Source organism: Pholis gunnellus, assembly GCF_910591455.1.
Source record: "Pholis gunnellus genome assembly, chromosome: 22".
Classification (NCBI taxonomy): Eukaryota; Metazoa; Chordata; class Actinopteri; order Perciformes; family Pholidae; genus Pholis; species Pholis gunnellus.
Genome location: NC_136549.1, coordinates 6,799,321 through 6,919,562, shown reverse-complemented (window position 1 = coordinate 6,919,562; position 120,242 = coordinate 6,799,321). Strand labels below are relative to the sequence as shown.

Sequence of the window (120,242 nt, the reverse complement as noted above, 5' to 3'; positions counted from 1 at the left end):
CACACACACACACACACACACACACACCATCATCACCACCACATTTCCGGAGCCAGCTGAATCATGACATTAGCAGATAATTAGACAGTCGCCTGGCTGCGTTTGATGGAGGGCACATGTGACGAGCAGCCGCCTGTGAGTGGAGTTGCTGAATGCGAATGCAGAGAGGCGTAATACACCGATTTTACAGCGGCTACTTGATCGCAGGTGTTAAGCATGCAGACTGAGTGAACGCCTGTATAGTTTGTTACAGATTAGCAGTAAACAAATGACACCCCGAGGGACAATTGATGATTTTTTGTGTGGCTTCATCTGTGCCGAGCAGCCCTTCTGATCTCGTCCACTCTCAATCAATGGACGATGGAGCCGCCGGTCTGAGCGCCGCCCCAAAAGCCACGACTTAACGGCCCGACCTGTGACCGTATACGGCCCATATTTTGTGTGCGTATACGCTTTAGTTCACTGCATCTACTTCATTCACCAATGCCTCCGGGCTCCCGTTTCCCGCAAACACACAATAATCAGGTCATCTGGCACCAGGCGCGAATCCTTCATTAACAATCTAACGATAATCTCTGCAGAAACATGCGACTGTGTGGGAGAAGAATTTACATGAACTGCATTTAAATTCCTTTGAAGTTGTTTGTTTTGCTCACCTTGGAAACACACTATTTCTACTTCTCCTCTGTGGTAAGAAGTAAACGCACCCCATAAATATTTATCTACCTAGGGCCTGTGCTATTCTGGCCCAGTGTTTTGAACATAGCCACTGGAGATTGGCCCTATCAGGGACCCGCCGAGAGAGAGAGAGAGAGACAGGGGGGGGGGGAGAAGCGAGGTGGAAAGGGAGCGGTGGAGGATAATATTTTTTTTTTTCGTGCCTGCTCCAGAATTAAATGGTTTTCATGATGTTTAATGCAGGAGGATGGGGTCAGGGTTCAGAGTGCGTTTTCCTTTACGAGTCACCTCACACTCCTCCCAACTTTCAGTCACAATAAAGACGAGTCCCTGCAGTATTTTAAAGAGGTTTTTTTGTGCTTTCAGGGAACTATTTGTTTGTCTTTTATTACATATGAAAACATGTTATACTCTCCAACCCGACCGATTCACAGGTAAGCCAAACCATGGGTTTGAATTTATTAGATTTAAACAACATATAGCTACAATAGAGAGCTAGAACAAGCTGAAATCCATCTCAGCTAGACAGAATTAAATGATCTTTCCAACCCGTAAAGCTATAGTCAACAAATCCCCATTGCAACTTTCCAAATTCCAAGGCGACGTCTTCAACTATCTGGTTTTTGTCCGACCAAAATACTAAAACTCAAAGATATTCCGTGTACGATGATAAACAACAAAGAAAAGCCGCAAATCCACCCATTTCAGACGCTGAATAAGTACAATTATTTTAACTTTATTTTCCAACTGTGCTCTGGGTTTGTTGTCAGAGAACCAACAATGGCTCAGGTGCAAAATAAAAGCAGCCTCATGACTTTCATTCTGCCTTGGTGAGAAACGGGAAAAAAAGCCAAGAAATCTAAGAAAAGCCCCAATCGCCAACATCTTGGGGGAGGAAAAGTTATCAGGAATTAGTTGCCATGTCTGACACCAGTGTGCAACACAAGCAAACTCTTGCTGTCACCTCCTGACGTGGGAGCCACAGAATTGCTGGTGTTCCTAATAACCGCATGCATGAATATGGTAACACGCACGCACACACACAGCTGTGTGAACTTGTGCGGTTTTCGCGTGCCTGTCTGCTCCTGAATACCTGCAGAGTGTGTGACACTTCCTCCCTGAACCCTGGTGACACCTCAGTGTGTGTGTGGGGGGGGGGGGGGCTGGATTATACGTCTACGGCCCTGTCACACACCTCTTAACTGGTGAGCTCTGCAGGCTTCCATACTTTCGGAGGCCCTCCACCTGGATGTTATTGCGGCCTGCGGCACCCTGCTCCACCGCTCTAATGAGCTCGCCTCAACTCAGTCAAAGTCATCTGATGACACTGATGTGGGGAGATTGATATTCACGCTTGACTCGCCGTCCTCTCCACTTGACTGCTATGTTTACCTCCCCACGCAATTAGTATCTGGTGAAGACAGACAGACAAAAGGAGGAGAGGAGGGGATGGAGTCAGACTCCGCCGTGTGTGTGTGTGTGTGTGTGTGTGTCTGCGCGCGACTACATTAGCTCCGACTGTTTATAAAGATGGGAGTTGTCTTTCAATGTGGTTTGAAGGTGGCTCTCTATATCACGGGGCCATTACCAGCTCATTTAATCCCCATAACGCTACTTTACCTCTCTGAATGTCAGTGGCTTGAAATAACAAAAGACGGATTGGCTTAAGTAAAAATGCATATTTCAACAGCTTCCATCCAAAATTTGCATCTAAGACGTGCCTCACTTGGGCTTTTTTTTTTTTTTTTTTAATGAATGAATCCGCAGAGCAAACTAGTGCAATGGGAAGTTACGGGTTCAACTCACGCCCACACCCAGCGCCGTTGACACTTCTAGCCTTCCATCACGGTTAGCTAACTTCCGTCTGAATATTAGCATATAAACAAATAAAAATAAACTTTAAGAGCAGAATTGTATGCCCCCACTCTCTGCGAAAATGTGAGGGGAGGAGAGCTGGCCTGTGATTGGCGTTAGCAGACTTGAGCTCGAAGGAGAAAGGAGAGGCGCCGAAGCAGCAGCCATGTCTTCAAACTGATTTAGCATTAATTGACATTCTCTCTAATCGGTGCATTCACCATTTGAACACCAGGATGGTAACAGTTTATATGCTGAATACTGATGCCTATCTGAGTTGAGGGGGGGGGGGGGGGGGGGGGGGGGGGCTGAGGTGAGCAGGTGGACGTCCAGGTACGCCGGGTCTGTGGACGAGGTCTCGGCATCAACTGGAGGGAGGTTTTGTGTGGAGCCACAGCGCCCCTCTATGGAGACACGGAGAATGGCCGCCTCTTCCTGTTGAGCTTGATGACACACTTGTGTCTCTCAGTTAGCTTTAGCAGGAGGGATACTAGCTGTATTTCCTTACTTTACACTTCTACTCTACTACATTTCAGACACGTTGTACTACTTTTCACTCAATTATAATTATTTGTACATTTTACTTTTCAGTTACCTTTAATATTTTACATGTTTATAGAGTTCCCCGTGTCACATTTCAGATAAATTATGGCATTTCCCCTCCCAAATTAACTTCAAGACCAAAAGAGGCACACAAAAAATAAAACGCCCAACACAACAAATAAGCAAATAGGCCTTCGTTCCTGGTTTGCCTGCAGCATCACCCTAATGGCCAATACATATCGAGAGTTAACATCCGTTACTCCCAACTTAAGGTCATTAGGGGAAAGTTGGAAAGACTAATCCGGCGTTTGGGAAATAACCTACTCCATCAATTTGAGAAATACAGATTTTCTGTATTGTGTGATCTGCCTAGCTTAATCTCAAAGACACACAGCTAAGTAGTTTCTGGTTGTCCAGGTCTCAAAATACGTGTGAGAGCTGGCCGGCTGCTGCTGTTGCTTGAAGAGCAAGTATTCACACTCGAAAAGCCGCATTTACATGAGAAAAAACAGGTGGGATTGAATATGATTTAATTTCTCAAATGTAAATGTCCTTTGACACTGCAACGATTCACGCTTAAAATGACAGATCAACAAGGTGCATGCTGTACCAAGTGAGCAAACACTTGAGATGGAAATGAATAATCAAACAGTAACAAAATAGAGGTGCAAGTTCAAATGAGCAATTCCCACACAGTATTTAAATGTGATTAATTTTGTGGGCCAGATAGTCTTGAAAAAGCAGGAAGTTGTGCAAAATCAAGAATTACAAAGAACTCTGTGCAACTTTAATCGCACTAAAAACTAAGGCTTAAACGTAAAAAAAAATATCCAAGGCAGCTGAGTGAATCAGTTGACAGTTAAGTTTAAGAAAGGGGAACACGGAGATCTTGGCCAATCAAACAACTTCAATTATGAATCAAACCAGGATTAGGCTGATTAGGTTTCTGATTTGAAGGCATCGTATGTGCTCGTAGAGTAAAAACGGCGGGACAGACGCTGCCCGACACAAATTCGACAGTTGAAAGTCTTGTGGACCGATTCTGACGCTGCACGCCTGTCAAATAAAAGTTTACTTTCAAAGTTGAGTCCAATCATTACTCACCTAGACTTCCATTATAAACTCATGATCTTCAAAACTTCATATTAAAATTGCTGGAATACAGAAACCCACACTACGTAGCTGGCAACCTTTGGGACACAATTTGCTATGTAAGTGGACAATCATGGGCTGAGTAGATGAGCAGGGTGCGGTGCCATATGGCAGGTAGTAGGTTGAATTAGTGTCTGCCCTCTGCCAACCATGAAGGAGGTTCAGTCCTTATATGTGACATTGAGGAGAATTTGAGTCCCTCCTGTGCCCCAGTTAAGCCTCGGGAAAAAAAAGTAAATTTCATAATAAATTGAATTTGATTTTCTTGAGCAGTGAGTTTGTAAATGCTAGAAACAAAAAGGTGAAGAATCGAATAAGCTTTGGATACCGTCACTGAGAGACACTACATAAAAAAACAAAGCACGTGTTCATATTTGTCTTTTATTTTTTTGCTAGAAAAAAAAAAAAAAAAAACAGCCCCAGCAATATTTCATATGACCTGATTAAAAAAAAAAGAAACTACGACAGTTAAGTACAAAATGAAATATATCAAAACGGCCCAATGCTACCCAGAAGAAATAGGCAATAGTATAAAATGAAATGTCTTGAAGTCTACAACTACAAAAAAAGTTAGAAAAGGTTACTTAAAAAGAAGGCAAGTATCCACCACGTAATGTGCCACTTTACCACAATCAGTTCGCACGTCTTTCCTTGGATATAAAGTAATGCAAATACTTTACAATAAGTCACCGCAGGCCCGTCTCCCTACGACTACAGCAAAACCAAGTAACAGTCAAATGTATCACATAAAAATACACTTTATACTTTTTTTTTTTTCTTCTTCTTTTTTTGGCAACAATTTCACACATCACACAGGAAATGAATCAGCAAAAAAGAAAAAAAAAACAAAAAAAACTTCTGGAGTAGCAACTTTTTTGGTTTCTTGAGAACAATATATACGTTCTGGGTCCACAACATCAGACTGCCTGTATGAGCTTCAGAGACTTTAAATCATATAAATATATATATGAACAAAAATATACTAAAACTATTTTGAATACAAAAAGGATTAATGCCAAATGGAAGCTTACGATTATAAACTTCAATAACTTAAAAAATGAATACATTTTTAGCCCTAATCTCCTTAATACTAAGGCTTTTGCACTTTTATTCTCCTAGATCATACATCACTGTCAAAATAGCACTCGCATGTTAGTGCCAAGAATGCATCAAGTATAAATACTAAGAAAACTCCTGTACAGTACCCATTTATGTCAAAACTACAAAATAAGTTAGTGTCAGGCAACTGTACAGATTATTTACAGTTTAAATACAAAAGGAAGGTGTTTGTCAATGGAGATGACCAGTATGTAAATGTGACCTTGACATAAGGTAATTAAAGGCTACAACGGGAGAACTTTTCATGTAGCTAATTTACCAAGCTACTCGATGCTTCTTTATTAATAACTTCTAAGAGAAATGATGATTGGCTGCCTGCCAAATTAACCGACCGATCGGTCACGGTCGAAATGTAGCGGCCGGTGTTGAGTTCTTGTCTTAACTACAAAGTCCTGACACCACAGGCGAGTTTGGTAAGGCTGCCAAGATGTAAGGAATCAATCACGGACGGGGTTTTCGCCTTGAAATGACAGTCGTGATTGGTGGAGGCGGGGAAGGGAGGGGGGGACATAAAGGAGCTGTCTCTAAGCACAGCACAGTTACGGGCCTGGAGAGGTGGAGAGGATAAGATAGACACATTCATTTCAGCAGCAGCCGTATCCCATCGGCACATGGTAAGAGTGTGGGCGTGGGTAGGAATGGATGAGGAAGAGACACCACCTGTTACAGCAGGTGCCCAGTAAACATTTGAGTCTCCTGCAGAAACGGAGAGAGAGTTGGCGGAGAGGAAGGTATTTGGTACAGGAGAGGTAAAGGTTTGTGTGTGTGTGTGTGTGTGTGTGTGTGTGTGTGTGTGAGGGGAGAGAGCCAGCGATTGTCATCAGTCCACGTCACTGAGGTCGCTGACTGGCTCGTCCTGCACTATGCTCAGGTGGTTCATGGCGCGGCTGTAGGCGATCTGGACGGCCTTGCGGACGCTGGACGTGCGTCCCTCCATCATTTTGATTTTGTCTATGGTCTTGTCCATTCCCAGAGGAACCATCTTGGATCTAGGAAGCCACTGCCTGAAGGCGAAAAGGACAGCATCGATGTAACCAAACCCAAACAGTTGCTGTTTTTTTCATGGTTATAGAAGTATCATTTCCCAGTAATATTTCACTCTTTTCATAAGAAAACTGGGATTTCTTGTAATAAACTAGGTTTGATTTGAAACAAAAAAGCTCCAGATAAGTTGTGTTTATTCTCATGTGTGTGAGCGAACACAATGACCACCACCCTAAGTGCCATCACACGTTCTGAAAGCCAAAGGTGGTGTCTTCTAAATGCTTGTTTAGTTCGTACAGTCAAAAAAACCCTAAAGTTCAATTTACAATAATATTATGAAACAGAAATAAGCAGTTAATCCTCACATTTGAAAAGCAGGATTCTGTAAATGTTTGGAATTTACCACATTACCACATTTTCTGTCAATTGACTGCTTGTTTCAACACTTATCTGTAGAAGGCACCCTTCTGTATGTGTGTGAAGACAAACACAAACTGTAATAATATGATTTTCTTTAAGATAAATGATGTGGGCGCCAAGACAAAACAGAATAAAACTAAGAAGTATTTAATCAACTGATTGATGGTAAAGGACAAAACAAAAAGCTCTTTTCAGACTTTGTTTTAATTATGCAACAAATGATATTCATTATTGGTGTATTAACTTATATTTTTGACACTTTGTGACACAAAGGCTACAGCACCACCACCATCACTGTTAAAGACTGAAAATCACTCTCCCAGTGACGGGAGTCCAGGTGGAATTTCCGAACGCCTCTCGAGGCGAGGGGCCAACTCGCCGCCTCTCGACAGTTAATGTGACACGGCCGCGAGAAAATAATGATCAGCTGACTGACGCGTTTGACAGGTTAGAGGCGGCTTAAATCATTCCCGCGGACGGGGCGGCAGGCACTCACCAGCTGCGCTTGTTGTCGAAGAAGAGGACGAGGTAGAGCTTCTCTTCGGCTTTGTACTGCATCTGTTCTCCGATGCGGAGCACGTCCATGGGGGGCATGGGGATGGACACCCCGTTGTGCTGGCAGCCCACGCGTGGCATGTGCGGGTCGATGATCTACGCACAGCGGGAGCGGCGAGAAGGGAGTGTGGGGGGGGGGGGGGGGTTAGCCGTTACACACAGATTGGTGCTCATGAATGCAGAGACATGGCAAACATACATCCACCCACAGAATCACTCAAGCATATAGTAAAGATGTCTACACACACACACACAATGAACACTTCCAGCTTGAGGCAATAGGATTCTTTTACTCGTTTGTCCTTTCATGCTGAGGTCAAATTGAGCTGGTTGACAGCGAAAGGCCGCCACCTAGTGGAAAAACAGGACATTCCCCCCCCCCCCCCCCCCCCAAGACTGTCCACTGGACACCTAAAGACGAACAGCTGTAGTGAAACTATTGCTCGAGTGTCATGATTATGTTCCAACGTGAAGAGGTGACAGGAAAACGTCAGAGTACAGAGAGTGCAGTCAGTGATTGTCATGCGTTCTCTCCAACAAACACTCACCAAGGCAGGGTAGGAAGGGTATCCACTACATTTGGCCCAAACTAGCTTTAGGGGTTCCAATGCAACTGTTGCAGCACTAGCGGGCATCCAAATATTGCTGTTGCCAACCTCTATGGAAGCGGGAACAACACCAAAACAAGTCACGTGTGGGTTTAAAAACACAGAGAAACACATTTTCCAAAGCCGTGCTGCACGCGCAGGGACCACAATCAGGGCGGGAAATTCACTTTTCCCCTTTGAGGAGCCACAGTGAACGACGGATATTAAAATTTACCCGCCACTTTTGGCGTTTTGTTGGCCAAATGGGAGTTTTCAGATGAGGGAGTAGGGCTCCAGCTGCTGACTGGTAACGCGCCATGATGGCAGGCGGAGCATAAAGGCTCACCGGTCCGTGCCAAAAGCCACAAGAAGTTGGCTGGTGGTAATTTCCAACCCTGTTTCTTTATATGTGTGTGTGTGTGTGTGTGAATACCAGGTGTTTGCAAGTTCTATCAAGTTTAACTTTTAGGAACAAACATAAAAGGCCAATCCTCCAGCTCAACAGGGAAAAGATTTGAAAGCACCTGCAAACATCTGGCGATAGACGTAGATGTTGTGTCCTGTTTGAAATACATTGATGGTGAAGCTCGACTCGTTGACTTGTACATCAGCAGGCCATTCCCACCGACTGACTAATATATATTGTTGTATATTCTGGCTCATATGCTGGAAGAAATTGCATTCTAATGTATATTTGACCCTGAAAGTCAAGTAACATTTTACAGTTCTCATATTTACTGTTTTACAATTAGATGTTTTTCTTAATAGCCAAAAGCAAAACATGTCTTATTGATATCAGTATCGAGCTACAAGTGTCATTCAGGCTCCGATTCAGTTTCTGTTTTCAGAAAAGGCAAACAATTGTGTAAAGTGTGGCACACAATTCATAAGATCAATTCAACATCAATGTTTCACTGGAACAGATCCTGTATATTTATTGAAAATGGAGTATAAATTGCGTAGTTTGTACACATAACTTTAAGATGAACCCTCACTCGTGCATGCGGATGTTATTTTGACGCGCAATGCAGCCAAACTTACCGGCAGCGATTCGAGCAGCTTTTGCAAAATTCCCGGTCTCGATGCAGGCGATGAGTTCGCTCTTATCGTCCACAGTGTTTCTCCGGACCAAGGCGGGTTTCCCTTTCCCACATTTTGGAAGACTGAGAACAGTGCTACAAACGAAGAAAAAGACACACACACACACACACACACACACACACACACCAGAGTCAACTCGAGAGACTAAACAGCTGCTGCTGATTGAACAACAGAAGAGTGGAAGAACAGATCTTTAGGACCTGCTGTTATGTATATATATATGGATACATATACACTTTTCAACACCATTTTCATATATGCAGCTTAGCTACTTCCAAATATATACGTTATGATAAAGGGAATCTGTAATAAACATTCAAAAAACTTCATTTGAAAAGGGGAGGACAGTCTGGTGACTATCCTTCTGGTACATGATGATGTAATTCTAATTTCCCATCTTTGTGAGTCATGCACTGCTTTTAAATAGAGTGTTCAGAAGAAAAAAAAAGAACTCTCTAAACTCAAAGACTTAATAAAAGACCCTGCTTTGAAGTCAAATCCAAATAAAAACCACCAGAGCAGACAAGTCACTCTATCTGCTGGCTTACCTGGTGCTTCCTGGCAGACTGCTACATGAGGAGATGGAGGACTCGGAGGCACAGCGTCTCCGTGGCTCCACAGACCGACTGGCTCGACTAGACCCGACTAGTTCGTTCTCGTCGTCCACCTCCAGAAAACCGCTCGACAAGCCTGAGACAACAACGCAACAGGACACAAAAATACTTAAGACAGATATTCAAATGTTAATGTGTCTGCATTGGCTACAGTTTCTTCACAATCGGCCTTTAAATCAAATTGAATAAAACTCATGTAAAACAGTAATCAAGTGTCTGTTGTTACTCACTGCTGTGCTGTTTTGACTTGTATGTGGTGTTAACGGCTAATTGCGATTGTTTCAACTGTCAATTTCATGGGTTGGCAGCACAGCTAAATACTGCCGCACTAATTGAAATCAGAGCGTTGAGGAGATGTCATTCATACTCCGCCATATGGCAGCTCGAAGAACACGCGGGAGAACCGGGAGTCTTGTCTGTTCACACTTGTTCTTACCGGTGTCGAGTCGCTTCACAGGGGACTCTCCCTCCTCTTCGGGCTCTCCCTCTCCTCCCTCCTCCTCCTCCTCCTCCTCGCTGTCCCTGCTGCCGCTGTGCTTCCTCTTCTTGCTGTGAAGCAGCGTCTCCAGCCTGGGTATGACCACCGACAGGAAGGATTTGGAGCCCAGCTGTGCGCCGTCTTCAGCATCGTCCTCGCCCTCGTCCTCGTCCTCGTCCTCCTCCTCCTCCTCCTCGCCCTGTTTTCCGTCGACTCCGCCGCCGCCGCCGCCCCCCTCGTCCCCTCTCCTCGGGGGCTTGTGGAGACGGGCGGCCTTCGACTTGCGGAAGAGCACGGCGGTCCGCCGGTTGACCGTGCGCTCCGCGAGGGTCGACGTGGCCACCACGCTCACGTCCCCGTGCAGCAGCGAGCTCTGGAGGCCGTCGCGGGAGTGGCCGTTGAGGCGATGGGCGGAGGAGAGCAGCTCCGGTATTTCCCCGTTGCTCGGACGCGTGTCTTCGCGGTCTGGGGCGGCGTCGATCGGTCTGAGGGTGGGGGGCCCGGGGTCGGCGTCCGAGTGGACGAGGAGGGGGATGGAGTCCGACGGCTCCAGTTTAGGAGGAAGAGACTTGTCTCCTGTAAGGGAGAAGAGGAGAAAAGGCACACAGACAAGCTGCTTATAGTCATCATTTTGACTACACGGCCAACATTAATCATTCAGAGTGCGAACATTAAGCACAACACATATTATTCACGTTACGGCACGCAGGCTGTTATGGCCCCACAATTTGTTTCCTCTGGTGCGGTGCATCAGTTCGGCTTTTTTTTTCTCCCCGTTTTATTATTCATATGAAAGTATTTTTCCTTTCTCGTTCATCCTCATTAATATTTCCTCACGGTGCGATAGAAATAGAAAATAATACTTGTGGTGAAAGATTAGCCATGCAGAACAGCACAATGACACTTTTTTGGCGGACTATTTTGGAAGAATAAAAAAGAAAAAAAGAAAAAAGTTATTCATAAGAAGTAAAAACCATAAACAATAAAAGGAAAGGTCCAGCCATGACAAAGACACAAAATATGACCTGCAGTATAATGCTATTACCAACAGTAAAGCGCTGCAACACCCACACTTTGTCCTTGTGTTTGGAGAAGTGCTGACATTGCACATTATCATATGGCTTTTAGGTTTATCATAAAAGTAAAACAAGGCACTATTTAGCATAACACACAGGCACTTTTATGAATAACAAATGAGAGCAAAATTACTTCTTCCTTCCCCCCCCCACCCCCTCACCCACCCCCCCACCCACTAGCAACCTTAATGTGACTCAGCGAGTGTGCTGGGAGTTTAAACTTCAAGCACCACTGCAGTGACACCGAGTGTGATACTGCAGCAACACTGGGATGTGACCTCGTCCACACATTTTCCGTAGTGATTCTAGTCGGGTGATGAGTACGATGTTGGTTCTGAGCCCGCGGTGCTCTCTCCCCGATCAGGGATCGGCAACACAGAGACATCAGGACGCTGTTTGGACAACCGTGACACCCGTGCAATCCTTAAAAAGAAGTCGGTACTCTCTGGTTCTGTGTGCCTAAGTCACTGAAAAAAAACTTAGTACACATTAAGAATCAATATTACCACTAATTATCCAGTAAAAATGAAAAGGTTTTATCAGTTAACTATATAATTAAGATGTTTTATTGGCTTTCTTGATTCTAGTGTTGGGGAAGAAAGGTTCGTGTTCACAGCCACAGGCGCCGCTTCTCCAAATACCGGGAACATCTGTGGTTGTTTTGAGCTAATTTCCCTGAAACAGAGGACAGATGCTCACCTAAAACACAAACATAATGGTTCGTAATGATTATGTGTTAAAGTAGACTCATAATCAGACTTAATCGGCGTTTTCTTCTCTTCCAAACCGCTTAAAAGAATCGGAGACGAGGAAGGAAATTCAGACGGCTTGCGATGCATTACTGAAAGCAGCAAAGACGACGATACCGCCATGTTTCACACACACTTGGTACGGGAAAAAAGCATGTGACATTGCTCTGTGTGGCTATATTTTCGATCGAGGGGGGGCGCTAACCTCTGACCTCTGACCTGAGCTTCAGGATATTAAGGACATGTGAGGCTTAAAATACCAAAGCATGGCATCAAACAGAAAAAAGAAGCCAAACCCAGATCAACACATACCCTCGTCATCTGGAAAATGTCCGTTGGGCTTCAATCTCTCTTCTTTCGGTGTACTCAACTCTGGGCGGGAGGCGGCCGATGAAGACGACGCGGATGTGGAGGGAGTCGAATGGTGGTGGTGGTGGTGATGGTGGTGGTGGTGATGGTGGTGGTGGTGGCTGGAGGGTAGGACTCTCTTTAGGCTCATTTCATTGCGCACGTCGTTGATGGTCTTTTTGAGCAGCTTCAGGCGCTTGCTGCGGGAGGGGCTGGACTTCATGGCACAGGTCATGTCAAACTTCTCAAGTAGCTGCTGCAGCTGCTTGTCCAGAGACAGGTGCTCCCGATTGGCTGGCGTCAGTAGGCGGTCCACTGCGGAGAGAAACATGGTTTTGGCTCAACACATTCTCTGGACATCTCCGGATATCTATAACGGTGCAAAACACGTCGCCCCCCCCCCCCCCTTACCGTCCTCCCACGAAAAGGATGTGGGTGCTTTGATTTCCGGAGCGTCGGCCAGATGCACGCCGCTCTCCGCGTCAAAGCCGATTTTCTCCACGTCTCGCCGGGCCTTTCTGAGCAGGGACCCGCCCTGGTCTCGGAGGCGAACGGCAGCCCGGTAGAAATAGGTGTCCTTTGAGTTGTACTTCATGCAATTATCAACAATGAGGTTGAAGTCGTTCTCAAACTGTTCAAAGTTGTTGTAGGCCTGTGCATCGATGCGCTGCCGCATGGTGGAGAAGTCCATCGCGTGCTTGATGTGGTCGAGGTAGTCGGGCACCTACAGGAAACAGCAGATCATTACATTTTTATAATTACTTCCACCGTTAAAACAAAAACGGAGCAGGGTATCATTGCATGTTGCAAGTCAACCCAACATTCTTGTCAAAATCTAAAGTCGTTCACAGTAGATCATATTATCTTTTACGACATGACAACCCCGTCTAAAAAGACTGCAGACAACATCAACACCGTTACAAATTGACCCAAGAGTAAAAGGATGCGCCCAACGTGGGGCTCGAACCCACGACCCTGAGATTAAGAGTCTCATGCTCTACCGACTGAGCTAGCCGGGCGTGCCCACTGAGGAACCCTTCACCTTTTTTGTCCGCCACCATCTGCCAGTGAACCTTACTCTCAGGTTTCACATTCCACTTGACGGGAAGTCACATTGCTCAACACTGTCTACACAGTTTGTCTGCTGTCTGTCGTCTTTGCGGCGTGCAACTTGTAACACATGTGGCAATGCACGGGAAAGCACCGGCCGTGATCATTTGCTTTGGGAAAGGACAAAGACAGTTTAAATGTGTGTGTGTGTGTGTGTGTCAACATCTCTGAAGCAGTTATCTGGCAATCAGGCAGAGAAACCGGTAAAACAGACGCGCTGTTTTTCCGTTGGCGGCCTTTCATCCTGTTGAAATATGAACCAGCAAGTCCAGTTTGGAGCCATGTCACACAGGAAGCCTCTGGGTGCGAGTCCTTGCACTCTGGACCGTACACCTCTTAAAAAGTTAATCATGACTGCCTTTTCAACGACTCATTGCCCGAGAGCCAAGCGACAAATCGCCGTTCGGCAAAGTGCAAACAGTACTGCGAGATATTGTACCTAACATGTCTGATTAGTCAACACAATGCATTGACACAAAAAAAAAAAAAAGACTGCAGAGCCAGAATCAGGTTTTTTTTGCAGCACTATCTGTGTTCACTTGGTGGAGCCCCCTGCCACAACACTACAGTTTTCCACTATTGCACACAATAAATAAAATAACAGCACAAAAGACTGAGATGAAATACATCCACATAGCAGCAAGAAAATGAAATCATCGCTTCAGGGGAGCAAGGAATTGGAACACAGCATATTGTACTCATATTTTTTCATAGGTGTGTGGCCTCCCAAGGAGGAAAAAACAACAACTAGGTAATAGATTTAAGTGTGGACAAACTCAACCACAGAACTTGTGTTCATGTATCTACTGACGTTCACCTCATTGACATCCACCGGCTGGGTGAAGATCTTGGCTTGGTCTTTAGTCTGGAGCTGGTCCAACAAGGCTCTGAGCAAAATACTGAAGGGACTCAACTGTATCTCCAGGAGGGTCTCCTGCAGTCGGATCTGCAACACAGCACAGATGGGAAACCGTTAAGAGGATCGGATGGTTTCATTCTTTACGCAGAATATTCTCCGACCACCGGTGATGTCAGAAGGTCTGCCCGTTGGTTCCTGCACTCCTACCTCTTCCCTCTTGAGCTTCTCCCTCTTGCGGATCAGCTCCAGCAGCAGCCGGGCTCTCTCCAGGTCGTGTCGGAGGCGGTGCCACTCTTTCAACTGGTCCTTCAGGGCCCTGCTCTCCTCCTCACACTGCCGCTGGAGACCACATTGAAACAAAAAACAACACACACTAAATCATGAGATCAAATCCAAAAAGGAAATACTAGGAAAAAAAATTCAAGAGGCAAAATGAAGACTGAACGTCCTCTGTGGTTGACGATGAACATACCGGTTGCGTGTTCTTCTGAGACTGCATGCTTGTCTGAAGGCGTCTGATGAGGGGAAGCCCGTTCCTGGATTGCCTCTTTAATGTCCAGTAATTCAGGACCAGCTCCACGAACGCCTTCTTCTTCTGAATGGACACCTGGTTCAGAATGGTTTGTAACCTAGGGGGAGCCGGGAAGACGGGTATTAGGGAGGACACCGCCGGGGAGGGACGGCGACGACGACGGCGACGACGACTAGCACACCTCAAGAGTCACAGGCTGCTCGCTCGAAATATGCAAGCCAAGTACATTTTTAGACTGAGGGAACAGTGGCTGTGGTTAGTGAGTAATATTGACGTTAATAGACAAGCTTTAAACGGCATTTTAAAAAGGGCACGTGAGCAGACCACCGAAGTTTCCATTTGTGAAGGCAGACATTCACCAGTGTCACATGCTCAAAACCTGCAACGGCCAATGTTTGTACATCAACAACCGTATATGTCAGCGTGCTCGAGAAAGACAGACAAGCCCTCCCTATATGACCGCTCACACACAGTAAATGTAGCTGAATATGCCATCCCAACTGACCCAACATTCGGGGGAAGGAGGCCCGTAAGCGGACGTTCCACCTCCCATCATGAATACAACTCAAGCATACCTGTGAGCAGGAAACGTAGGCACAGTAGCGAGGGTTGCAGCTTCAGTTTCAGGTTCAGGCTCTGGCTTTTTACTCTTCTTCTTTCCTTTTGAACGTCCTTTACCAACGCCTCTCCCTTTGTCCACTTTCTTACACAGCCCATTTCTGGGTTTGGCCTCATCGTAGATTGTAAGAGGCCTCCTCACACACCCGTTAGGAGTGTGAGCGCCACAGTAGGCAGTCTTTTTCACAGAGAACGTGGGCTCTCCGGTGTCCGTTACATCTTTGATTGGCTCCATCTTCATGAAGAGGCCGGCCTTTTGGGCACAGCTGACGTGGAAGGCGGTGTAACAGTTGGCTTTGTGGCACTGGATGCACGCCCCGACGCCTCTCTCCTTGCAGAGGTAGCAGGTGAGCTTCCAGCGGGCCGGAGGAATGTGGCTGACGCCGTCGATGGGTTCGATGAAGGTGGTGTTGGAGAAGCCGACCTCGGGGACCCAGAGGGCGCACACCACGTGGCCCCAGCGGTCGTCGTCCGTCTTTTTCACTGCTCCGCCCTTGTTGGGGCAAAGGATGCAGCCCGCGGGCTGCGCGGGCGACAGGAGGCAGTGTCTGCAAAGCCACTGGCCCTCGGGAATGTAGGGCACGCCGTAACACTCCTGGTGCACAGCCACGTTGCACATGTCACAAAACAGGATGGCGTTGCTGTTGTGACACTCTCCGTCCATGCAGATGCAGCAGACGGCGTCCTCGTCGATGGGGGCTTGCTTTTCGCTGCCCTGGTCCAGACTCTCCAAGTGGAGCTCTTTCTCAAAGCGGTCGACGAGGAACTCGAAGACGTTGTGAGAGACCTGACTGACCCCTTCGCTTCTCCGTTTTTCGTTCACTAAATCCAGCCAGGCATAATCTTCCTCATCCATGTCATACTCCGTTTCCTCGTCCAGCTCCTCCTCCGTCTTCTCCGTGTATTTGTAAAAGGCAGCGGAGCGCTTAGGAACTGCTGGAAGATTATACTCCACCGTACGAAATTTGGGCTCCTGAAGCTTTGGAGCGGCATTACTAGCGGCCTGATGGCCGCCTCCCTCTGCATGAACAGTGATGCCCAGGGCAGCGTTTCTCTTCTCCTGGTTGTTTTTTAGTCTGACTGACCTCAGGAGGACCTGCTGCTGTGGTTTCTCAGCATTCTCCTTATTGCTGGTGCACTCCATCATCTCCTGCACCATGGGGTCGTCGTCCGAGACCACGTCCAGCTGGTCGTATATGCTGATCCGATGGAGGCGGCCATCGAGATCGAACTCCACCATGCGCTGCGCCTGGGCGTAAGTCAGGATCTGCTTGTTGGGGGACGGCTTGATGGGAGACGAGGGCCTCTGCGGCACCGCAACCCGGTGCTGCCGAGCTTTCTTCTTCATCTTGGCGCTCCGTGTTGCTGTGGAGACACAGAGTGGGGAGACTTTATTTGTATGGTGTTTCAATTTAATGAGGAGTTGCCTTTCAGAGGTGAGGATAAACAAAGACGAGCCTTACCGATACAGCACTCTGTGCCATAAAGCTAACTTTCGTTATGATCGACAGACTCCCACTTTGCACATTCTAACAGCAACATAAGTGACAATGCATTTATTGTTTGCGTCAGCACAAGATAATGCAATAGAAATGTTGTGCAAACTGCAAATAAGACAAATGTTATAGATAGAACTGCAAGAAATAACCATCCATTGCAACGGACTGCTATGATAATGAACTATGAGAGCTACGGTGTATATACTTTAATAACGTTAAAGTCAACCGCTCGGACAAAGAGAGCTTATGGAGGGAGAACTTCCGCTAATGTTACAGCTTCAAACTACAGAAGCTGTGTTGTGGACTGGTGTGTAACGTTAGTAGCCAGCCTGTACGTTACAGTTTTGTCAATGAGCTGAGACCTTTAAATGCGGTGGGAGGCGGGCACGCGGGGCACTTTTCAACATGACTGCGCAGGAGTTAGCGCTTGCCCATTTGGCGCAGAGAATGGAATGTCCTCTCAAAAATAACGACTCAACAGTCAAAGTGGCCAAGTTGCTAACAATAACATTAGCGAGCCGGCTAACTAGCAAGAGGAGCTAGCCACCCCCTAAACGGTGCAAATGGCGTCAAACAACACTAGAGCTATTTAAAGCAACGCACGTTAATTCACATTGAACGCGCATTTTGCAGATGCGCTGACTGTCTTCTCGTGGTCACCATTCAGGGAAAGCACATGAAACAAAAAGCACATACCTCGGATTCACGAGCAGCTTTGCTAGTTGAGGAAGACGGTAGCCAGCCAGCAGCCTTACAAAGCAATGGCGACACGGCCTGCTAAGTGGCTCTAAATCCGTACACAGTGTTCTCATCCAACGGGCGATACTGGGGGTCTGTTCAGTTACTAATAAAATAAGAAAGATGCCTGCTTGGTGCCTGTGAAGTTTCGATATTGAAATCTACAGAGAACATGCAACCGTTTGCTTTGTGGACCACTCATAGGCTAGAGCCACTCGCTAGCCACAATCGACCAGGAGCAAATAGCTCTAGCAGCGGTACGCACGGCTCATCCCCCAACACAACAATGCGTTTCACCAGACAACTCCCACCCGCACGCACAACTCTACGTGTGACGCTGGAGGTCATGTTGGTGGTGAGTCGTAGATTTCACACAAAAGCCCATCTGTCACACAGTCAATGCGTTGCCTTTTGTCGATCCTTGCTAGCCATGCACAGACAAAAGCTCCAAAAACAAAGCGCGAATTGGAGCAATCGCACCACTGTCTGCGTAAAAGCTGAGACCTATCTCCGTTTTGGATCTCCGGACGAACGGATATAACTTTCAAACTGGGTAACGTTACGTCTTTCTAGCTGTCATGCTGTGGGCTATTGATTCAGCACTTCTAGTTACACAGTCAGGACACAAGCAGAACAACAGCAGACCCTACTATGCCCCACCCTGGTGACCAGTTGGCCCTAAACCCGTTCCTTAGCGCAGTAATAACGCATTGTGGTGATAAACTAGTATGATCCTATCTGAAACCAGTTTAAACCCGAAGCTGCTTTTCCAGAATGACCGTGAATGCAACACACGGTAGCAGTCATTTAGTAATTGAAAAGTAATGATTTCGTAGTAAGTTACTTTAACAACAAGCTACCTTATGTTTGGTCTATTTCTTCTTTTTTTAATAAACTCTTTTTGATTCATTCCAGGATTCGCCCTAAGCTAAAAAAAAAAAAAATGTAGTTTAGCAACTGTTGAAGAATTACATATACGACTTTATTCGTGTTATCATCACAATACAACGTTGCTTGTACACGGTAATGATAATAAAAGTTAATGCACGGTGGTACGCATATTGCTTAAAGGTCTGACACCCCCTTCCGAAGACCCCTGCGCCCGATGACATCATTAAAACATGTTCCTTCCGTCCGACGCTGTGTGGAGCTGCTCCGGCCGAACGTGAACTGCTAGCGAGCCAAGGAGACAAAAGCAACAAAGTGAACCCCCCTCTGGATCAATCAAATGTGTCATATTTAACCGTTTAGGAGCCGAAACCCAGTGATCCCACCGGCACACTTCACAGTAAGTATTCCGAGCACACGTACATGTCTGCGGAGGGTTTAACGTGGCCGGGACGTCGTGGTTGAGAGCTGGTCTGATTCGGATCCCTTGCGGTTCGTGTGTTGCCACGGCTGGGTTCTGCCTCGCCAGGTTAGCTAGTGTGTCCTGTGTGTGTGTGTGGCCTAGCTGGCAGCTAACCAGCTAGCATCCGTGGTGTGGTCCGACACGTACTAAACGGACCATTACGGCGTTAATGGGATACGTGTAGAACTTGCAATGTGTCGAATACGTGTGCTACAAACCGATGTGACAGAAGTGATGAACCTGTGTGTTGTTTTTTTGTGTGTTTATTAGCCCCGATGCTAACTCGGTTAGCACCAGGATAGCCACCGTGGTGTTTACTAATGATTTAGCGTAACTGGCAACAATGTTTCATTATAACGTTAAATGCGTATTGGTACGAGGGTCGCGCGCGTCTCAGGATGCGTGTTGGCTGTTGTACAATAATGGCGAGGACACAGCCGGTGTGTATACACTGTTTTTAAGTTGGTGTGTTATGTGGAGATGAAAGCTAGCAAAGCGTTGGCTATTATCTGCTGCCCTGTCTGTCGCATCTTCCTGACGAGCAAGTCAAACCCGGAAAACTGTTTTGTCATTGCTCAATTAGGAAGTTGTTTCTCTGAATGCCCACTTAACTTCAAATAAAATATGTTAATATTCAGTAACACAATTGATAACGTTGGCCACATCCATGAGGTTAGATTAAGATGAATGAGTCATTATTTGAATGACAATTTATTAGTACAAGTCAGAATGCGTCTGGGTGAAAACGTAACTTGTGTACTTTGGCTAATATTGTCAGACTCGCGCGGGCACTGTAAACGCTTTTCTAGGTGTTGTCTGCATTGTAACTGTCATGTGTTTTTAAAGGTTAAACAGGCTTGTGTCTCAATACAGTCCCTCACTGATTGTTGAGCTGCATGTGTGACATGTTTGATCTTGATGGCGTTGGTCCGTGGTAACGCATTACTTACTCACATCAGGGAAATCATGATCCATAGACTTTACCATCCGTGTCAATAAAGTAAGTCACAGATCTTTCTTAACGGACCACGTCTGACCTGATCAAGGTGCAGAGAGATTTGTTAACACCATACACACCATATTTCACCTAGTGACCAGTTTATTACTTACACCTAATGGAACTGACCTGCAATAATGACTACTTTCATGAAGATTATAATGTTCAGTTTTTATGTTTATGAGAGCCGTTGATTCAACGCAATGGCCACTTTGGAGGCTGTAGATTGCGGTGCTGTTATTCAGGTAGTTTTAATACTCTGACCACCCTATTTATATCAATGAGGGCAGGAAAATATTAGTATTCTCCTCTAAAACAGTTTTTTTTAATCAATAACAGAGTATTCAAATCTTTATTGAAGTAGTTTGTATTAGAGGATAGTAGTATTAGAGTGCAGTGACTTTAGCTTGGTGGCAAAAATAGTAGACTGTCTCCACAAACCTGAGTCATTAGGTTATTATTAAACCAGATAATACAGGGAAGCTGATTTCAGTCATTAATCAAGATGTGCTATCAGCTGCACATCAGTGTTTTGATGTTTCAGAGTTGTTGCACATTTTCAGTTGTCCGTAGATCTAATGTACCATGAAGCAGTAATACATAATCAAATGTGATAATTAAATTCAAAATGTTCTAAAGCGGAACATTTAAGTTAACATTATAAATATTGTGAATACTTCAGTGGTAACTGTGATTATTCCAGTACATAGGAAAATATTTGCATTCAGTTTAAACTGAAATTGAGACTTAAATGTGTGGGGGTGAGTTGGTACAGGCCTTTGTGATCCAGAGAGCTCACCGAATTGAGCGACAGTTCTGTGGAAGAAGTTTAGATCGGCATCCTCTTGGTGGAAGTTTCCGATTAGCATATGTAAGCTGTGGGCCCGGTCCTGAAAGGGCAGGTGAAGTAGTGGGGCCCCGAGGGCTGAACAGAAGGCTGCGTTTTGGGCGGTGCTCGTCAATTTGCAAATTTTAACATTTCTATGTTTAGAATCGCAAAGTTGTTTTCAAAGGGCGAAACAAAGTGCTCAATCCCAGCGTTTTGTGAAACCTGATTTTAGAGCAGGAGTTGTGACTTTTAACGCACTACACTATGCGTAGCAGCAAAACATTGCCTAAAGAGCCCGTTCAATCAGCTAACATACATCCTTTTTATTTTTATTATTGCAGAATACCTGTATTTACCTGCTGTTTTAGAGTCATTATTTCTTTAGAATACATTTTGATATGTTTTCTCTGTCTCCCTCTCTCTTTAGGTTGTGTGTGTGTGTGGGGGGGGAGAGGTGGGACTACTTCAGTCTTAAATGGAGAGGGACAAGCACGCACCCTGTGCCCCGGACAGCCACACACTATTGACGACGCCCGCTTGAGAGCTGCAGTGTCGATGACTACACCTGAAAACATTGATTACGTTTTGACAACGCAGACCTGACTATTCTACGGAAACCCTTGGGCTGCTGCCATGGATGGGGAGGAAGAGGTGGCTCGCATGAGTGAGGATGTGGTCGGTGAACCCAATGGCTCCATGGAAAGTAAAAAGAGAGAGGCCAAAGGGACCTGCCTGAAGATTGAGGGCCAGGAGGGCTACGTTTTCAAATCCTACACCATCAACCCACGCGAGACTGCGGATGAAAAGTCACCTGCTAGCTGCTCAATAACACTGGATAAAGACTCTCCCCCGTCTCCCTCTTCTCCCCATTTATCTCCTCAGGATGACAAGGAGTTGGAGTCAGACAAAGCGAGTGAGACGGATCCAACTTCTCCCGCGCTTTCAAGCAAATGCCTAAACACCGATACAGAGGGAAACACGGAAAATGAAAGCTATGAAAACGGGAATGAAGAAGCTCCGCATATCAAAGAGGAGACCGGGGAGGCAAATGGAATGGAGGAGGAAGCCCAGGACGATGAAGGGCTCGGGTTTGGTAGCTCTGTCGGCCCTTTTGTAACTAGAGATGGTGATGAGTATAGTAATTTACTAAGTGGATACACAAGCACCCTTTATGATGTTGCCATGGACGCTGTCACTCAGAGCCTTCTGTCATCAATGAGGAGTAACACCAACCCGAGGAAGAAATCCCCCGCGTGGAACCATTTCTGCATATCGCCACGAGACAGCACCAAAGCAATCTGTTTATACTGCATGAAAGAGTTCAGCCGGGGTAAGAACGAGAAAGACCTCAGCACGAGTTGTTTGATGAGGCACGTACGGAGGGCTCACCCCACTGTGCTTTTACAAGACGGAGCAGACGCGTCCGCAAACAATCTGGCCGGCTCCCTCGCCTCACCGTTGATACCTCCATCCCCAAACTCACCAAAAAATGGAGACTTGACAAATAGCGTTATTTCTTCCGCCTCAAAGAACACTTCGCCGTCCACCTCCTCAGCTGAAAATTCAGATCTGTCATCCAAAGAAGTGTTGCCCAAAGTCGAACCAAAACTGGAACCGTACGCCAACAGCGACGCCATTTGCGGCACGCTCTCATCCTCACATTCCAACGACAACAACCTTGAAGACATGTCCGACAGCGGGCCCGAGCGCCTCTCCGGGACCCCGAAGAGCTCGAGTTCCCGCCGGAGATCGGCTGTATGGAAACACTTCTACCTGTCGCCCGCGGACAATTCCAAAGCAGTGTGTATCCATTGCATGAATGAATTCAGTAGGGGCAAAAATGGGAAGGATCTCGGGACAAGCTGTCTTATTCGTCATATGTGGAGGGCCCACAAAGAGGTTGTCATTGAGGAAAACGGACAGGGCAACCACATTCCCCCACCCTACACAAACCCGCCCTCACTACTGTCCCGCACACAGCTACAGGATCCACTGGAAGTGAAAAAAGAATCGCCCCTTCTTCCATCCTCCCCCGAAACCATATCGGATGAATTACCCCAAAGCACGGAGGAAAGCATGGATATAAAAGAGGAATCTGATGAGGTGATGAATCTCTCAGGGCAGGAATCCTCTCTCAACCTCTCCTTCAAAACTCAGGGGGAGGACACGGCCCTGACTTTCTCCCCGTGCGACCTCTCCGAGGGCCCGAGCCTCAATCCGGATCATTCAGTTTTCCAGCAAAACAAGAAGATCATGAAACGGGTGAAATCGGAGGTGTGGCACCATTTCATAGTGTCGCCAGTTGACCAGTTAAAAGCACTGTGCCGTTACTGTCCATGCGTCATCAGTCGGGGGAAGCGGGGCGACTTTGGTACAAGCTGTCTGATGAGGCATCTGATGAGGCGCCACCCAGACGTCCTCAAAAACCAAAAAAGCACCGATGAGAAGGAATCCTCCCCGCATCCCTACACCGATCTCGCCGCAACAGACGCAGTTTCAACCAAAGAAACTGAGAGCCCCGCCAGTAAGAAAAAGCCCCAAACACTGCCTGTTTTCAGTAAAAAGACGTCAAAACTGTGGAACCATTTCTCCATTTCACCCACTGACCCCACAAAGGTGGTTTGTTTGCACTGTGGCCGCACAATTAGCAGAGGCAAAAAGACTACGAACCTCGGCACAAGCTGCCTCTTCAGGCACATGCAGAGGTTTCACGGACATGTTCTTGAAAGTAACAATGCTATCTCAGGTGATGTGCCGTCTGCTGACATTCACGTTAAACAAGAGCTCATGGACACTTCCGTTTATGAAACGGAGCCGAACCGCGAGCGGTTTGACGAACTCCACCCGGTTGCCAAAAAAATCACCAAACTTATCGCAGAAATGCTCGCACTGGATCTTCAGCCATCGGCAATGGTGGAGAATGCTGGACTGAACCGACTACTAGAGTACCTCCAGCCTCAGTATTCTCTACCACCTTCTTCTTACTTTACCAGCACTGCCATACCCGACATGTACGAGAGGGTGAAGGACGTTGTGCTGACCCACCTGAAAGAAGCGGAAAGTGGCGTCGTCCACTTCACGACTAGTATTTGGGTCAGTAGCCAGACCAGAGAGTACCTGACCCTCACGGCCCACTGGGCGACGTACGAGTCAAGCGTCAGACCCCAGGGTCAGGACTTTCACTGCTCCGCTCTCCTCAGTGTCTCGCAAATAGACTGTGATCACGATATGCACGACATCCCAAAGCAGCTGGAGTATCTGTGGGACTCTTGGATCACCTCGTCGGGGCTGAAAAAGGGGTTCACTGTCACCGATAACTCCGCCATCAGAAACACCTTGGAGGACTACGGCCACGTCGCCATGCAGTGTTTCGGACACACCATCGACCTCATTGTTAGCGAAGCCATAAAGAGCCAGAGGATGGTTCAGAACCTTCTGAGTATTGCGCGGAAGATCTGCGAGCGCGTGCACCGCTCGGCAAAGGCCAAGGAGAAGCTGGCTGAGCTCCAGCGGGCCCACCAGCTGCCGGAGAACCAACTGATTCAGGACGTTCCCTCCAAGTGGAGGACCTCCTTCTTCATGCTGGAGCGGCTTGTGGAACAGAAGAAAGCCATCGACGAGATGTCGATCGAGTGCAATTTCAGGGAAATGATCAGCTGCGATCAGTGGGAGGTGATGCTGTCGGTCTGCAATGCACTGAAGCCGTTCGAAGTCGCCTGCAGGGAGATGAGCAACCGCACTGCCACTCTGGGACAAGTGATCCCGCTCATTCACATCCTCAACAGAAAGATCGACTTGCTGTTCGACGAGACCGTGGGCATAGACAACATGCTCAAGTCTCTAAAGGAAGCCATGGTGAGCAAAATGTCGGCGACTCTGCACGACCCGCGCTACACCTGGGCGACCATGCTGGACCCGCGGTACAAGACGTCGTTGTTCACGGAGGAAGAGGCTGAGCGATGCAAACAAGATCTGATCGGGGAGCTGGACTCGTCCTCGTCTACCTCACTCGCGGCGAAGCCCCCGCTGCTCAACGGCTGCAACGAGGCCCCCGTCTCGTCCGACGCCTCCCCGCAACCGAACAAAGACAACCTCTGGTCCCTGATGGCCGACATCCGGCAGAAGATAAAACACGAGGAGAAGCCAAAGTCCTCGGAGCTGGCAGTGCTGGAGTACCTCGAGGAAGATATACTCGATCAAAGCTGTGACCCCCTCGACTACTGGAACCTGAAAAAGTTCCTGTGGCCCGATCTTGCCAAAGTAGCCGCCCGTTACGTGGGCTGCCCTCCCAGCATCGTCCCAGCAGAGACACTGTTCAGCACAGCCAGTGTCAACTGTGCCCTGAATCAACACAGGCCTTTACTGGAAAACACGGAGGGTCTGCTGTTCCTCAAGGTTAACCTCCCTTTGATTTATTTCCAGTACTGATTTCTGTTGAGCATTAACTTGAAACCCCTGTTATCAAGGACCAAGTTGCATAGCTGTGAAATGGGGCTTTTTCTGTTGGGCGAAAATGTAAAAAAAAAAAAAATATCGATTTATACACTGATTGATTCTCACTGCAAAGGCCAGATTTGGAGGACTTATTTTATTCTGTGTACTACTGTTAAACACTTGTTGTGATGAAACGTCTCAGACAAAAAAGTGTATCAGGGAGGGAGGGTTTTTCTAGCTGTAGGGGTTGGTGATAATGTGTTTGACTGTTAATCAATGTTGTTTTTGTTTTCTCTGTGTCTACTCTCTCCTTGTGCCTTATCCAAAACTACTTCAGGTCAAAAATGCTGTAAATATTTTTTGTTGAATTACACAGATCACGTCAGGACGCTTTTTTTGATTATTGTGTATTAAAGATGGATGCGGAGTTGTTTTCGGAATGAAAACATGGCCCAAAAATAAATGCTGTGACTGAAAGGTGTTTTAAGTTAATGTTATTTAATTTTCATTGTGAAATTGTGGCTCATGGTACTGTCGTTTAGAAAATAGATTTTTTTTTTTTTTTACCTGCTGAAATGTTTTTAATAAGATCATGTATAATATTGCTGTATTTTCAGAATAAGCAGTTTGTTTGGAATATACAATTTGTCTCTTAAGCACAATTTAAGTTTATGTCCAGGGGATTAAATTATGGGTTTATTATTGAGTAAAAACAATGTACTGTACATTTTTATATGAAATGACTTCTGAACCTAATTTGATAAATGTTTTAGCATCGAGACTGGAACCATGCAAATTTTGTGGTCATTTTTAAATAAAGGTTTTCCTTATGCAATATCGCAGAGGGTGTTTCTTTGGTTAGCAATTAGAGCTGTGATTTAATGTTTCATCCACTCAGCTTCAGCTTGTATTCATCTATAAAATATATCCACAGAATATGGAAAGAACAGCCTGCCGGTAAACAATACAATCGTTTCCATATCTGCAAGAAAACAATCAATTCTTTCCTTGTTTTTCATGAGACACACACAATGCAGCATGAGAAGACAGAACCAGTTAACATCAGAAAAGATGTCCGACAGTTCAATGCAACATTTATCTACATGGGTAGCACATGTCAGCAGTGGATGATAGACCTGTGGCCATTATAATCTTTGAGGACACTACTTTTGGTCACTTAAAAAACACCTTAAATCCAAGCTTCCCTTAAAGTCCCTCTCTTTGTTGTCGGGTTGCAGTCTTTCTCTCCATGAGCACAGTTTTTCTTACTAACCGCACACTAACAGGCGGGACGTGAAATAAGTTGAAGGCAATGTTGCTGTAGCCTTCAACGAAGGCCAGAGGCCGGTGCGTGTCCTGGAGCAGTTGTATCTTGGTGACGTTAGCCTCCATCAGCAGGTGTGTGTACATTTTCATGTCGAGATTCTTGAGACTCAGGTCCTCACGTTTGTCATATCTGTTTAAAAAGAAATACAAAAATGACTGCGATACCAAAGCAATGTTGGGTGCATTATTTTTGGACAGATTTCTGTTCAAAATGAAAACACTAACCTCCAGTTTCTGTTCTGCTCCAAGAAGCGAGATACTCCGGTTTCAGCAGCGTAGGTGTCGATATGAACAAAGACATCTGAGGGTTCAGAGGCATCGTGTAACAATGTGAGACGCCATGCATTCAATGACTGATGTCAGAATACAGTCTTATGTATGATTACTAAGAAAGTAAGAAGTATTTTGCCTTATCCACTATTTATATAACCACACGAATCAGTCATTTTGGAGCGGATTAGCTGATTGTTATCAGCTAATAGGGATCCTTTCAATAAACAAACACTAATATGGTTTGTGTACATGTGCCCATCACTAAATCATGTTAAGATTAAGAATTAAGAATTAATACTGCTACTCCCTGCTACTCCCTGCAAATAAAAAAAAGAAGTGACTCCAACCTGCTGTGACTGGCAACAGCCTGTGTAGCTCCTGCAGTCCTCGGCCCCCTGGGTAGTTGTGGTGGGACACGTAGAGACTGATACTGGAGTACGCTGCGTTGGTAAACAGCTGGCCGACCACGACCGCAGAGCCCAGTTTATACATCCAGGATTTCTGGTAGTTGCACAAACTGAAGCACAAAAGAAAGAACTGCCACTCAAATTCATTCTGGTTGGTTATAAAGCATTTGGGAGTATCTGATTTGTGGTGGAATCGGTTGGTTAACAAAATGTACATTTCCAATCCCGTGTGCAAGCATTGGGGGGGGTGACGTGTTTTCACTCACATGAACGAACAGCCTCGGGCAGCCACCAGGCTGAGCACGGGGAGAGTGTATATGATGAAGCGCAGCTCCTTGTGGGGCAGGAGCGAGTAGATGAGGATGAAGCCCACGGTGGGCAGCAGCAGCAGCCTCATCCGCCTGTCCAGGAGGCCGAGGGGGAGGAACAGCAGCGTGCAGCCCAGGGCGCGGGGCACGGCAGAGTAAAAGTACCACAGAAAGGGAGAGGTTTACTGGGGAGGAGAGAGTCAAGGAGAACTGACGGGGCGGACATCTTTTCTGTGGCGGTACATTCACACAAGGTTAAAGTCAATGCACACGCGTGGGTGAGTAAATAAAAAGGATATTCCCCAGTTGGAGCTTTTGTTGAGAATAGTGTTGTACCACAAAACCTGACCTTCAGGCCACAACAGTTTCCTCCAAAAGATGGAATCAATGGCCACCGTCAAAGCTGTAAAACAAAAAACACAGGAAATCAAAGCCTGATTGGAGAGCAGGGGCAATTTATTATTTATTGAGTATGTACTATTCATATACTGTACACTCACTACTCACCCAGAGACAGGATCCCAGCAGGAACAGCGTAGTAAAGCAGCTGCAGCAGTCCCAGCTTCCTGCTCAGCATTGACATCAGTAACATGAGACCCAGGAAGACGCAGAGCTCTGACCGGAACACAATGATGACTAAAGCGGAGAGGCTGATGAAGCGGCCGTACTTCTGAGCCATCCAAGATGTGAATGCTACCAGAACTGAGAAGAAAGATTTAGGAAAACAAAAAAACTAAAATCAATCCAGAGTCTCCGGCTTGTGCTGAGTGTGACCCGTGTGCAGTGTCTTACCTATCGGCAGTGCAAATACATTGGGGAGCGTCCTGGTGCTGTAGAACATGAGGTGAAACTGAGAAGCACACGTCAGACAGAAGAGCCCGGCGACCGTGGAGCCAAACTGCCTCCTCACCTCCTTCTGCATGTGCCACAGCGCACCGACGACGCACACTCCCAGGGAAGCTCGGACTGAAGACAACATGTGGGAGAGAGAGAACGCATTTGTGTTTGAACCGTTTGAAAAGCACATCGGTGGATTGGAAAAGTTGCATTTTAGGGAGGTGGTTAGACGTGTTACCCGTCAGCTGGGTGTAGAATTTTGGGGCATCGAGCAGAGAGGACAGAAACACAACGGGGGAGCAGAGCACGGAGAGGAACAGGGGGCCGAGGAACGTCCGCGGCACCACACCGGGGAACTCATGGTGGTCGTACTGAAAGACAGCGAGGGCTCAACAACGTCAATACGGCTGATCGGGAGCTTTCAATCATATCACATGGTCTTCATCGGCAGAGGGAGTTTGCCCAGCTGTCGTGGAACTGTAGATGTTAACTGTTCTATGTTTTATCTCTGCCTTCTAATGAAGATGATCAATAACGAAAGCTCCAAACACTGTTATTTATTTTTATAATATTGTGTAGAAATGTATGAATGTATGATGAAATAATAAGGGTCTTGTAAAACTACTGAAGTAGATGATTTGGGGCTATTTAAATCAAATCAATTATAAAATTAACATACATTAATTGTAGTCAATATGCCAATGATGCTGCATACTTTGTAAAATCAGTACAATTACAATATTATAGTTTGATTAGTTAATAATTCATAGGAGGGATACTACAGCATTCATTTCCCTGACTATACAACACAGCTACAAACAGTGTAAGCTTGTATTTATTTATTTTATTCTCACTAATGGCTTTGTGTGCATTAAGTATGAATTTATCAGAAATCAATCAAATGTACACTCTTGGTGACTGTTGATGCATTTTACATTAAAACAAATGGCACAACTGTGGAGCTCTAAAATAAAGAGAAACTGTGCCAACGGTGTGATTTATAATAATTATAATTTCACACACTTGTGCTGTGCATAGTTAGCTTGTTAGCACAACCAGTACGAGCATCTAGAGATGCTATAGATTACGCCTGCTTAACCTACCTTGTCAAAGTTAATTCTGTGATACAGAATGTCGTGTGCCGCTTGTAAATTGAAGCTTTCCTCAACTTTAGTGAAGGGACAAATTATTAAATGCAAAAGAGCCACAGTTAGTAATAAAAGAAGCAGTGGCAGCCCTAAAACATTCCTCTTTTCAGCCATGACAGCTGACTCTTGTATCACTTCCGGGCAGGAAAGGAAGCGAACTACACAACATTGTTGTCATATCGTAAAAAAATATATATATATAATTATTTTCTGGTATTGAGGAAGAGCAATTGTTTGGATATTTTCTCTAAAACGTCACCTAACACGTTGAATTAAATTATTTTAAATACTACAACTAACCAAAATGTCCCACATGGGGAAGGAGATACTATTTGCTCACTTCCTCTTCAGTGCAGCTTTTCACACTCGCCACTAGGGGGTGCTAAAGGCCATACGAAATAAACCAACACACTGACTCCAATACAGTGGCTATATGGAGAATGAAATGAACCCAACTTCTGCTACTCTGGAGTTCAGGAATTCAATTAAACACTGTGCAACATTTTAATTGGAACTAACTGGTTGTCAAAATCATAGCTGCTAAACGTCAGTATCCATTATTACAAAATGGAAAGAATATGACACCAAACCCAAGGACCAGACAAGGAGGACATTAATCAGAGAGGCAATGAAGAGTCCAAAGATGACCGTTAAAGGGCTGGAAAAGTCCACAGGAGCACTTTAAGCTGTTCGGTTCATTTGGTTGTTGTAAAAAGATAGAAAAGCTACAGAGCGCTTTGATTAGCAATGCCAGCTAATGATGTAACACACTGCAGAAGGGTCGGTGTATGACACGTCCCTTTAGAAAAAGATGTCTTTGCAACCAAAGATTGCATTAATTTTCTACTTTTTTAATCATTGGACTAAAATCATGAAGACATCCGTCTTGTTCTTTGGTTTCAAGGATGCCTAAATAGTTAAGAATAAAGTTGTATGATCTGCAAGTTGGCTTCATATAATATTTCTACCTGCGATAGAGATACCTTCTAAATTACTTGCTTTTATAGTGTCAAACAACTTGTGCACCAACGAGGAACAGGTAAACAGACGCGCGACAACCTTGAAGTATCTTTCTAGACAGAATATTTGAGCATATTCATGTCACACAGCTTTTTCCGTTTGCATTTCTCTAAACCCCACGGTTGTCTTTTCCTAAATCCATGAATTCTCCGTGACGTTTTCCCATAGAGGTCAAGGAAAAGTGGTTAGGAAAAGACGTTAGGAGGAAATATTTGGACTTTTCCACCGCAGCCCCGGGGGTACATCCCAAGTCTATTATTTGTCGCTGGTGGGAGGACACAAGTGAGGGAAACGGGGATGCAATTAATAGACTTGGGATGTACCGCCGGGGATATCCCCGTGAGTCCAAAAGGAAGTTCCTGAACATCACTTCCGGTTACTGTGAAACATCACGGAGCTGTCACTTTTTAAAGTAAAAGTCCAAACAAGTGAGAAGGTCAGTGGGACTAAGCCTCGTGCACGAAACATATCGCGGTGGTTTACTTAACTTCTCTTTTGTAAAAAATAAAAATAAGTAGGTTTTGTTTTTAAACGTGCAATCGCCTTTTCTAAATCTGTACGGGAGCGTGGGCGGCTCACATGTCCAGTAATGTTATCGGCATAGCAAATAAAATCCCCAAATAGCAACGTTAGCTCGCTAATAACACAACTAAAATGTTATTTGTAATTTGCACATATGATGAATACGAGTTAGAGTAGTGTAAAGGGCTGATGTGAAATCATATAAATGGATAATGGATAATGGAATGTATCTATATTAAAAGTACTGTAGTAATTGAAAAAAAAGTACTTATTATAGTTACTATATAGACCATTTCTTTATTAAAATGCGTATGCTTAATCTGCCAAAATGCTGGCTCCACAATGCATTCCTGCTCATGAATTGTTTCTGACACAGATGGGTGAGGTGTCCGCTGACGCCGTCACCCTGGACCTGCTGAGAGAAGCCAGGGAGACGGTGAGCCGCAGCCCCCTGGGTGTCATCAACACTCCCATGATCCCCTGGTGCCAGACGACCCTGCCTCTGGACCTCCACTGCAACATCCACATCAAACTGGAGAACATGCAGAGAACTGGTCGGACGAAACCACTTTGGTTCTTTCTCGCAGAAACAACCGCGCCTCGGGCCCGTCGCTAAAGACTTGTCTTACATTTGATTGACAGGCTCGTTCAAGATCAGAGGAGTGGCCAACCAGTTTGCCAGGAGGCCGAAGGGGGGTCATTTTGTCACCATGTCCGCCGGGAACTATGGGAAGTCTTTTGCGTACGCCTCGAAACACTATGGGTCAAAGGGCAAGGTGGTGATGCCCGAAACGGCCCCCGTGTCCAGATCCACCCTGATACAGGTAGGAGGTTATCTGCCGTCTGTCGGTCTACGCTGTGATTTGTTTTTTTCTGCACCAATCTGAAAAAAGGACAAATTCTTTTAGTTGCAGTTAAGCCGTGTTTTTTTAAAAGTATCACTCTCGTCCTCAGAGTTTCGGGGTGGAGGTGGAGCGAGTTCCCACCTCCTGCCTGATGAATGTGGTGAACCGCTGCGTTCAGGAGGGCGGCATGACCTTCCTGCACTCCTACGATGACCTGGATCTCATAGCAGGACACGCCAGGTACGCTCAACGGCTGACAGTGGAATAAGGAGGATTCAAACTTCCATTAGAGTAAAGGCTAAACCCAGGTTTGTGTGTGTGTGCAGTCTGGGTTTGGAGGTGCTGGAGGTGATCCCCGAGCCTGACGTGGTGGTGGTGTGCTGTGGTGGAGGGGGGCTGCTGGCCGGTGTGGCCGCTGCCATCAAACTGTCAGGCTGCGACAAGACCAGAATCTACGGTGTGGAACCAGATGGAGGTAAAACTAACACACAAATGTAAAAAAAAAAAGCATCACCTGCAGTTTTAGCTTCACACGCAGCCGCTCAGTGAACTTGTGTTTCTGTTCAAACCCAGCCTGCACCATGTACAGGAGTTTCATTGAGAAGAAGCCAGTGGGCATGGACACCAAGAGCATCGCCTCAGGACTTGCACCACCTTTTGCAGGTATCACGTGCGAGTCGTTTCTCTCAATCTTCCTCTCCGTGACTTTAAACTATGGATGCTTTAAGTTAGATTCAGGCTTATCAGTTCAGGGTGAAGAAGACCTTCTTAATTGTTACCGATGCTAATTCGTGGCTCTCTCCTTTTCTTTTGCATCGCAGGCACGCTGCCCTTCGAGTTGTGTCAGCGTTACGTGGAGGGGATCGTCCTCATAAGCGATGAAGAGATCAAGGCGGCCGTGTCCACCCTCTACCGGTCCGGCCTTGTGGTGGAGCCGTCGGGCTGCGCCGCGTTCGCCGCCATCGCTAACGACAAGATACCCGAGCTGGAGGGGAAGAGCGTGGTGTGCATCCTCAGCGGAGGGAACATTGGAAAGGACGAGCTCGTTAACTTCCCAGGCTGACAGATGTACACTATTATAATGTGACTTTTCTTAGTGGAAATACAAATGTAACATTATTCGATGTGGAAAATCGAAATCATTTCAGTGCCATTTTGTCCATAAATGTAATAAGTGAGTTTGTTGCAACAGAGGAAGCGGACATGAATCGGGATGAAATTAGTTTAACATTTCTTTGGACCGTAATGTGAATTTTTTTCCAATTTTCGATAGACAAACTGTCTTGATGAGCATTTCAGGTGCCACAATGTCAAGTAGATCATAGAAGTAATCATTTTGTTTGTTTCAGTGTCTGATTCAATAAACACCTCAATCTCATGTCATTGAGAAAACGTGAATGTTTTATGTGAGTGACGTGAAGAGACATTTTACATTTGGTTACAGAATTCCTTTCAATGTGATTTTAAAGAACAAAGCTGCATCCAAATGTTTTAGACCACCAGTACATTTGATGTTCTTGACTTCTTCGGCTGAGAGGGTTTGACTGAATCTTTCATGTCTTGAGATCTGGCTGATATTCGGCCCAGAGCATTTTAGATTCATTATTCACCAACTGCTGGCCAGAGCCCACCTTCAACTCTTAGACACAAAAACAACTTTCTCCAAAAAGGTACAGATGACTGAGAAGCATGAAAAGTTGCTGTGAGAACTGTAGAAAAAGAAAAAAGTGTTATGACTTCCCTGACTGGCTCTCAAATGTCACGAGTCTAACAACTAGATAGACAGTGTGAGCAGGAAAAAAAGACAAGTCCATGAAAAGATATATGAAAAATAAGATGTATTTTCTTTTCAGCTGGTTTACTTTCGATTAATTTGAGTTTGTGTGGAGACAAGGTTTGCATCTTTTGGGACAGCAGGAAAGACATTATCAATATGATCTCATAAAAAAAAAAAAAGGCGACCATTTGTTGTTTTAAAGTCCTTTTTCCTGTCGTAGCTACATGACGTCCTTCGAGGCCATCCTGCATACAACCGCGTCCAGCAGAGTCCCACACTTCTCCTCCTGGGGGGTGATTTTATAAAGCTAAACAAAGACAAAAAAAAAAGTGTAAGATTAAAAGATACGTCACTCTAGTGAAGAAAAAAAAAACACATAGCAAGTCCAGATAGCACGAGTCACATTAAATGAAGGCGGAGATGGAGAACCTTTTTGATTTTGGCATGGTCTGTGAGCGAGGAAACGTCTTCTGCTGGAACCTGGCGCCCGCTCACCCTGGCTGCGATGTCTGACAGCAGCTGGGGCTCGTCCTTGTTGTGAACCAGGACCACCAGGACGGAGTCGTCGCCATCAGAGCTCCCGAACCTTTTGAACGCCTCTGAGATCTGTATCAGGGAAAGGCATAATCAAACATGATGCATTGCTGATTTGAGTTTGTTCATGTGCGTTCTGTCCCATTTATCTGACGCACCTATCCACAGCAAGTAGAATGAAAGAATACATTTCCATGTCTAAATATTAAATAGTGCAGCTGCAATAATCTAGCTGAGAAGCATTTTCAGATCACAAATAGATAAAGATGTAAATAAAATGAGGTCCGGGTGCTGGTTCTAGGTACTTACATTATTAGTAGGTGACAGGTTGAAGATAATTTCTGAGTTCAGGCTTCTAGTCTTCATTTTCCCAATTTTCTGTAAGTTGACGGCCTTGTTGGCAGCTACCAGCACTTGGAAAGGATTCACCAGCTGCAAATGAATTTAAAGTCAGACGATGAATGAGGCGCCACCGTTTAACTGACCACTTTAACTCCCCATTTGGTATAAAAGATAGCGCTGTGTGGAAAGTAATGCTCTCGTTAGCTTATGAATACATATCGGAACATGCCTAATGTACATCAGTTTGATACAAAAAACGTTGCTAAAGCTGAATTAAAACATCTCACCATAGTCGGGTTAATCAGGGCACCATTTATTTTACCCTCCACCGCACACTGTCTCAACTCTGCAGCATTTTTGACGTCCTTGAAAAGCATTTGAGTCACCCTGTAGTCGGGGAAGAGCTCTAGTTCGTGTGTTACATGCATGTTGGAAAACTAGGAAGACAATTACGATTTTCCGCGGTTCACGTGAACGTCCGCACGCAAGGGGGAACCATAACACGGTGACACCGCATCAGAGCAAAGTTCCTGTTTCAGGAAAACGGTTCCCCAAACTCAACAAACAGACGACTTAAAGCATTTCCATTTGAAGTGTATCACCATAGATTATGGTGGCTGCTATCACTGCTGCTATTTATCTAGAAGTGTGACGCTTAACTATGTTTGCACAACCAGGAACAAATTTCTATAAAACCGTTTTCGTGTCGACCGTTTTTCAGAGGCGGACCGCCAGCTGTCAAACATATAACTCTTCCGTTTATCAATACGGGACATAGTTAAACCAGACTTCCTCGGCTTTGAGAGAGCGCGGGGCTTTTTATACGCGAATATACCGAAATGCGGTATACTCCACTTCATTACAGCTGCCTTTGAACTGCGTTCACTTTTGCATCGTGTTTCGTCATCAAACATGGAGAAATTTGAAGGCTACATCTTCACTGCGCTCTGCAGCACCAACTTTTTGATATCCTGCCTGCTGTTCTCCAGAGTCACTCGGGAGCAAAGGGAGCCGTACATGGACGAGGTTTTCCACGTCCCGCAAGCTCAGAAATACTGCCATGGGAAATTCAACGAGGTAAAGGAGGCTTCCCGAAAGTCGCGATGTAGCCATTAAAGGGCGTCTCTTTGTTGTTGTTGTTTGGCGGATTAAGGTTAGCTAACTGCGGAGCTTCCGTAGTTTAGATGTATGCTTGGAGCGCTTTTAATCCGTGTCATACATACAGAATGGCATTAGTGGTTTATGTGCTTAAAGATAATGTAGATAACATTATTCACTGTGCAGGAAAGTGGAGATTAAAGGATCATCCTTAACGTTTTGTTTTTTTCAAAATTCAAGTAATTTTACCAGGAAACGTTAACATTTTATTACTGATTTAAGTTATTTATAAACATACCATCGTTTTTGTTTTCCCGAAATGGTTTTGACTGAACTCATTTGAAATAGGGACCCTCCAACGTTTCAGTATTTCACTTATGTATCTTTATGTCAAATTGGTGGAATTGACCTCCTAACATGGTTGTGATCCTTCCCCAGTGGGACTCAATGATCACCACTCTCCCGGGCCTTTACCTCGTCTCCGTGGGAGTCATCAAGCCCGTGGTGTGGCTCGCTGACCTGACGGGTCAGGTGGTGTGTTCCACGGCCATGCTGCGCTTCATCAACCTGCTGTTCAACTGCGGCAACCTCTACGTGCTCTATCTGCTCGTCTGCAAGCTGCACCTCCGGGAGAAGGTATTTCCCGAAGCAATGATGAATGAGTGATCCCCGTTAGTCGTTTTCTGACATCCCGTTCCCTCTCTCTTCCAGACACGAACAACCTCACGGCGAGTCCTCTCGGCGCTGTCTCTGTCCACCTTCCCCGTGCTCTACTTCTTCAACTTCCTCTACTACACCGACGCCGGGTCTACTTTCTTCACCCTCTTCACCTATCTCATGACGCTCTACGGCTGCCACAAGGCCTCGGCGCTCCTCGGCGTCTGCTCCGTGCTCTTCCGTCAGACCAACATCGTCTGGGTGGCCTTCTGCGCCGGCACCCTGGTGGCCGCCAAAATGGATGAGGCCTGGAGGGTGGAGCACGCGAAAAAGAGGGACGAGAAGTACCCCGCGTCCCAGGTCCCTCTGTCATTCAGTGGAGCAAAGAAAACCACGCTTTTCGCGCTGGAGTTCCTCACCTCGCCCGGCCACGTGAAGTCAGTGCTGCAGGTAGCCTGGCCTTACGCGGTGGTCGGCGCGGGCTTCCTGGTGTTTATGGTGCTGAACGATGGGATAGTGGTGGGCGACAGGACGAGTCACGAAGCCTGCCTCAACTTCCCCCAGCTCTTCTACTTCTTATCCTTCGCCCTCTTCTTCTCCCTCCCCGTCTCGCTGTGTTACCACCGCGCTCTCCGCTTCCTCCAGGCCCTGAAGAAGCAGCCTCTGTTTTTCCTCTTCGTCACCGGCGTCTGCCTGCTCCTGGTGTGGAAGTTCACCTCTGTCCACAAGTACCTCCTGGCAGACAACCGCCACTTCCCCTTCTACGTGTGGAAAAGGCTCTTCCAGAGGCACGAGCTGGTGCGCTTCCTCCTCGTCCCCGCGTACGTGTTCGCGGGCTGGAATTTCCTGGACGCCTTCAAGGGGCGCTCGCTCTTCTGGAGTCTGGCGTTCCTGGCGTGCCTCCTGGCCGCGACGGTTCCGCAGAAGCTGCTGGAGTTCCGGTACTTCATCGTCCCCTACCTGATGTACCGCCTGCACATGCCCCTGCCCTCCCTTCCCAGACTCGTCGTGGAGTTTCTCCTGTACACGGCGGTGAACGCGGCCACGCTTTACATCTTCATCAGCAAGACGTTCCACTGGCCGGACAGCGCGGCCACGCAGAGGTTCATGTGGTGAGCGAAAGAGACGCGAGTCTGACGGCAGGAGGTCAGATTACAGGATGTAGTCGAACCATTTCCCAGAGAACCACAGAACACGTGAAGTCTCAGAAATCAATAAGAAAAGCTTCTGTTGCATTTCAATGGCGGACACAAATGGCTTATACTTCCAACAGTTTTGTACAGTGTAACCAAGTAGTGTTCGGGGTCGTGTATTGGGATCGCCACAGCTTACACTGAGAATCAATATTGCTAGTTTTAACGTGACAGGTGATGAACACAAATATTTAAAAAAAAACATTACATTGTGTGCTTTTCAGGTTTGAGTTACGCTGAGGTTTTTATTTCCAGGGCACACAAACCCTGAAGCAACGCTGTAGATTCACTTCACAATTACACGAAAATGGCCGAGAGTGTTGAACGAGAATTCATTTCGTAAAAAAGGAAAGTGTTGGGCTTTGCTGATACAGTGGTGGTATCGGTAAACGGTCTGTTTCGATGAGGATTGACTGTATGTAAAAGTGGTTTCTATACTGCACCTCCAATTTCTGGATGAAATGCTGACCCCGTCTCCAGGGAGGAAAGATAATCATGTCATTTTGACATTTTTCTGCAGGTTTCCTGGGAGTCGTCATGGCCGCGTGTTGTTTCTTATGGCCGTTAACTGTTTTGTACTATAAATGTAAAATACCAGTTCTATGAATCGATCTTTGCGGAAGGAGCTGTTGACACGAGCTGTAAATATGATTCAAGAGACCAAAAATGACAGCCATATTGTTCAGAATTTCTATTGTATGCGATGTTTTTGTAATGATTGAGATCCTTGTTTGTTTTTTTTGCCAGTGGAGAACACTGACCCTCTTATAATCACAGAGAAGATATCCCTGTTTTTACTTTAACCAAGCCATAAAGACTCACTGGAAGTGATTCCGAATTCAGATGTTTGTTTGTCATTTTGTGTGTGTGTGTGTGTCATTTTTCTATGTAGATACATACGATTTAATCATGAAGTTGATCTGTCCACTCAGCTGTATGCTGTTCATTCCATTGTGTGTATACCTTTGAATAAAATGACTCGTGCACTGTGAAGTCTCATGTCAAGTTTATACATTCACACACACCACCTGACTCAGCTGATCGTCCACTAGGGGGAGCTATAAGACAAAACAGGATATTCCTATGAACAGAGAGCAGTCAATCAATCAAACCCCTAAATGGTGTATTTACAGCAGAGAAACACAGAACAATGCCTTTGTTAAACTAGTTATTAAAACCAACATGGTCAGTGAGAAGCCAGCCTTGAAAGCTGTTTAAATCATCTCCAACTCAACAACACACACCAGAGCTTTCAAATTACAGCTGGATAAAGACAAACGAAGAAGAAACCCAGGCAGCCAAATTGAACTAGCAGGACCTGACGTACGGAACGTAATGATGAGACTGAACCCCATCGATTGCTCTGTTGCTCTTCTTTACTTTGGAAGTGAAAGCCCAACAGAAAACCAGCAGCACAAAGAGGACTCTGTCTATTCTAATTATGTCAAGCAGCGGGGGGGGGGGGGGGTGCGGCGGCTAACAGGAGAGATTTTAATTAAGTCAAACTGGGATGATTATACAAATGTTGATTATTCCGACACTCAGGAGATACCGTTTGTGCTGTGTTCCGGCTGAATAGATATATTGGAGCACGTGTTTTTTTTTAAATATTCTGGCTTTTGCTAAACCTCCCTGTCTCTCAGCGTCTCATTGATTTTATACTTTGGGGATGATGAAAGCACAGATTTGGCTTTTCTCGTCACTTTGTTCTGGGAGTTTGAAGATTACAGCCCAAGAGGGAGGCACTACCATCATTCATAAGTGCTTTTTTTTGTGTCATGATAACTTTGCCCCTGTGTGTTGCAGAATCTCATTAGTTTACTGATTGCATTTGGAGGGAAACTGGTAAAATGATGGTGTTACCAAAGTTGCAAAGGGACTCTGATTGACCCTTGAGGACAACAAAGTTCTTTGACTACAACTATTTTGAGGAATAAGAAGAATTCTGAGGAGTTAATAAACTCATACTCATGTCAAACTGGAAAAACAATTTGCTTTCAAAAAAGTCCAAAAGGTTTCAAGCTATTTTATGACATTTTCAGTTCATATTTTTATATATAATTAAGGGAAGAATTTTTTTTTATTATTTCAAACCAGCTGTCGGGCTAGTGCAACTCGGAGTACGAGTTTCCGACTCGTAAATAGCGTTCACATCAACATCCATGTCGTGATTACGCAACACGTTCTCATCCCAACCAGTCACATACTGAGGCTTGATCAGACCTCTTAGAGTCACTTTTCTAACACACTGGGCAGCCCAGCGGGTCAAAACTAAGACGCATTCATAGTAATCACCTGGTCAGTGTGTATTCAAACCAAAACACTGGGATAGGTTCGGGGGAAACAATCACGTCACTTCAAAATCACTCAGCAACACTTTGGGAGACGAACACAGGTCTCCTGGTTGAAAGTCAAACAAGATTGCGAAACAGTAAAAATTGCCAAACTCGAGGCTTCAAAACCGTGGTCCAAAAATCCGTGGGTGACGTCATGCTGACTACGTCCACTTCTTGTTTCTGCCTCTGGCAGATTATACCTTAAATTAGTTGCGTGCATATTCAGTAGTTTTGTCCGTATTAAACTTTTAGGATCTTCGGCACTAATTAAATGTCAAAATGATTTGTCATTTATTTACTTCATAGAACTGCATTATTTCTTAAGGACGACATGTTTTCTGTTTCTTCCTCTCGTGGTGTAAGAGTAACACACATGCAAACTTTTCTCCCAGACTTTAGACTTTAACTTTACGAATCAGAGGGCAATTCATTAAAAGGGGAGCTTCAAGGTGGAGGCCATTTGAGAAAGACACTGAGATAGATTTGTTTCAGTGGAACATTAACAGAGTTTATTACTTAATCATTCCCATAAGGGGGAATATAAAAAGTTGCATGGGCAGAAAATAATTGGGATGAGAAAAGTAGGAGGGGTAATGGAGGATAAGGAGGAGGATGGAGAGATAAACACAGATCCACAGGTCTGATATGACACCACAGAACGAATCTAATTACAAAAGAGGTGAATATAATTACTGTAGTTCAGGTTTATACTACATAATCTAATCTTCACAAACCATTTAATGGACTGTGGAACTAGTTGTGTGTTCATGTTACTTGTATGAAACACTGTACAGCGTCTGTCACAAAGCTGGTGTTATTCTGTAGACTCTAGATCATTTTCTCCCATGAAAACACTTAAACCACCATGCGTTGGTTAGTCAATCTCTCACATTTGTGTCTACGGGAAGCAGAAATCTTTACAACATGGCTCAGTCATTTCTTAACATAATAGTTACTGCAGGTCTCGATTGCTTCGCCACATATAAGATGTTAGTGTGTGGAGTCAGTGTGACGCGTCCACGTGTCACCACACATACATGTATTCACATTCACCATGTGGCCTCCTAATGTGTGGCTGCAGAGACCGCAAACTATACAAAATAACAACAACAACAAAATAACAATTCGCCAGACTCCCCACTGAGCTATTACCGTCTCTTTCTCTCTCACACACACACACACACACACACATTAAAAAAAAAAAATGTACGAGGCCATGAGGCTCCCAGCAGCCCCGGTGCATCCGCCTGCTGTCTCACTGCATAATGCATTGCTGGCCGAGGTGGAAACACACTCACTTACACACAGAAACGGCTTAGCTGTGATGCATAATTTATCACATCAGGTTAGGGAGAACAAGTGGCCTCATATGTACTGCTAATTGAGACAAAGGCAAGGTTCCTGCGAGTGTGCAACTTTGTGTGTGTGTGTGTGTGTGTGTGTGTGGTAACTACTGATTAACCACAGTAATCACAATAAGTGGCCAAGTTGCCATTTTGTCTCACTTTAGCCACATTGTTGCCGTGTGGTAGCTCTTCATCTGTGTGTGTTTAATATGATTTGTTTTCAAATGAGCTGATATGAAGAAGCCAGAGCATTTTCTCACATTACAGAAGTCTCTCTTTAGAGAGACCCCCATTACCTTGAGATCACAACTGAATGATTCCACGATGACAGTACGTCGTTTTCTGGTGATGTAATCAGGCTGCAGAGTGAGACTGGATCGCACCTTCAACAACGTAAACACAGAGCTGTGAAGAAACAGACGGAGAAAGCAGAGGACACCATATGTCACCGTGACACGTCAAAACGACTTCATTCCACAAGGCTGGAAAAATAAATCATACAGGCAGAAAAACAATGCAGCGATACCCAATACACAACCCTGATCCACTGCCGAGTAATACAAGGGCCCAAATCACAGACACAGATTATTACTATAAGCAGCTCATAATATACTACCATAAGGGAAATTCATAATAGGTCTCTACTGAATTAATTTCCATTACCACTAAGCATGGAATCACTGTTTTGATGACTTGACGTAAAATAAATGACTTGAGGCTCGACTTGGACTTGGAAGTTAAAGACTCGTGACTTTACTTGGGACATGGTGACCGGAACGACTTGCGTGTGTTCATTATTATTGTTAAATATTTCAAATGTTCAGCATTGCGTTCGCACACTCTTGGGAGCGCCTTATCGTGATTGGACGACTTGTCAGTCGAGCCGCTCACCACCTCGTGGTCAACGGATCAGACCCGATCAGCGTCACGACGCCGCCCGTACCGAGAGCTGCCACTTTTTCGGATTCAAGAGTTTCACCTGTGACGGCAAAAGAAAGTCGAGCTGCTGAATGCAAGACCTGCTCATCAAAGATTTCTGACAGCCAGACTACAGCATCACGCTTTGTTCGTCATTTGAAGAGTCTGTGAGGGCTGATGTTAGCCAACGTTAGCCAACGTTAGCCGCGATTCAACTCAATCGAGAGAACAAACCGTTAGCATTGTGATGCTACGTTTCTGGAAAACCACAGAAATTAATCTCAATCTCTACACTGGGAAAAAAAGGCCACTTAAAAAATAAGTAAAAAACAACAAATACAAGATGTTTTGGCTTCTAATAAGTAGAAAAAAAATCATTATGTAAAAAAAAAAGATGTAATATCCAGGCCTTTCTAAATAAAAAGAGATTATGAAGATAGCTCATTTTAAGCTGTATTTATTAAGAAGTGTTGTGTGTCGTAATGAGCCTCAAAAGTAGTATTTTTTCACTGAACAAGATATTCAAGATGCAACTAATGAGGCGATACTTGTTAATGCATCCAGAACATCGTAATGGAATAAGTCATAAATAGAATACAATAAAACAATGAAGAGGGAACTTAAATAAAGTGGAGAAATCTGTGGCACATCAGCTCTGTACAAAAATAGAAATCTCATTTGGACATGACATATGCTGCAAGAAAAATGTTTTTATAACTCTTTCAAAGTTACACAATGGACTCCATGCACCTGCCATATCTTAGCACCTTTAAAAAATAAAAGAAACAATAACAGCACATAAGGAACATGTTCTATTTAAATAAGAACGGTGGGAGTTGAGTGGGCGGAGCGGCTAAAACATGTGTTTTGCTTTATTAACGGCACACAGTAATTATGCAACCTGCCCACATTCATATCACCGTTTCCAGCATGCTGCCTGTAAAACGTGTATGGCGTTGTGGGGGAGGTGTGCCAGAGAGTTAGTTTTTGTTTTTCTCGGGGTGTCCTGATGAGACCTGTAGGTTATAGAAAATGCAACTCTGCGCCAACCGGCTGAGTTTCCCCTCAAGTCTTTTAATTTCTGGGGAATATTCAAAAGAAATCCAACTTTAGCTCCGTCTCGGTGGCAGGTTGCTAAGCTACAGACTGTGTCAGGAAGTGACAAGCGAACATAATTACAACCCCGGCTGACAGACACCGACCGCAGTGTTCATTAGACTTACGCAAGCGTTAAGACATCAAGTCTTTTGAAAGGACGAAAAAAAAAACAACCTCACGCAACCTTTTGCATCGGCTAATTACCACATAGTCATTTGGTGAATAAGTATTTAAACAATTAGGGAGCAAAGGAATTGTGTCCCGCTTCCTTACTGTACGCATATGCCAGGTCGAGTTATTATCTCCTTGCATTTTGAGCATCATATCCTCCAGGTGCTGCTTGCTATTGGTGGCTTTGATGTGTCGCTCCATAGCTGGTAATGAGCAGTGTGCTTCCTCTGGTGTGTGTGTGTGTGTGTGTGTGTTTGTGTGCACGTATAGCATGTCTTTTGTTTTGTTGTCATTGTTACGATGCTCTCTATCTCTCTCTGCTGCTGCCGCTGCATTGGATGTTGATTGACAGTGATATTAGCACCTTTCCCTCGCTCTGCCCCTCTTCGGCACCTCAATCAATCCATCCATCTCCTCCCCTGGCCTCAAGGTATGCTGGGAAAACAGTTGCAGTATAAATCTACTGCAGCTGTGTGTGCAGTAGAAAATGAGACACAAATCACCTTTGCGTTACAAACACCCAATGCATACAGCGGGATCAAATCTTCTTCTACAGATTTTACATATGTTTTATTTCTCTGTGCTCCTCACGCTGGTTTGAAGTTGTTCTCTTCCTGTATGCTTGTGTATCTGTCAAGCTCATCCGAGTGCACAAACCAACACCATAATGAGGATTGACTATTGCATTTATGGTGTTTATTAATATTTGGTGGGTTTGGCTAGTTTTCCATGTGCAAAGCAAATATATTGTTTATTCCAGCAGACAGCAAAGTAGTCTCAAGGCTACCACAAAGATGGAATTAATAAATATTGCATTTGGTGGAACATTGTTTTATCACGCCTTAAATAAATCTTTATTCCCTTGGACAGAGTATGCACACGATTTTACCACCCATGCACTTACGCTCACACCCACACACACCTACCCTGAGATGAGAAATCTCACGGAATTGATCCCCATCTGACGTGGAACCCTTCCCTCATTGCTTTCCTGTTTTATTTAGATGTACAAGCTTCACTTAAGCTTTAATTTCGCATCACTTCAGGCCGACGATCCGCAGTTTAAGGCAGGATTTATAGCGGGGCCAAATGTGAAGCCAACTGAGCTAATTTGTTCGGCAAATATATGCAAATGGAGATCTGTAATAAGGCGAATTCATCAGCCAATTTTGTCCGCTCTCTAAATTTATGGGTGCATTTATGATGGGGAAAAACGGACGGGCCAACACCTGACATCTATCTAATATCCACGAGAGGGTTGATGGTGATTGATTGGGGCCTATGTGGATAGCAGGACAGTGTGTACATACTAGATTACACCTGTCATCACGAGCCATCTTTATTATCAACATGACATAATATGTACTAAGCATGTCTTACTTTATTTTCACGCAAGACAAGCCATCCAATCTGAAATGTCAATGACGTGTTCAAGTCCACGCTAACCATGTGGAAAATTCCACTCTTTGTTTTTTTTTCCCGCTCAAATTTATGCTTTTTCATGGGGGGGCTTGAAAAGTGAACAGCACTAACATGTTGATATAATAAGTAATTAAAAGGCTCAAACTCAGTTAATTCACAGTTACACTTTATCGTCTGATTTCCACTTTGACATCTCTTTGTTAACGCCCTCCTGTCGGGTTTTTCGAGGAGATAATTGGCATCCGTATGTTGTTGACGCTCCGTCTTTCTCTGCGGAACATGCTGTTTGCTTAAATAACAGGCCGTCAACCTGCAGCATGCGAAGGCTCATCATGTGTTTATTTCATCAAGCCAGAAGCAGCAGACGCACGGTCGGAGGGAGTTTGAAGGAATAACGTTAATTGCGACTTTCAGACACGTAAACAGCAGCTCATATGGACACACGTGGTGGTTAGAGAGTGAAAGGGAATGTAGGCATTATATCGTAATTTCTTTTTTTATACATTTGTTGAACGCAAACTAAAACAAGTCTCCGATTGCTTCTATTCACATGCCAACCAACACCCAAGACCATTGGTCCCCAATGTTTCTGTGTCTATCCACTGGGTCATGATCAGTTCCCAATTTCTTTTGTTTTTAGGGAAAAGTATTCAGAAATTTGCAAGAAAAATGCAAAAAATATACCAGATGTTGTGTGTCATCAAGCCTTTTCAATTGTTGCAACGCTTGGTAAAGTCCCAGATTAACTGATGCATTAACTGACGCACAGCAACCCGGTCTCCTAAAAGTCACACTCCCAAACAACAAAACTGCAGTGTCAATAATTACCTCTTGAAGGAACCATCTTTTCTCCTGGATTACATCGTTTTTTTTAATCATATAGTGAACGGATGTCCGTGTAGGGAGGAGGTTAGGGTGGATGGCTGGCTCAGACGAACCTAAAGGCTGCTGTTTGTGTCCCGTGGCAAACTAAAAATCAACATTGACTTAACGTAATAAACATACTTACTCAAAACCAAACCAAGATGTTTTATTAAACCTAACCAAGTTGTTTTGTGGCAGTTAAGTTGTACGGGAACATTTTGTCAGAGACAGGGTTGCGCACGGACATGACTGTATCTTCCCAAAATGTCAAACTATTCCTTTTAAGTTTTTTTAGTAATCTATGACCTTTATAAATCGCTCACATTGTAGGGAGACGTTCACTGCCGCAGCAGAACTCTGTAACCCCTCCGTCACTCTTGAGTGGCAGGAGAGAGAGACTGAGAATATCCTAAAATGCTGACAAAAACAAGCTGGATCGTGACTTTTGAAAATCAGGGATCTCAGCACCTGTCGCAGTACTCGCTGAGTTATTGAGTGTTGATGAAGAACTCTATCAACCCCCCCGGGCAGATTAACAGACACGTTTCGGTATTTTCCGTGTGACAGGGCATTGACAGTCTCACTAATTGCCTCTCTAAACATGTGCCAATTACTCTCAGAAATAAATATCAATTTTAATTCCTAGGCTGCCACTTCATAGGGCAGATGAAATAAGTACACAGGGCTTGTGGGTAAATCAGAGGAACAGAAGGATGACATGAAAACATTTGTTTCGCCACAGCCTTCAATGCCTTGCTCAAGGCTAGTTGGTCTAGTGTCCGTGTGCTTTGTGTGTTGTTGGTGTGGGAAGACTTTCATGTCTAATTATCTCATCACAGGGAGCAAACAACATGTTAGTCCTGATAAGCTGTGAATGGAGAGAGGACAGACACTGAGGGAAGGAAGGAAGGGAGTAAAGGAAATTCAAAACCTTCTCCAAAGAAAAAAAAAAAACAGAGTTGAAGCAAGTCTTCTGTTTAATATGAATATTTATTTAAAAATCCATAGTTCGATACAGAAATAGTCATCTATTATATGTATTATCAGACAATCAGTACTTCAGCCATGCTTTCTCTGATTAAAATCACGGTTTCAGAAAAGTACAAGATAATTATTTAATGAACTTGTGCAAAGAAAAAAAAAGAAAAATCCACTGGAAAGCAATAGAAACACTGACACAAAATAGATAACCATTAATGAAACAATTCATTTTTCAGAAGAAGGCATTGCACAATTCCAAGAAAATCAGAGAAAGATTTAAGGCCATTTTGTACAGTTAATTTTCATATAGATTTTTATATTTCAAAACACTCAGTTATTAACAAAAGGAACTGGTGCATCCTTTGTAAAACTGTACATGCAAACATAGTGCACGTTGTTAAGAAGATATGACGAGCATACAATATATTATTTGGATAGCTTTAGTAAACAAAAGATCTTGTGTGTTTACATCTCACATGGTCTATTAAAACACTCGCGCACACACACACACACACACACAAAGTATACTTATATCAAACGCATGCACACAGACACACACGCTTAGGGGTTCTGCAAAGTTAGTGAGCTGTTGCACTACGATGGACAATTAAAACAATATTAATACCGGTCCGCCCAAAACAGACCAACAGAAAATAACTGGCACCAATGACTTCGGCAATGTAGTGTGTGTGTGTGTATGGAAGCAAAGAAAGGTCAAAGTAATAATACAAATATTGGCAAATTAACACATTTTGAAATGCCAAAATTTAAGCTGAAAATGAAGTATCATTGAATTCATATCACTACAATATTTTGATTTAGAACCCATCCATCTGAATTAAGGTGGTCTGACTTCCCCTTAACTTCAAGTTTTAAAGTTTATTCACGGTTCCACATTTCAAATCACTGATCACTCTTTTTTTCTTGATAGCTAATCCTTTATAGCCCAAATGTTAAAATTGTTTCATCTTGAATTTTAGTGTCTGAATTTTTCTTTTGATTTTACTTCTAAAATAGAAAATGACCAATTTGTTTTGAGCAATAGTTATGCAATAGTGGTTTAGGAATTCAAACCACATTCATTCAGATTGTGTGTTGTTCAGTTTGTTTTCCTAGTAAAATATATAAATGCTGTAAATTTAATTGATGAGCGATGTCGTTTAAAGTGGAGACGTGAGCATGAAGTTAGCGGTGCCTTTTCCTAGCCTGAAAGGATTTGCTGAAGAACGAGTGACTTGAAACAGGAGGTAGTTCGCCATTGAAATGGCGTGACAGGGGGCATCATTTAACGTCAGCGTCGTGGGTTTGAATCTGGTCACTATGAAAACAAAAAGAAGTAGCTCGGCACAACGGGGAAGTTGACGTTTGCCTTTCTCCCACATGACTCATTAGTTTTTAACCTTTAAAGTGAGGTGTGTAACTTAAAAAAAAAAAAAGAAATGACACATTATTCCGCTCACAAATGAAAAGGTGAATTCATTAAAATGAACACTTTGTCTAGTCCGCACTCTCAGGGTTCTGCCGCTGCAGCTTTACTTGGCCTGGTATGACCGTTAGCTTACGGTGGCTAACGTTAGCTAACTTTAGACAGATATTGCTGTGTCACCGTTTGACTCTTTTAACTACTATTAAATTAAATTACTTTGATGAGTACTACGTTATCATAGATAGAAACAATAGCCGGAACATAAATAAAAGTTGCAATGAACCATAGTTTTGCTTTAAAATGATCCCGCAGACTTGTGCTTGTGCCCACAGTGGCTGCTGCAAAAAGGGGTTGCTTTTCTCTTTTTATCTTTCGTCTACAGAAGTTTGTTTCAACCAGAAGGGATTCATGCTAAATTGTCGCCAAGCAAGAACATCAAAACACTGCCGCCACCCAAACATAATCCCTTCTCTGACCCCCCGCAGTGCAGGATGTAAGTCTTACAGTAATGAGCTCCTCATTCTGACCCGCTGTCCTAACGACGTGTCCAGCTAACGCAGCGCGTGGCTACGGGAGCGCGACTGCAGCGGCGAAGCAAACACACACACACACACACACACACTGGAACAGCTAGTCAACTCTGCTACAGTGGCTGTACAGGATCGGGGTTGTGAGGAAACAAAGATGAATTTAAGGATATCAAACAACAAGACAAGTAATGTATGAGACTCAAAACAAATTGTGTAGAAAAGACCATTTTGAAATAATCATCTTCAATCATGTGGGTTGCATTTTGATTTTGGCACAGGCAATATCCTCAAAACGGATTGAGCAATACTATGACCAAAGTGTCTAACACGGCCACAACTATGTTGAATACTTTGACTCTATAATCAGCTGACTATTTTACACACACACACACACACAAAAATCAGGGAAATCTTGTTGCAACACGTGAAAACAAAGACACAATGATTTCATTAAAAAGTCTTCTTTTAGACATCAGAGTCAGTCAGCAGATGTGTGTGTCGTAGTTTTAAGACGGCTTCAGGGTGATGGTTCACTCCTAAACGTTTCATGTGATGCTTTAAAAGAAGTTGGGTCGTACGAGAACACACAAATCTCATTCACGCTTAACACATCCTCTCGCCACCGCAACACTGACAAACCCTTCCACATTCACGACAAAAAAACCCAACAAACTCATTCTTCAGTAGACGTCACGTTGATTTGGAAACGTCCTCGGTGACTTGTCAGGAATCGCGCAAATCATCCTCTTAACACGTGATTGGCACGTAAGAATACACGTCATATAAACAAACATATAAAAAGCTTTATCAAAGCTAAAAGGTGCAATAAAAAAGTACACACTGAAATAAATAAAATGGAACAAAAAGCCAACATAGGGAAAGTGTGTTTTTCTCTGCATTTTTGACCACTGGGCTCTTTATGCTCAAACGGCATTTCGTTTGAGAGCAGCTGCTGTCGTTTTAAACATCGGGGGCGGAGACGTGGTGTTAGACGACACAATGAGACGAAACCCCTGGGCACGTGGGCATCATATTGCCAAGGCAGTTAGGAGGAGAACAGAGAGAGAGGCAGAGAGAGAGAGACAGAGAGAGAGAGTAGCTATGCTTCCATTCAGAAGTCAAATTAATGCTACACGAAAAAGTGAAATGCTGAAAACCTGTTGGCATTTGAAATGTAAAACATTTACTCTTAAATGAGTGCGAGACGCTGGAATGGCTTGAAATGGTGCTTATACAGATGGAACAGCACCTGATGAGACAAGAGGTAATAGTCAATTACTATTTTTAGGTGATTTCTTTCCAAACGGCTTCAATAAATAATGTAAAAAAAAAAATGGTTGACTGAACCTCTGCTTGTTTTAATGAACCATCTTTAATCTTTCATGTTAATGTTTCTGTTTAAGTTCAAGATGCCATGCAGAACACCCATGTGTCGTCCTCTTTGTTTACCTTGTTTACACATCCGGGCTTCCTCATGTAACCCAGTGCGCAACATCACAACGCTGTGAATTGTGGGTAATTCCCTCAGGCAAAGTCTGCACAAATGCAGACTTTGGGAAAGTGTGCTTAAAGGGCTCAAACAGTCTATGAGAGAGCCCTCGAGCACTAGAGGATTTGACAGCGGGACTTAAAAACAACATTGCACTTGGACATTGTAATAGTATTACACTATGCTGAAGATGATGGACACCTTATACAAGGGTACAAAATCTCTGGACCAGATATTTTACATTTCAAAATGCCCAAATACTAATTTAGGAATGTCATCTGCTCGGATGAGCATACCAGAATTACTCATTTTCTTTCCAGCTCGTCTATTAAAATGAAAAATGTCGGATGGAAACACGGCTAGTAAAAGTGAGAGAGAGTGAGAGAGAGAGAGAGAGAGAGCGAGACAAGAAGAAAGGCTGCAACAGGGAGACGGACCTCAGAGCAGTGCAGACAGACAGACAGACAGACAGAGAGGGTGAAGTGACAAATGGAGATGCAGGCAGACAGACAGACACTCACCCCCCCCACAGACAGAGAGACAAAGTGATGGATAGAAGAGGTTGTGCAGGGCCACTATATGCATGCACTGGACTGAGGCTACACTCATGCAAAAGGTTAATACGAACACCAGAATACGGTACGGTACGGTACGGCACGGTACGGTACGGTACAGTACAGAAGGGCTACCGGGACCTGCACTGCTGCTACCTGACACTCGCGCCAGGAGAGAGAGAGAGAGAGAGAGAGAGAGAGAGAGAGAGAGAGATTCATACATGTGTATATAAAAGTATCAACAGTAAAAATCCTTGTTAGTGTTTACTGTAAACAATGAGTGAGTTGGAGAGAGTTAGAGATAGAAGAAGTGACATATGTCCGGTTATTTACAGAGAAAGTTCATTAAAGTGTGATTTCTTTGTTTTTTGTCTGGAGACATTCTCTTTACAATGTTTCCAAAGCTGTCCTTCATTTCCTTTTTCATTCCGTCTTTACCTCCCGGCTTGAATTCAGACATCTCCGAAACTCTCCCCAGGGCCTGTCCAGGTTTCCCAGGCGAGATTAAAAAAAAAAAAATTAAATTCCAGACAGAAACAGGAATGCTTGACAGTGGAAGTAAACAGACTCTCATTGGCTTTTCCTGGCCTCGAAAGCGACACTCTCCTGGCACGACATGCAGCTTCCTGAACACGAGAAAGACCACCGTGATCCACGACGACAAGGCATGGAGAGCGGCTTTAGGGAAATGGAAGTACTTTGCTCGTAAAAGTTCAGCTAACCCCTGACTCCGAATAACCTTTCTCCCTCCTCATATCAGGGTTTGCACACACGGCCCTGGCGGCGTGTAGGGAGGCGGCGTGTAGGGAGGCGGCGCTGGCGACGGCTTGATCCCGCGGGTCCTCATGTAGGAGAGGAACTGGTCGGGGATCTCGGCCAAGACGTCTTTCGCCAGCCGGGCCATGCTCAGGATGTGGTTACCCGTCCGGTCGATGTAGTCCCTGAACGGGACGAACTGAGAGGGAGGAGAGGGGATGAACACAAAGAACAGAAGATTACAAAAAGAATATGATGATATAACATAATTTATCCTCTTTGTTTCAAGTTGCTTTGTTCACTGTTTTAAGTGGAAGGAGCTCTTGTGCGCGGCAGGATTACTGCTGCAGAGAAGAGAGTCTCTCCTAATTAAGACGCTGCAGATTCGCCCTATTTCCTGCAGCACTTGGAGAACAATCTGATCCCTGAGGTCACTGAGATGAGCGGCGGCAGCCGTGGATACAAAAAAAAAAAAAAAAGAAATGTGCAAATTAGTGATATGATGTTTTTACCGAGAATATTAGGTACTGAAGCTCGCTGGAGCCGTTTGGGGTTGCTGGTGTGTGAAAGTGAACAGCTTCAATCTTTTAAGACGGAGAGAGGAGACGGGCACACAGCCAGCATTTACATACCAAGAGTTAGCTCCATCAAATGTCTGGGATTAAGGGGGGTCCAATATTAGGCAGAGAAATGTGCAGGTTCAAATATGGGGATCAGAACTTGCCAGTAACAAGTCGGGAAATCTAACGAATATTAGTGGCGGTCGTGTGTAATCGTCATTCCGAAAGGGAAACCGGAACCCCCTAGGACTGCTGATGTACAAACCGTTATGATAGATCCATGGTACAAAGCAGTATTTGCCGACCATTGTCGTACACCACTCTTGCCCAGCTATCGGCTCCTCCAGACTTTAGTCGGCTGCCTGCTTTCCTCTCCTCCGTTTCTCTTCTCGTGCACTGATTTGTTTAAGCTAAACAGTCAATCCAAGTCCCCCAGAACAGATCAGTGCATCCCTACCAATACCACACGAATAAGTCAATTTCATCACAACTCGGGTCTTACTTTCACAGATGTTGGTTTAGTTCAAACATCTAGTATCGCATTCTGTATGTAAACTGTATCTAAAAGAGCGACCGTGGCTGCTTGCTTGTGTGTAGATCACGGTTACATCTTTTATACGAATCCCTGGACACGTGTGTTGACTTCTTCAACCGTCGGGTCGCCCCGCTGTGACTCATTATTTACATCTGGAGACTGCGGCCTCCTTCGCAATGCAAAACCACCTGCTGTGATGGAATAAACGCCGGCATATTTCAGGGTCCCGTGTCACAAACCACCGGTTTTATGCTCTTAGGTGGACAGAGAGAACTGAACTTAATGAGGCAGCGTTTTGTCGCCTACAATCATATGAGAAGCCAATTTGTGCTGGAAACCCTCGCTGCGAAATGTAACCCTCGCCGTGCACACTCGGGGAAATTAGCCTGCTGATAATGAGAGCCTGGAGGCAGAACTGTGTTCCCGTACTGTTTTTACACCATCTCCAGGTCTTTCCTGCATACGTGCATGTGTACTTCAGCTTGTTAAAAAAAAAAGCCCACTAACGAGTTGGCTCCCTCGCCCTACGTGGGCTGAGGGAGGGTGTGTGTGGGAGCGGGAGATGACAGCAGCGGTTGTAAAGGTCAGAGAGAAGAAGACAATGTGACTCCGCTGTGCCACAACAAACAAACGGCTCAGTCTGAGCGTTTGTATTTCATCGCTCCGCCGTGGTGCCGGGGAATGACACACGAGTATGAAAGGTAATGCTTGTCATTGTCTTACAGCAGGGAAAAAAAACAAGGATACAAATAAAGATAAAGGGATGATTGACAGGCTGAAGGAATGACTACAGATTAATCATAGTTTAGATCCCATCATTCTGTTGCTGTTCTCCGCTCTGTTGGAGCCCACTTCATATCCCAACAGAGTTTAAAAGGTGGCCTCTGATACGGCTGAGCCATATGATGAAAGACATTGTATTCATCTGGTTTTAAGACCTTTATTATCTTAGTTTTGTGCTTCTAATTAATGTGTTCAGTGAAATTAATTAAGGCGCAAACCTGGAGAGAGGAAGACTTTGAACGTTACGCAGAGAAAGGGAGGACCACGGGGTCGATAGCCCAGCACCCTGGAGCAGTGTGGCTGGTTTGATTCAGATTTGATTTTTACTCAAAATCAGTATCACGTTTACAATAAATCACGAGGGATCAAATCAGAAAGGAAAAGGGATGACGAAGGATCTAAGGGGGCCAAGAGGCAGAGCTCATTTGTAATACCGGATGTGATTTCACAATCAGACTTCACAGAAGAGAAGAATAACACGGCAGCGGGGAGCGGGTTGAGAGCATTGTGTACCTGGACAATGTCCCTCTCAGCATATCTTCCTCTGGATGAGATTCTGATTTCATCACCGTCCAACTCCACCATGGCTGAGGAGAAGAAAAAAAATACAAATGCACACGTTATTTCCTACGGTAGTCAAATTCGACAAAAAAAACAACAAGACCTACAGAGTTCCAATGAGAGCTCGCAACACGCAAAATACAGAAGCAGGATCTGCAGCTCCGAAACAGACGGAATTTCCCACCAGAACCCAGAGTCTCAAGTTGAATTACACATTAATTAAACTTAAACAAGTTCTCGGTTGACTTACCATCAAATTCTGCGGGCCCCACCCCCACGATGATGATTGACATTGGCAGACAGGAGGCCTGCAGGAGAGGAACAAGGAATATTTGATACATCTCAAAAATGTGAAAACGGCGTTTCTACCCCGGGCATGTTCCCATCCCCCAGGGCGTCAAACACCAACGTGGTCACGGCCGTTTGACATCTGATACAGACTGTATGAGACGCACCGGGCTTTCATGCGACTCCAATGGAAATCCATCCGCGGCGATATTAGACGCCAAGAGCAACTGACCCAGAAGAACGCTGTTTATGTCCCGTGTGAAACCAAAAGTACGTCATATAAAGCCTAAATGTAAATTACTTAAGTAATGTATCAAACGTATTTATTAAGCCAAACCACGATCTTTTCCTAAACCAAGTAGTTTTGTTGCCAAGTGACGCCGAGGGGTCCTGACGCAGCGTCCGTATGTGACGAGTCGGGAATAAGACGGCGTTGGTCGACCTATGTGGGTCGTTAGTAAGATAAAGAAGATGCAGCCTCCGTCCTCATCAGCGCCCACAGATCGTGTCATGTTCTCGTCAACATGTATGGTACATACAGTGTGTGTGTAAACGTAGCGCTGCGGCGCTGCGTGGGTCGAAGGCGTCGCAAGGAATAATATTAGAGGCGGCGAGAGAAGCAACAACACGGCCCGGACTTGCTGACGGCTTATAAATGACATGCATCTGTGTGTGTGGGCATGTGTGTAAGAGTCACAGAGAGGGTATGGGGAAGAAAGGGCTAGCGGCGTGTGTGTGTGTGTGCATGTGTGTTCAGCGTATTTTGAGTAATGGGTTGACTTCAGGCAGCAGAGCAATAGATGATCTTATCAAAACATCTCGTTTATTTTCCGCTCCCCTCGGTAAAGGTTTTCTTCACGTCGCTGCTGCCCCTTGCCCTCCACCCCCCCCCCCCCCCCCCCCCCCCCCCCCCCCCCCCCCCCCCCCCCCCCCCCCCCCCCTCTCCTCGGCCTCCTTCTCTCCTTAACATCTCCCCTCCTCTTAAACCTCTACGCTCCTTCTCTCGAGATGGGTCGCTGCCTTCGCGGAAGCGGCTGCCATTCACTGTTCACTTTGTTTGCATTCTACATCGCGCCCTGGCTTCCCTCTGGAGCATGCTACGACTTGACAGTGATGGAGAGGACGAGCGCCGGGGTGAAAAACATGCTGTCAAAAGTGAGGCCGGCACAGCCGACACTGGAAAAAACAAAACACAGTAGCAGAGGCTCCCCAGTCACATTGTATATATCTGTGGGCACTGCAGGGAAGGAAGGATGGATACGCAGAGACGAGTAAAGCTATGTGTCAGTACCAAACCTCGAAATGACCTCTTATGTTTACGCTGAGACGATCTGCTAGATTTACATTATCTCCTTCTAAGTTCAACAGTATGAGCCCCTCTTTCTCCATGTATTAATTCCAGAGTCAATACATCTATAGGCTGACAGCGAGCTGTCTAATTAGGAAAATACTGGCACAGCTGTTTTCCAGCTTTCATTCAAACGCTCCCAGAGGCAAAAAACCAGCAACGACGAGGACGATTTTAGACACATTTCTCGCCCAAATGTAATAAGTTCTCACCGTGACGGTTGTACTCATTTGCATAAATATTTTCATGGTTTTATATCCAAGCATCTGGGCACGAAATACAGCTTGATTGCAAGTTTTAGTTTTTCATTATCATCGCTTTCCAACAAAAAGGCTGTGAAATGAGTCCACGTTTTTTGCTTTTGGGAGTCGGGAGTGCGGGGTCGGGCGTCGACGGGCTACGGCGGACGCACTTACGTTGACGATCGACTCCTTGGTCTGGGCCATGTCCGAGATGACGCCATCCGTGATGATGAGGAGCACAAAGTACTGGGAGCCATCCTTCACTGAAGCCGCGTACCTGCGTGCAAAAAGAAAACACACAAAAAAAACGATCTTTGTAATTATTTCTGCGCTACCATCCTGGTGTGTTTACCGTGACGGTTCATTACTTGAGCACATCGCGCATCATTATGTGTTGGTTTTAATTGAAGTGCTATGAGTGGGAATGAGGCAGTACACTTACCTCCCACTCTGGAGGATCTAAATCTGTCAAGTACTCCTTTCTGTAAATGTCTCTTTAAGTCAATTCTATAGATCCTCAGCTCAATATCAACTTCTGCTCGGATGTTGAGCGTGACCTTTTCACTTACATTTGAGTCGTGAACTCGACTGTTTCCACACCGAGATTATTTCAGTCGCTTCGGCTTTCTGCTAAACTTCACCTTTTGTTAGATCTGTGTCTCGTCTCCTCCCCGCTGCTGATAAGTGAGGTTTAAATATCACACTGAAGATGATCACAGCGGAGCAGATGCACAAGGGCGGCGACTGAAGAGCGGTAGAGAGAGGAGCAGCATGTGGGAGTAAAGGCATTGGGTCGGTCGAAACAAACAGAGGAGAGGAGGTGAAGGCAGGATTACCACGAGACAAAAAACAACCTGTGCTCGGCTACCAAGTTGACAAATAGGCTACAAAAGTTGCAGGAAGATGCAACATGTTTCTACAACTAGTTTTTAAAGTTTTAAAGAGTCTCTTCTTTGGTACTTGGATGTAGTCTGGCTGAGAGAGGATAAGAGTTTCTGTTGACAGTCAAATTCACATATTTATCTAATTTGCTGTATGCTTTTCTACATTGTATTTGTGTGTTTTGTGTTCTCTTATATACATGGACCAGGGACAGTGCTTTAGTAACAGATAATACAAATCCACATGAAATAAAAATGTGGGGAATGTGGGGAACCCAAGAAAGCGAGAGTAAGCGTACGTCCCATAACGGGTGTTTATTGCAATTATATTGAGGGAAAAGGTTCGATTTCTTTGCGCATTAAAAAAAAAACCAACATGCTGGAGGCGAGTGGACAAATGCAAAGAGTGAAGTTCATTACAGGGGCTTAATTGAAAGTCAAGAGGAAAACGAGTATTTCAGGGGAAATTACAAGCTAAATAAAAGCCTGCCTCGGTGTTACTGCTTGTTTCGCCATTTCCCTTCAGAGTGCCTCTTCACGTGTAACTATGCAATTAGGATTTCAGTAAATGATCTTCTCAATATGTAAAGTAACCTGATGAGCATGAATAGTTCCTTAATGTCTAGTTTTGTGTATTCCAGAACTTTGTCAGGATCACATGTCCGGGGGGGGGGCTTTGCAAGCTGCATAAATTATATTCTGGTCGACGCAGAGACTCAAACAAACATGCAATCAGATGGCAGGTACTTTCTCCGTCTGTGCCCCTTTGGTGCTTCTCTCTCCCTCCAACTCTTGCTAGCTACCTGGCAACACTCGCAGCTTGGAGCCCATTATAGAAAACCTGAGAACGCATGCTGAGCGTCAACCACAAAAGTGAAATGTACTCGGTGTTCTTTCACGCATACTTAACTGATTTCAGTTCATTATATAAGCAGTGATGGCGGATAAGCAAGTGTGCAAAACAGAGTGTGGAATAATAAAGATTATAAACTAATTACTGGAGGAGATGTAAATGTGAGAAGTTGGAGACATTGGTAATTCGTATGTAACAGTGCTTACATTAGCTCCTGTAAATACAGTGTGACTTTGTGTTACCTGGCCACGTGGTTGATGACGGGGGAGAAGTTGGTGGGTCCGTAGAGCTGGACTGACTTCAGACTCTGGTAGTAGGCTTCCATCACACCGTCGATGCCTGTGCAGTACGGGTTCTGAGGGTTCCCGTTCTACAGTGAGGGGAGGAGAGGACACCATCGTTAACCGGCACGATCCATTTCAGATGCATTGAGGAGAAACTGGTGGAACTAACAGACTGGAGGATGATTTATATATAGTCCAGTGTTGTGTCATGAAAACAGCAACAAAAACTCATTCTCAGAGGTGGAGACTAGAAAGTCTTTCTCTGAAATCCTTTCACAGGACCGGGAGTCGCCTGCTAGATATCAACAATGAGCGAACCATCACTCGTAACGCTGATGCTAGCTTTGGACAAAGCGAGGGACCCTCACTGTTAACTATGCGCTTCCTTACCGTAGTTCTTCTACTGAAACTTCCAACTACTACTATTCTCACTAATATATTATTTTAGATGCTTTGCCAGGTTCTGTATTTGATGTACTAACTTTGCCAGGTGTGCAGCAACAATCAATTGAAAGTAAAAATGCTTGATTTATATGGATATGCATATCATATGTTCTGTGAGGGATATCATTTGGCTAATGCATGCATGCGCGTCACTTAGTTTCTGCCGGATCTTTAATCCGCCAAGCTTCAGCCGATCAGCTGGGGCATGCACTTTAACTAACAGTCGTAGGGAGTCAGTTGATACTCCTGATGTCAAACCCCTCTTGTTGCATAAGAAGTATCTTATGTCACTTTTCCATCGTGTCAGATGGGCGGTTTTAAAATCCCAAAAGCAGGGAACATCTCCCTCCCTGCCCTCCATCCATGTCGGAGCCCCTCTAGTTCGTACCAAGGCAAACTCGTGGGAGATCCGTCCGTCGGGTGGCAGCTTGGCTCCGAAGCCCAGCGCTGGAAACATCTTATCGCTGTCGTAATCCTGGATGATTTCTCCTACTGCCTTCAGGGCCATGGCGTAGGCGTTCAGCTGGTACGGACTCATGTAGTGGAGCGATGTGGGCTGGGCTGGGTTACCTGTTTGTGACAAAGGGAACACACACACACAGCACAGATGATACTCCGTGGGACAATGGAAGAGGTGAGGTGGTCACGCTTCAGTCATTCTTTGAAGCCACTATCACTATTTGAAAAGCCACTTGAACTTGTTTGTTCAGCAGTTCGATATAAACAAATAGTGATCTGGGTGTTCTGTTTGTACGGCAACAAAAACACCATGCATCACATCACTGGCGGAGCCAAATTGACTGCTAATTACCTTAATGTAATATTAATATGAAACGTTTTTTTAACTCGCTACTCCAGCTGTGTTTTAATAAAATGCAGAACTCTACCATCCATTATTCAAAAAAAAAGAAGTAAAAAAAAACATCTACTGCCACCGCCCGCCTATCCTGCTCGGACCGAGTTCAAGGATAGATGGATAACACGGCCCTTAATCACAGCCGTCGTAGCATGTTACTGCACTCAGCTTTAGCTGCCAGGTGTGATGGAGAGGGCCATTAGGAAACACTTGATACCATCTGCATTTATTTGAATAAACACTCTTCTTAGGCAAGGTCTCCGAGTGTGTGTGCACATTCAAAGTGTGTGTGTGTGTGTGTGTGTGTGTGTGTGTTACTGGGAGGCTCACCATTGGAAGCCGTGAAATCGATGGCCACAGTGAAGTTAATCTGGGTCCTGAGAAGACAAAAGCAGAGAGGTGATTCATTAATCAACAATCATCCCCCTCTCTCTCACACACACACACACACACACACACACACACACACACACACACGCACACCTGTGATCCAACCAGAAACAACCAGAAGAAATGGACTGCAGGCACAATCGGGTAAAGTGATTCATGTGCAAACAGAGTTCCTACAATAAAGAGTAGACAGTGAGTTACTGGGCTTTCAGAGGCAGAGGAAAGGTGTTGTTGAGCAGAAACATGTGCCACCGTGACTTTGCTCCCGAAATTCACCTCCATTCAGCTGTGACCGCGGCCCTTTACAAGGTGGATCCGTTGACACTCATTTGACGAATGCTAAATCAGACCGCACAGACCAATCGGATCCGGAGTTACACAACTGTACGCCGCAAACATCACAGGACTTTGGGTGTTCCGAATGACAAACAACACACACCGCGGCACCCAGCATGAGAGAGCGGCACGTCTGTCTTCATCAAAACATTTCCTAACTTGTTAACCTGCAGGAACAGGATGTGGTTAAGCGTTCAGTCGGCCTGTCGCAGCTTTTTCACACCAATCCTGATCCGGTGCCCCACACACACACACACACACAACAGCCTCCCTGTCTACCTTACACACATATCCTGTGTTCAGATAGTGTCGAACAGCCAGCAGGCCATGTGAGGTGCAGGCACTGTGGCTTCCAGAGGAGACGCAAGGAGAGGGAGGAGAGACGATGATGAGGGCTGGGGGAGCGGAGCTGCCATCTCAGGTTAGCGTACAGATATTAGTTAACTCAGGTTTTTTATTTTTTGGGGAAAAGAATTACCCACATGCCTTAACAGCAAGTAATAGAGATGCTGTCAAGTTATTTCCTCTTGAGGTTGTTGGATATTCAATTACTTTAATGATATAAAGTTAATTTGATGACTTTAGTTGATGAAAAGTCTATAAAATGTCCTCTGCAGACATTTAAAAAAAAATATTTGAATTTTACTTTATGTCATTGGGTGATTTATATCCTCAACATGACATCAGAGCAATTTCCAGTAAACAAGCTTTTCTGGGAGGACAGCTGCAAGGACAACGGAGCAGAGAGACAGAGAGGGAATTCTGGTCCAGTTCTGCTCGTTGGCACGGAGTAGCTTCAGCCTAAATGATGCATGGCCTCTTTCTCTCCCACACAATCTCTCTTTCTGTCACACACTCACCAAGTTTGAGAGAGGAACTCCAACTATGCGAGTGTGTAGGGGACAGCCAGAGAAACAAGGTGATTTCAGGGACGGACAATAACAAAGGGACAAAAGAACGCCGGAGCCACGCCGCCTTCCTCTACCAGTGCGTGGCGGTCGACCTCGCTGTGCTGCCGGCCAGCAGTATGTTAAAAAAGTGGTTTCCATCAGGCCAAGAATTGGTGGCCGATTTCTCAAAACGGTTGCCCTTACTCACTGTCGAGGCCTGGAGGATATCGGCTGACTACGTTCCAATTGTTTTCATTGATCCACACCCTCAAACCACTGCAGTTTGACTGTGATTACTCTGAGCTACGAGGCTGCATAACTCACTAGTCATTAGCTTGAAAGTCAATGAGAGAGATTGTTGTTTTACAAAATGAATATCACCCCTAATGTTGGACTCCAAAATGGAGAGAATATTAATATCCAGAGCAGAACACAGAAGGTCAACGCTATCCTCGGCATTAATCACACAGGAATGTCAGTGAGACATCAGTTTATTGGCCCTTGGGATTTTCACCAGTGATGTGTGTTCATGGATTTCATCCTAACTTTGTCTTTTCAATCATTTTTGTCAAATCTGCTCAACACAAACACATCCTCTCTTGTACATCTGTGCAGTAAAACAGCTTGTATTGCTTCATGTTTGTAATACAGCGTCAAACCACAGCATAAAACCACTTCCCGTCTATTCCCTGAATATGAAAATTATTAGTAAATTATAATAAATTGTGAATTAGAACATGAACGGATTTTTTCAAAAAGTATGAAGTTTCAACAATTTGCTTATCAGTCAGCCAAAATTCTGACTTTGTTAAACTCAAACTTAAACCACACGGAAGGATCTAGCTTTAAATTGATACTACAGGTAGCATCATAGTTTGCATGGTACACGGTTTTGTGTATTGTTGCGTGCTGTGTCTTTGCGGTGTAGTATTGCGCACTGTATATTGCGGGTGTGTGCCACGTGTGGACTTGTAGGGTTTGTTTTCATGGTACAGACTATTTTCATCGACACCGGCTGTGCCGATAACACCAGAAGATGCAACTTGGGGCTTCGGGCTTCGGGCTAAAATAAACACACATTCCTGTACTGAGCAGCAGAAGGAGATCTGCAGCGAAGCATCGCCGCACAGACGTTTCAAAATGTTCTGGCAGATATGATAAGGATACCTGTGGTCGAGCTTCAGAAGTTCCGTGAGCTCGGCTGGCCTCTAAAGCTAAACCTTATCGCTCTGTGTCCTGGAGGTACAGGGGAGCGTACCTATACCCTTCTAATGCCGCCTTTATCGCCTCATGATGTTTTGTAAATGGCTGCAATCCACCTCTTGGCAAGCTTACCTCAACCTTTGGCTTCAGAAGATATATTGCTACGCTGTGTTTTATCTTCACAGCAACATAAAAAAACAAGGGAAAGAGTATTCATTTGGTGGTTAAATGTATAATGGCAGTCATTTCTAACCGCTGCTGGGCAGCTGCAGTGAGTAACGGCTGGCAAAGAGCCTTGCTTTAGCTGCACACTGAAGATGCCTGCTCACTTTCTCTATTACTCACGAAGCAATTTTATTTCCTGGTATTTATTTCTCGGTGTCTTATATAGCATACACACAGATGTGACAAAACAATACATTCAGTTTGAACTGCGTTAGAAAAAGCGTGGCTGCCCATCTTGAATCGTGTGTGTGTGTGTGTGTGTAAGCCTCTGCGTGTAGTAAAGTACAGTATTCAATAATGTGTTTGGGGTGAAAGGGGAATGCCACTCTACCAGCTGGTTTTCTGTCAGTCACTGCTCTTCCCCCACTGTTAAAGCATGCAGTGAGTCAGCGAGGAACCAATATGACAAAATACCGCACGGCAGGGGGGCCGGCTGATGAGGAGGTTGCACACTACATCCAAATAAGCTTTTTCTCCTGCAGACTGAAAAGGCGGAATGCTAAATCTTCAAAAGCATCTTGTGTCCAGACTGTAAAAAGATTCTCTCTCGACACATCTCCAGTGAAATGCTCCCGCAGCAGGTTTCACTGAGGCAGCAACCTCCAGGGTCTGAAAAGTGACGCCAATGAGGAAGTGCCTTAAACCTGCATTCTGTCTAATGGCCAGCAGGGGGCGACTCGTCTGGTTGCAAAGTCAGATTGTATAGAAGTCTATGAGAAAATGACCCGACTTCTCACTTGATTTATTACCTCAGTAAACATTGTAAACATGAGTTTATGGTTTCAATCGCTAGGTTCAAGTCTTCTTCAATACAGCATGATGATCATTTAGTAAATCATAGTCCCATGTAGAGTACAATAGACCATAAAGCAGAGTATGCTTTAGGGCGGGGCTACCTTGTGATTGACAGGTTGCTACCACGGTTTTGTCAAACTTGTGAGCCAAGGAACATCCTACTTTCCTACAGATCATTTTCCATTTTTACAATTATCACCATTTAGGGATTGTACAAAAAAAACTACATTATAGTCCTGACAGCCAGTCTCATATTGGAAATGTTAAATCTTCCAAGTGGGAATGTTCTATTTAAGAAAATGAATTCTAAAATGCTCACAAGAAGTCGACTTTCCTCTTACATTGAAGTGCCAGAGGGAAACATATGCATGAGTGCACTGAGTGGCCTAAAAACAGCAGAGGTTTTGCAGTGTGACCTCTCCTGATAATATGCAAACAGATGTTGCTGGTTGGACGGTGTCCAAATGGCTAAAGGAGAGGAGAGGAGAGGAGCGATAAACAGCTCATACCTGCATGAAGTCAGATTCGCCCCAAACGTTGGTATTGGCAGTGCTTGTTCATTTTGCTAAGTAAAACCCACAACGAAAAACGCCTCGGTTCTTTTCACAGATTTGATTTCTTCCAAATCTTTGTCTTGACTCTGACTCCTCGATCTAATCATAACCCTCTCAGAATGATTTCAATACGAGCGGAGCTCCCTCCTGCTTCTATTCTGGTTTCAATACTCAATTCACAAACCAAAACAAGGGGAAACAATATCTGTCACTGTGAGTGACAGGGCTGCCAACTCAAAATGAAAGATATAGCCGGCAATTCTTCATCTTCATCCTCGTGCTCATGAATAGAGGCCCTCTTTGTTGGAATCAATGGGTGGTACTAATGCTTTATCAAAGGGAGTTAAAAGAATAGGAGCAGCGATGCTCTCCAGATTGAGACGGAGCCTTCGCAAATCATTAATGCTAATGCTGCCAGCAGATCATGTTCCTAATTAGCTCCGAATGAACAATTGGGTGATTGGGCTAAAACTGCAAAAAAAAAAAAAGAAGAGCTGTCAATCAGAAGATAAGAGAGAAGAAGGGAGGAGAGCTGAAAAGAGATAGAAGGAAATGGAACGAAATGACAAAATACCTGAGCAGACAGTTGAGCGAGACAGAGACACACCAGGGATTGAGAAAGGTACCTGGGAGGGTGCGCGCCCGCGTGTGCGCGCGCATGTGTATGCGCACAAATACACAGTCTGCCCATTATGCAATTGGAGTGAGTGCAACTGAACCATTACAGTCCATTTAGGTTTCAAACAGTGAGACAGCACTTGGCACTTCATTTAGCCACACAAGCGTGTAACAGCTGTCCGGCTCGCGCTCCCAAAGCTCCGCCGATAAAGGAGGAAAAAAAACCAAAAAAGAGTTTCAAAGTGCTCTCTGAAGGACGGTGCTGCTGGGAATGCGGTCTGTGTGCGCGGGGAGGCTTTGAGGACGGGAATTCTCCATTAGCGGTGGGCGACGGAGCGAGTAAACGTATGCCGCGACACGTGGTGCTGTCACACACACACACACGCGCGCGCACAAACACACACGTGCGTTTCGAAGCCAGCTCTCACACATGCGGTCATTCCGACGAGCTTGGCCGTAATGCAATTTGCTCACACTCATGAGGCCGTGACGTGCATGAGCACACAAACATGAACGCCTGCCTGTCATGCACAATATGAATACTTCATTTCCATTTCCTGAAACCTAAACAGAAGCTCCATCTAATATCTAAATCCAACAGACACAGAGTGCATTCTTAATGTCCTGTGAGTCAATAGCGTCTGTGTTCTTAGTAACTGTGTGCACAGTTACTGTATATGTTCCTCTCTGTAGATGTATCTGCTAAAAGCTATGTAGCCTACTAACAACAACATCCAACTAATCAATGTATCAGAGTTTAAGGCGGGCTTTACCGGCAAAGTCCTTCAAAAACTATTTTCTCTGTAAGGAGAAGTCAGCGCAGCGTAGCAATTGTGTCGGCTCCTTGGATAATCCTCTCGTTTGCTCGAGCACCTTTTGGCCGGCTCTTTGCCCTTCTGCTCTGAGCTGTGTTGAAATCCTCATGAAATGAGCATCAGCAACCGGGAAGGAAAAAAAAAATAGATGGTGTTTTCTTCTGAGTCCGTCTCCGAGGGAACAAGCTTATACTTTTAAGAGATTTTTATAGAGATTTTCTTTCTCTTTTCTGTGAGTGTAATGAGGGCAGAGTGTGTGGGCGGGCATTCACGCGATGCCTGGTTGCACACACGGTCAACTCTCCTGAGCAACATACCTACACGGGCACTAGTGTACATACTAGGCACACGTACGGGCGAGCACCCGCTGTGCGCACGGCGTGTGCCCGAGTGCTGAGACACAACACAAGATTACATACGAGGGCACGCACACTTCAGAGTCTGACCCTTGTGTACTTGACTTCAGGTCGGCCCACCTGCCAGTCTCTCTCTCTCTCTCTCTCTCTCTCTCTCTCTCTCTCTCTCTCTCTCTCACCGTCCTTCTCTCACATGCAAATGTACACTTTCCCGTCTGATTCACTCCCCCTGTGTGATCATTATCTTTGGCATATTGCAGACACTGAGTCGTGGTGGGGTTATTATCGAGACAGGGGCCGGCACACTCAGCACGTCGCTTCTCATTAACGGGACTGCAAACCCCCCCCCCCCCCCATCCATCAGTGTGAATGCGTGGTCGGTGACCTACCCTCCTTTGATGTAGTCCAGGAAGGTGACTTCAATGTCCAACAGGAATGACAGCAGTGTTACCTGTAAGCGATAGGGCCACAATTAGCTTTGTGTCAACGGCATTGGTTTCTAATCCTTTCCGACCACTTCAGTTACAAAATGAAACACTCGGCAGTATGGTAGGTACCCGTCTGGAGCTACTATAGCATAGTATTGCATTTCAAATCCAGCCCGTGCAGCTATGTATTCAAGGAAAAGAATGATTCATGATTGATGGATATTTCCTCACCGTTCCAGAGTTGAGGTATTTTTTCTTCCTCCCTTTCTTCTTTGGATTTATCACCTAAAAAAAAATACAATATTCTCTGCTGTCATTTTGACATTTATTCATTCAGTCATTCATTCTTCAACTCAGTCTTTCATAAGGCTGGTATGTAAAAGGTGGAGTGTGTAGGATTTGACAGCATCTCGGGGTGAGTGTAGCTACTAAGAGGCGAGTGTTCGAGAGTCTAGAGCGAGTGTTTGGTTTGTCCGTTCTGGGCTCATCCTAAGGTCACGAAAAACACAACGATTCTTATTTTCAGGTGATTATACACTAAAGAAAAGATACTTATTAATATTATATTCCATTTCTGCTGATAAATCCCCCTAAATGCTACACACTGTTACTAGAAGTACCGGCGATAACTCTCCGTGAGTAGTCACGTGATTCATTGGTAATATTAAAAATGTATTACAAATATCTCCTCTTTAAAAAGGAGCATGCTTTTTTGATTCCTCTTGTCAAACCTACTGCACTTTTATCTACGTCACTGGTGACACGAGTTGACACAAATGGAGCTATTCTGTCCAACATGACGCATTCACTGCTCCATATTTAATGTCAATGGATGGTGCATCCAGCTCCAGCCAAAACAACACATTTAATGTGCGCATGGCAACATGAAGAATATTATTATTCCTCATCGCTTAACACTCTACAGCAGCCGAAATCTTTTTTTAGCAGTAGTGGAATCTGCCTGAGGATCAAACAACGGCCAACCTTACATTAATCAGGTTGAATCTGAAATCTTGTGAGGTAACTGAAGTCATGTACAGGATAGTTTGTACACCTCCCTCTTTGAGCAATGCACGTACCACGTATCCAGAGGAGCAGCTGAACCCAGAGGTGGATTATGGCTCAAAGCCGGGGGCTTATTCATGAATATGCAACAGGACACGGAGTGAGTGCACAGTAAACCTTCATTGGATAAATCAAGATTACGCATCTAACAACCTTTACGTTTCGCTTTAAGACCCTGTTGTTTGTGTGAACCGATTACAAAAGAGACACTTTTTTTCCCGGGCCGTGGTCGTCCATTCATTTTTCCTTTGATTGTTGCAGTCCAGGCTCATTAAAACATACAACCGCTCCCCGTTATGTAGGGACAGCCAGGGACAGAACCAAAACTCATTTTGAATCCCAAACACTGTATCCGAGCCGTTAAATCAGAGCTTTATGGCGTAATTAAACTGAAGCCAAGGTTAAACAGAAAGAGAGGACCTCCGGGAAACAACATACAAAATGTGTGGATTTATGCATTTCTCCTTGGTTCACACAAGGACAAGTTTGCCTCTGGAGGTGAGGTGTAATGATTGAAACGTGGTTGTAACACAAAGACACACTTACACACAAACACCGAGGGACTTTGAAGCCAATCTTCTCTCTAACTGCCAGTTTTAAGTTGGAAGCCAGGGGTCAAGAAACATGTCAGAAATCCCCAAATGACTTTGTGCGTTTGCTGTGCTTCACATACTTGCCACTGTGCCTCTGCGTGCACCTTTGTGTGTGTGCACATCTGAGCGCCATTAGGCAAGCAGCAGCTGTTTAAAATGACAGTCCCCTGTGTGCTCTCCTCTCCGTGTGGTACGCTGTTAATCAAGACGTGTTGACTCTTCGTGGGAGAAGATAAGCCAGCGATCCATCATAACTGTCTGTCAGTCAGTGGGTGTGTGTGTGTGTTTGTGTGTGTGTGCATGGCGAAGTGAGGATTAAGATTTTGATTAACGTTAACTAAGTCTTATGAGAGTCCCATCTTCAGTGATCAGTGATTATGCACCAACACAAAAACATACAGTATAATATGTTGGATTATGGGAAGGGGGAATATTTATATCATACTATATTGAGGACATACGCTTTTTTATATCAAATTTGAGCATTTTTTGTTTGTTTCCATCCTTAATCCAACCTGATCTGTACACAACAAAATGACATCAGCTGATGTGAAGTCACATGTTCAAGCATCTGGTTTGTGTCTGTTTCTATAAGAAGTGACTTAATCAAAGCAACATTGACATGATCCATAATGTTTCTATCTGCTTCAAGCTGAAGCAGTTTATTTCTACTTTAAAAGGGACAGTGTGTAGGATTTGGTGACGTCTTACGGTGTGGTTGCCATCCTTACCGTATTAACACTACTATAGGAGCAACAGAAGTCTACAGTTTTGCACCGTGTTGTAGAGCTGCGATGGGCTTCGCTAGAGCCGGTGTTTGGTTTGTCCGTTCTGGGCTACTGTAGAAACACGGGGGGGTGCACGTTGAAGAGGACCGGCTCCCTATGCAGATATGAAGGGCTCATTCTAAGCTAACAAAAACACGACGATTCTTAGTTATGAACTGAATTTCGAATTCTGCACATAGATCCCTCGAAATGCTACACACTGGCCCTTTAAGACGCTATTAATAAGGTATTCTTCAGTTCACATCCTATAAAACTGTCTTAAGTTGTGTTTTATTTTGATAACAACAATCAGTTTCAGAACTGAAATGGCAGTTGAGCTTCACCAAAGTAAAACTTCAGTCGAAAATGTCCCAGATGGAAACACAATCGTCCAATTACAGGGTGTGTGAGGGACCTGTCGACCTGTACACTGGTCTGGAGAATCATTGTTGACTTGAAAACAGTAACACACGTGTACATGCAAGCTCACACACACACACACACACACTGACCTCATAGACGTTGAACTGGCTCTGCCCTCTGGATAGCTCTCTGTAGCTGGTGCTGAACTCTCCGATGAAGTCGTGACTATGGAGAGAAGCGAGGAAGACACAGAGCGAGAAGAAAATGAACATATTAAAAAACAAAAAAGTACTGTTTGTCAATATATTGCATTTGAGTATTTTCAGACAGCCCGTCCAGACCACAATAAAAGTGACGATCCCAACTTATGTAACTTGAAGCAAAGCCCCGGTGACGGATTTCAGTGAATACGAAAGCAACTCAGCCATGAGAAAAGGAGACGGCGAACGCAACGCGGACAATGGTTGAAACAAACACTGAGGCTCACTTCAACCAAACAGCTTGTTATGAAAAATTGTTCGCATTTCTGGGTCCCATTGAAAGAACCATTACACCGAAATGTCACTGTGTTCCCGCTTTCAGATTTGAGAGTGACACTGAATAGATTGCATAAAGAATAGGGGAAATAACTCCCTGTTCAACTACAGCTCGACAAATGTCACTCCTCTTTCTTTCTGCCCGACTGTCAGCAGCCAGAATCCAGACTCATCATTAAGCAGTCAATCTGTGACGACGCTGCATCCCTCCTTACCTACTGAAGACATGAACTAGTGTTAATTATGTGTGGGATTAGAAAAGCTGCGCACAGGAAGCTAACGTGCGTTGAATGTTTAATGCAATCAGGATAAGAGAGTAATAAGGGAATGTATTGCTGCGTAGTTATCAGTGATTACTGAGGTTATCGTTGCATGTCAGACTTATATCTGTGCAACAACCTGCTGTCCTCACAAGCTTGGAACTCATTAACACAAAATTGCCTGAACAGGTGTTGAGAACTGTAAAGCGTTGGTGTTTTAAAATGTGATCCGGGGAGTCCCGTTGGAGAAAAAGAACTGCTCTAGCAAGTTATCACGTGGCAATTAGATGATCTCTTTCGCGCCAATCGCAAGGTAAACAGTGAAATGATGTCACATTGCATTCCGGTGAAAGTTTTTGCCCGACGACACTGCGTTGTTGTGCCGTTAGCCCCCCCTGCACTGGCAAACCCCCCTGCATCAACAAGACGATGCTTAAAAGGTAACTTCGATATCTTTTCCACCTGGACCTATTTCTGCATGATTTTGTATCTAAGTGTCTATAAGGGGGACGACCATTTTTTAAATTGGTCCCAGTATTGAGCGACGGCAGCAGCTCAACGTTTCCATGTCATGGCTCAACGTTTAGCTGATTTCGAGAATGTGGACGCAACGCCAGGTTTCAGAACGAGACTTCTCCAAGCGAGGCACGATAACAAACAGCGAAATGTTAAAAAAAAAAAAAAACTTAATTTCCCTAATGTTGTCAGACACTTATAATAACAACACGAGCGTGTGAGTGGTACAAGACGCCCTTTAAGTGGACGTACATTGACGGCGCCAAAGTGCCCCGAGTGGTTACATTGTAGCTCGTTGAGCGGCTGTGGTCTGCAGCGTTCTCGTTCGATACAGAACCAATTTCAAAGATGGCTGTCCCCATTAGTCACTTACATACAATAACATGTTGAGAAATACCAGTTATCCTTAAGTATTGATATCACAGACACTACGTCTTGTTTTGAGTATCAATGCTTGCGTCAACCGGATCGTTAGCAAAAAAAATGAATAAATTGGTCTCCTGTTATGGACACATTAACTTTGTTCTTTGCTGTTCTGCTGCTGTAACTTGAGCCCTGTTAGAGCTCACACAATAACTATATCTGCCTTTTATCATTAAAAACTGTATTGTGTCTTAACATGCATGGGATTAAATCATTAACACAGAACAAGTTTTGCAAAAATTCAAATGTATTCATAAGAAGCCTTCGTCATTTTAAAATCATGACATGTCTCTTCCCTACAAAATAGCAGATTAGCTGCTTTTAAGAATAAAACCTAGCGTAATGTATATTGATGCCTGTAATTATCGCCCGGTGTTACTTGGTATCGGATCAGAACCAACTTTTGCGGCATCGCCCACCCCGAAAACACAGCGGCTTTATGCAAATCAATGAGGTGGTTGTGTTTTTGGACGCAGTGCGGTTGTGTGTCCGCACGCGGCCGAAGGCTTCGCTTATACTTCCGCAGTAAAGTAACAAACAGCAGAAGTGTTGAACCACATGAAGTCATCATTTGACCCGAGAAGTATTATGGTATGTGTTTACAGGCTGTAGGGTTTTAATGGTAGTTTAATGACACAAATAACTATATAAGCGGGCAAATAAAAGACAGTAATTACCTGCCATCTCTGTCCCAGTCGTACACCTCGACCTTGATTGTTCTGTTGGTAGAAGCACAAGATGAGGATCAGATTAAAAAGACACTTTTCCTTCTGAATTATGACTCTATTAATGTTTCCACTGAAATGCATTTGTCTCAATATTTCTTGAGGCGTGGCAATGCTTAGTTGCAACATACTATACTCATATTCAAGGTGCTAAAGCGCTATCTTCTTCATTTCTAAATAAACACAGATGCTAGTTTGCTTTTGTCATTGTTGTCATGGAGGCATTAGGAGAGGCGGATCCATTCTGCAGCTTATCTTTATTACCACACGCTGTCTGCCTGTCACTGCATTTGCCTCTGGTAATGGGGCTCGTCCTCATCTCCAAATCCATCTATCTCTGCATCCCATAATAGCTTACAAGGAAATGTGAATAAAAAAAAATAAAAAAAACACAAACAGAATAGCCTGCAAGAGGCAGATATGCTGCGCTATCTACTTCATCTACCAGCATCTTCAACAGGAGGGTCATTTCTGTCTGACAAAAGCAGGAGAGCGATCGGTAGAGAGCGAGAGGGGAAAAAGGATAAAAGAGATGAGACTGAATTAAAACAGAGAGAGAGAGAGAGAGAGCAAAAGGCACGAGAGGGAAGGAGGGAGAGAGCAAGGTGAAGGGCCCCGGGGTGTGATAACGATTCAAAACGCAGAGAGAACAAAATAAAATAAAAGACCCCCAAGAGAGACAAAACCGTGTAGCGCTCACGAGCTCAGTCGATTAGGTTTGTCGCTTTCAACCGCAGAGACGGGGTCGAATTACGCATCAAAGTTTTCTGAGCAGACTGTGGTATTTCATGAATCTTGTATGACGTCCTTTCTGCACTTACTGAGATTGCTTTAGAGCTTTGCCAGATTCACCTGATTCAAAATAAACCTGAGGCAAAAGTGCACCTTCGCAGCCTCGTCATCTTTCTATAGAAGAAGAAGAAGAGGAGGAGGAGGAGGAGGAGGAGGAGGGAAAAAAAAAGCGCCATTAATGGGGCTTTAGAGCGGCTTGAAGAGCCACATGCACATTAAAAAAAGGGAAAGGAGGCAAGAATGGGCTGGCTGATGGCGACGTGCACTCCGGGGATGAACGTGTCTCCTGGTTGACGTAACGATTAATGATGTGGGTGTGCATGCTATGTGTTTAAGGGGCGGGGGGGGGGGTGTCGTTAAGTCAGTGTTATTCCACATCTCAGCAGGAGACATCCCCTCAATCTGAGCTTTGATGAGGTGACAGGAAATTGACAATTATTTCCCTTGTTGAACTTGTAGTCTTACTGCATGTGTGTGTGTGAGAACAAACACAGGTCCATCAGAAGACCTCGGAGCAGAACAACACAGTTCTCCATTGTTTGCCAGCTTGAGCTCCTCCTTATCTTTTCTCCCAGACTGAGGAGAGACAGATTCAATGTGTGTGTGTGTGTGTACTGTATGTGCAGTCCACTGTGAGTTTCCTGAGTCCCACGTTGATAAGACTCCTCTAATAAGCTTATTGGACCAAACTTCAGATCAATGCTGCCGTCTGCCAGCTGAGCTAAGCTAAGCTAAACCCCGTTTCGCTTCTTAGCCACACGGCTGCCGTCGACAGCGACGATAGACGCGAACACACGACTGACGTGAGGGAGTCCGACTTATTCGTTGTCACGCTGGGGCTTCGAGCGACGCAAAATCGTTTCAAAAGCTGGAAAACGCAGTTTCAAATTAAACAGAAGCCAAATGTGACATTTGTTTTAAGAGGCAATATGAACGTGACAACGCTATATATATATTGTTTTTTTATCAGGTCCATATTATTTGCATAATCTTATTATTTCCAAAATATTTCCTGGAAAGGAAAGGTTATAATTAAAGGGAACACAGAGACAGGGTTCAGTTGGTGCTTTTTAAATTAGTTAATTCCAATGAATTGCTAATGTAACCTAGAGACCTTATTCATATTCATACTATTCAACATTCAGTTATTAACCATTCACTTTTAGCTCCGCTATTTTACCAATAATCATCATCAAATTGCGTAGCACTTCCCAGGAAACATGCTCGGAATCACTGAGCTGAATGTCACCAAGAAAGAGAAATGACAGAGAAGCAGCAGAATTGACCGCCATACCTTCTACAATGGGTTCGATATTTAGAGTGGAAATTCCTAACATAGCATCCTTTAGAGCAGTGAGACCCCTGTCCATCACCATATCAATAACAGCAAGTTCCACCGAAGCGCCTGCATCCCAGCAGTCCCTGGATCAGCACAACGGACAACGGTCTCTCGCATGCAGACGATCCACTCTGAGCTACAGTTAAGCCGATCTTCTTTACATCTTATGTTCACGTTATTGTCAGTCAGTCAGATAACATTCCCATTAACCGCTGCCATTGCTTGCCTGTCTTTAAAAAAACATTTACAAGATGTTTCATAGAGTGGAATTATAAAGTCCTTCTTTTGGTCAAATACACATACACCCATTTTTTTTTCTCCTCCAATTAGTTCATTTTCATGCAGTTTCATCTCCTGTTTTTTCTGCTTTCTAATGAGCAGCAGAACAGCCACACAACCACGTACCTCGTTCATACTCAAAAGAGCAATTAAGATCATAGACACACATAGATAGTGTGTGTGTGTGTGTGTGTGTGTGTGTGTGTGTGTGTGTGTGTGTGTGTGGGTGGGTTTTGGGGGCAGGATGTAATTTGTTGTTGTGGTATACCAAAATAAATGCAGAGAAATGTAACTGAGTGCAGACTTGCCTAAGAATGCAATGCTTTTTTTTGGCACTGTGTTCACGTTGGTGTCGTACGATATATGACGTAGAAAAGAAGCGTGTCGAACAAACCTGCGGAGCTAAATAACACATCCACGCTTTAGTTTTATAGGAAAAATAACAAAATCATATGCTAATTCTTTCTGCTAAAACTGCCAAACACGATAATGTTTCTACTTAGCAGCTGAAAACAGCTTCATTCCAAGAAGAACTCTGAATTTCCAAGACTAAAGTGGTAAATATACAAGAAAAGAACTCAGATATACTGAGATTAAAGTGGTAAATTTCAGAGAAATAACTGACAAATTTGCGAGATCTTGAAGTTTTACATTTGTAAGAAAAGAACTCTGAAAATTGTGGCGCATAAAACCGTTGGAAGGCCGTCTGAATTCCGTTGCTCCTAAAGTGAAGCATTTACATAAAAAATATTTTCTGTTTTATTAACACGGTTTGAGTTTTTTTTTCGTAAACGTATGACTTTATAATCTCTCAAATTTGTGATTTTTGTGAATTATCATTTAGCTTTTTCCTACAATGGCCTCAATATGCTGTCGTATAATACGCCGTCGCAGCGCTACGCTATGTGTAAGCAGACCATCCATCCCATCTAAAAGAGGGGAAAAAAAGCACTCACCTGTCGTAGTCACCGTTGCAAAGAGCCCGAACGGGGATCTTAAAGGCCTGCCATACTGGGTTTAATGTATTCTTCACCACCTCCGTCTTGTGGCAGATGGTAAACCTGCAGAGAGACGAAGAGAGGCAGAGAGAGGACAAAAGGGAGAAACATGAGATTTGTGGAGAGAGACGGGGAAACAGAAAAGGTAATGGAGTTAAAATAAATAACTTCCCACAAACTGAGAGCACAAATGGAGGGCTGTGGAAGCTGGACCACGTCCAGGACACACACACATGCACACCAACACACACTTAAACACACACTGCAAAGATGTAATTTCATTAGTCCCTTGGCTGGCAGGTGGACTTGGTATCTTGCGCCCTCAGAGCAAAAGGTCTTATCTGGCTTGTCACACACTGCAGGATGGAAGAGAGCCCACAGAGCTGGATCGAACCACCACACACACACACACACACACACACACACACACACACACACACACACACACAGAACCTATGTGAACATACCACAACACTGCAGTTCAACGCCTCCTGCTTCCCCACACACACACACACACACACACACACATTCGTGCGGACGTCACACACACTCACTTCCACATGTAATTCCCACACATGCTCAAACAGGAGGCACGGCTTTTAATCCTAGGCAAATCAATGAAACCCATTTCCTTTGGATTCAGGGAAGGATTAAACCCAACATGAAAGGGGGAGAAGGAAAGATGGAGGCAGAGTGAATGAGGAACGGGGAGGAGGAGGAGGAGGAGGAGGAGGAGGAGGGACTCACGTGCTGTCCTCATTACTCCTGTAGAAGACCAGGAAGGGGTCGGACTTGCCGAAGAAATCCTTTTTGTCCAACTTGTTCCCGCAGAACTGCATCATCACTGATTCCTAACGAGCAGAGGCAGAAGAAGACTGAATATAAATACGTTGTCGATGCACGTTTCCAACCGTGTGGTCGCAGCATCTTTTTGTAGATAGAAGGATCTCTGGTTTATTTAGACAGCTGTTGGTGGAAAAGTTTATATCTCCCGCTCTTCTCCGGTTGATTTCGCTGCATGCAAACGTTGAATGCAGGAGCAAAATAGTCACGAAAACAGTTACAAATCCGTTATCGTCAACTTAAAAGAACGTATTTCAGCTACACGATGGCGCCCCAGAAATGATTCAATGTGAGCTGAGGCTGAAAAATAGGAGACGGGTGATGAAAGGTGAATATAAGTAAAGCTAGTAAAACACAAATAGAGGAGAAAGATCCATTACGTTTTAGTTTAATTTATCAACCGTTTGCAGGAAAAGAAAAAAAGGATCCAGGGAAAAAGAAAGAAGTATTTATTTTTACACTAATAAAACAGTAAACAGTAGTAGTCACTGATGTATTCAGTTATAATTGTGACTCGTCTGATAAACTTTTTGCTTTTATTGTGTAGGAATTGGGGCTCCATACTTCCTGCTTTAGATGCCAATTTCTATATTTCTATGTCTCGTGTGCAACTTGGAACAGTCATCCCCAACCGACAAAACATGGCACCAGATATGCAGTGTTTAAGTATTCTCAGGGCCTCTCGTGCCTCTAGATCTATTGTGCAAAACAACTACAAAGAGGGAGAGCACAAGTAGAAACAGAAAAGATAGAGGAACAGGCCGGACACTGGAAAACAAAGAGACTTTTCAGGAAGTGCACGTTCGTCCTCACCCTGCAGTTGTTCAGCTCCTCGGCTTTCACGATGATGGTCCCGCATTTCTTCCCTTGAATGCCTCTGCACACAACACACAACAAGGGGCAAAAGGGTTAAGACGTATCACAATCACACGGTTCGCGTATTTTGGCGCGGCCACGTTGTTCACTCTACGTGTAACCTTCCTCCTACGTCTGCGCGCGCTCGAAGGCCAGCTCGAGGTAGAGGTCGGTTGACTTTGCTGGGAACGACCCGAAGGCGTAAGAAAAGTGTGTACACCAGAAGAGGAGTCGGCGACGCGGCATGGAGTCGTGTTCGATAGCGACGGGGCGAGTCTCATGCGGATGGGTGCTGACCTGCACTGTGTTCCACACTGACCACGTCCCATTGCTTTGTTTGTTTACTCGGTGATGCTCCAGCACTGGCACTGCGGCGTGTTGACCGCAGGATGACAGAAATTTCTATTAAAAAAAAAACAAGATTCTTCCCCCAAAACACCAGTCTCATCAGTGTCGTGACATTTTTCAATGATTGCGGTTGATTGCACGCTGGGCAGGTGGGGGGGGGGGGGGGGGGGGGGGGGGGGGGGGGGGGAGATTTGTACAGCAGATTTGTACAGCAGGGGAGATTTGTACCGGTTCCTACATAACATGCCCTTTTGTTATTCTTATTATTTAGTGAAAGTACAAAAACAAAGATCTAATAAATGACACGGTGTAAGGGATGCGAGGGATGACTTCAGAAGACCAAATGCAGAGAAAACTCAGCTTTGAATGTGAGAGCACGTTATGAAGTGGGACTTACTGGAAGAGAGCACACCTCTGTTCAGACTCTGGCCAGGAACAAACCTCATGGAAAGTTTTACTACTTCACACCGCCTCAAAAGCATTCAACATACAAACGGGACACTGTTTGCATGGGAGTGTGTGCTTCACTGTGTGAGTGGACCGTTTGGGATAGGTGATGCATGTGTAATACGCGTTTCTCTGAGTAAACATCATGGGCTTGAAGGTGAAGTCAGTGACATCATTGGCAACACCTCCTCCTCCCTTCAAAACACACAGAGCTGACTCACACCGGCTGAAACTGTAAATGTTAGTCCGTTAAGGAAATAGTCAAAAGCAAAGTTTTTTTTTTACCTTCTGACTTCATCCTCTACGTGTAAAAGTACTAATTTTGCAGAAACATGATCCCCGTCAGTGTTTTACTATTAGATATGGATATTACAAATGTATATTTGTTTGGATGTTTAAGGTAGAGCTCATTTTAACTCCTTTATACACTGTTGTTCAGTTTGGGTAGTTAGGAAGGGTTTGAAAAATGATAATGTTTAAAGTAACTAAAAGCTGCCAGACAAATGTAGATGTAGTGGAGTAAAAAGTACAATATTTCCCTCTGAGATGTAGTGGAGTGGAAGTACCTTGAATTTGTGCTTAAGTACAGTACTTAAGCAAATATACTTTGCTATATTCCACCACTGACCATACAATGTACTGCTTTTTATAAAGAGGTGGAATAATATACAGGACTGTCTCAGAAAATTAGAATATTGTGATAATCCCCATACGTGTGATTTAGTTTACTGAACCAAGCTGAGTGTTTTTCAAGGCTCAGGAAACCCTTGCAGGTGTTTCGAGTTAATTAGACGATTCAAGTGATTAGTTGAATACCCTACTAGTATACTTTTTCATGATATTCTAATATTTAGAGATAGGATATTTGAGTTTTCTTAAGCTGTAAGCCATAATCAGCAATATTAAAAGAATAAAAGGCTTGCAATATTTCAGTTGATTTGTAATGAATCCAGAATGCATGACATTTTTGTTTTTTTAATTGCATTACACAAAATAAAGAACTTTATCACAATATTCTAATTTTCTGAGACAGTCCTGTAGAGCAGGATTGAGTTCAGTCTATTGGTCCGGCCCTCCACAACAGTTCCTGTTTCTCATGTGGCCCCTTGGGGAAATAATGTTTGCCCAGCCCTGGAGTAGAGTATTGTCGCGAGACTGACCCAAGCGGAAAATCCTCCATGGAGCGTATCTCGGGATTCCCTCTCCCCGTCAGCAGAGTCAACCTCGCATCACCGCTGAGCATCGCACACACACCACATGTCCCCCGACGGTCGGATTGATAGTTTTATAGATGATTAAGTTGATGGGTGACTACATTTATATAATAAAAAACTACTTGTTCAAACACTTGTTTTCCTGTGCAGCTATGTTTCAATGCTTCCTCACATGCTACAGGGAATAGCGATGTTTCCACTCCGATCACAACGCCTCCGTGTGGGTGGAAGGTGAAAGGAAGAGAACATCATTTGACTCGACATGACACTTGAGAGGTCTTTCAATCCAGCGAGAGGGGGCCCCATCATCTGATGAGCTCCGCTCTGAGAGACCCACCCGGCATAAATCGACTCAGGCAGTCATTTAGACAGGCCAGAATTGGGGTTGAGGACCTCTGCGTGAATGTAATTCAAGTCTCCTTTTACTCCAGCGCAAGGAACTTTGGGGGGGGGGGGGGGGGGGGGGGGCAAGGTGCTTTTGAAATGGCAGACTTATATTTCCCTTTTTACTTGCAAGAAGCAATACCCTTTTCTCAGACATCTAAAGATGGGAAGAAACGGTAAAACAGCACCTTGAGGAGAGCGCACGCCTTTTCCTTCTCTCGTTTCCTTTTATGTCCAGACAGCACGGGGAGGTCTGGAGTTGTATGCATGATGTGTGTTAATATATCCAGAGGAAGACTGATTGAGACGAAGACCCAGTAGGTGAGAATACACTTCAAATACAGCAGCTCGGTCAGTGGCACCCCCCCCCCCCCCCCCCCCCCCCCCCCCCCCCCACCCCCCCCACACACACACACACACACACACACACACACACACACACACACATGCAGGCCAGCCTCTCGTCACCGTAGTAATTATGATGGGAGTAAAGGAAGAAGTCGGGTCATTTATTTTCTGCTGGTTTTCAGTCGGCCCCTGTGGACACTTTACGCTTGGCGTCGTAAAGATCTGCAGCTGCCAGATTCCCTTTAGATAACCTCTCATTTTACTGCAACAGGGTGAGAGAGTCGGCCCCCACTTAGTGCTGGTCCCCCTCCCTCCCTCCCTCCCTCCCCTCCCCTCCCTCCCCCACCACCCACTTGCCTGAGCCTCCAGCAGAGTGCTGTCGGCTCCCAGGAAGAGTCGATGCTGCCTCCCGCCGGAGCTTCGGCTGCAGAAGTGTAAATTGTTTCTTCGGGGTGCTGTGGGGAGTCGGACTCACTGACGGGCATTAGGACTACAAATAAATGGCTAAACTTGGAGCTAATTGTCTTGTTGTTGTTGTAACTTCAGATAAACTTTGGAATTTGGCACAAAGCGATTACTGGGTTTTTTGGTCTCCCATCGCTTACACTGAAAGCGCATTAGGAGGAGATCTTTTAATATCCAGTATGAAAAGTACTGGATATCCAAACCTCGTTTTTTAATGTACAGAATATAAACAGCAGGCTTCTCATTGTCTTAAGAGTCAAATACAACTTTTTAGAAGTAAACAGTAAAGACTAAATCTCTCTCTCCGGCTCTTTTCTATTAGTTTCGCACCCTCTCAGTCTCAATCATCTCACAGCAACGATATGCATGGAGAAAGAGTTAAAGACACACACACACACACACACACACACACACACACACACTCACACCAGACAAGCGCCCAGAATCCACGTCGCCATGACAACTCTGCCCGAGCAGGGGCCCCCGCTGTGGGATATGGAATCGGGATTCCTCTGCTCGTTATTTCCTCAAATGCTCGCTCTCGCTTCTCCTCTTTACAGAGAGGCGGCGGTCATTATTCTGTCGGAGAGATCTGCCTTGAAATGACGCGTGGGTGGCAGCTGACAGGATCGCATAGTGACTGGATGAATAATGTATCTCACAGATTTGCCTTACACGCGCACGCATATACAGACGCAACACGGGGCAAATATACAAGAAGGTATATCGAAGAGCTCCAATCCAAACAAAAAGAAATGATGGAACCCGGTGCTGCTTTCTAAACTCATTTTCCCGCCTTGGAAAAGAAAAATGACGACAACACACGAACAATGGAAGCATGCTGTTGTGCTGCGATCTCTTGAGTGTTTTAGCTATTTGCTGAAATCAAGCGCTGCTGTATTGTGCGGCTATTTATCCCTCTACGATGTGAAAACAAGACGGAAAAGTGGGTCTTTAAACGGTCATATTTCTCTGTGTGGCGTTTAAAGTGAAGTGAATGAATTTAACGTGCGTTTTGAATGAAAACAGAATGCTCGAGATCTGAAAAGTTCATACTCGTCATCAGGTAAATGCTCTCCTCATTTTAGTTTATTCATGACACAGAAAAGCACTCCAAAGTTGAGAAGGGCTAAAGGAATATCTCTCTCCCCCACACGTACGTGTGTGTGTGTGTGTGTGTGGTAACACTGTGAATCCTCTAATCAAGACACATGGATTTGCAATCAGTGTCTGGCGAGAGACGGGTAATTAAGTCTGGGCCACTTCTGGGCTGCAGCCTAACACACATGCATGCACAAACAGAGGCTCATGCATACGCGTGCGCACACACACACACACACACACACACCATTTTCATTACACTCCCAATGAAGGGAGAATACCTGAATGAGATATCAATTATAATTATAAGAGCACGAGGATCCATCTATTCTCGGCCATGCCCCGACACAATCACACTTTCTCCCCTAAAAGGAAACTCATAACCATAATTCTCTCACACAAAAGGAAGATTGACATCAAATCCATGTCACGCGGTGCACCAGAGGCAGATAGAGACTTTCTTTGTCCTTCCTTTACAAATACATACAATCAGGCTTGTATTCACAGCTATCAGCCCTTTTTTTGTGTGTCAGAGTTCTTGGCTCACTTGTATCTGAAATTGTAGCCCACTTGGCTCTCTCTTCACCAGGGTTTCTCCCTGACCCCGTGAACACCGAGAGAGCTTGTTTGTGGGAAGAAAAAAACAAAAAATAGGAAAGAGAATAGAGAAAGGAAGAGAGCGTAACTCTCAAACTGCCACCTGGATATTCAAGAGCCCCTCAAAATGGACACAAGCGTCAGTAATAAAACGCTAATTAAAACGTCTCTCGTGAGCCTCAAATGGAGTGCTCTCAAGCGAATGTAGACAATGAGTCAGGCTAACGCGTCATGCGTTGCTGAAGTTAAAAAGAGCCCTCGAGGGTTTCAACGTGCAGCACAACCAGGCGGCGACCTCCGCGTCTGAAATGTGAAGCCAATGCAGAAGTGCCTTAAGCGTTCTCTCTCATGGCCATCAGGCCATCAGTCTGATTGTATGCAAGTCTATGAGAAAATGGCTCTACTTCTCGCTTGATTTATTACCTCAGTAAACACTGTGAACATGAGATTATGGTCTCTAATGAACATCACGCTGTATTGAAGAAGACTTTCTTCAATACATACAAAGTATAAATCAGTTTAACGCCATGTCATGTAAATAAAACGTCATCAGTCACCATTTAAAATCGAGAGGTCCACAAGTTAAAACTTGTGAATTCTTTTGCCCTCGATCATTGTGTAGTTAAAATCTGATATGGTGACAGCTCTACTTGTGATGTGTACGGCAATAAAAGAAAAGACCTGAGTTAAAGCCGTTACATTTTACCATGAAATAAAAAAAACAAGTCTGAGAACCGATTTAGCATCAAATAAAGATTCTGCACCGGCTTTACGAGGTACAGGATTGTCAAGAATAGATTAATGGACTTGCGACAGTGAAAACTTAACTGTATGGATTATTGCACTGAATTCATTGCAGGAGGGCTGCGGTCAAATGGAAAGAAAAGAGGGCGCACACACACACACACACACACACACACACACACACACACACACACACACACACACACACACTAGTGCGGGTTGGCCAGGAAACTACTCAACATTGTTTTGCATTCTGTTGCTCTCAGTCTCCTTCTCTCCCTCTCTCTCTCACACACACACACACACACCTACACACACACACCAGAATGCCGACTGGAGTTTGATTGAACAATGTAATTAGCTGTAATTAGCACTCATTAAAATTGTTAAAGATCCCTCCTGTCGTGTCAAGCTTGCAGGTGTGTGTCTGACAAAGTGCAACACACACATACAAAGACACACACACACACACACACACACACACACACACACACACACACACACAAACATGCATGTATACATACAGACACAACCTCAGCAAGACAACGCTTGCAACAGCTGTGGCCTCCGTTACCTTTGTTTTTAATACATGTTGACAGGGTTTCTATTCCTGCACCAAATCACTGGTGACGTCTTCGGAAACAGAGTCGATACATTTTCTATGTGAGCCTTGTGGAATATATCCATCCACCTCTCCGTGATCTGTAGCTGTCGATGCTGTGCAGGGCTGCGGGACATTGGGTGCACAGGTCGTCAGTCAATCGCGGGGCATTAAGGAATATATGAATCTTTTAAAAGCTCAGTCTTGATTTCTTTTAGCTGCATATATTTTGCAGTAATGTGGTATAAAAAAATGAAGAGTGAAGAGTTTGCTAAGTTTTCTGCTTTATTTTTTTTATGCAACTATTCAAACATCCTTTCCTCCCAATATTTATAATAATATAATTATATATATTCTATAGAATTTAGCATGTTTGCAGCCATAAAAATGGCAGCCTAAATTAGTATAGTATTCCATATGTATAATACATGTTACACTTTATTGATGGTCTAAACAAAGACTGTACGGTGCAATTATGAAATGATTATCTTGGGTTTTTCTTTTGCCATTACTAGATGACTACAAGTACAGTATGTGTACGCCTTCCTTGTGTGTGTGTGTGTGTGTGTGTGTGTGTGTGTGTGTGTGTGTGTGGATGATGACGTGGGAGTGGAGGGAGGGGTTTCTTCAGTAGAGCTTCAGGGCAAACAACATTGTTTTGCACTTTGGAGGCATCCATGGTGCATTTAAAAGCATGTGCGCGCACACATACACACACACACACTCACACACACACACACACAGGTCTCTCCATCTCCCTCCGTCATTCCTTTTGAGTGGGAAACCTACCTCTGCAATCACCATGGCGATTGCTGCTAAAGCAGACGACAGTGTTGCTCCGAAAACCAAAAAAGGAATAGTGGAACACACACACACACACACACACACACACACACACACACACACACAGGTTGCCAGGTTGTTGACAGTGTTCAGTGACGGGATGCCAGCTTGGCTGTTATTTCACACACACCCCCTCCCCTTTACAGATCTCAAGGCTCTAGAAGGCTTCGAATGAACAAGCAAATTGGATTAAAAAGACACAATTGAAAGGAAGCAATGAGAGCTTCACCATGACAGAGAGAAAATATGTGAAACAGAGGAGGCCAAAAGTGCAGCATCATGGATAAATGTAGATAATGACGCATCCTAATCAAGCTGATATTGATCCAAAGTATTTGAATATTAAATATCTGTAAATAATGTTTATATTCTAAGGTGCAGGCGACTACTAAAGTAAGCATGTCTTTTCTTATTTGTACCTGCGTACCAGCTTTCCGCTAAGGCAGTGTTTTGTAAAGTATCTGTGGAGGCTGGCCTCAGTGTGGAACCGCTTTTGGGGCCAAACAGCAGCACTTCAGAGATGTGGTGCACCTCTGAAGTGCCTCCGTCACTGAAATGGAGGCAAAGCAATTCTTTCAAACTGAAAACGGCTCCCTGTCGGAGTGGATGCCTGTCTCGGAAGCGGCGGGCTGTTTTGTTTGTGCTGCTTTGTGGATCACTTACTTTTAAGAAGCACAGAGGGGCATCTCTGACTGCTGGGACAGCTGGAGCGCGTCGGTTTAGAATAAATAGAGGTCTGGCATTGGACAGGCTTGGATACTGTTCAGTTCAAAATGCTGCCCCGACACTAATCTCATCACTCAGCTTAGGTCTACCGCATCTTTATGCAAAAACAACGTTTTAAATGCTGATTGGCATACATTTACGTCTGACTAGAACCTTTAAAATCCTGAATGTCACATTACTTACTGTAGGTTTGCACAAGAAGAAAAAAAATGATTTATGTGTTGATGAGAGTGCGGTTTCATGCGTCTTTGTCATTTATCTAAAGCAGTGATTCTCAAACAAGGGGAGCAATGACAAATTGAATAACAACTACAGGTCTCTCTCTGCATTGATCTTGATGTGTTATGCGTCTTATTTTGACATATAAGGTTTTTCTATCAAATGGCGTTTAGGAGAGCAGAGCAGCAGAAAAATAAAAATGAGCAAAAGACACCAAAAAAAGAATGATCGCAGAAGTATCTTGTATCCGTTCATCGGCTAATAGAAATAAAAACTATTTGTGCTCAATTATTTCTAACCAAAGCACTCAGATTCAGAGACTTTCTTTCAGACTCTGTCGAAGTCTGTTTTTGAGAGTGATATGCTTTTACTTTTTCTGGCAGCTTGGTAGAACAACAACAACAACTAAGTTATGTTAAAGTATAATCGGGCTAGCATCAAGGGAACACGTGTATCCACACACAGAGCAGATATTGTGAGATCTATATGCGTTGCTGCAGAGGACAGGCTACCTAACAAGCCTCTATGCACGATGGATGTGTTTGTATGTGTAAGAATACCCTCGAGTGTGTGTGGGAGTGTTTTTGTGTACGTGTAATTGTATATGTTCGTTAAAAAAAAAAAAAGAAATGTAGGTGTGCACTGTTCCTCAGTTTAGTTCCCCCGGAAAAAGATGTGAGGGAACATTGATGCTGCTTCAGCCGCTCTAATTACCGAGCAGCAGAGAGTTTTCCAGACAAACTTCTTGGAGAATGTAGTGTATACTCACTTAAAAAGGATCAGTTTTGTGTTTAATTCTCTTCATAATGTGTATATAATAATGAGCTGCAATGTGCCACTCTTTACTCATTTGCTGTGACCATCAATCAAGCTGCGGGCACACCTACTACTCACCCGAGAGCTTTTTCCGAGCGACTGCCCAACGATCCGACCACCTCTCCGAGGGTGCAGTAGGCCTGGCCCAGGAAGTCCTGCAGAGTTAGAGAAAGACAGAGGGAGGGTTTTAAAAACACACATTAAATTCATTTTATAAAACAAAAATTCGACATAAAAAGGCCCCTTGATCCCTGATCCCATCTCCATGTTCCCTATTGACGGATAATACTGCCGGGTAGATTGAGCCTTAACCCCCCCCCAGCAGCCCCACACTGCTCCCTTCCCACTTTCCTGGTAGATTAAGTCGCCATCCCATAATGAAACTTCACAGCTGGCAGAGGCGCAAAGGCAGTGAGATGGAGAGAAGAGTATACGCGCACATAATGTGTGTGCATCGGTCCCGGAGACAGCTGCTGATGTAAATGTGCACGCGTGACGATGTGGGATTCATAAACGTTAGTATCACTCCCTCCAGTAAATACACGACGCCTTGGTTCTCTCAACTGATGGATTTATTCTTCCTCCTACTTCTCCGTCCACCGTCGAACTGTTTAAATCACATTTAGACATACAAAACAATCAGACGTTTACATTACATAAAAACACAGTTTGCGCGCGAATGTGCGCAATGGCGAATGTACATAAATAACGTACCTCACTGGCTGCACACAACTGAGAGGGAAATGAGTCCACTTGAAACACGAAAGATGATCCCTTGAAACTTGAACTGAAAACTTAGTTGACTTACTTTACTTTGTTTACTGACTGACTTACTGACTGACTGACTTATGACGCTTCGCGCCCTTCTGCTGTCACTGTGCCACGGTCAAACACGTCCCGGTACAACACAGCACGCAACACTAGTTCCCCCCCTTTTATACAAAACAAAAAAACCCATTCGCTTTAAAAACAAACCTTACAAATAACAACATGTAAACAAACATACTAAACAATGACATAAATAACCTTATGGCAGTTAAAGTTAGTCTGTCAGCGCAAAGCGATGGCAGCCTTCAAAATCAAAGTATGGAACACAACTTCTGTAACTTCTCTCTCTCTAATTGTATAGAAGCTGTTACAGAAAACCTGCCTCCTCGATTTTCACCATCGCTCATTGAACCCATCAGTGTTGCATAGAAACGGTCACATGACTCATCTGCCATAAACGAATTTGTGTTGGCCACTAGTGCTGAAATAACAATGGAAAAAGATTTTTTTTTAATGATATTTTCCACTGTTTATGACGTAGAGGCCGTGCAGTAAAGTCCCAAATCGCCTAGCAACCGTGGCTGTTGCCAGCATGAGGTCCAATCGGAGATTTGGCTGTGTGCAGCTAATGGCTAAATATACAACAGCGTGGGCTAAAAAAAGATTTAATAAGAAAGAAAGATAGTTGTGTGGGTGCGGCGCCATTCAGTAATGTTCTGGAAAAATCAACAGTTTGATAAGACGGAGATCCGTGGCGGAGGAGGAGGAGGATAAAACATTGGATATGGATACTATGGAGACGATGCGGGGAGCTCAGTGCTTCTCATCCATGAGCTGGAGAAGTTTCATGCTGAGATTTTCAAAATCAACACTACAATATTGGAAAAAACTTCTCAGAGAAATGTAGCACTATGTGTAAGTAGTCCCCCCCCCGTAGGTTTTTTCACAAGGTAAGTGGTCCATTTGAGGGTCTTCCTAATCAATTAAAAGAGATTAAATACAAATGTTTCCTGCTGGAGGATAAACACAACCTGGCAACCCAAGAGTCAGCCCGTCTATCTGCATACAGAGATATACAGTAAATGAGTGAGATCTCATAAACAGGGCCATGTGTGTGTGTGTGTGTTTTTTTCCGGTTCCCAGGTGTTCCTGCAGCCTACAGCTCCCATGTTCAAAACACCATCTAATGGATTGGCTCTCTAGCCCCCCCCCCCCCCCCCCCCCCACTTCCTGAGACCTGCATGGTACGCTGCCTCCGAGCCAACGTGCACGTCTCTTCTTGTATGAGATTATTGATCGCAAGAAAGTGAGGCAAAGGTAGGAGGGGAGAGGGGGGGGGGGAGATCAAGCTAGAGAGAAAGTGAGAGAACAAGGGTAGGGCAATGAAATAAAAGGAAAAGGTGACAGACTGCCACGGCGAGAGGGAGAGACGAGAAACAGAGACGGGGAAAGCACAAGCAAGAGGGATGGATTGCATCCAGAGAGACGACAGAGCCACAGATGAGCAGAGAGACAATCCTGAGGGGAAACTAAGAGGGACTAAATCTGCTTTGTGAGTGTTTCTCACTGTAGTATTCAATTTATTTCATACAGTTGCTGACAAACAAATGCCAGCAAATATACAATTAAATAAAAGAATGTGCAGAAAGATTTCATATGTTTCACTTACTCCGCTGATATATTACTTAAAGGTGCAGTGTCATCTACCGGTGAAAACACAAGCATTCTTATTTTTTAGGTGAATATACACTAAAGAAAAATATTAAGAAATATTATATTCAATTTATGCCAATAGATCCTCCTAAATGCTACACGCTGTTCCTTTAAGGAAGTCTAAAGTAGCGTTTATCCCCCTTGGACAGACGGACATTAGCATTGTAGCATTAGCATTCATGTCTGAGTGCTGTTCTATCACGTTACATTCTGTAAACTATTAAAAAAAATAACTTGCACAACTTGGAAGGGAAGTCTTCTATGTATTAGTCTTTAACATGACTGTAGGCTTTTAATATTTGGACTGATGCTCAAATGCATCCTCGTCTTTGAAGCCTCGAGTACATGTCGTATGATACGCAGGCAGGCCGGTGGGGTCGGACACTGAAGAGCAAACACGGGTAAGAGTGTTGAGGGCTGGAGCGGGACACCTCAAGAGAGCGAGTCTCCCCGTCTGCCGCTCTGCTCAGAGGGGACACTGGGACACAAAAGTCAAGAGTGTGTTAACTCATTTCAGGAGTTTTCCACAGACACAAAGCTCCTGAATAGAGGGAGGAAGCAAAGCCTGATAGCACACCGGCTATTACGGACAGTGAAGCTGTAAATGTAAATGTCCAGATAACGGTCAGAGATTATGAGCAGAAAAGACAGCTGTTAATGCTGTTGTATGATATTTTATTGCCTCCCGATTTCATTTTTATCAGACAGTCACAGTCCAGGTCAGTATTGACGGCAATCACCTGCCCAAACATATGTCTCAGATACCACTGGAAAGCCGGTTTCATGAAAACAGATGTGCACACAAGATTACAGACGAGTACGAAGCGTCAGGATACACAAACAGTTCAGTGATTGGATAGAAGTTAATCATTTAAACACTCACTTCCCCTTACAGGAAAAGTTAGTGTTTGGAAAAACACGCTGATTTGATTTGTTGCCGGGAGTTATATGAGAGGACCGAGTATGAAGTATGACGCTCCCGCCAGCTCTACATTACCGAGGAAATCCTTCAACGGCACGACCGCTGACTGTCTGAACTACAATCCCCATGCTGCAGTAGGCAGGACACAGCCGTTACTGACTAAAGTTATCACATTGTTGTTCCTAATTACCGCTATGCTAATCACTGCTATCAGTGTGAAAAGCAGGGTGGACAGGGGGTATCGGTGTTTATTTCATTTCTAGATGAACCGCCGGGCCGCTCAGGGAAAGTGCTATTACAGTAGAGGATAAACACACTCATTGTAAAAGGGCCAGAATGCTGTTATGTGGCTGAAATGAGGCTAATGGGAGGTAATAACAAGGACAGCAATCAGGCTCACACAAACACTCACTCGCACCGAATTAAAATCAGCAAAAGTGGGGAGTGACGAAAAAAATAAATGCAATCGCACATGTCACACTGCATGCACCAAAAAAAATAAAAAAAAGAAGAAGAAGCTTTGAGCACTCACGTGTTTTGACAGGTTGGCGCTCTTGGAGTCAACGTCGTACCTGTGGAAAAAAAGGGAAAAGAGAGCGGAGAGTGAGTGCATTAGAAGAGATGGATGGTGACAGGAGCTCAGCTGCGAATGCAACAGGGATTACAGACTGAGTAAATCAGTAATGGGGCCAAGCAGCTTGTCACCGACGATCTCGCCGGAGGGCTCGGGGTATTTCACTTTCCCGGCATCACCGGCTCCAAGGCATCCTCCATTAAAGTGACGCTAAATGCACTAATTGGCCGTGATACATACATGTGAGCGAGACACGGAGAGAAATATTGTGCGTAGTGAGTAAACAAGTGTCTGTCAGTGTTTCCGTCTCGGCGTATTAGCGTGACTCTCAGTGTGGGCTATCGCGTTATTTGTTGACGCATGTTGGAATATTATTCATGCTTTTTTATTCCTCCACTCCACCTGCAGGTGTCTCGCAACACGCGACGCATGCGATGATGCGTCCGGACGTGGCGCCCTCCAGTGCAGAGGCTACGCTCCAAAGAATGGGAAGCAATCAGACACGCCGTTCACTCAGCGAAGCGAGGTCAGGGTAAGGAGCTAGGGAAGGCATTATGTCAATGAGTGTCCTCGCTAAGATAGAAGTACAGGGATGTGTGTGTGTGTGTGTGTGTGTGTGTGTGTGTGTATATGTGTGTGTGTGTGTGTAGTGCATGGGGTAATTAGGATTCTAGATAAATCTAAATCCGAAGCATGACTGAGTATTCAAACACAATCACATTATGTCTTATCATCAGCGTCTGTGGCTTTTTCAGCTGTCAAGCGTGTTCAACTGGACAAACCATACAGACGGTCACCCACACTCTGAAAGGATTCATTGTCAACACATGTGTCCCTACTGACTCGGACAAACAAATACAAACAAATACCCTACTTTCTATGTAAACTTGTCAATCGAGACACCCTGTTTCACTGTCATTGTATAAAGCTGAGGGGGCGGAGATAAATAATAATAATACAAATAAATCCCATGTTACTCATTCATGGCTCTGCTCCTTGTGAAGAAACAGGAGCCTGAAGCTGGCAGCCTTGTGAGGCTGTACACAAACACAGCTACATTAGCTCAGATTAGCATGCTGACTCGCTCGCAAGGATAATGTTAGCATGTTGTTAGAAGAAAATTAAATAATACGCAGATCGCGTAGGTGCAAGGCTAACATGGAGGCTGTAGTATGACATATTCATCCTCACAGGTCATGTTTATAAATATAATATGTGTGGTATTTAAAAGTATGACCATTGTATTACTCTCTTTCAATGTACTTTATTGAACTGTTAACTGTTGATGTTTAATCACCATGGTATTTTTGGGGGATGAACCGCAACTGCCGTCATAGAGCTTGTTCACCTATCGGTGTACATGGTGTATAAAATATGGGCGTGGTTTCCACTTTTCAAACATTTTGATGGAGGATTGAAACGTAGTCATTCATAATTTTCTTTGGGCATGTGTGTGCCAAGTATGCAGGCATTAGCTTTTTTTTTCCAGCGTGTCGATGTTTACCGTCTTATTGGAGCACGTTAGCATGCTAATATTTTAGCACAAAACACATAGATGAGGCTGATGGAAATTAGAATTATACAGCGTGAACGTTTGACCTGATGACGGTGCTATAGATGAAAGGGAGGGAAAGAGGCTTTTACAAATCATCCTCTGAAGATCATTAATTTCAAAATTTTCAAATTTTCTAATAGTTGTTGAGACATTGCAATACAAATCAAAAATGTCCACGTCATGGTGGCACTGAAACGGTAGAGGATCACCAGAGTAGCAGAATGACTGTATGCTACACTGTGCTGAAATCCGTAACCTGACTAAAAAATGGCAATGCAGGCTTGCAGAGAGGTGTATTACACACAGTGCAGACTCACAATTCCTATTCAGAGGACACACTGTAGTATTTCATAACATCTTCACACAGATCCCCATCTTCGCGGCCCCTGAGGGAGGAAACGTTCTTTCATCTGCCTTCGTCTCAGACCGTGTTTCCCTCTGCCGGCTATCTGCGGCTGTTGGACATGTCAGCGAGCTAGGGAGCACACGTGTGCGGGGACATCCAACGCACTCAAACGGGCGGACAAAAAGCCAGGGCGCCGGTTTTGTTCCTCAGATGCTCACATCCATTCAGGAAACCACTCAAAGAGACAGTGGGCACAGCGACATGTATTCATACATTTATGCAGCAACCTAAACAAACGAGAAGGCATAGAAAGGCACGATGCCCTGACATCTCCTGAGCATGAGAACGCCACAGCACCACTAGGGAAGTGTGTGCGTCTTGTGTGTGTGTGTGTGTGTGTCGTTACAGGACACGTAAATACGCACGCAGGGGATATGATAAAAATAAATAGATGGTATAAAAACACATTAAAGTGTTGACAGCATCCAAACAGGGCTCTTCATAGCAGCACCTGGAAGTGATTCAGAGGATCCGAGCAGCTAAAAAATGTAAAATATCAGCTCAAAACTTTTTTATTTTTTTAAAATCATAGTTGGAATCATAAAGTTAAAATAGCATAACCGCTAGTAATGTGTGCTAATGCATACTGAGTCGTAACACGGCGCTGTACGTGTAAGTGGTGCAGGCAGAGCGGAGATGATGATGATGATGATGATGATGATGGGTTAAAAGCTCCTCTCTCCCTGAAGGAAATCTGTCCGCTCCTATATCACAGCGCCCCCCCCCCCCCTGGTTGCTATGGTTACCATGGCGAAACCGCACACATCAGCACGAGCGCGCGCCCCCCCGGCTTCGCTTTTTGCCTCGGAGAGCGTCTGTCCACGTGGCCCCGCTGACACGTCTCTTTTGAGATGACAATACGAGGATGTGTTGTGACAGAGCAGCCAGCTGAGATACTGAAACACTAGTACAGGCACGGGGGGGACAAACATGGATTCTACGTTGCACTAAGAGACACCATACGGTGATCCACTGACACAGGAAATCCAGCCAATTGACCTCCTTTTACCCCCCCTCCACCCCATATTTGTTTTCACTGTAATTTAAACCGTGTGATGGCCAGAGAGGTGGCAAGATGCATGAAAACAGCACAGCCACATGAGCGGTAATAAAGGTGGATCACTGAGTCGGTCATCAGAGTGTGTGGAGCAAGAAAGTTGTGTGCACACCACTATGTTATTTCCCCCCAGAAACCGGCAAGATGCATTCACAATAGTGCAGATACACACGCAGACTACATGCATGCTATTAGACCAGGACCAATGCTAATACAGCAACAGTAAATTAGGGACACACACACACACACACACACACACGACATCTCCAGAAACACTAACTCGCCTTCAGAGTCAAACTTTCAGATCCCAGTTGGGTTGCCGACGTGGCTCCCCGGATCATAGATTATAACAGAATTAGTCTCCATCTAATAAAATAAAGCCACCGAAATCTCCTCTGTAATTCAATGAGAAATGTGATCCGGGAGCAAATTGAGAAAGAGAATCCCTTCACCTATAAGAAGGCCCGATGACGCTGCAGACCAACTGTCTCCTACAGAGAGCATCTTGTGCCTCTATGCATGGGAACGCAGTTGAGGTGTGAGAAGAGCTTATAACAGGTGCATTTAAAAAGGTGCCATATAATATACCTTTATGTGCACAAGGTGGTTTCTTCCACAGATACAAGCCCATGCCGATGTGTATTCTTTAGGCCACGAACAGATGCAGAGCAGGCTTGTACTTTGAAACTCGAGCACCATTTGCGATTCAGGGAACAGAGTGCTTTATTACTTTACTAATTCGGAGAATGTACTTAGCAGTAGGCATGCCAACTCCACACTCTGCCAAATATCAGTAAGAGTGATATTGGACGGGTACCAATACTGCTTTTGAATTTGCTATCAACCAATATAATGAGCACAGCAATGCAGCTTAGCAGATGAAGCTGTCTCGGTGATGTACGATGATAAACGTCTGCGTGATAAGTCGCTCTGAGTAGTTGCCAAAGTTAACGAGGAAGATTTGTCAGTGTCTAACTTTTGAAAATAACAAGAAAAACGTGGCTTGAATAAGATACATTGTCTGAAAACAACTTTTAAATCTACATTAATGCACTAAATAATGAGTGTGTTCAATTATCTTCCTTCTTCAGTACATTTCTGGATCAATTTAAGCCATTGTTCCCTGTAATTGTTTCATAATAAGCCTTTATTAGCTGGCATCAATTAATAGTAAGTGTCACATGCATTGTGCATTAATCTTCTCTTGGTGAAATGGAGTTAATTAGAGTTGAGTAGATAACTGTGTTGCACGCCAACGACTACCCGGTAAAGAGATACAAATCTAAGATAAAACAGCCATATTTGTAGCACTACAATCAAATAATTATGAAATCAAATCATTTTCATGCAGGTGACATCTGGAGCCTCACTGAGGTTTAATGGAAGCCTATTTTAGGAACTAATAATGTGAAAGATGCTTTCTAGAAGAGGCTTCCAACACTGAGTCGACCAAAGATCATCTCTTGAACCGTAAATGCGATTTGACCTTTACAATGTCTGGTGCCAGAACAAGAATTAATTCCAGCAAATATTAATACCACAATGACACACACACACACACACACACACACACACACACACACACACACACACAGGTGTCGGCGTTACTTACAAGTCAAATCGCAGGTTCTGTCGCTCCTCAAAGAAGTAGTCCAAAATGAATTTCCGCACAAAGTCCGGGTTTAGCGTGTTGTCGATCACCTCTGTTCTCCCAAACTATACGGAGAGAGGAAGACAGATAAGAATACCTTTTGGATAAATTGTGAGCAAAAACTCATAACTGATAACTGATCACTCCTCAGGTGACACGTCGGGGCAGCGGCTGGTTTACGGAAGATTATCGGCAGCTACAGAGTAATGAATGCAGAGCAGATGCGGCATCGAGCCAAAGGGGGGGTCAGGGAGGTCCCGGTTTGGCATTTGTTTTATAATACATGCGGATGCTGGGCTACTCAGAACTCTGAATAACTGGGGATGATTGTAGGTGCAACATTTGCCCCCTCGTTTAGATTCATGAATATTCACTCATAAACAAGTTGTACTGGTTGTGTCAGCGAGCACAAAGCGGGCTTACTTATAAGTAGTTCATGTTAGTTAATCAAACTGACCAGAACTTCAATAACACTAGTACTTTCCTTATGTCACAACATACTGTCAGTAATACATTAGAGTATCTACAGCTTCCAGCATTTTAACATTTTAAAGATGTGGTCAAATATTCAATGCATGTTTCCCCTGAGTGTGTTGAATGCAGCCACCTTCCCGCTTATAGCCTGCTGATGTTACACTGCTTAATAAAAGCTATGACCTCAAATTTGCAAGCAAGACAGTTTTGCCCCCCGACCAATCTCCTACAATGAGGAGCCTGCTGCAGAAAAGCAACAGTGGAGTCTGTTGTGTCTCCGTTTGTGTAGAAATGACGCATTTTGGATGAAGACTGGTGAGGCGACATACTGTGATACATTCTCCTTCTCTGTAGTTCTCACCTCTCTCCACTCCTTGTTGCCCATGCCTTGTGCGTAGAGAACACAAACTGTGAAGAACAGACACACGTGACATTAAAGATCATTAACTGTGCATGCTAAAAGTCCTCAAAACTTTCTAAATCATTCATATACTGGACCTAACAACTAACCGACTATTGGTGCAATAGGATTCTTCTTTACGACATGTATATTTCTGACCGGCAGCTAGGATAACTAAGGGAGGCATAAAGTAACATTACTCATAAAAACACCACGTAAATAAATAAAAAAAACAAACTCAAATGTCACAGTATTTATTGCCTCCATTAGAGCATGACTAACAAGCCATAAATGCATGAATTAGAAACAACGAAAGTACATCAAAAGCACCTAATAGTTGTATTCATGAAGCCCAAACATATTCCCCGTCTTCAGATGGTGAAAGACATCATTACAGCACATTATGCAATTTCCCCCCCAAACGAGACAATTCACTAAAAGGCAAATTACTGAGCTCACTCATCATACACTTCATTTCAGGAGGCCCTTTGATGTTCTTCCCCGATAAGTGACATATCAATGGGCACACACACACACACACACACACACACACACACACACAGATCTTCCTTCTTATTTCTGGGGTCTGATAGAAACTATATTTTGGGGAACAGATAGATTTAAACCGATAATAGAAAAGAAAACTTCTTCATGCTTTTGCGGCTTACATCTTGAAGGGCTTTACGTCTCTCTCCCACTTGTCTTGGTCTTCTTTTTGGATCACTGCTCTTTACATTTAAAGGTTGTTGTTGCTGTTTTTTCACCAGCGAGTGACAGATCCAAGGGATCTCTATATTTCCAGTGCACCTTCCAGCTCCTTGCTCTTTACCCCCGTCGGGCCGGTTCACATAAGGAGACCGAAGTCGCCGTGCTCAGCATCACAACGAGTGCTACTCAGCGAAAGAGTCAATGTATGGGTGAAGCCTGAGCCGCCTCCTCCACATCATCCTCATCATGTGAATCACTGTCATCCTCGTCATCGGGGTTCATCACTGTCATCATCACCATCACCTTGAGTCCTTTTTTATCCCATGCTACTGTGAATGTGCTGACGTACTAAGTTCTGCAAAAGCAGTGTGTGTGTGTGTGTGTGTGTGTGTGTGTGTGTGTGTGTGTGTGTGTGTGTGTGTGTGTGTGTGTGTGTGTGTGTGGGGTGGGTCATAGTAGCACCCAAAGTCATCCTGACATCATAATCTCAAATAAACACACCTCAATACGACAAATAGCCTCTTTATAATAATGATGATATTATCTTATTTTTTCCGACTTCTAACATTTACAAACCACTCGACACGCCATAAAACTCTCTTAAAGGCATAGTCCCAACATTTGGGGACAAATTCAGCAAAGAAAGCAATGTGCTGGATAGTATAGGAAAGTATAACGCTACTTGTTGTGTAGAAGCTAATTGATTAGTTCACTTACAGATAAAGCAGAGTTTTCAGATAAGTCAAGAACGACCCCTTTCACCCGCCTCCCATCTTCATGATTGTCGCTGCTGTTCAGAAGGGGAGATTGGCCGCGTCCCCTACCCGCTGGCTGCTCCTTGCGTTGAATAGGTACACGGTGTTCACCTTCTTTAGGGCCTAGTGTACTCTGATCCCTGATGTGAAAGCCGACAGCTCTGGCGCGCAGGAGAGTGCTATTGATCTTCTCATCCGACTCTTAGAAAGCAAGCGAATAAGCTTATTTCCCAAAAGGTCAGAGTAGTCCTTTAACTCACTGCCCTTCCACTAACGGCATTACTCGAATGATTTTAAGCTGCTGGGAGAGGGGAGGAGGAGAACCACCAACGATTCTGTGGATCTATAGAGAGAAGCTTCTTCGTTGGGCCTCATGCATTAGTCAGACTCGCCTCCAGCCCTTCTCACGCATTTAGTGACAAAAACAACACCTAACACACACAAGGAGTGACTCACAACTTCATATAGCAAAACAAAAGACCTTCTATTGGACCTTTATTCATCGCTCCATCCCTTAGTTGCTCCATTGACACGTGTTCTTTACTTTTCTAAACCTTTATTCCCTTCCTTCTTGCCCCTCTTTTCTGTTCCTTACCTTCTCCTTTTGAGATTTTGGGCAACGATAAAGAGCCACGACCTTCTGCTATCCCATCTAACGGTCATGTACTGATAGAAACACACAACAAGACGGGTGGCGGGTCTTACTTGGGTCTGATTTGGAGAAGGTGTCCCTGTCCAGCAGGTTTCTGTGGAGACACAAAGGGGGGAAAGCAGTAAGAAACACAGATTCCTTGTGTGAGAGGGGAGAAAGAAAACATGTCCAAACATGGCACCGAATGCGTTTTAACACAAACTATTTACGTACTCTTTTGGCAACGAGTCGGCACGATAGCATCACGCTCTGTTTACAGTAATTCTGTGAAACTCTTGTCCGAGGTGTGAGAATACACAAGAAAAATATCTGAAACACTGGATGTACCGCAGCATTAGCCACGAGGAGCTTTCTCTCCGCGGCATCCGCGTGCACCTCCCGATTTTTATGGCTCCTAATTTCATGCTACGTCTAAGATCACGCTCCCTACAGTGGTATATATATATACTGCGTCTTAGCTTTCAGCAGAGATGGACTTCAAGGAAACCGTGACGAATTCATGTTCCCCCAAGAAGAGGAAGGAAACTAAATGGCCTGATGTGAAAGTGGTATAAAACCTTATCATTAATTCGGATTTGTGATTAATGAGATGAATGACGGTGGTGGTGATGACGGCACCTAATGGTCCAGAGAGGAGAGGAGAGATTGGGATCTGCTAACTCGTCAATGAGGTTAAATCACTCGAAGCGTGTTAAGGGCCTCGACGACAATTAAGATCTGCTCTACCCGATCCGGCCTGTCGTCCATTTAAAAAGGTGCACTGGCGTTTCCTGGTTTGCGGAGGAGACGTGGAAATTGTGGGTAATGCTTCCAGTCATCCTTTGAATCCCGGGGATTGTGAAAAGCCGTCAGACAAAGCCCCCGAAACCTGGAGAGAGCCCAGGCAGCAAAGCTGGTTTTCAGTGACAGCCTCTCTAACTGCAGTCATTTTCTGCTCCTCGGCTCACTCTCGGTTATCTCTCTCTCTCTCTCTCTCTCTCTCTCTCTCTCTCTCTTTTCCTCGCGTGAACGCATCAACACCACCTACTGTACTGTGCATTTCCCTCTCTGTCACCTCTGGTATCCGCCCCGGCCCCTCATCAGTTCACTCGCTCGTGATATAAAATGTATGTCAAAGGAACTTTGCACAATTATTTGCCGTCAAGACAAAACTTTTTAAGCCGTTGTTTGTTGCATTTCGGCTCAGGTTACTTGTTCCGGGTCACTCGGGTGTTTCCTCCCATAATGCAAAGATGCACAGCGGGTGCACTGCCGACTCAAAATGACCCGTAGGTGTTTGCCTGCTGTGTAATGAGTCCTCAGCAACAAAAAACACAAGATGGACACAATAATCCAGTTTAGATGTGCTCAAACCTTTCCATTCACACTCCTGTTCACGCGCTTTAACGCTTAGCCTGACTGATGGCTAAAGCTGGGCAAACCGGCATGGTGAACTCATGTGACGTGGCATTATCTTTGTCAGACATGACTTAATTGGTCCAACAGGTGTGGGATGCTGTTGCCTAGTGACAGCGGAATCAAGTGGAATTTGAAAGACTATAGTGCAGAGCCCGCTGAAGACGTGCCTGCTTGAAAAAGGTTGCCGATTGGCTGTCCTCCGGTGGTTTGGCTCATCCAAACAACTTCAACTTCTTCTCCGGGTCCCAATACGACTCACCCGGCGGGCGTGAAGTCGATCGCGTGAACGTTTTGTCGATAAAATGACTTTTAAATAGGTCCCGTGGACCTTCAGTCTCTCTTCCGGCATCTGTTCTTCAAATGCGCTGTAGTGAGCGACGGAGAGCGAGCTGTACCCAGCATGCCGTTCGGCAAATGGTGACAATTTCAGCAAATTTGACCAAAGAAGTTATTTTTTATTTGTAGCTGGCGAATGGCGGCACACTTCTGTATATGCCAGAAAACACAAAACACACACCTGCAATAAAGTGGCACCATGTGGCTGGGAGTCCTTTCCCACTCTGCACACACACACACACACACACCCACACACACACCCACACACACACAGTTGGAGGTACAGTTTGGGAAAACAAGTTAAAATACACTTTCTCCCTTCGAGAGGAAATGTGAGGCTCCACGCTCTCTGACCGGCTGCTGCTCGAAGCACATCACACATGGTGGCACTCCGAATGGGCTCTGGGCTCCCCCTGCACACGAGCTGTGTGTTTCTGTGTGTGTGTGTTTCTGCGTGTGTGTTTCTGTGTGTGTGTGTGTTTCTGCGTGTGTGTGTGTGTGTGTGTGAGTGTGAGTGAGACACATTTTCAGGATTTCCACTTCAGAGGATAATGTGAATGAGTCATGGCTCTCTCTCTCTCTCTCTCTTTTTCTCTCCCTCTCTTCATCCAGAGGCAGGCAGCGGAAAGCTAAAAGCTGCCATCCGAGTCACAGAGAGGTCTGCGGGAAGAAGAAGAAGAAAAAAAAAAAAAAAAAGGTACCACGCTAAAATAGTGTGGTGGTATTTTTAGCCGAGAGTTTCCCAAAAAACGCTATATTCTCACACCAGTAATGTGTGATTTTGATTATATGCCTGTTTTGGTCAAATAAAAGACGGCACAATACAAAAGATGAATATATAAGTCAACCAATCGGCTGTGACGACCAGCATGGGAATGGCAAAGAGGAGGACTCGTTCGTGTCAGGAAATATTGATTTCTTCAGTAGATTTCCCAAGAGGCGCTCTGCTTTGGTGTGTTTAGACGCAGCCTCTCTCTCTCTCTCTCTCTCTCTCTCTCTCTCTCTCTCTCTCTCTCTCTCTCTCTCTCTCTCTCTCTCTCTCTCTCTCTCTCTCTCTCTCTCTCTCTCTCTCTCTCTCTCTCTCTCTCTCTCTCTCTCTCTCAGCCCTCCCCACAGAAACACCACCTTTGGCCTTCCTGCTGGCTCGCTCACTATTTGTGGTGCACACAGGGCACGAGAAATGAATCGCTTAATTCCCCCCCACCCCGCCCTCCCTCTTGTCTTTATCTCCCTTTCTAATCTCTTGCCACATCTGAGTAAGACCCAGTGCAAATAGCATGATCAAACTTCTTAAGTGACTCAGTCAGCCTCTGCACGGTTCATTATCCTTTGAAAGAAATCTAATCAAATACAGATGCTGGGCAGTAGACGCTGCGATGACAAAAGAAAAAAAAGAATGCGGACATGCAGCCTATGACTATCTGTTTATATATATATCTATATATACATATGCCTTTTCAAGCTTTCTCCTGTGCAGCTTTTAAGGCAATTAGCGAGAAAGAACAGAGACCACGGATGACGCATTAGGTGATTATTACAATGTCGGAGGCATAAATACCTGCATACTGAGAGGCAGCTAGTAGTGGTCACATGAGTGTGTGACGTGAAATGATGAGTTCAGTTAAGCTATTATCTTTTCGTTTTTTGTTCTTCCTTTAAATCTATTTCGCTGCACTCCAGGTTCACCTTGTTGGTTCGTTTGGATTTTGGGTCATTTGTGGCAGATTAGATTCTGTTCCACGGTAGAACCTACAGCGCACATTTAATCAAAACTGAGTCACTAACATACGGTTCATGTGACAAAGCCATCAAACCCGATCATCTTCAGGGTTAATGCAGTGCGTCCCTCTGCAGTGAAAGCCCTGTATCTCCAAATGTGGGGTGTTCCTTTATGGGTTGAGAACGTTCTCCTACTTCTTAACATAAACAAACCAATAGATCATCTCTAAATGTCATGATGGCATTGATTGGAAAACCATAAACTCATGAGAAGTTGCTGTTTCGTAGACACATGCTTACGATGGCCATTGTCTGCAAAGGGAATCCCTATTCACGTCAGTTTTAACCAACTTTTCTCCTGCATCTTAAAGCACAACAAGCAAAGTACGATGCCGGCATCGCCGACACACGAAGTCACGAGTAGATACGACGTTGCTGATCTCAGATCTGATCAAAGCGTCTACGTTACTGTCATACCGGACTTTTTTCTCCTCCCTGCGGGCAGCATACCGGCACAGTTCCCTGGCATCCAGGCCGCGCCTCGTACGCAGTTCCCCCGACAGCCGTCAATCACAGCGACGGGAAGTGAAATCTGACACCAGATGGGTGGTAAAGACCCACACACACACACACACACACACACACACAGGGGCTCCGTTTCGCTAATTTGCATTCTCAATCTCCCTCTGAGAGAGTTCAAATGAGGAAAAAATAAACAGGGACTAAAAGACGGAGAGATGGTGAGGCAGCATCTTTATATGACGACTCTGTAATTATGTCAAACGCCTCGGAGAGGGAAGACACACCTTTGTGCGTTTGCTCGCTGGGGAGAGCCGCGCGATAACAGCGGAATGGGGACGGTAACCATGGCAACTACTGACAGCCAATTGGGGCCACTTGACTGACTTGACTGACAGTTGTGTGTGCGCGTGTGTGTGTGTGTGTTTCCACCCAACGAGCAGGGATTCCATCAGTGCTGTGGCATTTGTGGCGCTCACCTTTTTACCCCCTTCCCTCCCCCCCACTCACACACACACTTTCCTCCTTCCCTTCATCTCTCCTCTTCTCTCTCTCTCTCTCTACAGTCTACCCCTCTATCATTTTCCCCTCCTATTTTCGTATTAATGAATACATCTGTGACTTTTTGGACTAGAGATGCCGTGTCCCTGGCAGTGTGTTACCTGACGACACAACAGTAAAACTCCCCCGGGTGCCCTCACAACCCTCTCCGGCATGGCAAAAGTAAATTGGGTTTTTAGCCCACTGGAGGTGTGCGGAGAGGAGAGGAAGAGGAGAAGAGAGGAGAGGAGAGGAGAGGAAGAGGAGAAGAGAGGAGAGGAGAGGAGAGGAAGAGGAGAAGAGAGGAGAGGAGAAGAGAGGAGAGGAGAGTGGGTTAGGGTTAAAAGCAGAGGTAAATTGTCAGAGAGGAAATAAAGATAAGGGAAGGAAAAAAAAGATACGTGGAATAGAGACCAGCACAGGTGAACATGGTGGTGTGCAGCATAGCTGACTATCTTATCGGTTATGAATTGAGCTAGATTTCGTGTTGTGGTACACACAGCTGCTGCTAATATCATTAACGTAAAAGGAAAGCCTGCCAAGATCTCACTGAATGAGCGGAGACGTCATCGTCTCACATCCAATGTCTACGCTCACGTCTTTTCCTCTTCAACTCTGTCACTCAAAAGACTTTTTTTTTTTTTTCAAAAGACACTTTTCCCCTTCTGTGCACAAATCACACCGTCTGTCATTATATATTCGATGCACTACGGTTGGTTTGTTTTCCTGAAATAAGGTTATAGCACAATGATGTTTGTGTTAAATAAATGACCATTTGTATATCCATTATCCAGCGCCGGCTACCCTGAGTTGAGGTGAGGATATAGTTTTGCTGTTAAACGCCCACATTTGCCTCAAATCATCGAGACTTTTCTCCATTTTTGGACTCTTTGTTCGCAACAGAGTCATGCGAGAATTATTCCTTTCATGGGTTCTTCTCACTCGTTCTCAGACAGTTGTAATTAGTTAGTTAGCTTAGAGTTAGTGGTGGAAAGTAACCAAGTCTACTCAATTTTAAAGGTACCGCATGTATTTTCATTTAATGCAACTTTCTTGGAACTCTCCTCTACATCTCAGGGAGAACATTTGCAATTGTACTCCACTACAGTTATTTTACAGCTCTTTCAGATTATTATTAAATATTAAGCCGACGGATCCCAACCTCTTTTGTTTGTGAGCCCTTGAGAGTGTTTTGGGTTGGGCCTCTTTTCACCTTTCAGATGTCTGTCAGTTATTAGCACATTTATTAAAGAGCTATTTGGCCTCCCAACCTCTAAAATGGCTTGATTTAAATAATTGAGGCCAAAAGCGGTCAAATTATCCAATATTACCCTAAAAAAAAAAGCAAAGATTGGAGAAAAGTACCAATAATGAATACAAATGTGTCCGCCGACCCCTCAGATGTGCAACGACTGCACTTTTCCTGAAGCAAAAGATTAGAGTGCGCGTCATTTCATCATATTTGAGTTCAGTTTTGTAAACAATAAGCCTTCAAACATTGCTAACTGTGTGAGTAAAGGGATGTGACAGCACACCAAATTGCTTGTTCTGTGGAAGACAGAGGCAGCAGCTGCCTTGGGTTACCTGAAATGACCCATAGCTTGTATCGGTACACTTTGAAACGCATGCTAATACCATCAAAACTGATTTTTCATTCATGTTGCAGTATAGGTTAGCGTATAGCTTAATAAATGAAGCTTCAGAGGAAGGCAGCTTCAGCATCATAACTGAACCCGGTATCCTGTATTCTAATGGGCTGGTTTTCATCCAAAGACGTAATCTGATTACTCTGCCCACCAGCTGGTTTGATACCTGGAACTCTTCATCTTGTTTGTTCTGCTTCACCTCGTGCTCCCTCAGACATCCTCCGTCTCTGCTGGAGCTCGAGATGTTCTCCCCCTGCTTTTACATCATTAATCCTCTTTATTACTGCAGTATTTCCAACGAGTCTACTCGTCTCCTGTTCTGTCCTCTTCTCAGTGAGAGCCCGGAGCATTAACTCCTGCCTTCGGTTTGTCTCTCTCTCTCTCTCTCTCTCTCTCTCTCTGACCGTGACCTGAATAGGCTCTGTGGAGACTACCCGCCGCCTCACTGAACTAGATACATTCACACACGTATGTAGATGCACGCAGAGAGCCACACGGCGCTACCTGGCAGGTCCAGTATTCCAGATCTAATAAACCATGGACGCATCTACTCAGTGAAGCAGATAAAGACAGCAAAGGCTGTAGATAACGCTGGGTGGAAGGTAACGAGACTATTTCTGCTGAGGTGGCTGATCTGTAAATTAAGAGTCCATGTGCGACCGCAAACACCAGGCAGAAGAAAGATCACGATCGTCTCAAGTCCCTTTTTTCGTGCAGGACATGGCAGTCAGAGGTTCTGCAGAAATTGGAATGTATAATATACGTATATATATACAGACATTCTCTATTATTTACTTTCGTCTTGTTCCATGAAGCAGCCGGTCGTGCTGTCTTGGCCCTTTGAAGTAGCCCGATTCATAAAACATGTATATTCCATTATAGATTTAGGTCCAGTCTCCAGACGAGCAGCACGGGTGGAACACAGAGCGAACACCAGCTCATCACGCCGGAGACGTCTGCTCCCCGAGCTTCCTCTGTGAACAGTCGACGATCCCTTTGCTTGTCCAGCTGACAATGATCTTTATCTGTGACCTCTGAAAGTTTGAGAGAAAAACACGCGGAATAGAGTGATTTCCAAAAAGAGGAAATATGACTCATTTCTCGGGAGACAAAAAAAGGAGTCGATTCTGAGAAACGAGTTTTTTTTTGGCCCTCTGAGGTGCAGACCTGCCGATCCGCAAAACCACAGCGAGCTGAAAGCAGCTAAGAGCTGCAAAGAGCTTCAGTGTTGATGCTGAGGGGGCCCGACAGGACAAGAAACCCTTCCACGTCACCGGGAGTCCTCTCTTTAAATGTTAATACCAACAATACGGTTAAATGGAGCTTTGAGGGCTTGTTACGGCGGTCCAACGCATCCTCATGTATTCATGCAACGAACGTAACGGACGAATCATACACTAGACTTAGAAAACAGAAACGTCTGTTAAAAAAAAACATTATTCCTCTGATGATATCTTTTTAATGATACCTTTTAATGTCACACTTTGAACATTCTGACTTCAATTTAAGTGTTTTCCAGTCGGGATGTTTTTTGATCAAAGACATTGGTGTGCATTTACATTTAAAACAAAAGCTTCTATTCTCTTGGCCTTTCGTGCACTTCTCTGCATCACATGCACCACCGCAGGACTCTGTGTGTGTGTGTGTGTGTGTGTGTGTGTCGACGTGCTTAGCAACAGGCCTGGAATATTCTTAGAAACATGTGGAGCGAGAGGAGACGACTGGGCATGCTCAGATGTTCTCAACAGGTCGTTGAGCACAGTGCTACAGGTACCTGCATCTCTCCTTCTTCTTTCTCTCATCTCTTTCTCCATCACCGCTTATTAATTTTTACTGATCTATCCAATTTGCTACTGAAGACCCCCCCCCCCCCCCTCAACCTCTCTCACTCGCACACACACACACACACACACACACACTGAAGGGGAGCATCAGCAGCTTGTATTCTCTCTCTGCTTCTCTAAAAGCGCTGCCCTAATTCTTTTTGACAAGGGCTGGGAGAGCCAAGAGAACATCTCAGTGCACACACACACACACACACACACACACACACACACACACACACGCCGAAATATGCCACCCTACTATCCATTTTACACACGGACATATGCAACAGAATACGCATAAGCCATGGACGACACACAGCCACACACGTCTGTGCGAGCGGGCCTTCTACCTTAATTGCCTTTGTCAGCGCTTTCACTGCAGTTTAGTCCACCTCGCCTGCTAGTTCCCTCCGTCAACACGTCACTGGCCTTTCGGATGCTTGCAACTGCTCAACGGGGACAAATGTCAACCGTCTCGGCGGCGTTACGGACACAATGAGACGGACGGAGGGCAGGAGAATCACCCAAAAGAGGTTGTTTGTCGAATATGTTTCTACAGTCATACAGTATATATGCTTGTCCTACAATGTCAGTGCAATGAGTGGGACACGCTCAGATGGCATTTGTCAAGCAGCCCAAATTGTGTGTTCAGTAGCCGCGCATGTGTGTGTGACAATCTACGTGCCTGTGTGTGGTTTGTGATCGTGTCTGTCTGTATGAATAATTGTGCTACAGGATGACGGACGGCGCGCGTGCGTGTTTGTGTTGACGAGGTCACCATAGGCGACGACGAGGCAAGAGGAAAGGGGGGGAGGAGGGGGTGTTTTCTCTCTGACTCCCCTCGTACAGTATCAACCTCCATATCTTCGTTCTCCGCTGTTGCCCGTGCGCTGTGGGGTCTTTGTACGACGCTTTCAACAGGAGGTTGGAGTGCATGCGTGTGCGTGTGAGAGAAATACACGGGCATGCTTGGATGTGCAGGCCGAGGCTGGGGGCTTCTACATGATAGAGAGAGGAGGGGGGGGGGGGGGACAGACAGACGGGGAGGCAGCGTCCCTGGAGGAATTTGAACAGCCTCCGTGCGATGTGACCGGGATGGAGATGACTTCATTAGGCCAGCCGGTTGCACCCTCTCCCCCCCTCTGTAGCCGTCTCTCTCTGGCTGTGAACGGGGGCTGTGGGGGTGATTTACTGCGCGTCAAGTAATCTCACTTGTCGAATAGTTTCAATCTGTGTCGCGCCGACGATACGAGAGCTCGCTAAAAAAAAGGAAAAAAAAAACAGGCAGAGGAAGAATCCCTGATCACATGAATTCTATATCCAGATTATCACACCCCAAATGTCAAAAAAAAAAAGAATTAGGCTGGCAGAGATGTTTTGATTCGTTTTATTGTGGCTTCATCAGAGAGGAAATAAAATGTCACGAGCATCAAACGTGATGGTGTTTTTCTGTGCGCGTGCCGCTTGTGCTGAAAATGTCACCGGCTGACTGACGGGAGGCACAGCAGCACAAATGTGTGTGTGTGTGTGTGTTTAAATTATTTCAATTGCATGTGTGCATGTGTCATGTATGTGTCAGCCCGTACGCAGTCCCCGAATCGCTCCTTCTGGCTTCCTGCTGTACACTGTGAGAGTTATTGATGAATTCATTTGTGATTAGGACTCGAGCACGTTCTCCGACGGCCCCGTGGAGCAGAACCTTTACTGCCTGTTGGGGCCCAGAGGTCCACAGCTACAGAGCTCACTTATACCCCAGGAAAGTATTCAAACCGCCCGAGACAGAACGTCTGCTTTCTACACAAAACTATCTCTTGTGCTGCGAATTCAATAGGAAATCAACTCCCAAAACTTTTCAGGGCGAGGGACTGGAAAAAGCACTCTGTCATGGAAAGTCTCTTATTTGCAACCATCCATTTTTGACTAAGGTTAGCCTGCCTTTGAGAGAGCAGTTTTTTATGTGCGTGTCCTTGAGTCCATGTTTTATCACCTGCATTTTAAAATAACACCACAGCTGTCTCCCCTTGAGAGTAAGGTCAGCGTGCACACCTATTACCCCTCCATTTATTCTTTCTGCATGTAGTAGTAGTAGAGTGGTACACACCTGGTATGTGTATGTGTGTGTGTGTGTGTGTGTGTGTGTGTGGGGGGGGGGGGGGGGGGGGGGGGACCTTGACCTTTGCAGGTGACTCGCTCTCCCTCTCCATCAGATCTTTATCAATTCCTTTTCTCACTGCAGCCGTACAGCCTGATGCATGGAGGGGAGGCAGTGTGCGTTCTCCATAGACGTGCGCTTACAGTACAATCTAACACACACACACACACACACACACACACACACACACACACACGTGTTGTGACAAAGTGCACATAGGGTCTGCTGACTTATGGAGAAAAGCACCCGCAGTGGGAGAGTAACACAAGGGAGGAGGTCGATAGTAATTCCCTCCGAGTGCATAAATCTTAACTGACCCGACTAGAAGGAAAACCTGATTACAGAACGCACACAAAAACTCTCACGGATGCGCGCAAACGCAGTCCGACAGCAGCCGAAAAACCCGCTCTGCCTCACCCAGAGGCCGAGGTTTAAGCAAGGCGGCCGGGGAAGACAATGGCGCCAATTTGTGGCAGCTCAGAAAGAGTTTCTTCAATATAGCTTTGTCTCGCTGATCCAAAAGCCATTCGCGCTCCCTGCTGCTCAGAAGCGCATGTAAACACACGAGGGAAAAGTTACCGGCCGTCGTGTCACCGCTCACACTCGCACTCATCCTTTTGTGCTTTCGGGTGCTGGCATTGAACCGGCGCACAGCGGGCGACCCCGTCTTCCCTTCAAAGTGATGGTTGTCAGCGGCGTCTTCAATGAGACAGCCATTATGCCAGTTCTATGGGGCCACAAAGGTCAACGCAATCTCTTCCCATAGACGGAGTGGGGGAGTGAGCGCCCTGAAAATAGATAGCCGGTGGCACATTACTTGTGATCTTAAGGGGTTGCAAGTGGGGGGTAAGTGGTTCACCTCCTAACGACCCGGAGCAAAATATAAAGGTTTTCTGTAGTTGCTTCACGAGAGGAATGGCACCGGCGAGTTTTAAAAACGGGAATCAATAAAATCAATGGTGTGAAGTCCACAGGGGCCAACGGGATAGAATTCAGAGCATGTGGCCCTCGGGCATCATACGAAGAGTCACATCTTAGCTTTACGTTCACTAGCAGTGGCTCATGAGGATCAATGATAAATCAAACACCACACAGCAGGGGAGCACATAACTTAGAATCTGAACATCTATATTTTTCGGAGGGATCGTTTTTCAAGATGACTAAGAATGCGTTCATAATTACAGCAACGGCCTGGATTCTGAAATGCCACCAAGCTTTTCCTTGAATCTTGCCTCACTTGTCCAAAATCTGCATCTGTTTTCGTGAGACCCGGCCTTACACAACCTCATTTTCAGCCTTCGCTCCGTCCGCTTCCCACCAAATCCTTAATTAACCAAATCACTGTTTACACTTCGCATTTCATTTCGTTCACGAAAACTAGGACTAGATATGTCAACGCCCACCTTATCGTCCATGACGTCATTAAACACCAACTGAGACCAACGAGACGAGACTATAAATGTAGTTTTAAAAAACTATTATAGTCTGTCTTCAATGCCGCAGTTTAGTGTCCTGTGCTGTGTGCACCATATCGGGACTACACCAGCAGCACACAATGAGCAGTCAGGGGGACTGTATCGACCGCTTTTATTTGACTAAGATAAGACTAAAATGTCCAGGCTTTTAGGCAAAAATGCATGGCAGTCAATGGGAAAATCCATACGTTTTTCTTCATTTGCGGAAAGACTTTGGGACTGGAAGATACCATAAATCTTTTTACAGTATCTACAGCAGTGCTACGGCCATGGCGGTGAAGAGGGAGCCGAGCCGTAAGGCGACACTCTCGATTTACCAGCCCATCTACATTCCGACCCTCACTGATGATCATGAGCGTCGGGGGGGTAGTGACCGAAAGAACGAGATTGCGGATACAAGCGGCCGAAATGAACTTCCGGGTGGAGCGGCCGGGCTCAGCCTTAGAGATAGAGAGAGAGGAGCTCAGACGACCGGTAAGAGGCCTCGGGGTGGACCCGGAACACGCCGGAGAGATTATCTCGTCTGGCCTGGAGGAGATGGAAAGTGTTGCTGGGAGAGGGGTGTCTGGAACACCCTCCTTCGCCTGCTGCTGCCCCCGCACGCGCGACCCGGCCCGGGGAAACCTAAACTATTGGCCTTAAAACCCCATGGTGGACTGCAACCTGCATTGAGCACTGACTTAGGCAGAGCTGTTGGTGTTGCTAATGGCTACCAAGTTGGACTCCACGGAAAGAACAACTGTGCTCTGAGAGGAAAAACTAATTCCTTTAGCAAACAAAGCTATTTAGAAATACCACAAAAAGGTTGAAATGGGCTACAGCATGTTTACTTACGGAAACAAATACTCACAACCACAGACACACACACACACACCTTTCTCCTGTACAAAGACGTACTAGTCTTACCTCATTCTCTTCAGATATTTTCCAACAGTACAGTCACATTTCCCCTTAATATTGGTTGTCTGGAGCCAGAGTACTGCTGCTGCTGCTGCTTCGTCGTCCCAATACACAGTTAATTGCATTCACCTGGCTGGCATCACAGGTGTTCAACATTCCCTGATTAAGACAGCTGGGTTTTCAAGCCCAATTATTTTCATCTCATTAACATGAATTATTCATCGGGCGCGTTAATATGGATTTCGGAGAATCATATAATGCGATCTTAAAAAGGTTTGTTCGCGTGTTTTTTGGTAGTTTGATCGTCAAAACGAAAGAGGAACGAGTGTTTCTCCCGCTTCAAACCATCAGTATGTGCCGACACGCACCGCCGGCTCAAACCTAGACAAAGGCCAGGTTTTCCACTAGGAGGAAGAATGGGGACCTCTTGAACACCATGAGGAGCATATGATTACCTCGTGCTCTGTGTGGGAAGCCAGTAATCCAGCCTTTGTGTGGAGTTTAGATTAGCACCGCTGTTGAGTAAACTCTCACCTGTGCTTCACCGAGGCAATGATTCACGAATAGATACGCGATTTAAAACCGCCCTGGACTTTGCCCATTAGTAGACCAGACATCTTGTGACGTGTCCGCATCAAACTGTCATCAGTTATTGGACTCAATCAATGAGGAAGAACATGAAGCTGTCCCAAAGAGATTAGTCTGAAACGGCTCTCATGTAATAGTATTTTGCACGACAGGAAATACCTGAAGCCGCAGGACTGCTGGTGTTTTGAAGTCGACAGGGTGACAATTTTTGGGGGGAGTGAATGCATTAGGATCACCGCAGTGTCCCAGCCTTCAGGCCTGCACAAATATGACCTCGTTTTCAAATTTGGCCTCTTTTCATATTTCTGAACCAGGCTTTACTGAAATCAGTCAGGAACCTTTTGTAGAGACACGGACAAAGCAGTATAGGTACATGATAATTAAGATGTATTAAGCTGCCTAATATGGGGATTCACTCAGATGGTCATACTAACGAACACACTAACTGTGTTCATATCTAGCAGGTTGTAAGAACACACACATGGTTAACCTCTCTCTCTCTCTCTCTTTCTCAGGTTTTCATTTACAAACCACTATGTTGTGGCAACATTGGATACAGGAAAGAAATGGCTTGTATTCTTTCCATCACTCAGCAGAGGGAAGGTAGACAGAAGAGGAGGAGAGAGTTATTACTGTCAACAGTACCAATGTTTGCTGACAGAGAGAGAGAGAGAGAGAGAGAGAGAGAGAGAGAGAGAGAGCGAGAGGGAGAGAGCGAGAGAGAAGATGTGTCTGAAAGACATTGTGGGGAAAAACTGTTTTGATCGTAAAACCAGTCCCATTTTTTTTTTTTTTATCTCTCTCGGGGTCATTCGTCGAGCTTGTTATTGTTATTCTCGCTCTTCTGTCACGCTGGTAGGTGATGAGCTGAGGACTAAAGAAACAACCCAATGTGAAGCATTTCACCACTAACATAACACAACATCTTTTTTAGGACCCACGGTTGGAGATTAGCAAACAGCCAAATTGCTGGTGAAATATTCAAGTGGCCAGCCCCCCCCCCCCCCAAAAAACAAAACAACAACAGTAATCTATTGAGTGGCTGGTTGGTTTTGTGATCCGCATTACCATGGGGGCAATTTCCCCTCTGAATACAAATATGTCAGCTGACATTCTCTTTCAGTCTGACTTCAGACGGAGAACAACACGGCGCAGTGCACCCAGAAGTCCTAGCATCGAAGAGTCGGGGGTCCGTTTTTCTTACCTCTTATTATTGTGTGCAACGTTTCAATGCTGGTGTTGATACCAGAGTGTCAGTACTGATATGAAAAATTACAAAATGTTATATAGATGTTTATGTTGATGTTTTTTTTTCTGTTCATCAAAATTCTCAAAAGTTAGAATACTGTGTAAACTGGCAAATTTCTCATTTAAATATATGTAATTAATAAATGAGTGCACAACACCATATATCTCACCTAGCATTGGATGCTAACGCAAGCTATAGCCGCTACCAAAACAGTGCTTCGGTTTCTGCCCTTCTCCTCCAGTTAATAGGAAAACACACTGAAGCAAACACACAGATTAAATTACAGCACCGGTACCCAGAAGCAATAACATCAAGGTATCAGCCCCATTGTGCCGATCAATACACATGTATATGCATTATTTCACAATGGTAATTTGAGACTCCACAAACAAACTTTCCTAAAATGGCAAAAAAAAATATTCTAAGCATGAAATATGAGAAGTAACAACGATTATATGACATGATGGAATATTTGGACTCGAGGCCGCTCGCAGCAGAGTCCCCCGGGTAAGGGCATCGGGGAGTCATTTATTCTTCTGTGACTATTCAGAGTAATAAGGTTGAGGAATAGTTTGCGCCGCACGGCCATTCATGTGTGGGGCCCCTGCAGCATGTGTGAACATAACTCTCATGCATGCTCGTGCCTTTGTGCGGGGCAGCGGGCGGGAGTCGGCGGCGCATCGATCCCAGCCGATACCTCGGGGCTCTTCCATCGATCGGCAGAAATGTCTGCAGCTCACCGTCTGAGCCCGAGCTCCGACTTCATACCCCCCCCCCCCCCCCCCGCAGCATCGGAGCATTATCGGAATTAGCCGGAGACGCAGGCTAAGAGCCGAGGATCTGTCAATATTACTGCAAGGGGTTATGTCACCACCGGCTACACGGCAATCACAGAGCTACTTCGAATGAGAGCGTGTGCTCCAAGTCTCCCTCAACCAGCCATTCAGTGTCTTAAAGAGGCTTAATAAGCATGAATATCACATTAAAAGTGAAAGCAAAAAGATGATTATGTCACTTGTTGGCAAATTGCCTGTTTTAGTTTCTTCCCCGAAACAGGTGTCAACAGCTTCAAACCAGAATGCACTCAAGGAGAGTTTTCGAGAATGCTGATCTGCATTGGAAAGAAGCCAACATCCTCATTGCAGACTGTTGCACGCCTTTCCACAAGATGCACTCAGACTCGACACGTGCGACCTGTTGCCTGAACACTGGCAGTGACCATCACTGCAGCCATATCACACACACACACTTAAAAATCCAAAATTGTCTGACCAATTCATCCATATTGCTTTCACTTCAGCCATTGTCTCCTCAGTGAGATTTCTCACTCTAACACCCCCCCCCCCCCCCCCCCCCCACACACACACACACACACACACACACACACACAGTGGGAAACTTTAAAAAAAGTAGTAACCATGGTGATATGGTACACTGCCCTTTGTATCCACTTGAAACATGCACAAACACACAACGTATATGTTATACGCCCACACACAAACAAACACACACACACACACCCCTGGCCGTTACCATGGCATTCCCGCTCTACCTCAGGTTGGAGGTGGGAGGATACCCCCCCCCCCCCCCCCCCCCCAATGTTCCTTTAAAAAAAGGATGGTGTTGAGGGCAACACATTGACAAAATGTCTCAACTCTTCAGATATAATTCTGAGGGATCATGTTTGATTGGAAAAATAGAAGAGAAATAAGCAACAACAAACGAAACCACAACAACACACTGACGGCAGGGGAGCACCGCGTCAACATGCAAAGGCATGCGTCTCAACACATTTTTCCTAGATTCAGGAAAAGTTTCACCATAATATTTCTGTTCAACATTTGCATAACTGCAGGGGAGCCATATCTGCATATCATCAGATATACAGGCACCAATGCACGGTGTCATCTGTCAGTTAATTTATCAACACAGAGGAACTCCCATACACTGCAACCTATTTTAGCTTCAGGGGTGTGACGCTACAATGCACACTGTCATCTGTTCTTTTCAACAGCTCCATCATAAGCATTCAAATGTGTATTAAACAACCTCTCTATGGCAAGATGATAATAAAAAACATAACAGCTGATGTGACCTCTTTCATTTGATGGAGGTGACTCGTTTAATTGGATTCCCTTACTGGGGGGGGTCCTCTCACAAAAGGTGACTGTAATAGCAAACACAGCCTGTAGCCTATGCTGTGGGTCAGCAGCCAGGCACAAAATAACACACACTCTCCCTGCATGTCTCACCCTGCTTGTATTCAGAGAGGAAAATGTATGAAAGACCTCCCTCAAAGAGGGTTAAGCACACACCAGCCTCGTCCTCCTGCTTTCTCTGTCACTCGCGTGTCCACACACACACACACCACATAACCCGCACGTAATGATTTTAACACCCCTTTTACGTTCTTTTCTGTGCGCCAAAATGATTGACAGGTCACCAACCAGCGACGACAAGACCGTCAGAAACGCAGATACAGTATGCCTGAATAATTAGTAATAACTCATTAGCACCCTCGTGCACTTTACAGACACACCGGCGGGAAGCCAACAGTGCCCTTTAAAAAAAAATCAGTTTCTACCATATCCTACTGTTCCTATTGTATCACTACATCGTCTCAAAGCGTGACCGTGGACCTCACTGTAAACATGCACGCGCTACAGTAACGTTGAGCTATGCGTCGCTGCCACTTTAAAGTGACTTTGAGCGGAGCTTTCCGGGTTTAAACGTTACAAAATTCCCCGTAGTATTCACATATTACATACACCCTCGCTATGTGTTGTATGTTATATATGTTATCATAACGAACTAGTTCGTTTTAACTGCGTTGAAGTGGACAAAGTGGCACCACATTTTTGTTTAATTACGCTAGCGCTACGAGTCGGTAAAGTACAGTAATACTGCGACAATGTAACGTTGACTCGACATAAACAGCGTAAAAACAAAAGTGTCATTTTCCACACTGTTCGCGTCGTCGTGGTCGATATAAGAGACGCTGAACGGGAACTAAACACAAACTTGGACGGAGTTGAAGTACAGTTGACTTCCAGCTGCGTCCGCAGCTCGGTGTTTTTCCGTAACCCCTGACAAGAGTAGGCAACCAGGTTAAGCAGACGCATTCCCTTACCTGCAGGACACCGTGATCTCAACTTTGGTCGCAGGAATAGACGCGATGAGCGGGTCGAAGTCGCCTATCGACGCCATGTTCGGGAAACTGTTGTTCATCCTGTCAAAAAAAAAATGTTTTCCTCTTCTTTTCCCCTTTTGTGGTCCAGCCCCCTTTTTTTTACGAGCGGCGAAGGAGGATAACGAGGAACTGAGTGTGTGTGCGCCTCCTCGGCGAGAAGTGGAGCAAAGGTGCCAACGAGAGGGAGCGAGAGAGAGAGAGAGAGAGAGAGAGAGAGGCTGGGAGATGTGATGTCACATTTCGCCTTCTCTCTCTCTCTCCTCCTCTGTGTGTGTGTGAATGTGAGTTTCTCTCCTTCTCCCTTCTCTCTGCCATCTCCTTCCCCTCTTTCTGTCCTTCTCCCACTCTTTTCAATTCAGTTCAGTTCAGTTGACTTCAGCTCAGCTCATTTAAAATTCAGTCCTTCAGATTCACTGGCATGGAAGTGATGACAATGATACAATCATCAAGAAAAAAAATGGAAAGCAATCCGTCTTTCCTGTGTGTGTGTTCCCCTGCCCTCAATACCCTCATTCACATCAGTTCAATTCCGTTTGATTCAGTTCAGTTCAATGTGGGTTGCTGGCACGGAGCACTCCTCGCCCCTTCTTTCACGGCCGGATCTAGCCTGTTAGGGGGCCCCTGGTGAAAATGTATGACATTTGGGGCCCCTGATGATGTCATCAGGTGTAGCAGCAGGTGCGAAGTTTGAAAGATGTTCTTGTTATCTGGCAGGATGGGGTCGTATGGAATCATGGGATATGTGTGTGGTGTTTTACGTGCTTAACCTATTGAGTAGTATGGATATTTGTATGCCTCTACTGTATTCATTTTGACACTTTTTTTGTGTTGATCTGACTCTTGTAAGTCCCTCAACTTCATGGAAGTGTGACACCAAATCACTGAAGTGCACCTTTGAGGTCTCATTACAAGATTTGGATGCAGGCTCCCTCTACAAATAACCCAAAAAAAACAGAGTACTTCACCAATTTATCTGCTGTTGGTAATCTAGTCTTGTTGTGCCACACATTCAAGCCCCACAATAGTCTGAGAGGAGGTTATTATTACGAACATTATTATTATTAGGGCTTGTAGAAACACTAAGTCTCTCTCTCTGTTCTCTCTCTGTTCTCTCTCTCTCTCTCTCTCGCTCTCTCTCCATGGTATGAGGATAAGCATCCGACTAAATTAATTGGAAGGGAGACCCTCCGCTGGCAAAGAAAAGAATGACAGCATGATGGATGTGAAGGGATAAGGAGGAGTCACATTATGAGGACATTGAGACCTATACAGTATGTTGAAGTGTGTCGCTCTAGGAGTTGTTCAGGAACACAACACCTCCTTATTTCACTGAATGTGTCCTGTCTTCATACATAATGTTTTTTTTAAGTTATACAAATAAAACTGGAGAATTTCCTCTTAGAATGTTCTCGAAATCACACAAGTCCTAAGTTTTCTACAGGCCATCCGTGTGTCTGTGTGTGTCTGTGTGCGCATTTTGTTTTGATCATAGAGTCATAGGATCTCAAAATGACGCATCTCAGTATTAGTCAGTGTGTTTGCCGGCTAACCAGCCACGTCTCTAAATATAGCCGTCTTACACACACACACACACTCGCACACACACACACACCACGTCCACATGGGTGGGCGGGGGGCAATAATGAACGGTCGCACACTGAGACACGCACACATGCACATACAGACAGACGGCCTTTGTGTGAGCAAACTTCGCCTCCTGACTGCAGCATCCCACAGAGCAACACCGGCTCAGCCTCTTTCTGCAGAGCCGCCATGGTGAGCGGACACAGACGTCTACAGTTTGTGTGCATGTCACATGTTTGTCCATCAACCAAAAACAAGGCCTGTTTCATGCATTTTCAAATGATTAGCAATAAATAAGATACTTATAAGAAATTGTTACATTTATAGAGATTATCTGTTAAAAAAACAACAACATTTGAGCCATTTAGGATATAGGTTTAGCACACTGCTTGCCTTGTAACACTTTAGTGCTCCTACATCTCAACTAGCACTGTGTGTGTGTGTGTGTGTGTGTGCAAACACAGTACACACACACAAAGTTGATACTCCATGAATCATAATTCAGCTACCGAATCCCTGAACATGCATAAAACATGAAGCCATGTGTAACCAATAAATTGCTGCGTAATTATTACACACAACCACGAGCCAGTGCTATCATGGTCGCTTATCCTCACGCGTCTATATTCAAAGTCCCCACTAATGTTTGCATGTTCGCAGTGTTTGCATGTTTTATGAACAATGTAGTATATTCCTTCTCTTTAATTAATGTAGAAAGTATATTTCATTTGATACAGAAATGGCGACGTAAAAAGGGAAGAAGGGATATTTCGCAAGGGGGTTTTTAAATGAACAATTTTGAACTAAAACCAGACATAAAGTACAATCGAAACTGAGGGGGATGTAGTTCATTTTACAGCTATTTTAGTTTCAAGAGCATAAGTGAACGTCTTCAAAAAAAATGTCATGGCAACTCATCCGACAGGCAAGATATTGCAGCGTGGACCACAGTGATCAGATCGGCAATGCAAACCCTATAATACATCTGTGGCTTAAAAACCTCAGCCATATTATTAACAGATGTTCCCTCGACCATACAGCTGCGTGGGCTATCTTGCAAAACTGAACCAGCTCTGACTGGGTACAGTAAGGTACGGAAACCAGTGCAAAAACGTCCCTCTGTCTCTCTCCATGTCCTCGCCACAGAACTAAAATAGTCCTCATTTACTCTCCACTACCCAGGGTTCAACTGGAGAGCTCTCCTGCTTCAACGGTCCCCGCCACTTCCCACACAATTGATGCTGACCTGCACTTACATGGAGGGAACTAAAGCAGATCACTCAATGTGAAGAGCTTCCTTTTGTGGGCTGCACGAGAGCAAACAGTTGACCCCCCCCCCCCCCCCCCCTCATTGTGGCTGTCACAATACCAGCTATATCTCTCACTGGCATCTCCCACCCGCTCGCACTCACACTCCTGCTTTTGCTGTTCATCTCCCACGGGGGTTTTCGTTCGTCCCTTCCAAGCAAAGAGAAACATCTAAACCTGCCTCGGCTGCCCTCACATTTCAAGGTGAAGCGCTTTTTACCGGGCATATTAAAAAAAAACTGGGTTCCTCCCAATCTGTTGTGCTTGATAACCAGAGAGCCGCCGAGAGGGGACGAGGTTGATTCCTGTAGGCGCATTAGGAGAGCAAAGCGGTACCAGCAGTACCACGGCTCATCAGTTCTGGTCGTAAAAAGGAGCGGCACTGGTATTTTTAGCCGGAGGATTCGTTCTGTGGACGCTCAGAGATAGGAGCTGGTGAATATTGACCCCGTCCTCCTGAGCCTCATTGCCGCTCAGAATAAAAGTCTTTAAGCGCCACTTGGCTCGCACCCACACCCACACACACACCTTATCTCTTTCCTCTTTCCTTGTTTCTGTTTCTGTTCTATCTCAGCTACACCCTCTCCCAGCAATCCTTTGAGTTTATTTTATTTACTTATTTTTTACACATGGCTGTTAAAAGAATGCAAATTAGGTGTGTTTTTTCATACCACGCAGGTTGAATGTCAGGAAAATATTCTTGCTCCTAATGATGTCCATATTTATCTAATGATCTCATTAAGAAGTAGAAACAATGACATGCACATGCAAAAGGCCTCTAATGCACCAACTAATGGCCAAACAACAACAGGAATACAACACGGAAAAGATAAATCCAAAGCATACAGTAAATACATTTTTTCTGAATCTCCGCCCAGGCCGTTTCACATAGAAATGAACCGGTATTGATTTGAATCCCACAGTAAATAAAAAGCACCTGCAGCTGTTCAAATCACATTAATCAGACGGATTTCACTGTGAAAGAGCATCCGGTGTGAGCCCACACACACACACATCACCAATCCACGTGTTCACTGAACAGATTAGAGGAGGATATACCATCCAGACTCATCATAGATCATGCTACAATTAAAAGTGAAAGTGGAACTCTCGGCCCACGCTCTCTGTCGGAGAAGTCATTATTGAATTCTGGTGGAACTTGATCATCTGGCTTGTGCGCTAATGTGCCAGGAATATGAGTGTTACCCGATTCCCGTACAGGCCCATACAGTAAACATCCTGTGGAGCTGGCGGGACAGAGACTTTTGATGTTCAAGTATGATGTATGAAAGCTATTTTAGGAAGACATGCACACTGTAAAATGGAACAAGTTGACTTTACTTAAAAAAAGTCAGGAAACCGATTGCCTTAAAATTTCTAAGTAAAGTAGCTCATTAATTTTAAGTTGTTAAAGCTTAAAGTAACTGAGTTTAGGCAATTCATGTCATTGCAGTAAACTGTAGTATAGTTAACTCAAAATGATACAGGTGTTTGCAGTGTCACTTGCCGGCAATGTAACATTAGAACTGTTGCCGTTGATTGTTTGACAGGGAGTGCTGCAGGAAAGAGTCCTAAAACCAGGAAGTGAGTCAACATTTTTGCATTTTCCTCGAAGTCGATGGGTTTTTCGAATAGGTTTTTGGTTTGATGCCTAAAAAAAAAAAGATCTGTGGTTAACACAAGCTTTTAAACGTTTTGTTTTAGGATATAAAATACGTAAGTAAACACCGCTTACCCCAACCGCCTTCTTTTAAGTGTCGTAAAGAAGGTGGTTGCTAACAAGTGGCTAAACGAGATTACAAAACGCCATCACGCCTTCACAGCCTCGTTGTATACTCGCGGTCATGTGACTGTGGTGTAGTTTGTTCATAGCATTCACTCTTCAAAAATCATAAAAGTGATGTTCATTTGAGAAGATTATCTTTCTGAAAAAGGGTCTTAAGTATCATAAACTTTTGTTTACCACAGCCCTTATTTTCTGCAATAATCCAAAATCCAATGGAAAAATAGGCCGATTAAAGTTCACACATGCAGTCCAGTCATGACAGTACTTCCTGTCAGTTGACCCTATGTCACATAAAGTAAGTTTCTGGTCAAATTTACAATATTTTGCAAAATGTGCTTATTCAATTCTTTGGTGAGTTAGGTGAGAAGATCGACACAACCAAACCCTCACACACCCAGAGCGGGTACGTGGGCCGTCATAGTTTGAAGCTCAGGGCCATTGACCAATCGTCGGTATTTGACGTGTTTGAATGTGTTGGTTTGTCTGTTAACATATGAAGCGACAGCCAGGGGTGCTAGCACATGCTAGCTAGCCCTCAATTTAAGCCAGGCTAGCCGTTTCCCTGCTGCCTCCAGTCATTGTGCTATGCTAAGCTAACCGCTAGCTTCAGATTTGGCGTAAAAGGCGCGAGAGTGGTATCGATTTTCTCATCTTAGTCTAGACAAGAAGGAAACCTTCCATACGTTAAACTATACATTCAGGGTATAGTGACAAGGTGCTGATTTCCTGTGTTATGACAATGCAAATCAATCCCACTTCAAATAAAGCGTCTCCGTTCCCTGTCAATAACAGCAGCAGAGAGAGGAAAATAAATTACGCTGAGTTAATCAGGTTGAGTGATGCATTGTGGGGGTGTGTTATGTCATCTTTAAGCACTTAATAGAATTGCAAAAGTACAACAGAATAGAGTAGAAGTTCAACCAAACACAGGTAAGGCAGTGAGTCAGCTGTGAGTCAATGCTCCGCTCCTGCGAGGCCAATTAACTCTCCGCTGCTTTCCGTACAGATGCACATAAAATATTGATCCTTCCATCGCAGTTCACATTCATTTGTGTCTTCAGGGGGAGTTTCTGACCCCCTTTTCAACTCCGTCTGTGAGCGTCTACTGCGCTGGAGTAAATTACAGGATACAAGGCTACTGCCTGAAGTTATAAGGAAAGGAGGATAAATTATGATCTGTTGAAGGCAGAAAAGATCCAGAAATTACGTACATTCTTGTGAGTAAATATTCTGTATAATGTATCTATGGCGAGGCTATGGTTTTCCTTGAGTGACAGTACTCCCTTATTCTCCTCTATATAAAGCAAGTATTTGGGGGGACATTTGGAGATAATCATACAGGAATGATACAAATCAAAATAAGAAAAAAGTAAAAGAGACCCCTGCAGCTGTTTTCATTGACCATCTGATATGATCAGACTGTGTCATTTAACCTCATCATACAGTGCTACCACCATGTGGTCGTAACGTATTAATGCCATACACTGATGAATGTATACCTATACATACTGTATATACAGTATGTATTTATATACG

At 44.7% G+C, this 120,242-nt stretch overlaps 7 protein-coding genes across 8 annotated transcripts; 3 read left to right on the top strand and 4 right to left on the bottom strand.

Annotated features, from left to right (window-relative positions):
* Window positions 1-4,594: 4,594 nt before the first annotated feature.
* On the bottom strand, window positions 4,595-17,908 carry brd1a (bromodomain containing 1a). Of its 2 annotated transcripts, XM_079183888.1 has the most exons (13): window positions 17,573-17,908; window positions 15,335-16,742; window positions 14,700-14,856; window positions 14,435-14,566; window positions 14,186-14,314; window positions 12,670-12,982; window positions 12,223-12,573; window positions 10,044-10,661; window positions 9,542-9,683; window positions 8,934-9,067; window positions 7,854-7,963; window positions 7,247-7,401; window positions 4,595-6,350 (listed from the first exon to the last, which is right to left on the bottom strand). In XM_079183888.1, the coding sequence occupies exons 2-13, from the start codon at window positions 16,723-16,725 to the stop codon at window positions 6,167-6,169; spliced, it is 3,816 nt and encodes a 1,271-aa protein (XP_079040014.1). In that variant the 5' UTR covers window positions 16,726-16,742; window positions 17,573-17,908; the 3' UTR covers window positions 4,595-6,166. The 2 variants fall into 2 exon arrangements, with proteins under 2 accessions (XP_079040014.1, XP_079040015.1); XM_079183889.1 differs by lacking the exon at window positions 7,854-7,963 and having other exon boundaries at window positions 6,216-6,350.
* Window positions 17,909-18,796: 888 nt separating this feature from the next.
* zbed4 (zinc finger, BED-type containing 4) lies at window positions 18,797-25,789 on the top strand. Its single transcript, XM_079184050.1, has 2 exons — window positions 18,797-18,902; window positions 21,219-25,789. The coding sequence occupies exon 2, from the start codon at window positions 21,425-21,427 to the stop codon at window positions 25,217-25,219; it is 3,795 nt and encodes a 1,264-aa protein (XP_079040176.1). The 5' UTR covers window positions 18,797-18,902; window positions 21,219-21,424; the 3' UTR covers window positions 25,220-25,789.
* A 123-nt stretch (window positions 25,790-25,912) lies between these two features.
* Window positions 25,913-29,657, bottom strand: alg12 (ALG12 alpha-1,6-mannosyltransferase). Its single transcript, XM_079184051.1, has 9 exons — window positions 29,480-29,657; window positions 28,615-28,747; window positions 28,332-28,505; window positions 28,047-28,241; window positions 27,810-27,942; window positions 27,498-27,719; window positions 27,172-27,341; window positions 26,777-26,852; window positions 25,913-26,681 (listed from the first exon to the last, which is right to left on the bottom strand). The coding sequence occupies exons 1-9, from the start codon at window positions 29,636-29,638 to the stop codon at window positions 26,432-26,434; spliced, it is 1,512 nt and encodes a 503-aa protein (XP_079040177.1). The 5' UTR covers window positions 29,639-29,657; the 3' UTR covers window positions 25,913-26,431.
* A 1,261-nt stretch (window positions 29,658-30,918) lies between these two features.
* LOC306714039 (L-threonine ammonia-lyase-like) lies at window positions 30,919-32,976 on the top strand. Its single transcript, XM_079183954.1, has 7 exons — window positions 30,919-30,980; window positions 31,443-31,620; window positions 31,709-31,890; window positions 32,021-32,151; window positions 32,238-32,386; window positions 32,485-32,574; window positions 32,733-32,976. The coding sequence occupies exons 2-7, from the start codon at window positions 31,443-31,445 to the stop codon at window positions 32,972-32,974; spliced, it is 972 nt and encodes a 323-aa protein (XP_079040080.1). The 5' UTR covers window positions 30,919-30,980; the 3' UTR covers window positions 32,975-32,976.
* tprkb (Tp53rk binding protein) lies at window positions 32,958-35,035 on the bottom strand. The gene is made up of 4 exons (XM_079183955.1): window positions 34,852-35,035; window positions 34,532-34,654; window positions 34,118-34,294; window positions 32,958-33,995 (listed from the first exon to the last, which is right to left on the bottom strand). Exons 1-4 carry the CDS (start codon window positions 34,990-34,992, stop codon window positions 33,909-33,911), a joined length of 528 nt encoding a protein of 175 aa, XP_079040081.1. The 5' UTR covers window positions 34,993-35,035; the 3' UTR covers window positions 32,958-33,908.
* Window positions 35,036-35,331: 296 nt separating this feature from the next.
* Window positions 35,332-38,505, top strand: alg10 (ALG10 alpha-1,2-mannosyltransferase). The gene is made up of 3 exons (XM_079184109.1): window positions 35,332-35,641; window positions 36,101-36,298; window positions 36,374-38,505. Exons 1-3 carry the CDS (start codon window positions 35,477-35,479, stop codon window positions 37,433-37,435), a joined length of 1,425 nt encoding a protein of 474 aa, XP_079040235.1. The 5' UTR covers window positions 35,332-35,476; the 3' UTR covers window positions 37,436-38,505.
* A 12,893-nt stretch (window positions 38,506-51,398) lies between these two features.
* On the bottom strand, window positions 51,399-114,098 carry LOC306714271 (copine-8; the record flags this gene model as incomplete). Its single annotated transcript, XM_079184251.1, has 20 exons — window positions 113,969-114,098; window positions 96,544-96,584; window positions 94,337-94,383; window positions 93,463-93,566; window positions 88,791-88,830; window positions 84,934-85,010; window positions 75,961-76,024; window positions 75,052-75,155; window positions 74,263-74,367; window positions 70,849-70,890; window positions 68,586-68,661; window positions 65,880-65,933; window positions 65,610-65,671; window positions 59,369-59,415; window positions 58,571-58,752; window positions 57,697-57,824; window positions 55,895-55,997; window positions 54,093-54,150; window positions 53,795-53,868; window positions 51,399-51,602 (listed from the first exon to the last, which is right to left on the bottom strand). The coding sequence occupies exons 1-20, from the start codon at window positions 114,064-114,066 to the stop codon at window positions 51,399-51,401; spliced, it is 1,710 nt and encodes a 569-aa protein (XP_079040377.1). The 5' UTR covers window positions 114,067-114,098.
* Between the last annotated feature and the right edge of the window lie 6,144 nt (window positions 114,099-120,242).

Excerpts from the sequence above, each read along its gene's own strand:
- alg10 (XM_079184109.1), top strand. The coding sequence starts at position 35,477 with ATGGAGAAATTTGAAGGCTACATCTTCACTGCGCTCTGCAGCACCAAC. Across the intron at positions 35,642-36,100 it reads GCCATGGGAAATTCAACGAG|TGGGACTCAATGATCACCAC; the intron begins GTAAAGGAGGCT and ends ATCCTTCCCCAG. Across the intron at positions 36,299-36,373 it reads AGCTGCACCTCCGGGAGAAG|ACACGAACAACCTCACGGCG; the intron begins GTATTTCCCGAA and ends TCTCTCTTCCAG.
- LOC306714039 (XM_079183954.1), top strand. The coding sequence starts at position 31,443 with ATGGGTGAGGTGTCCGCTGACGCCGTCACCCTGGACCTGCTGAGAGAA. Across the intron at positions 32,152-32,237 it reads CTCATAGCAGGACACGCCAG|TCTGGGTTTGGAGGTGCTGG; the intron begins GTACGCTCAACG and ends GTGTGTGTGCAG. Across the intron at positions 32,575-32,732 it reads ACTTGCACCACCTTTTGCAG|GCACGCTGCCCTTCGAGTTG; the intron begins GTATCACGTGCG and ends TTTGCATCGCAG.
- alg12 (XM_079184051.1), bottom strand. The coding sequence starts at position 29,638 with ATGGCTGAAAAGAGGAATGTTTTAGGGCTGCCACTGCTTCTTTTATTA. Across the intron at positions 27,943-28,046 it reads TGCTGGGATCCTGTCTCTGG|CTTTGACGGTGGCCATTGAT; the intron begins GTGAGTAGTGAG and ends TTTGTTTTACAG. Across the intron at positions 26,853-27,171 it reads GCTGTTGCCAGTCACAGCAG|ATGTCTTTGTTCATATCGAC; the intron begins GTTGGAGTCACT and ends CTGAACCCTCAG.
- tprkb (XM_079183955.1), bottom strand. The coding sequence starts at position 34,992 with ATGCATGTAACACACGAACTAGAGCTCTTCCCCGACTACAGGGTGACT. Across the intron at positions 34,655-34,851 it reads CCCTGATTAACCCGACTATG|CTGGTGAATCCTTTCCAAGT; the intron begins GTGAGATGTTTT and ends ATTCATTTGCAG. Across the intron at positions 34,295-34,531 it reads ACCTGTCACCTACTAATAAT|ATCTCAGAGGCGTTCAAAAG; the intron begins GTAAGTACCTAG and ends TCCCTGATACAG.
- brd1a (XM_079183888.1), bottom strand. The coding sequence starts at position 16,725 with ATGAAGAAGAAAGCTCGGCAGCACCGGGTTGCGGTGCCGCAGAGGCCC. Across the intron at positions 9,684-10,043 it reads TGTGAAGCGACTCGACACCG|GCTTGTCGAGCGGTTTTCTG; the intron begins GTAAGAACAAGT and ends TTGTTGTCTCAG. Across the intron at positions 7,964-8,933 it reads AGCTGCTCGAATCGCTGCCG|AGGTTGGCAACAGCAATATT; the intron begins GTAAGTTTGGCT and ends CCGCTTCCATAG.
- zbed4 (XM_079184050.1), top strand. The coding sequence starts at position 21,425 with ATGGATGGGGAGGAAGAGGTGGCTCGCATGAGTGAGGATGTGGTCGGT.